Source organism: Uranotaenia lowii, chromosome 2 (assembly GCF_029784155.1).
Source record: "Uranotaenia lowii strain MFRU-FL chromosome 2, ASM2978415v1, whole genome shotgun sequence".
Taxonomy (NCBI): domain Eukaryota; kingdom Metazoa; phylum Arthropoda; class Insecta; order Diptera; family Culicidae; genus Uranotaenia; species Uranotaenia lowii.
The window spans coordinates 44,289,975-44,407,723 of NC_073692.1; the positions used below are offsets into that span (position 1 = coordinate 44,289,975).

The 117,749-nt window shown below is 35.4% G+C and overlaps 2 protein-coding genes across 4 annotated transcripts; one reads left to right on the forward strand and one right to left on the reverse strand.

Annotated features, from left to right (window-relative positions):
* Positions 1-2,358: 2,358 nt before the first annotated feature.
* Positions 2,359-12,859, reverse strand: LOC129749457 (apolipoprotein D-like). The gene is made up of 3 exons (XM_055744433.1): positions 12,508-12,859; positions 2,877-3,064; positions 2,359-2,798 (listed from the first exon to the last, which is right to left on the reverse strand). Exons 1-3 carry the CDS (start codon positions 12,774-12,776, stop codon positions 2,485-2,487), a joined length of 771 nt encoding a protein of 256 aa, XP_055600408.1. The 5' UTR covers positions 12,777-12,859; the 3' UTR covers positions 2,359-2,484.
* Positions 12,860-24,377: 11,518 nt separating this feature from the next.
* On the forward strand, positions 24,378-99,568 carry LOC129749456 (P protein-like). Of its 3 annotated transcripts, XM_055744432.1 has the most exons (13): positions 24,378-28,344; positions 30,846-31,132; positions 31,233-31,798; positions 43,958-44,263; positions 65,558-65,670; positions 91,189-91,363; positions 91,447-92,347; positions 92,417-92,532; positions 92,588-92,726; positions 98,052-98,539; positions 98,601-98,938; positions 99,003-99,096; positions 99,155-99,568. In XM_055744432.1, the coding sequence occupies exons 4-13, from the start codon at positions 44,190-44,192 to the stop codon at positions 99,237-99,239; spliced, it is 2,523 nt and encodes an 840-aa protein (XP_055600407.1). In that variant the 5' UTR covers positions 24,378-28,344; positions 30,846-31,132; positions 31,233-31,798; positions 43,958-44,189; the 3' UTR covers positions 99,240-99,568. The 3 variants fall into 3 exon arrangements, with proteins under 3 accessions (XP_055600407.1, XP_055600406.1, XP_055600405.1); XM_055744431.1 differs by having other exon boundaries at positions 24,378-31,132; XM_055744430.1 differs by lacking the exons at positions 24,378-28,344; positions 30,846-31,132; positions 31,233-31,798; positions 43,958-44,263 and adding an exon at positions 55,089-55,133 and having other exon boundaries at positions 65,170-65,670.
* Positions 99,569-117,749: the final 18,181 nt, after the last annotated feature.

Below are 117,749 nucleotides of genomic sequence, written 5' to 3' on the forward strand. Positions count from 1 at the left end.
CTGCTAGTTTTTGTATATACCGTTTTTTATTTCGTTGAAAATAATAAAATGTAGAACTGCCTATTATTTCACCAAGGAAACACACGTGCGTTCTGAACAGATCAAATTGAATTTGACATGCGATATTAGTCGGTTAGGTCAGTTTATTTCATGTTGACATCGCTAACTTGCCAATACTGGTGATCTTCAAACTTCAAAACTGTTGCTAGTAAACACGGAAACACTCGACCGGATCGGTTGACGACGCGTCGCTGAATGATGAGCTGGTTTGGTACCAAGATCTTCTAGAGTGGACTTCATCTGTCTCAGCTCAGCATTCATTTGTCAGTTGTTTCAGTTGCAGCTCATACGCGGTTGATCCGGTAAGGTAAAATGATAATGACAACAACACCAACAAACAAAAATTGCCGTGTTTACTCTCGTCGAACAGAAAATTGGAGCCGTGTGATAGCGTAATTCCGAGAAAACAAATGATACAAGGTTTTTTACCTGTATGTTTTGTTAATGTGAGAAAGTTTTTAAGAATTTTATAATGTATTTTTTAAAATACACTGGATACGATACTGTTGATTTTTATATTTAATGGCCAACTTCTCGACGGTTTTAAAATCCATTGATTAAGAAATTTTGGCGGTTTTTTAGTTTCAATGAATGCCTAATTTGAGCCTCTTAACTTAAAAAAAAAATCAAATCTTACTTGAAAACAAAAAGTTTGCTCGCTGAGCCCAAGCTCCCCAAGTTCCTCACACGTGTTTCATTCTTTTGGTCATTTTTTGGGATACCTACCTAGCTATTTAATCTCCGAAAGACGGCTATCAAATTAAATCTGCAAACGGAGGGAATTCGTCATCGCCTACAGAAGATTTACATACGAGTGCCAGTACCAGACGTTCAATTATTCAAAATTTCTCATCTTAGTTCCGCATTGTGACGTCGTCGTTGGCTGAAATCAGGAAATCAAACGAGTGAATTATCAAAAATATAATCATGCTGATGATAAACTTAATCTAGGATCAAGGGTGAAGGGTGGAAAGTTTTGTGAGATAATATCTAAGTTTACCACAAGGAAGATTAATGTTGGTTCCTTCTAGAAAAAAGAAACAATCATGTTGACACGTGCCGCCGCCATCCGTTAATGGATCAGGCAGAAGATCGGATCTACGACTTCAATGGGAATGTTTGTAAAAGCCGGCTGTGAACTTGGTAGTCTTCTGCGTCATTTCTTTTACGATCACTCTACTGACCTTTTTTTTCTCGCCAAGCTTTCGACAACTAGGCTCGAGTGAAAGTTGATGAACCTTTCGTAGGATTTCATTTCAATTTGTATCACAACAGTTGTGATTTCTTCCGACGTTATTTGAGAATTCCACTGAGTCAAAAGACCTTTAATGTTAACATCAGAAGTTAAAAATGATTTATGTTTTATAAATCTTAGTCGGATTTACAAAAATTTGACAAAAACCAAAAATTACACAAACGACAAAAATGAAAACAATGATAACAATGAAAAAAGTGACAAAAATGGCAAAGCGACAAAAATGTCAAAAATTGCAATAATCGTAAAAATTTGATGAATGGCAAAATTGATTGAAATGACAAAAATGGTATAAATGATTTGTATTTGTATAAATGATATGTAATTTTTGTCATTTTTACTAGTTTTATCATTTTTGCCATATTTGTCGTTTTGTCCTATTTCATGTTGGTCATTTTTGTAACCTTTACCTTTTTTGTTTTGTTTTTGTCTGCTTTGTTTTCTCCTCTTTTAAGTCGTTTTTTTTTGCTTTGTCTTTTTAGTATTTTTTTGTTTTTTTCGTTTTGTTTTTTTTGTCTATTATTATCTATCATGAATTTTTTGTTTTTTATTTTTTTTTTTAAATGTTTTTTTTCGTCTTTTGTCTGTTGTTTTTGTTGTTTTTGTAGATTTCCTTTTTTGTTTTATTTTTGTCTGTTTTGTTTTTATTTGCCTTCTTTGTTTTTCTCTCTCTTGTCTTTTTTGTCTATTTTTCTTTGTTGTCTTTTTTGCTTTTTTTTTGTCTTTTTTGTCTTTTTTGTCTTTTTTGTCTTTTTTGTCTTTTTTGTCTTTTTTGTCTTTTTTGTCTTTTTTGTCTTTTTTGTCTTTTTTGTCTTTTTTGTCTTTTTTGTCTTTTTTGTCTTTTTTGTCTTTTTTGTCTTTTTTGTCTTTTTTGTCTTTTTTGTCTTTTTTGTCTTTTTTGTCTTTTTTGTCTTTTTTGTCTTTTTTGTCTTTTTTGTCTTTTTTGTCTTTTTTGTCTTTTTTGTTTTTGTTTTCGCCATTTTTTGTCACACATAATATTTGTTTTGTCATCTGATGGTATATAAATATTCGTTTTGTATTGATTGAGTTGTATTTAATTTATTTTATTCAAGAGTAAATTTTCTTATTGATGCTCACCAATTTGTAAATTAAATAAATAATAAAATAAATAGTGTTTTCTTAAGAAATATAAAGTTTCAGTAGAAAATCTACTCATTCTCTTCGACTACGGGATCCACCTGAATGTCCGGATTCGATGGCATGGCGAAGATTTCGTTCCTCAGTTGGTTCAACTCTTCCTCTGTTTGGATTGTTGAGGAGCCTTCATCGTGGGACACACGACTGCTATCTGGCGCTTCGGTGGGATCAATGGCTGGCTGTGGGGGCGCCCGAATGACGCAATCCTCCTGGATGGTTTTGACGAAGAATGTTCTATTAATTCGATACTTATCCAGCACTCCGTAGGCTCGCTGAAGGATTGGACCCTCTGGAAGGCGAGTACGAGCCAGTAACCAAGCCGAAACTGTATTAAATGAAAAAAAAAAAAACGTTAAATTAGAATGATTCCTTGTATGTTAATTGAGATCAGTTATATTTATACTTGTATGGCCAACTGGTCCGATCGTGCTGCAGGAAAAGATTACGGCAAAGTTATCGTAATCTGTGTCCAAAACCATGAACGAAGCGTTGTAGTTGTAGGGGAACGATTGGTATTGGACCGTATATTTTCCATCCTTGGTTTTTGCCGATGAGTCCATGATGCCGGAAATGATGCGCTCTACATTGTTGCTGGAATAAGTTGATATAAAAATATAAATTTTCAATGCATGTTTTGAACATGAAAGTGGACGAATCTGACTACGAAACAAAAAAAGCTGTATTTCACAGCATTGGGGTCTATCTGATCACCCTATTCCCCCAAACACATCCAGAACCACATGAACAGTATGCGAAGTGTTGTCAGTTGAATATTATTATCAAAAAGACGATTAAACCATGAAAAATGATTAAATGTAAAAGTGTGTGTTTTTCAAAAATTTTATTTTGGAATAAGTTTATTCCATTTTAGTACTTCCTAAAAACTTACAATGTGTAGGTATGAAGTAGTTTGAGAGGTTAATTACTTTGCATTCGACAAATAATAACATTGATTTTTACCCCTAAAGTAGGTAATCAAGCTTCATTCAATTTTGGAGAGTACTGGTCTTGAAATTTGTCCGACACTAGAGTTTTTTTTATCTACCGTGACGTGACTGACGGAATTGTACACTGCTAAAAATTCAACACATTGGGACTAAAGGGTGATACGGTCAAAATTTGGTCAATATCAACTTGATGTATTTCTTTCAATTTTGCATTTAAAAAACCTGAACACTCCGCATTTTGAAGGTGTGTGTGTGTAGAATGTTGCTTCTATTTTGATTTTGGAATTCACTCTTCATCTGGCAAAATGCCGTCCAAGGAAGAAGAGCAGCGTATTCAAATTTTGCTCGCGCATCGCGAAAATTTGAGCTTCTCGCACGCAAAGCTGGCAAAATCGCTAAAAGTTGCCAAATCAACCGTTACAAATGTAATTAAAGTGTTTGGGGAACGTTTGTCGACAGCCAGGAAGTCTGGATCGGGGGAAATCGAAAACCGGAAGCCGCTGAGACGACAAAGAGAGTTGCCGGTAGTTTCAAGCGAAACCCTAACCTCTCTCTCCGAGATGCCGCAAATAAGATGGGTGTATCGTCTACAACCGTGCATCGAGCCAAAAAACGAGCCGGACTATCGACTTCAAGAAGGTAGTGACTCCAAATCGCGATAATAAACAAAATACGACGGCCAAAGCGCGATCCCGGAGGCTGTACACGACGATGCTGACGAAGTTTGACTGCGTGGTAATGGACGACGAAACCTACGTCAAAGCCGACTACAAGCAGCTTCCGGGACAGGAGTTTTATACGGAAAAAGGAAGGGGAAAGGTAGTAGATATTTTCAAGCACATGAAACTGTCGAAGTTCGCGAAGAAATATCTGGTTTGGCAAGCCATCTGTACCTGCGGCTTGAAAAGCAGCATTTTCATAGCTTCCGGGACTGTCAACCAAGAAATTTACGTGAAAGAGTGTTTGAATAAACGTCTGCTGCCTTCCCTGAAGAAACAAGGTTGTGCCGTACTGTTTTGGCCGGATTTGGCATCTTGCCATTACGGTAAAAAGGCCATGGAGTGGTACGCCGCCAACAACGTGCAGTTCAAGGCAAACTGGCTTTCTGCGGCGAAGTAGGTGGACAAGGTGGCTGTACAAAATCTGATGGCAGGGGTTAAGCGTAAGGCCTGGCAATTCGGATTTTGAAAAGCGGAAGCCTAACTGAATATCATTCCTGAATTTTATACTAATTAAACTTGGAAAAGAAATTCAATTTTATTTTTTAAATAAACGAATTCACCGATTTACACGCGTTTTCCCTTGACCAAATTTTAACCGTATCACTCTTTAAACGAGTTCTAAATTTGAAACCAACCATTTGAACTTCAAAATTCATTCATAGAATACTAATTTTACCCATCATAAGTTGGTAGCCATGGGAAAGATGTTGGACACTTACGATAGTCAACAGATTTAGCTTAATAAAAAAATCCTAGTATCAATGACTTTATAACTAACCACTTTGATTGTAAAAAAGGGTAAATGTCATTCCAAATTTTATGAATATGTAATATTCCTCAAGAAACCGATTTCAGCATCAATCGAACATTTTTAAGTTCTTTTTCAATAGTTTTAATAAGTTTCTCATTGTTTTTCAGTTCTGAATTTTTGTGTTCTGAAAACATACAAGCAGCGAAAAGTAGTAACATTGAGATAAAACAAATACATCTTTGATTTAAAAACCTCGTGTTCATTGAAACAAAATCCATTTTTCTTGATTCAAGTAAATTTTATATTGAACCGAATTTTTTTTCCATTTAACCAATGTTCCAAATTTTTTAATTTAAGTATTTAATTTGAATTCAAATATTTTTTTTTACTCAGAATCAATGTGAAAATTCATTGATTTAGATGAATTTTCTTTTAAATCAAAGTATTTTTTCGTCAAACAGTCGACACACCTTCATTAGCTTCTCCGCGCAACAGCCAGACAACACCGGAATCACAAGATCCGGAGTAGGAAAGTCTTGACAGCTTTAAGAGGGTAAACGATAGTGGACTCTTAGGTAGGTCTTTCAAAATCAATTTAATTTCAAATAAACCAACCTAACAAACTTTTTCAGGGCAACCATTCATCCAACTATATAATCCCTTCCGATCCGGTCCAAGGAAACATCTGGCGCCGGAACTCTTCATGAGTTGTTCGAAAGGAACTGTCGCCAAAAAACATCGTTCAGTAAGTACTTTCCATGCAATTTTAAATTTTTATTGTTAGCATTATTTAGCTGAATATCGTTTTTTGTGAGCATCATAACAAGAGAAGTATTTTTGTCCTTAATTTGTTTTATGTGCGCTATGTGAAAATTTCATGTGTACATTTTGTTCTCCTTTTTATGTACAGATGTACCGGTTCAAAACTCTAATTATAGGGAAAATCGATAATATGAACATAAACTTTCTAAATAAATAAAATATTTTAAACCATAATTGATTTCTTTTTATTTCCAATTGGACGAAAATTAATATCTAGTACTAGAATTTTTAGAAACAAAAATTAGAATTGAAGAACAAATGCTTTTCAATTGAAACCCAAATACCGTTGGAATAAACGAAAAGTTCATAAAATTAAACGAAAAGGCGTTTGAATCAAAAGCATTTTGTTTTTTGAAACAAAGAAAAAGTTTTGATTCAAAGGAAAGCATTTCTTCGAAACAAAAGAAAATTCATTTGAATCAAAGGAATTTTTATTTGTCCCAAAATCAAAGGAAAAAATCCTTTGTTTTTGCGGCACTTTCCTTTGAAACTAATTTCTATTTTTCTGCGTGAATAAGCCTAATAATCTAAATTTTTAAAAAGAAAAACATAGTTTCTAACTTTTATTCTTTCTCAGACCCAGTTTTTCAATTAACGGCTACTAAACATTCAGAGCTTGAAATTTTAAACTACAAAACTTGCGCTTGAAAATTTATAAAGGTTTAACTTATTTTTATTCCCTTGAATAATCTTTTAATCGTTAATGTTTCTTTAATTTATGAAAAGAATCTAAATTATTCGAAGTAGCAACTTTCAAGCTAAATTTTAATGCACAACATTTATAAAATAAGTATTTGCTTTGTACTTTCAATATTTATAACAAAATTAAAATTTATTATTATTTGGTTTTCATAAGTTTCTTATTGATCATTCAAGAAATCACCTATTTCCCAACCTGTACTTTGGCAATAGAAGCTTTCAATGATGAACTGAACATGTTGTTTGATAAATATATGAAACGAGCTGACCCGGTGTGCTTTGCTACACCTTTCAAAATCAAATGATATTTTAAAAAATTATTCAAATTTTTATTGTTTTATCGGCATTACTTTAAATCAAATTATATCATAATTCATTAGCAATTGCTATAAAACGAATTGCAACACAAAGATATCTTAAACTTATATTCTGAATCTTGCTCTATAAATTTGTGTTAAAGATCTGATAATTTGAATCTGTCTGGAGGGTCACAAATTAATCGTTCGCAAACAATCTAACTTATAAAATATGGTTGTTTTTGCTTGATAAAATGCTCTGTATTTATGCTAAACTGATAAAAGAGCCCTCCCCCTGTCTCTCCCTTCACCCCCTGCTGAATAGAAGTCGTGATCTCATAGGTGTCTCATCGTGATAATCATACCCATTTGTTTTGTTCCCAAAAATCCTCTTATATCAAATATAGTTCCATTGGTTAATAAGTTTTTAAGCTTTACAACAAAATTTATATGAAGCGCCCTCCTTTCTTCCCCTCTCTACATTGTAAAACGTTAGGATGTATAACAATCGTAGAAACCTATCTCGTAACCAAGTACCTTTCCATGCCATATTTGTTTCCATTTGTTGGCTTCGTTAGCATTAATTGAGAACTTATGCTAACAAAATTGCATTGAGCCGTTTCAAATAAAGGATTTACAAAAAAAAAATGTATTGAGCTCACCTCCCTTATTCCATGTACCTACTCACTAAAAGGAGGATGGTGTGTAAGATAATCATAGAATTATACCAAAATGATTTTCCATGTTGAGTTTTGTACATTTCTCGGATTTTGTAAAAAAAAAAAAGTTAAATGTAAGGCTTCTCTTCCCTTCCTATATATCCAATTCTATCATCCTTCTGCAAGAAAGGAATTGTTTCACATAGAAAAGGTATTTTCATACTCAAATACTTTTTGATGCCAAATTTGCTCGATTAATTCTCGAGTAATGCAAATAAAAATGGCATGGAAGCCCCCCTTTCCTCCTTTATGTCTTTCCGCTGAACAAAAAGGTGGCGCTTCGATTTATAATAGAAACATTTTTCGTATTCAAATACCCTCACATGCCAAATATAGTTCCATTTGCTCGATCAACTCTCCAGTTATACTGAAAACTGTAAGGGAGACCTCCCCCTTTACATCCACCTCTTTGGAGGAGTGAGGGATACCAAATATTCACAGAAGCATTTCTCGTACTCAAATATCGTTCCATGCCAAAATTGGTTCCATTTTCTATTGTAGTTCTTGAGTTATGCAGTTAAAATTGTATGAAACTCCCCTCCCGCTTTCCGCTGGAAAAAGGAAGGGGTCTCAAACAATCATTAGAACATATCACGTTCCCAAATACCCGCCCATGCCAAGTTTGGTTCCATTTGCTTAATAAGTTTTTGAGTTATGTAAAAATATATAAAACAGACCCCCCCCCCCCCCTTTAAATCTCCTTACAGGAAAGAGGGAGAGGTCTCAAATAATCATAGATATACTTTTCGTATTCAAATACCCTCCCATGCCAAATTTGGTTCCAATTGCTTTATTATTTTTTAAAATTATGTAAAAAAATATTATAGAGGCCCCCTCCCCCTTTCTACTGGAAAGAGGGAGGGATCGCAAAAAGTCATTGAAATATTTTTCGTATCCAAATACATTCCCATGCCAAATTTGGTTCCGATATCTTGATTAGTTTTCGAGTTATATGAAAAAATGTAAGGTAGCCCCCCTCCCCCCTTACTTTCACCCCACTGAGAGGAGGGAGGGGTACTTAATATTCATAGAAATATTCCTCGTTCCCAAATACCACCCCATGACAAATTTGATACCATTTGCTTGATTGGTTCTCGAGTTATGCGAAAAATTGTCTTTTGTTTGGGAGGCTCCTCCCCCCCTTCATGAGAGAGGGAGGGGTCTCAAACCATAATAGGAACTTTCCCCTGATTCCAATACCCCCACTTGCCAAGTTTCACGCAAATCGGTTCAGTAGTTTCCGAGTCTATAGGGAACAGACAGACAGACAGACAGACAGACAGACAGAAATTCATTTTTATATTATGCATGCAGAAAAAATCCAAAATATGAGCGCTAATAATCACAGCAGCTTTGCCTACTAGCGACACGTCGCATACGTCGCAACGTTGAAAATAAAAACAACTCAGGACGAGTTTCCTAGGAGACTTTTGAAGCATGCGATTGATGTCCTAAAGAAAATTACAGTAAACAACATAAACAAAGTTCGAGTACTACATCGAAATCGCCTACTGGACCGAAAAAAGACAAACAAACCTGCGAATGAAAGGAATCTCGCTAGTAAAATAGCGTCGCTAGTCCTATTGTCGCTATTCGGTTTGGTGCTATACACATAATATATATAGAAGATAGATAACTAGCTGATTTTACCCGGCCTTGCTCGGGTTCATATAAAATATAAATCGAAATGAGTCGTTTGACGTTTTGAAATTTTGAATGCTTTTTGTTCATAATTAAAACAAATTGGACCATTAATTGGCCATGTGAGCTTTATAAGTTTTGTTAGTCTTCTTAAAGTTTTATTTGGGATTATTAGCAAAGTTTGTCGTTTTCATATTATTATATAACTAATAGTTTTTAGGTTTGCTAATAGAAATTTAAAAAAATTTCCCATGAATGCTTATCGATTCTATCACGAAAACATTTCAATCTAAGGTTGCCAGGTTGAATTAAAATTTGAGGTAAGTCCGGTCTGGCGTTCGTTCAATAAGAAGTTTTAAATGGCAAGTTTTAGAAATAATCATGACCCGTGTTTGGAAGCTTGATATACAATTTAAAATCTGCTGATGTGGTTTGTTGAAAAAAAATATTGCAAGTATATTTTTCGTTATTATTACTGAATAATTCCGCGGTTTTGATAAAGTTTGCCCGTATATTACCAGGATATCGGTTTTGAACATTTTGAAATCAAATGCTGGATTTGGCCAGGTTTTTTGATAAAATTCTGGCTTACACCCAAAAATTTTTGGGAAGCTTGAATTAAATTTTTTTTTTATCAAATGATACCAATTTTTATCTTTTCCATGGGTTATCTTATCCATGTATTGAGCTTGAAAACAAATGTTAACGACCTCTTTTCAAGATCTCCCGTAGAATGGAAAATCCATTTAAGTTTTATTTTGTACTTAGAAATTTCAAAATCTTTCCGCTGAAAGCTCTGCAAGTTTTCAATGTGCTTTTTAAAATTTTTTATAATTGGATGGTAGAATTGAACACATCGATGATCAATAATGACTTAAAATTTTAAAATTTACAAAATTAAATATAATTGTACAAAACTAAAAACTTCAGATTAAATTACTGAAAGTCTCGTGCGTTGGATTTCGTTTTAATATTTTGCATAAAATGAACGTTTAATTGTCTAATTCCTATTGTAAATTAAATTCCTACACGGCAATCAAAGTGTTGAGATAGCAGTCTTGAACTTACAACCCTCAGTTTTATTAATTTTTTTTCCTATGAGGAGTTCAAAAATATGAAAATGGATGGTTCCTAAAAGCTGGAACATTAGTTTTCAGTCTAAATAGTTATTCAACTGAAGAAGTCAATTCATAATGAACATAAATTAATGTATCCATACTTTACACACTGCATATTCTAGTAGATTCTCAACTACTGTTCTCAATTTATAAGTAGTTTTTTTTTATCCTAAATGAAGGTTATTTATTGCAATCAAATGCCTCGCACCGGTACCACGTGCTTTGAACAGTAGAAGGGAAAAAACACCCGCCAAAATTTCTCCTTTCAAATTTTTTATGCTCAGCAAGCTTTGATGTGCTTTCCAGTACACGTGAATTTAGGATGGTCGTTTCTAATGCCTGGCCCATGGTGATGGTGAAAACAATCCCGCCAAAGGAAACGAAAATCGGTTGACAAAATGGGTGCCATGACTTTTGATTCGTGGAATAAAAGCATAAGTTGTATGGAGAGGGTCCCTATTCTTAGGCGGGAGGGGCCCAAAACTATTACCTCAACCTTTCTCATGTCCGGTTCACATCACTGTACCAAATTTCAAGCTGATCGGTTTAGCGGTGTGGATTTGTATAGGTGCATAGGGGAGGAGCGGGCTATATGCGCCTATTAAGCGGAACACTGATTTAATCAAATATCACGGCGAATATGTGTACAAAAACTATATACACGTGTGCAGGCATCTGTTTTCTATACAATGGAGTAATTTTTATGTTAAAATTTTCTTCTGTTTCCAAGAAAACGATTTTATTGTAAGTGTTGTCTAAAATGCCGAACCTCAAACCGTGCGGGCTAAATGCGCCTATTCATGTTTTGAACAAAATTTCTGTTTTTTGGGCAATATTTCCGTATAATTTCATTGAAACTGCTAGAAAGTAATAATTTCCGTACGACAAAGCTGAAGTTTCATAAAAATCTATGTATATTATAATTTTATGGAATAAAACAAAAGTTAGAGTTCCCAATACTATGGAGGCAGTTCATCCATGAGAAAAACTTTATCAAATCTGTTTTTAGATCTTCAATTCTCTCTTAAGATGTTATTCATCGCTCAGATTTGAAGTTTCAATGATAAAAATCATTTATTTATTCTATTTAACCTGTTATTTTAAGATGGAGGCATTTTACAAACATGATGGGGGCATACAAAAACACTCTATTATTCCACTAAATAATCATTATTAAACGTCTACAAAAGCTGAAATTATGTTTAATTTCTTAAGTTCATTTGAGTAAGAAACAAAAAACCATCCTAGTTTTTTGTTTTAAACTTCTTACGTATAATTTTTAAAAGTCGAAATATTACATCAAAATGTATCAAAACCTTGTATGTTTTTTTAAATTTTTTTGAGTTTTATAAATTCATTAAAATTCTTTCTTGCCTTATGTTCTAAGCGTAGCACCCTCAAAATGCATTGGTCAGATAAGCTGTCTAGACAGCCCATTTCGCCAAACAGCCGTAGGGTCATTTAACCCGATAGGCCCATTTAGGAAACCTTTCCCCATATATATATACAAACATATATAGTCCAACTCAATCTTTATATATTAGATTATTGTGAACTTCAGAAATAAAACTATTTCAGTCTTTTAGGTTGATAACTGGATAAAATAAAAAATGATGTTTATCTCGACTTTGATCACTGGTACTCTTGAAGTAAAATTGATATTCTTCTTTTCATCAAAATTAATTTAATCATCAAGTAGGTATGTGTTTCGAATAAATTCTCTCAAGTTTAAAATGGACTCAAGAGTCCACAATAGCGATTCAATATTTCTTCAAATTTAAAATATTACAGCAAATTCTTCAATCAAGCCTTTAATTGAAAATGAAAAAAAAAGGAATGTTAATTTCGACGATTGATAAACAACAATTTTTATAGTTTTGCTGAACAATTTCAAATCATCATTTTCTGTGTTTTCTGAAAGATGTATTGATGTTAGATTTGTAAACTTGATTGCTTAGTATTTATTTTCATGCAAATGTCTAGTTCAAAATAAGGAACATCATTTTAAATAATTTATTATTGACTTGCCGGAAAGAGCAATGATTCAAAACTTTGAAAATCTTGATTTTGAATTTTGAAACCCCCCCCACCTCCCGCCGGGGGCGGGTCCTTCGCACGAGCATGATTGAAAGCTTACAGTTTTGGAAACCTTGTAACGTAACTCAAATTTGATTCTCTGACAAATTCGACCCTCCGGAAGTGGTTAGGGAGTTTATTTTCTACCGGGCTTTCAAAGAGCGTTCGTAATAAAAGTTAAGATACAAAATTAAAGATTTCATAAATCCATTTGAGTAGCAGGGAACTTCAAACGACACTTACAAACGATTGGTTACCGCATTCCGCACGTAGATTTTCCCATCCGGCTTTAGCTCGTACGTTGCCGAAACACACTTGGTGGCCACCTCACTGACGGTAAAATATCGTTCCACTTCATACCAGGTACCCAGGAATCTGGTCCTGTTAAATTTGTGTATCGGTTGATAATCCGGACATCCTCCCAATCCTGGGATTTGACTCTTCACCAGGGTCACTGCACTCAGTATCAGAACTCCACCGGCCAACACTTGCAACCACTTTCCAGGTGTCATTTTTGTCTTTTTTTCACTTTTAAGGAACACTCTGAGCTAAACGATCCGGAGACCACCTGAACTGAACGAATAATAGCTAGACCAGCGCAAAATGGAACTACTTTTATAGGTGCCCGAGGTTCCCGCGGAGAAAGGTGAAATTCTTAACAATGATCGTACTTCAGAAAGTACCGGTGCTCGATGCGCTGATCCCGTCTCGCTAGCGGTTATTTCATGACTCTCCGGAACCTACATTAGTATCGATGAAGACGCCCACGACACCGATGGCTGGCAGATTGGCTCGATTGAATTGCAAAAGACCTGGATTTTATCGATCCCACCAAGAGGAAGGGCAAGTTATACCTAAATAGGGTTCCGCCCTTCAGAGAGCTAGGAAAAGGAATATACCGACAACGATCGATGATCAGCTCTTGGGTGATAATAGGGTTCCTCGCTTAGACCTGGAAGCATAAAGTGATGATCGATTATCATAAACGATCCCTTTCCGATGGCGCAGATTGTTGCTTTATTGCTTATTCATGACCCGCACGAATGCTCCACACACTAGCTCGGAAGGAGTACTCTTTCAGGTTTCTGGATGACACTACCGATAGAAGGTTTCCAGAAGGACCAACAATATTATTTTCCGTTAAGAAGAAAAGCTTTAGCTATTGATTTTTACACTCATTTTTATAAAAATTTAAAAAAAATCTTCAAAGTCAAACCACGACTAACTAACTACTTTGTTCGAACATTCCTTCCCGGTTATTTTTATTCGGTACTGTACCCAATGTCGTAAATATGAAAGCAAGCGTTTAGTGGCGGCACGATGTCTCACCGGTGTAAAAGCATTACGAAAATGGAAATCACCTGGAGCACAGCTCTGGGCGGTCGAAGCCGCGTGCCGGCGTTTGTTTATAAACAAGTTTTTTTTTTCTTCATCTTGCTTCGGTGATGTTCGCCAGCGTTTATGCTGGATCCGACGAGCACCATTTAATGGAGTATAAACGGTTGTTGTAGGCGTTAAAGTGTTTAACAGGAAGTGTAATAATTTCCGACTTTCGAATGATAATGGCTTTCGAATTGAGAGCAGTGCTTTATGGAGGTTTGGTTGTCCACAGCATTGAGGCGACGAATTCGATCAATTAGTACGACCAGCAATTAATCACAATTTTCGGAGGACAGGCTTTGGAAATTATCACGTTTGTCCCCTTTCCTGAGCTATAAAAAAAAAAGACAAAAATGACAAAAAATACAAAAACGACAAAATTGATAAAACTGACAAAAATGAAAAAAAAAATGACAAAAAAAGACAAAAATGACAAAAATGACAAAAATGACAAAAATGACAAAAATGACCAAAGTAACAAAAATGACAAAAATGACAAAAATGACAAAAATGACAAAAATGACAAAAATGACAAAAATGACAAAAATGACAAAAATGACAAAAATGACAAAAATGACAAAAATGACAAAAATGACAAAAATGACAAAAATGACAAAAATGACAAAAATGACAAAAATGACAAAAATGACAAAAATGACAAAATGACAAAAATGACAAAAATGACAAAAATGACAAAAATGACAAAAATGACAAAAATGACAAAAATGACAAAAATGACAAAAATGACAAAAATGACAAAAATGACAAAAATGACAAAAATGACAAAAATGACAAAAATGACAAAAATGACAAAAATGACAAAAATGACAAAAATGACAAAAATGACAAAAATGACAAAAATGACAAAATTGACAAAAATAACGAAAATGACAAAAATGACCAAAGTAACAAAAATTACAAAAATGACAAAAATGACAAAAATGACAAAAATGACAAAAATGACAAAAATGACAAAAATGACAAAAATGACAAAAATGACAAAAATGACAAAAATGACAAAAATGACAAAAATGACAAAAATGACAAAAATGACAAAAATGACAAAAATGACAAAAATGACAAAAATGACAAAAATAACAAAATTGACAAAAATGACAAAAATGACAAAAATGACAAAAATGACAAAAATGACAAAAAAAGACAAAAATGACAAAAACGACAAAAACTACAAAAATGACAAAAATGACAAAAATTATAAAAATTACCAAAATGACAAAAACACAATGACAAAAATGACAAAAATTACAAAAATTACAAAAATTTAGAAAATTATGTAAATTTCAAAAATAACAAAAATGACAAAACTGACAAAAATCACAAAAATCACCAAATGACAAAAATGACAAAAATGACAAAAATGACAAAAATGACAAAAATGACAAAAATTACAATAATGACAAAAACTGATAAAAATGACAAAAATGACAAAAATGACAAAAATGACAAAAATGACAAAAATGACAAAAATGACAAAAATAACAAAAATGACAAAAATGATAAAAATGGCGAAAATGACGAAAATGACAAAAACAATTAAAACGACAAAAATGACAAAAATGACAAAAATAACAAAAATGACAAAAATGACAAAAATGACAAAAATGACAAAAATGACAAAAATGACAAAAATGACAAAAATGACAAAAATGACAAAAATGACAAAAATGACAAAAATGACAAAAATGACAAAAATGACAAAAATGACAAAAATGACAAAAATGACAAAAATGACAAAAATGACAAAAATGACAAAAATGACAAAAATGACAAAAATGACAAAAATGACAAAAATGACAAAAATGACAAAAATGACAAAAATGACAAAAATTACAAATAAAAATGACAAAAATGACAAAAATGACAAATATGACAAAAATGACAAAAATGACAAAAATGACATAAATGACAAAAATGACAAAAATGACAAAAATGACAAAAATGACAAAAATGACAAAAATAACAAAAATGACAAAAATAACAAAAATGACAAAAATGACAAAAATGACAAAAATGACAAAATGACAAAAATAACAAAATGACAAAATGACAAAATGACAAAAATGACAAAAATGACAAAAATAACAAAAATGACAAAAATGACAAAAATGATAAAAATGACGAAAAGGACGAAAATGACAAAAACAATTAAAGCGAAAAAATGTCAATAATAACAAAAATGACAAAAATGACAAAAATGACAAAAATGACAAAAATGACAAAAATCACAAAAATGACAAAAATGACAAAAATGACAAAAATGACAAAAATGACAAAAATGACAAAAATGACAAAAATGACAAAAATGACAAAAATAACAAAAATAACAATAATGACAAAAACTGACAAAAATGACAAAAATGACAAAAAATGACAAAAATGACAAAAATAACAAAAATAACAATAATGACAAAAACTGACAAAAATGACAAAAATGACAAAAATGACAAAAATGACAAAAATGACAAAAATGACAAAAATGACAAAAATGACAAAAATGACAAAAATGACAAAAATGACAAAAATGACAAAAATGACAAAAATGACAAAAATGACAAAAATGACAAAAATGACAAAAATGACAAAAATGACAAAAATGACAAAAATGACAAAAATGACAAAAATGACAAAAATGACAAAAATGACAAAAATGACAAAAATGACAAAAATGACAAAAATGACAAAAATGACAAAAATGACAAAAATGACAAAAATGACAAAAATGACAAAAATGACAAAAATGACAAAAATGACAAAAATGACAAAAATGACAAAAATGACAAAAATGACAAAAATGACAAAAATGCCAAAAATGACAAAAATGACAGAAAATGACAAAAATGACAAAAATGACAAAAATGACAAAAATGACAAAAATGACAAAAATGACAAAAATGACAAAAATTACAAAAAATGACAAAAATGACAAAAACTGACAAAAATGACAAAAATGACAAAAATGACAAAAATGACAAAAATGACAAAAATGACAAAAATGACAAAAATGACAAAAATGACAAAAATAACAAAAATGACAAAAATGACAAAAATGAAAAGATGACAAAAATGACAAAAATGACCAACATGACAAAAATGACAAAAATGACAAAAATGACAAAAATGACAAAAATGACAAAAATGACAAAAATGACAAAAATGACAAAAATGACAAAAATGACAAAAATGACAAAAATGACAAAAATGACAAAAATGACAAAAATGACAAAAATGACAAAAATGACAAAAATGACAAAAATGACAAAAATGACAAAAATGACAAAAATGACAAAAATGACAAAAATGACAAAAATGACAAAAATGCCAAAATGACAAAAATGACAAAAATGACAAAAATGACAAAAAAGACAAAAATGACAAAAATGACAAAAATGACAAAAATGACAAAAATAACAAAAATAACAAAAACTCAAAAAATGACTAAAATGACAAAAATGACAAAAATGACAAAAATGACAAAAATGACAAAAATGACAAAAATGACAAAAATGACAAAAATGACAAAAATGACAAAAATGACAAAAATGACAACAATGACAAAAATGACAAAAATGACAAAAATGACAAAAATGTCAAAAATGACAAAAATGACAAAAATGACAAAAATGACAAAAATGACAAAAATGACAAAAATGACAAAAAAGACAAAAGTTACAAAAATTATAAAAATGATGAAAATTCCAAAAACTCCAAAAATGACAAAAATGACAAACATGACAAAAACGACAAAAATGAGAAAAATGATAAAAATCACAAAAATGACAAAAAAGACGAAAATGACAAAAATTACAATAATGGCAAAATTGACATAAATAGCTAAAATAACGAAGATGATAAAAATGACAAAAATTACAAAAGTAACGAAATTAATAAAATGACAAAAAAGACAAAAATGGAAAAGTGACAAAAAAAAGGACAAAAATGACAAAAATGACAAAACTGATAAAAATGACAAAAATTACAAAAATTACCAAATGACAAAAATGACAAAAATGACAAAAATGACAAAAATGACAAAAATAACAAAAATGACAAAAATGATAAAAATGGCGAAAATGACGAAAATGACAAAAACAATTAAAACGACAAAAATGACAAAAATGACAAAAATAACAAAAATGACAAAAATGACAAAAATGACAAAAATGACAAAAATGACAAAAATGACAAAAATGACAAAAATGACAAAAATGTCAAAAATGACAAAAATGACAAAAATTACAAAAAATGACAAAAATGACAAAAACTGACAAAAATGACAAAAATGACAAAAATGACAAAAATGACAAAAATGACAAAAATGACAAAAATGACAAAAATGACAAAAATGACAAAAATGACAAAAATGACAAAAATAACAAAAATGACAAAAATGACAAAAATGAAAAGATGACAAAAATGACAAAAATGACCAACATGACAAAAATGACAAAAATGACAAAAATGACAAAAATGACAAAAATGACAAAAATGACAAAAATGACAAAAATGACAAAAATGACAAAAATGACAAAAATGACAAAAATGACAAAAATGACAAAAATGACAAAAATGACAAAAATGACAAAAATGACAAAAATGACAAAAATGACAAAAATGACAAAAATGACAAAAATGACAAAAATGACAAAAATGACAAAAATGACAAAAATGACAAAAATGACAAAAATGACAAAAATGACAAAAATGACAAAAATGACAAAAATGACAAAATTGACAAAAATAACGAAAATGACAAAAATGACCAAAGTAACAAAAATTACAAAAATGACAAAAATGACAAAAATGACAAAAATGACAAAAATGACAAAAATGACAAAAATGACAAAAATGACAAAAATGACAAAAATGACAAAAATGACAAAAATGACAAAAATGACAAAAATGACAAAAATGACAAAAATGACAAAAATGACAAAAATGACAAAAATGACAAAAATGACAAAAATAACAAAATTGACAAAAATGACAAAAATGACAAAAATGACAAAAATGACAAAAATGACAAAAAAAGACAAAAATGACAAAAACGACAAAAACTACAAAAATGACAAAAATGACAAAAATTATAAAAATTACCAAAATGACAAAAACACAATGACAAAAATGACAAAAATTACAAAAATTACAAAAATTTAGAAAATTATGTAAATTTCAAAAATAACAAAAATGACAAAACTGACAAAAATCACAAAAATCACCAAATGACAAAAATGACAAAAATGACAAAAATGACAAAAATGACAAAAATGACAAAAATTACAATAATGACAAAAACTGATAAAAATGACAAAAATGACAAAAATGACAAAAATGACAAAAATGACAAAAATGACAAAAATGACAAAAATAACAAAAATGACAAAAATGATAAAAATGGCGAAAATGACGAAAATGACAAAAACAATTAAAACGACAAAAATGACAAAAATGACAAAAATAACAAAAATGACAAAAATGACAAAAATGACAAAAATGACAAAAATGACAAAAATGACAAAAATGACAAAAATGACAAAAATGACAAAAATGACAAAAATGACAAAAATGACAAAAATGACAAAAATGACAAAAATGACAAAAATGACAAAAATGACAAAAATGACAAAAATGACAAAAATGACAAAAATGACAAAAATGACAAAAATGACAAAAATGACAAAAATTACAAAAATGACAAAAATGACAAAAATGACAAATATGACAAAAATGACAAAAATGACAAAAATGACATAAATGACAAAAATGACAAAAATGACAAAAATGACAAAAATGACAAAAATGACAAAAATAACAAAAATGACAAAAATAACAAAAATGACAAAAATGACAAAAATGACAAAAATGACAAAAATGACAAAAATAACAAAAATGACAAAAATGACAAAAATGACAAAAATGACAAAAATGACAAAAATAACAAAAATGACAAAAATGACAAAAATGATAAAAATGACGAAAAGGACGAAAATGACAAAAACAATTAAAGCGAAAAAAATGTCAATAATAACAAAAATGACAAAAATGACAAAAATGACAAAAATGACAAAAATGACAAAAATCACAAAAATGACAAAAATGACAAAAATGACAAAAATGACAAAAATGACAAAAATGACAAAAATGACAAAAATGACAAAAATGACAAAAATAACAAAAATAACAATAATGACAAAAACTGACAAAAATGACAAAAATGACAAAAATGACAAAAATGACAAAAATAACAAAAATAACAATAATGACAAAAACTGACAAAAATGACAAAAATGACAAAAATGACAAAAATGACAAAAATGACAAAAATGACAAAAATGACAAAAATGACAAAAATGACAAAAATGACAAAAATGACAAAAATGACAAAAATGACAAAAATGACAAAAATGACAAAAATGACAAAAATGACAAAAATGACAAAAATGACAAAAATGACAAAAATGACAAAAATGACAAAAATGACAAAAATGACAAAAATGACAAAAATGACAAAAATGACAAAAATGACAAAAATGACAAAAATGACAAAAATGACAAAAATGACAAAAATGACAAAAATGACAAAAATGACAAAAATGACAAAAATGACAAAAATGACAAAAATGACAAAAATGACAAAAATGACAAAAATGACAAAAATGACAAAAATGACAAAAATGACAAAAATGACAAAAATGACAGAAAATGACAAAAATGACAAAAATGACAAAAATGACAAAAATGACAAAAATGACAAAAATGACAAAAATGACAAAAATGACAAAAATTACAAAAAATGACAAAAATGACAAAAACTGACAAAAATGACAAAAATGACAAAAATGACAAAAATGACAAAAATGACAAAAATGACAAAAATGACAAAAATGACAAAAATGACAAAAATGACAAAAATGACAAAAATAACAAAAATGACAAAAATGACAAAAATGAAAAGATGACAAAAATGACAAAAATGACCAACATGACAAAAATGACAAAAATGACAAAAATGACAAAAATGACAAAAATGACAAAAATGACAAAAATGACAAAAATGACAAAAATGACAAAAATGACAAAAATGACAAAAATGACAAAAATGACAAAAATGACAAAAATGACAAAAATGACAAAAATGACAAAAATGACAAAAATGACAAAAATGACAAAAATGACAAAAATGACAAAAATGACAAAAATGCCAAAATGACAAAAATGACAAAAATGACAAAAATGACAAAAAAGACAAAAATGACAAAAATGACAAAAATGACAAAAATGACAAAAATAACAAAAATAACAAAAACTCAAAAAATGACTAAAATGACAAAAATGACAAAAATGACAAAAATGACAAAAATGACAAAAATGACAAAAATGACAAAAATGACAAAAATGACAAAAATGACAAAAATGACAAAAATGACAAAAATGACAACAATGACAAAAATGACAAAAATGACAAAAATGACAAAAATGTCAAAAATGACAAAAATGACAAAAATGACAAAAATGACAAAAATGACAAAAATGACAAAAATGACAAAAAAGACAAAAGTTACAAAAATTATAAAAATGATGAAAATTCCAAAAACTCCAAAAATGACAAAAATGACAAACATGACAAAAACGACAAAAATGAGAAAAATGATAAAAATCACAAAAATGACAAAAAAGACGAAAATGACAAAAATTACAATAATGGCAAAATTGACATAAATAGCTAAAATAACGAAGATGATAAAAATGACAAAAATTACAAAAGTAACGAAATTAATAAAATGACAAAAAAGACAAAAATGGAAAAGTGACAAAAAAAAGGACAAAAATGACAAAAATGACAAAACTGATAAAAATGACAAAAATTACAAAAATTACAACAATTACAAAAAATATCGAAAATTTTCAAAAATTTTCAAAAATGACAAAAATGGCAAATATGACAAAATCGATTTCGTTTGGATTCGATCTAGCGTCAGTGCAAAGAATATTGAACTGTGCTGCAACCTGTATGCAATTTATGTAAACCTAAGCGTTTCGATTTGTTTTAAAAGCTTTGTCAAGCTTTGGATTGTTTTTTTACATTTGAAAAGCTTTTTTTAATCTTGGTCTCTTTTCTCTCTCAAATGTGAGTTCACCCCATCTCATGCTCACCTCACAAGTTGAACGGAATTGCTCAGGTGGAGACGCATGGTACAGAATTCGTTTTTCCAGTCGCAATAATGTTTTCATTCCATTTTCTTTTGTTCAGTTGATGGTACTCATTCTTGGCAAACAAGTACCTCCTTCCAAGATTACCGAAACATATGTGTTGTCTGTTTATTTGCATGATAAACCACTCAGCGTTGTGGTGTTTAAGTTGTTAACCTTTTTGTACCTACTTGAGTAACTCTTTGGTTTAGTGGAGTGGTTAGTTTGGTCGTTTTGCTAAGCAAGCAATCAAATGGTACAGCAAAGTTTGTTCAGGAAATATTGCAATTAACACTAAGAAAGAAATTGATTTTGATATAAATATATACAATTTAAGTTCTTTTTTAAGGAGCAGTCTGCATTGAATTAACAGGAAAGAGTAATAAATTAAAAAAAGAAAAGTTGTCCTTCAATTCCCTCCCACCCGTTTATTATAGTTTCTCCTATAGTTATAGTAGCAAAAAGAAAGCCTAAATTTGTTTTGCGTTGCTTTAAACAGAACATTTATAATTTATCATAGTGGGCCTTCTGGGGCTCTCAAAATTCAGCACACGCGAAAAAAAGTTGAATTTCTAAACTTTGTAAAAAAAACATTGATATCAGGGAAAACCATTCAGGTACATACTGTGTATCGTTCTAAGTGGGTGGTTTTCAAGGAAATAAGGATACATTCAAAACGTTAGAATTTTCGAAAATATCTTGCCATGGTAGCTTTCGACTTCGCAAGGAATATCACTAGCATCCGGTGAAAATGGTGAAAAATCTGTAGTTTTGAATACGTTTTCAAAAATCTGCGGGCCATTAAGCGTTGGTTTCGCATTTAAAATTAGGCTAAAAATCATAAAATGATTGTTCAGTATGTTTCTACATACAAAAAACCACTTATCCTTGGGAATGGTTGGATTTATTAATAACATCATCCATTGAGAAATTCTCCCATATTAAGTGATGGGGCTTCATGTCTGGATTACCGGTAAACTTTTTCCAGCACTCAAATAACCTGAAATGTATGAGATCATTCAATGTAACCGAATCTTATCAATTTTAAATATAGAACACTTACCTGCTTCAACCAGATGCACAAAAGAATGTTTTATTTGCTATTCCGGATCTGGAAGCAAAACATCCAACAACAGTTGTTGCGGTCCATTTTGGTTGAAAATTTATGCTAATAAAACGAATTCAAACAACGGTTACTTTGATATCTTTTTACCTTTTTTGAAGTTTACGTTATCAAAGACTCGAACTATTAGGTAGTACAGAGGGTGTACAATCTATTTTAAAGCTTAGTTCTTTTAGAAATGGGACAGTTACGAATGCGTGTATCTAAAAAACCATTCGTTTGAACGAAATACTTTCTATGAAGAAAAAGAAGGTAATGTTATGATCTTTCATGAAAAAATTTGAAAAAAAATATTTACCGTTTTTTGTTAAAGAAATTTCTACTTTATTCTTGGTATCTCCCATTGGCCGGCGCACACTTTTTTCAGCCATGGTATTGATCAGTTTCTCCAACTTATACTTCGTAAAATCTATATTTTAGGTGGCTTCACCCTCCTTCTTCAATTTCTGATACTTTTTGGTCCAATACTTCTCTGGAAACTGGAAACTGGAAGCATTTTAGTGGATACAGTTGTTTCGAAATGAACAAATTTGATTATTTTTGACCACATTTTTGAACGTTTTTTTTTTTCGGTATCGGTTTTACAGCTTAAGAGCTTTGTAACTATCAAAAAATGGTCGTTTGAGGTTGGATTTCAATGAGTCATCACTAGGCAACACTTTCAGCTTATCGGAGAAAATTGTTTTGGATATTTCAGCGATCTACCCTTAGTTTTTCGTTTATTGAAAATTAAAAATGCTGGTATGAGACTTGACTTCCTTGATGATCCTTAACCGTTGTTGCCGATCATGTGCTTCTCTCCAATGCTTGATTTGAACTTTGTGGACATTATTGACAGTGTTTGCATACTTATCCACCACAAAAACTCAGTAATTCTTTGAATAATCAACGGTTTTGTCAGCTGTCAATTTGATAATGACGTATTTTCAAGGAAACTGTGCAAAATTATTTTATTCTTTTTCTCTTGCATCGTACATATCTCAAAAACGCGTGAATTTTAAATTTTGAAAAAAATAGGTCGAATAGTACTTTTTACAGGCAACAAAATGCTGTCAAAATTTTCAATATCCAATAACTAGTTAACGAGCTATTAGCAAATGAAAGTGTCCCATTTCTAAAAGAACTAAGCTTTAGCCGCCTGTTATGATACCTCCACTCAGAAGGGAGCAGCACTGAGCGTATGGAAAGGATTTTCGATAAGTTACATGGGTGTGCTTATATGTACCTTTAGTAAAAAAGTTCATAGGAAGTAAAAAAATGGATAATTCTTTGAAACGTATGGTACACGGAAAATAAAAAAAGGTAAAATTTACCTTTTTGCGAGGTGATTTTTTTCCACCCCTTTTTCGAGGTAAATTTTGCCTTTTTTTCATTCATCTAGCGAAAAGGTAAATTTTACCTTTTTTCAATTCACCAAGCAAAAAGGTAATTTTTACCTTTTTCGCATTCATTTAGCAAAATAGTAAATAATACAGTTTTCCCATTCACTGATTTAAAAGGTAAATTCTAGTTGGTTTGGTTGGTTTCTTCAATAGAAATGAAAACAAAATGCATTCAAAAATTTATATTTACTTGATATAAACAGGGACTTTTCATTATATTTATATTTGAAATGTATCACGGTGTTTGAAAACAATAATGAGGTAAGTCCTTTTTTCGCCAGGCTCGTGGCAATTCGGCTTCGCGTTCTTCCGCGCCATAATGACCACTGAATCCTTCTGCACTGCGTTAACGCATTCATGCCCTTCTCCGTTCGACTAATCCGGTCAGGTCCGGCTTTCCGGAATGATATCTGAAGGATGACGTAGAATACACCTCGAAGTTGGGCCGATCTGAAACAAAAGCAAAGTATTATGACGAGAACCAGCACAACTAAAATATATCTAAAAAAACACTTACCATTCTGTTCCGATTTTCTCATATTGGCACGAAACAAAACTTCTCTTCTGAACGACAAAACAGCTTAACCTCAATAAATGGATTCGCAAATAGTTACTTTTTTCGAGATGAATTGTACCGTTTTGTTTAGCTCAATCTAGGTCAATTTCACCTCGCTACGAGGTAAGATTTACCTTGTTTGGATTTACTTTTTTTTCTAGGTGAATTATACTTTTTCATTGAGCTCAATTCAGGTGAACTTTACCTCGCTACGATGTAAGATTTACCTTTTTTGGATTTAACTTTTTTCTCGGTGAATTGTACCTTTTTTCCAATCTCGATGCAGGTAAATTTTACCTCGCTGTGAAGTGAGTTTCAGCTCGAAGAGGTAGAAGTCAATGTTCGGAAAATCGCTCAAGAAAAGCAATCAGGATTGGTTTCTAGCTAGAATACTGATATCTCCGAGTGCTGTGATACACACGTGGTAAAAGTACCCATTGAATATATGTCGAAAATCAACACTAACTTGATACAAGAAAATATACCATGCCCCATCGGAGGCTACCGTTGCTATTCGTCACGTGGCTAATCGACGGTGATCGACATACTTGGTGATACATTTTGAACGTCGCTCCCTCAATCATTCCCGAACGTTCATCCTCGCATCATTGTTGATAATAATCGTTATTGATAGACGATCATTAATGTTTCAGAAGGAAAAATCGGAAGAAATACCAGGGCCACATTTTCAAAATAGCCGTAGCACATGCTGGACAGTTCATTGCGGTTACCTGGTCATGATTTTGTCCTTCTACGCATAGCGAAAAATAAAAAAAATCATCTGATAGCCTACATAGATCACTCAAAACTGATACATATCAGTTATGTATGATCCTAAAGGTTGAAAGTCGTCAAGGAAGGAAATCAGCATCGAGACGTTCGTTGCTGATAGTCTGCGTTCTTCTTTACCACATCATGTTTTGCAGGAATGTATCAAATTCAGCAGCGTCGTTGTCATGCATGATTGTTCATATGATTTGGTTGGAGAGGAAAAATTGACTGCTTCGATTTTTTGGCTCTGAATGCAGTAAAGCATGGCTGATGGAAAATGATTGATTTTCGGAACATTGGGTAGAAGTTACCTTTTTGGCTTTCACGAGCGTTCACCTTGCTATCTCGATAAATTTTACCTTTTTATTATTTTACGTGTACTTGTGGTCCACGTTTCTTTCTGTTTCTGTAATCCAGATGTCTCTGCGTTCTCTTCTCCATGGTAGGCCCAACCATTTTATGTTGTTTTTTATCATTTTAATGTTTTTATGTTAAAATCATTGAAAATAATTATAAACTTTTATTGTTCTTCGGGACTCAGACATAAAACATAAGGCTGTGGCTTTGGAAGTACGATTAAAGCTTAGTTCTTTTAGAAATGGGACACTTTCATTTGCTAATAGCTCTTTAACTAGTTATCGGATATTAAAAATTTTAACAGCACTTTTTTGTCTGTAAAAAGTACTATTCGACCTATTTTTTCCAAATATAAAATTTACGCGTTTTTGAGATATGTACGATGCAAGAGAAAAAGATAAAAATAATTTTGCACAGTTTCCTTAAAAATTCGTCATTATCAAATTGATAGCTGACAAAACCGTTGATTATTCAAAGAATTACTGAGTTTTTGTGGTGGATAAGTATGCAAACACTGTCAATAATGTCCACAAAGTTCAAATCAAGCATTGTAGTGAAGCACATGATCGGCAACAACGGTTAAGGGTCATCAAGGAAGTCAAGTCTCATACCAGCATTTTTAATTTTCAATAAACGAAAAACTAAGGGTAGATCGCTGAAATGTCCAAAAAAATTTTCTCCGATAAGCTGAAAGTGTTGCCTAGTGATGACTCATTAAAATCCAACCTCAAACAACCATTTTTTGATAGTTCCAAAGCTCTTAAGCTGTAAAACCGGTACCAAAAAAAAAACGTTAAAAAAAGTTGTTAAAAATAATCAAATTTGTTCATTTCGAAACAACTGTATCCACTAAAATGCTTCCAGTTTCTTTTAAAAGACAAGTGTTGGACCGAAAAGTATCAGAATTTGAAGAAGGAGAGTGCAGCCACCTAAAATATAGATTTTACGAAGTATAAATTGGAGAAACTGATCAATACCATGACTGAAAAAAGTGTGCGCCGGCCAATAGGAGATACCAAGAATAAAGTAGAAATTTCTTTAACAAAAAACGGTAAATAATTTTTTTCAAATTTTTTCATGAAATATCATAACATTACCTTCATTTTCTTCATAGAAAGTATTTCGTTCAAACGAATGGTTTTTGAGATACACGCATTCGTAACTGTCCCATTTCTAAAAGAACTAAGCTTTAGTGATAGAAGGTAATAAATGCATTGTTTTATTTTTTTTTTTCAAAACATTGAAATTCAGCAGTAGAGAAAATAAAAAAATGGGATGCATAAATTCAGAGGATTCTGCTAGTATCCCGGGGAAAAATCAAAAGCCATCATAGTCATTTGCAGCAACTGAAACAATATTTTCGCGTGATCGTTCTGAAACTCTGAAAAACGCTACATATCTAAATTAAAGACAAAAAACATCATATTTGAATGATGTTCTGTGTTCTGCCAATAGATTAAAAACGATGTTGAAATTTATTTTTGTCCCAATGTCCCAAATAGTTAGGAAAAAGGATGATATGCAGTTCGAAATACTAAAGTTGAGCAATAAAATTTTGTAGGATTAAAACATCTTGAGAACTTGAAATCTTTAAGTACACGGAAAATAAAAAAAAGGTAAAATTTACCTTTTTGCGAGGTGATTTTTTTCCACCCTTCTTTCGAAGTAAATTTTACCTTTTTTTCATTCACCTAGCGAAAAGGTAAATTCTACCTTTTTCGAATTCACCTAGCAAAAAGATAAATTTAACCTTTTTCGCATTCACTTAGCAAACAATACCTTTTTCCCATTCACTGATTTAAAAGGTAAATGCCAGTTCGTTTGATTGGTTTCTTCAATAAAAAATAAAACAAAATTCATTCAAAATTTGATATTTATTTTAAATAAATGGGGACTTTCACCTTATCTTAATATTTGGAACGTATCCCCGTTTTTAAAAAATTGTTGAGGCAAGTCCTTTCTTTGCCAGGCTCGTGACAATTCGGCTTTTGCGTTCTCCCGAGCCACCATGGCCGCTGAATCCTTCTGCATTGCGTTAACACACCACAACATTCATGTCCTTCTTCGCTCTGTGGGCCGGTCTGAAACAAAAGCAAAGTTTTCAACGAGAACCATCACAACTGAATGATATCTAAGAAAACACTTACCATTTCCGATTTTAACATATTGGGCACGAAGCAAAACTTCCTTCCTGAACGACAAAACAGCTTAACCTCAATAAACGGTGTTGGCAAACTTTTTTTTCGAGATGAATTGTACCGTTTTGTTTAGCTCAATCTAGATCAACTTCACCTCGCAACCAGGTAAGTTTCACCTTTTTTGAATTCACCTTTTTTCTCGGTGAATTGTACCTTTTTTTCAACCTCGATTCAGTTACCTTTACCTTACCTTTTTGTTACCTTTTTGGCTTTTACGAGCGTTCACCTTGCTATCTCGGTAAATTTTACCTTTTTATTATTTTCCGTGTAATGTTGTGAAAATCGGTTCAGATAAAGGGTGTTCACGATAATATTGCTACACACAAAATGGTTCGCTAAATTCGAGTTTTCATCCTATTGCCATCAAATTTTCAGGGATTGAAAAATAAGTATCAAAATTTATGTAACCATTTTACTCGTATTCTATTTACGTCCATACGCAAATGCCCGCAACTTGGCTTTAACCCCGGCCATAAGTTTCTGCACAACCTGTGAATCAACCGTTTTTTGCATGTAAACCCGTACTTTCTTCATTACCTTAGGTCGTTTAAGAAGGTGCTGCTTCATAATCTCCCAGTACTTCTCGATGGGGCGGAGCTCCGAAGTGTTGGGAGGGTTGAACATTTTCGGCACGTAATTTATGGGGGCTGGAAATTCGGCCGAAGGCCGATAGGCTGAAAGATGTTAGGCCGAAGGTCGCTAGGCCGAATGGGTTAAAAGGCCGATGGATGTTCGGCCGAATAGGACAATAGGCCGAATGCGACATTAGGCCGAAGGTTATTTGGCCGTATATTATTTGGCCGAATGTATGTTAGGCCGAATGGTCATTCGGCCGAATAGTCATCAGGCCGAATGGACAATAGGCCGAATGGTCATCAGGCCGAATGGTCACTAGGCCGAATGATCGGTAGGCCGAAAGGTCACTAAGCCGAATGGTCATTTGGCCGAACGGTCATTTGGCCGAATGGTCATTAGGCAGAATAGTCATTTGGCCGAATGGTCATTAGGCAGAATGGTCATTTGGCCGAATGGTCATTAGGCAGAATGGTCTCAAGGTCGAAAGGTTGTAAGGCCGAATGGTTGCTAGGCCGAAAGATCGTTATGCCGAATGGTCGTCGGACCAAACGGTCGTAAAGGCGAATGGATGCTAGGCCGAAAGGTCGTTGGACCGAATGGTTGTAAGGCCAAATGGATGCTAGAAGGTCGTTAGGCCGAATAGCCATTAGGCCGAATGGTTGTTAGGCTGAATGGTCGTTGGGCCGAATTTATGCTAGGCCTATAAGACATATTATCGCTTTCTTGCATGTCAGACCGATCAGCAGTTAGGCCGATCAGAACATTCGGCCTAACAGCCATTCGGCCAAACGACCTTTCGGCCTAGCATGCAGTCAAGTGTAAAAGATTTCTAATTGACCTAGAAACCATTCATGACGATCATTCAGCCTTATGGCCATTCGGCCTAACGAACATTCGGCTTTACGACCTTTTGGCCTAGCATCCATTCGCCCTTACGACCATTCGGCCTTACGACCTTTCGGCCTAACATCCATTCGGCCTTAAGACCTTTCGGCCTTACGAATATTCGGCCTTGCGACCATTCGGCCTTACGACCATTCGGCCTAATGACCATTCGGCTTAGTAACCTTTCGGCCGAATGACCATTCGGCCTAAAGACCATTCGGCATAGTGACCATTCGGCCAAATGAGCATTCGGCCTAGTGATCATTCGGCCGAACATCCTTTCGGCCTTGTGTCCTTTCGGCCTAACAGCATTCGGCTGGATAACCGTTGGCTGAATAACCCATTCGGCCTAGTGGCCTGTTCGGCCAGATAGCCCATTCGGCCTAAAATCCATCGGCTGAATGACCTTCGGCCAAATGGCTTTCGGCCGAATGACCCAGCCTCGTAATTTACCTTATTGTCCGCATACTACTTCAGCACGTCCTTAGAGTAGTGGCATGAGGCCAAATCCGGCCAGAAGATTGTTGGGACGTTGTGGGCATTCAGGAGAGGAAGCAGCCGCTTATGGAGTCGCTCTTTATTGTACACCTGTTCGTTCATCGTGTCCTGGGTTACGAAAGGTGCACTCCGCTTCCCGTACGTGCAGATGGCTTGCAAAACCAGGAATTCATTCACAAATTTGGACATCTTCAGAGTGCGGACATGCTCCGGAACGCTGAATTTATCCTTGGCCGTGAAAAACAGGAACGATGCGAGAGATCCTGGTTCTCGTGATGAATGCGCAAAATTTTATCACGCACGAGCTGTTCTTTCGACTCTACTTCGGCGAGTTTTGATCACAGGACTTTAAAACAGGATGTAAACAATGCACTATGAACTAAATCCATCCAAATTTTCATTAAATTCTACCCAACGGTTAAAAAGTTAAAAAGAGAAATTTCATAGTGTGGCAATTTCATCGTGGACACCCTTTACAAGGTGTGAGATCTGGCGTCCACAACTTTTTCAAACTTGGACCTTAGTGCAATAAAACGGGTTGGAAATTGTATATTAAAAATGCTTTTGAGAAAAGTATATCTTGAGTATACAAACAGTTAGTGGTTCATCAAAAGCGGTATAATTCACGAAAGACTTTTATTCTGAAGCTTTTTCCAGCACCAATTCCACTGTGAACGTCAACGCATTGAAGTTTCTTCTCCGCATTTTCCCGCAATCGTTTCCCGTGCCTGGAGTGGGTGAGTGCGTTTTCGGGAAAATCTCACTTACACCTGCTGTGTGAGTGTATGAGCGCCTGGAAGTGGAGTCTCACTCCACGCAGCCGAAGGAGTGAGAAAAAAGGAACACGATGGGAAATTGGATACTGGTTCCGACAATTTTACCGCCTCTCCTCCTGGGTCCCTCCTTCCCACCGGACCTCTAATGGATGCCGCAAGTAAGTGTGTAATCCAAACATGAGACGCTGGCTGTTAGTTTTTTTTTCGGTTTTTGTATTTGTTTTTCTTTTCTCTGTCTGCCTGCCTGACTTCTCCTAGAGCTATGCAAGGTAATCGAAGGAAAAACGTGGTTGAGACAGAGGACACGATCCATTTGGAGAATTTGGCAGCTGTCGGTCTCGAGCTTTGGAGCTGAACTTTGGAACCCGGTCTCGTCAGTCGGTTTTCGGAAGTGGCCAAGACAGGAAGTGCGCGCTGTTCGTGTTGTTTATGTTTAGTGGGTGTTTCTCAGAGGAGCCAGTCAAGAAGAACGAATCCTATCACGGCGAGAAGAGAATGAAAATTTGAAGCTTTCCCAGATTTTCCAGTGTGTGTGGATGTGTGAGCTGGTTCGTTCTGTTTTTGTTTCCTTGAGACGGAAGACGATTCGGGGAGTGTAGTTTTTATGTTGTGCGAATAATCGACTAAGCATTTTTGATTTCATACATTGCCAGTAGTGAGTTTTGGTGGGAAATTGTTGTGCAGGTGTAAAAGTGTTTATTCGTACAGTGCATTTCATTTCAATGAGTCATAATCTGGAGATAGAATCGCCTTACTTTATGCCAACAGATAAGTTATCTCACGACGAGGGAGCTTTGGAAGAAAGTAAAAGTTGACTGACACAGGTAAGTTATGATTCCACAACACAGAACAGTAGCAAGGAGCTTGTTGGTTCGAAATATGTGTGGTCTGAAATTATGTCTTTTTCATGATTTTCTATAAAGTTATCATAATTTAGGAACTTTAGAGAAAGGATTAAGAAAAATGTAAGTGCAAGTGATTTTGCACTTTTTTTTTATCATTAATCAAATAACGACCTTTCCAATGTCACAGTAATAAATCAAGTAATTGCTTGACCGACTTGGGACCGATTATTTTATTACTGGCAGCTGCGAAGTTTATTGATTTTGAAATTATCATCAATGTACTACGCTTCGAATTATTGGGAGCATATTGTTGCTTTTCCGTGGAGTTTGTAGTTGTAGTTTTTTATTTTATTTTACACAATATTTTAAAAAACGTATACAGCAAATTTAAAACGGCTATGCTTTGAAAATTTGGAATTCAACTCATTTTTTTTGTTAAATTTCCAAGTCAGGAGAGTTATTTTTTATATGGCAACTACGTGGGATGAGAAAGGGTCATTATTAAAGATTTGTCTGTCACAATTTTATTTAGTAGAAAAAAAAGAACATGGAGTAAAAAGTTGAATTTGCCATTTTGTTTCGAATCCCCTCATTCAGTGTCTGAACTTTGAATATATTTACTTGAAAAGAAAAAAAAAGTTTCCGATAAAAACATTCAAAACATTCAGTTCAGAGAAATTATACATTTTTTTTTAAATTAGTTCAAATTTAAAATTAAGCCCATTTAGAGCGATTCCCGATCATCCAGAAGCCATTTCAATGGAATTACCTTCCACGATCGATGGTGCGTGATAAAAATTTGTGTCATTTTAAATTGAAGCCATTCGATATAATAGTGATGGAGTTACTGTTAACCCTGCGTGCTTCCTCCTCAACTAAACATTCTCCCTTTCCAAGGTACACACTGTAACCCCATAACTGGCCGGGAAAACAGCGTGAATGGTAATTGAATTCCATCCGGAAGCTCGTAAAATACTCGCTAGCTCACTCTCTTAATCGCAATTATTACAAACGACCCTTCTGCATCGTTGAAGGATTAGTGGGGTAAAAAGGGGTAAAAGTGGCGTAAATGCCTGGAAAGAAATGGGTCTATTTTGTTCAAAATTTCACTAGTTGTTGTGCTCTAGATTATGCTTAATAATTTAAAAGATTTACAGATACAAAATTTGCTTAAAGCTCACACGGATTAGGTTTCGCCACACAGGTTTAGGAAGTAGGCGTTGCCTGGCAAGGACGTCAAAATTTTCGCTCCGTAAAATAAGTGTTTTTCCAAATGTAAGAAATAATATACAATATAATTAATCGAACGCGGAATCCAGCTAATTATAACTGCGAATGTGAGATTTGTGAACTAAGTGTGAAGTGTGCTATATCGAATGGAAAAATCCCGTGGGTTTTTATACACCGAAAAGACGTTTAAAGGTAGCTTCAAAAACCTCGGTTGCAATAGGTAACCAAACATCATCAGCTCTGCTCCTGCCAACTAAAGACGAACGGATCCGAATCAGTGAAAAAAGTATCCCCTCATGGCCAACTTTTTTGGTGAGATCCAACCTTTTTACAGTTTTAGATTTTACATTGTATAATTTTTACAAAAAACCTAAATGAAATTTTTGACAGGGAACTTTAGAGATATTTACCACATGGTTTGCCTGGCCGTAGTAATCTCTGGAATGCATATTTAATGTAACAGAAACGTTAAAAAGATAAACGAAGGACACAAGTCTTTAATTTTCCACGATGCTTAAATGTTTTGGCTATGTTGGTAAATTGATTATGAATGCCTCAGGATCATTTTCGTTATTTGATTCCATATTCATTTTAAATTCAGATTATTAATTCATGTAATACAGATATGAAAATCAGAATCTGCATCAAAGTTCATAAGCAGAATTAGAAATGTTAAAGCATGGATCACGCAAAACCTGGACGCATTATCTCGGAGCTATGTAAACGAAATAAAAATGTTTTGTACTCAAAATGTAGGGTTTTTATTGCACTTAAAACGAAAAATAATAAAAAAAAATCCGACGTTTTTTTGATGAAATTTTGAACTTTTCGTCGAGTACCACTCATTATAGTTTGGACGCCCTATTCACTGACCTCAGCGACCATTTTGTTCCACAATCTCTTCATCTCTGTTACTTCCCGAGTCGTCCTACCATTCTTCTTCATCTTCTGCTTGACAATTGCCCAAAAATTTTCGATAGAGTGGAATTGAGGGCAGTTGGGTTGGTTGATGTCCTTTTCGACAAAATCCACCCGTTGGCCCGATACCACTGTAGAACCTCCTAGCTGTAGTGGCGGCTTGCCAAATCTGGCGAAAACTTTACTGGTCCTTTATGAGATCTAATGTACGGAAAAAAACGTTTTTCAGGCACTCCTTGTACATTTCGGAGTCCACGGTCTTGTTTTTTACAAAAACCGGGGTTTTTCGTCCGCAGCTGCAAATACCTTACCAGATCAAACACTTTCTTGCCAACTTATCGGCAAAAACGAATTCGAACTTGCCGGGGACATCACCCCGACCAGTGGCTTTGTAAAATTTTTGGCCAGGAAGTCGCCCAAAATTCATCTTCACGTCCGTTTCGTCATCCATGAGGATGCATCCGTCGTTTTTCGTTAGAATCTTGTTGTATAACTTCCGGGCCCGTCCTTTGGCTTCTACATTCTTTTCCTATACTGATAGAGGAAACATTTCTGAACAAAATACTGTCAAAACATTCTAGATCCGACAGTTAGGAGCGCTATGGTATAATAAACAGTGCGTCCAAATTCATCGTGATCCATGCTTTAGAAACCGAATACACCTCTAAATCTCTACGGTCGTCACAGGAAGGGTGGTTTGTCAATTGCAATTTGACCCTTTGTATTAAAACTCAAATCTTAACACAAATAACCCTACCTTGTCTTTAAAATTGGTTTCTATTAAGGAGTGTATTAAAACAAATTCATCCACTACTGAATTACTAGGATCACTTTTATAATAATAAAAATCGTTTATATCATTCATTACAATTATTATGCAATTACGAAATATTTATCAAGAAACCAATTTCAACCTCAAATTTATTTTGTGTTTCTTGTTCTTGAACTCCACATTCAAAAGGGTCTTAATAAATAACACAAATTCACATTTTTCTGACTTAAGAGCTTTTGGTGCCTTGAAACTTTTTAAAATAGGTTAAAATTATTTAAAAAAAATTCAGCACTTTTCAAACAAAACTTTCAAACAGCACAAAAAATTTAATAAAAAAAGGTTTTCATCAACTTTCTTCAAGACCCCAAAAAAAATTTACAACTGCAAAAAAAAGTTTTTTATTTGTTTATTTCTCCCAATCCTGTGAAATAATAGATTTTGAACTTTAATAAACTACAAAATTGAAATTAAAATATTTAAAAAGCAATTATCAAATCGTTTAGCAGACTTCTACAAATTTGATAAATGAAATAATTTTTTTTAAACTTTTAGTTAGCCAGTCATGTCAGAAAAACTTGTCTTTCCAAATTTTTTTACAAACTGTACATTTTCCCTTTTTTGAAAATGCATCATTTTTTCTCAAAACTGATTTATTTTTAATCTTATTAACTTCATATTATTTTTGTTAATTTAATTCACCTAGCTTATCAGTGAAAATATTCTTTTAGTAAGCACATTTCTAGATTATGAAAATTACAGGCAAATCGAAAGTTAGAAGAAATGAAGAAATATTAGAAAGTAAGAACTTTTACCGATAAGGCCGATAAATCGAATTCACATTGTGATTGAAACAAAGTTTCTACCTTTAATTTTTTTCGGAGCTCAATAGTTCAATTGACGGCGACAAAATATTCAGAGCTTGAAGTTTTAAACTATAATTGCGCTTGAAAATTTTTAAACGCTTCACGTGTTTTCATTGTTTGTTATTGTATTATTAATTAATCTTTTTGGAATAGATTAAGTCGTTATAAAAAAAAATATAGTCTTTCATTCTGATAACTTAGAAGAATAAGAATATAAAATAATTTTGATCTCTGGCACTCTTGAAATAAAATTAAATATTTTTTTTTTTATTTAATTCAATTCCATCATCATCTATGTGTTTTTTTGTAAATTTTATTAAGTTCAAAATGAAAAACCATATAATAAAAAAATAAAGATAAATAAATAATAAGTTCATAACGGATTATTTTCCTTATACAAATTTCACATTTCAAATCGGGTTAAAAATATTATTTCAAATTCAAGATAAAACAGAGCAATTTTTCAATCATTCCTTCAATTGAAAATGAAGAGAAGAAATGTTAATTAATATAGTTAATAATTAAAAATTATTCTGATTTTGCTTAACAACTTTTAATCATGGTTAATCACTAACCTGATCTGTAATTTATTTTGAAATTCGAATTTAAGTTCTTTTATAATCTGGTGTTATATTATATGTATTCAATTTTTGTTATTGATTGCTTTGAAAGCTTTGAATTCTGGTTCGAAGTTTTAATTCGCTTTCGATTTCTGTATTTCGTAAAATTTGATTTAATATATCTAGTTCTTTGAATTCTGGTTCGAAGTTTTAATTCACTTTCGATTTCTGTATTTCGTAAAATTTGATTTAATATATCTAGTTCAGAATAAGAATCATTATTTTGAATAATTTATTCACAACTTAGGGGAGATGGGGGCATAATGGCCACCTTAAGGAAAACGGTTATTTAACCATAGAAAATAGCTATAATATGGAGGTTACATTATTGTTTCGTGTTCAGACACTTGAAAAGCCTATTCCCTAACAGGCTGAAACGTGAAAAACTAGATGAAAACGTTAAAAAATGCTTTTTTAAAAATTTTGCCAAAAGCTGAAAACCAACCACTGTGGAGGCATAATGAGAACCCCCCCTGAGGCAGTATGAGCACCATTAATCAGAGCAAGATGTGCGTTTTTGCCGGGGAATCTAGCAGCGAATTCAATTCGATGAAGTCAGGTGAGTCGTAGATTCATCAAACAAAGCAATAACAAAATAATCTAGGTCTGTTTGTAGAATACAAACAATTCACGCATGCTCATACATTAAGTGTTTTGTTCGGAGGATGATGCTACTAGCCGTATAATGTAACAATAAAAAAATCGATCATGAATTCTGAATGGAAAAAAATCCCCTCGAACAGAAATCTAACTCTAGTCTTTTGATTACCTCTCCGACACCTTACCAATAGGCTAAATTGTCGGATGAAAACTAGTCAAGGTGTGGCGCTTTAAATAAATTTTGATTCGCTGCTAGATTCTACGGCAGAAAATGCTCATTATGCCTCGATAATATGGTGCTCTATATGCCCCTAGTCAACAAATTTAAGTAAAAACGTGTTTTAAAATTGATAAAAGTGAAAAATCAAAAATTGTATGATGGTAAAAATTGAGAAACAATGTGTACATCATGTTGCAGTGCGTACATTATAGATCAAGGTTATTTTAAGATCGTAAGAGCTTATTTCGTGGTGCTCAAAAATTATAATATTTTCGTAACTTAAGAACCAAGCTAGTTTTTTTTAAATATCTCTATAAAGATGATAAGGAGATTCCTTTTTTTGTGAAAAATTAATACTATAGGAAGTACGAAACAAATCCTCATGAAAATTTATTTAAGAAAATACGCACTTTCGTAGAAAAGCGTAGTTCTCATTATGCCTCGGGTGCTCGTTATGCCCTCATCTCCCCTACTGGAAATAGCATTGACTTGATAATTTGATTCTGATTTATTTTGAATCGTATCAGTAAAGTTTTTTTTCGAGTTTTTGTGATTGTCATGAGTAAGAAAATGGTTTAAAACTATATTTTCTTTTCTATTGTGTATTTGTGGTATTCTTATTATTTCCAGCTAAATCTCAATTTTGAAAACCCCCTCCTTGGACGGGTCCTTCGCCGGGCCTGACTTTTACAAAGGTGGCGCAAAAGAACGCGTTCTACTGCACGTTGGAGAGAGAAAAAAAAAAACGAAAATAAAGCTTGCGTCGCGACGCGTCGTTGTAAGGGATCAAAATGCGTCACGATAGTTATCAGTAGTGACGTCACTTTTGTCATGGTAACTATGTTTACGAAGAAAAAACTTTACTACTACATTTGCAACGTTTCTTTCTCACCAAACTTTCACACAAGCTATCTAAAGTTATAGACTCTTCATTCAATGAGTTTTGAATATTTTTTGGGCACTGCTATTTTAATTAACCCGAAACCAACCTCATATTCAATCCGCTTAAATTTTTGATCGTGTTGATCAATTTTTATAAAATTTGACCCTATATTAGAATGTGCTTTTTTTACATAATCTCACAAAGTTTTGAGATGAAAACGTAGAATTTGACGAAATTACAGCTTATTTTGTAAGGCAAACTTAATTTTTCCTTCTTTTACTATAACATTTGAATTTCTCTTCATAGTGCCGCAAAATGTTCGAAACTCATTGAATGAAGAGTTTATAAGTATATCTAGCTTGTGTGAAAGTTTCAAGAAAAAATATCAACTGTGAGAGAAATGCCATTCTATCAAAGTTGGAAGTTTCTGCGCTTTCATTCTTTTTTGAAGGCAACTGTATGTATAAGAAGCCAAAATACTCACATTTGTATATAAGAACATAAATTCTTTCAACGCACGGAAACTTAGATCCGTTAAAAAATACTGTGCATCTCAAAAAGAACCGTTTTGAGGAAGAAGTGGTCAAAAATGGGTTTCTGTGTAGAAGAAGCTGCTTTAGATGTTTTATAGAGTGTCCCATTATGTCTAAGCACGATTAAAAAAGAACGGCTTCTAAACACAATTTAGAAGCAATTTTTTTCCCTTTTATCTTCTCAATAGTTTTCTTTAATAGTGAATTAATGAAAAAATAGATTCCAGTTAATCGTAAGACATCGATAATATTTTTGATCGAAGACTGCTCATGAGTTTCAGAACAGACTGATTTGCGATGAATTTTAACCCTTTTTTCCAGTCTGCGAAGTTTTCGAAAGAATATTACGTATTTTCTAAAAAACGATTTGGTAAGGGCCCAAAAAGTTTCAATCGGTCTCGCTTGAGGACTCGATCTGGACTTTTTTTTTATTGGTACCAAGCCATCGTATCTTTTGAGTAGCGGACTGATGCCAAATCCGACCAAAACACGTACATGTACGTCTCGGTGGTCGAGTGGTTAGCGTGGTAAGATGGTAATCGCTGGTCATCCGATGGCATGGGTTCGATTCCCATCTCGGTACTGGGTATTCAATGTTAATCGTAATTTGTCTATGTCATTTATTCAGTCTGTAAGCCTAATTCGGCTAAGACGGTGTGTGTCTTTTTAAAAACAGTAGTAGGTGATCATGGTTGCGGATCATAGTGCGCAGGTGGTTCAGGTACTTTCGGACGTATACAGCTGTATTAATTGTGTCAGTAGTCACGGGAAAGCATGCCACACTCACATATAGCTCGCAAAACCATTGTATTTCACCGGATTTTTCTCGTGAATATTGAAGTCTCCGTCTCGTCAATACTTTGGTCATCTCGAACAGTGTAATACATGTCACCCGGAAGTTTTTTGTAATCAAACTTGCAATCGATTTCGTCGTCGATGATAACGCACACCGACTTTACATACATATACATTATATTATGTGATCATATAATTCACAAGCTCTGGGTTTGACGGGAGCTTCTTGATATTGATTCGGCTTTGGCTTCTTCTGCTTCCTTTATGTCTTAAGACTCAATCTTACTTTGGTACGATGGACAGTGCTGAGAGAGGATCTAAGTTTTTGGCCACATCCTGAACTTGGGCAGTTTTCTTACTGGCGTAAGCAGGCATGACTTTTCGGTCCAAAGTTTTGTCCACCAGACCGATTTTCTGCCTAGATTTATTTTAGTCTACAAGCTGCTTTCCTTTCCCTCTACATATTTCCAAATCGCATTTCGGACCACTCCAATGCTTACTTCTTACATTTTCGGCAAATGACTTAGCGAAATGTTCGGGATAGTCCCCTCTTTTGTGCACGATACTTTTGCTCTTTTCCGGGGAAATGCTTCTTATTTTCACGAAAATTATGAAAAGTGGAGCTCACGATACACAGAGTTTTAAGTTGAACTGTTAACAACAACACACAGCGGAAGCAGGAGTAGGATTGTATCAAAATCGCGCTTGGACATAATTGTACTGCCTATAAAATTTTTACCCATTATTTGGGTTTTGCACCGTACGATACCTAATTACAAGGTAAACTCAAAATATGCATGGCAAACGAGGTAGCTAAACAAGACTGATTGTTCATAAAAATATCACTTTAGTAGCAAAATCATCTAAATAAAATGGAATATTTGATAGCATAGTAATGTATGTATGTATGTATGTATGGTTTCCCCATCGGTAGCAAGGTCCAGCCTATGTCTGTGTGGCTTGGCCTTCGAATTGCTTCTCAGGCTTCCACGGCCGATGATTCGTCGAGGGAAGGCATCCCACCTTCAGAGACATACAATGGTTGGCAATCCACTCCGCTTGCAATAGTCTCTTCAGGATATCCCCAGATGCATTCCCTCTGAAATATATGATTATTTATACCATGAAACACATCTTACCTGTCGGCAACTTATGGGGTTCGAGCCCAAAAGTTTTTCTTGCCGATACCGGGAATCGAACCCAGTACGCCTGGATTACCAGACTCGCGCCAGCCTATCTACTAGACCCAGGGCCGGATTAAGCCATCGGGGGGCCCGGGGCAATTTTTCTCGGGGGGCCCCTATGATTCGATTTTTTTCTCAAATGCTATCCCAGAGAATACGTAACATTTTAACCGTACAAAAGAACTGGAGATGAGTTCAGTATACTGTTTTTGAATAGCCATGTTGTCTGCGTAAATGATAGTTTCTGGTATCTTCGAATAAAAATTGTTAATTAATCAAGTGCAAACATTGCGGAAGACATTAAAAAATTCTCAAAAACGAAAGCTTCGATTTGAACTGCAAAATGCAATATTTAATTCTCATATTTTTTTAAAATATCCTTATTACCAACTAAAATTCTCTAATTTAGAAAAATTGACCAGATAGATATTTTGAATGATTTTCATTTCATCATTGATCGTCTGGTTTGTGCTTTATCGAAAGATATTTACTAAATTACAATTGGGAAGTATCATGAAGATTTGAAACGTAGAATACAAAATTAAAAAAATGAGTAATTTCACATTCCATAGAGATACAGATATAAGAGTTTAAGAATATAAAACTAAAAATCAGGTTATATTCAGAACCGCAATTCAGTGTCTCTAATCTAAATCATAAATTCAAATCAAGTTTTGAGGAACAAAATATGAATTGATTAAAAAAAAAGAGATTCGAAGTTAGAGTCAAAGCAGAAATTGCACCAAATATGAATTTCAATTGTAACTCTTTGAAACCCATGAAAAGTTTATGAATATGATTCTCATCAGATAATAAAAATTGTAATCAAACTGTGGCAAAAGTTTCATAAGATGCCCTCTAAGCCAAAGGGGTAGAAGTGCAAAAATAATCGGTTGAAAAAAAATCAGAAAAGAGATTAAACACAGAATGAGTTTTGTACCTCTTAAGTTCTAAAAATTCAGAAAAACCATGAAACTGTACTTCAGTAAGTGAAGAAACAACATAAGACTTGAAAATCTCAATGAATTGAGTTTGGAAAAAGGTAAGATTAAAACATAGAAATATTCATGTTAAGAGAGTTACTCAATGATATTAGCCACTCAACTATGAGATCGTTTTTATTATAATTATAGAATGATCATTTCGAAAATGATATGCTGAATTCAGGATATTAACTTGTGTCAAATCAAATAAAAATGTTCCGAAACGAATTTCAAGTCTAAGACAGAAATTGGGATTGTACTGTAGATTGGTCCTATTTAAGCAACTACAGATCTTTTTTTTAGATTTTATTTTCAAAAATAGATAGGAAAAGGGTTTAGAATTTAAAAATCAACGTAAATTTCAATAGTATTGATTGAAAAGTGAAAAGTTATAATAATACCCGGTATCAACCCCCAATGTTTATCATAAAGCTTCTCTGTTCTCTCTTAGCACTGTGAGCCAGTTTTGATGAAATTAGCAGCTATTTTAGTGCAGTAACTTTTTTTTTTTTTTTATTTACGACACTTTACCATCCTTGAGAGTGCCGTAACTGTTTCTTGGAAAGTTAACGTAATAATAAACAAGTTTATTTTGCAAGACGTTTGTATGTAATGAAAATGTGGAAATATTTGTCTTTATTTTAACTTTTCTGTACAGAATATCCTGACTGACATGTTTCAATGAAAAAAAAAATGAAAGTTGGAGATGTTTGCCTCATATTCTTCCTAATTTCGGTCGATTTATTTTCAAATTCAGTTTACATTATTTTTGGTCAGTTTTTGGGTTGAAAATTTTGAATTTCAATACCAATTTTTTGATATTTTCAGCCTGCAAAATTCGGGAGTTCTTCTTCTCTGCTTACTATAGGGGGCCCCCTTATATAAGATAAAAACTATTCAACATATTATTTCACTGAGGCCTCTTTAGTTGTTTTATTTCAAGTTTTCATTCCAAATGTCTAGTCTTGAATTATTTTCATAGATTTAAAGAAATTGAAGTAGTATTATTAAAGCAATGTTGAAATATTTTTTCCTCGGGGGGCCCCCTGAGCCGGGGGGCCCGGAGCAATTGCCCCCTTTGCCCCCCCCCTTAATCCGGCCTTGACTAGACCACATCAGCGCTCTCGGAATATTTGATTACATAGTAATATGAATAATTTTTCTGCAAACAACTGACTTCAACTTATCAGAAATCATCGTAACAAACCTTCGGCTTCCAAAATAAGACGAAATGAACACGGATTGTATATTTTTTCATCGATGGAACACGCAATTATTTTGGCAATTCGATACCTTCCGGGAGACGCAATGCACAAAATGTTTGGATTGAGCATTTTACCATTTCAAGAAACGTGAACACGTTGGTTATTTAGTCTTAGTTATAGATTTGAGATTGGTATTTTGGGATTTTTTCCACATGTCTTTTGGCAGTCGATTTTGGAATTTGGTTTTGACACAGTTCGTTTTTCCTTAGTTTATTTTTTTTTATAAATTTTTCGCTGCTTTGTTTTCAACTGGAGCTGCGACGGCAATTTTAACAATTATCCTATCAAGATAACGACAAGCTTATGGGACACTTTTACGGTTAAACTGCAACAAGTGCTAAACGACAGCTAACAGCGAGGACGTCCTGTGTTGGTCTAATGATTTCCTAACTACTGTTGGTTGGTTCGAAAGGAGGAGCAAAACATTGATGATGGATTATGGAAGCTTTAATCCCTGTGACTTCACGGCTCTTCGCTGTAAGAAAACCCAAGCGATGTAAGCGATGTGGAAAATATGCTTAGATATAGTTTCGGCTTGAAGACATTTTGCTTGTGGGGGAGTGAGCAGCATAGCATAGTAGGTACTTGTGTTATCCACCCCCACCATGTAGAGAGTAGGAAAGATGACATCGATCGGATATCGCGTGTTTGTACTGCTGTGGCTCAATTGACCCTTGGAAAGTCCGGGGATTATCCGATGAACCTGACGGGCAAAACCGGAGCAAGGGTAGCCCCGGTTTACACTTGCAAATTGTTCCGAATGGAAGCATCCAGGTATTGAAGGTTTTTTTTTACCGTTCGATTGTTTGTAAGGATTCACGGTATTGATCGGTTTTTAAGATTTTCAATAGAATTTTTACTTTAAAGTTTATTTAAAAAATATTAGAACCATTTTTAAGCTGCTTTTGGGATTCTATGAACCAAAACCCAAAGCTCCATGGTTAAAAAAATGAAGAACTCTCAGAGGAACTTGATGATGATGACGATGATGATAACGATGAGGACACGAAAATACCGGGAATAAGCAATAATATTGTAGACCTTTCGTGGAGCACATTCCTGTGCCAAGGGGGGCGAAACTTGAAAGGGCTAAAAGTGTTTTCCCTTGTTTTGGGTTTTATTTTCGTTGATCCGTAGCAGAGGGTTCTGGGCTCGCAGCTTGAAAAAGTTTAACGAAGCAAATTGTTCGGTAGCTTCATTTCTAAATTACTGCGTGCTGCTGTCTATTTTTGTGATAATTTTCCTCAACTAATAAATTTATTTTCTCTCAAGTTTTCTATTCCCAGATTCCTCGAACTGAAGCAACGAAATCTAAAATATCAAAACAAAACAATCATCCATCGAGCTAAATTTGAACAAAAATACTGCCCACTCTCAAAGGGACCACCGTTTTGTAGTACCATTTTTGGTAGGACCCTTTTTTAAGTCAAAAGAACACTAACTTTCCGTCAAAATTGCGGCCCCAGCAGCGGCTGCAGCGGTCGTGGTGGCCAGACCGATTAAAATGCGACTGAAAAGTGCCGGCAAAAGTTTTCGCCGGCACAAGGCCAAACACGCTCAGGATTTTCCCCAGCCATGGTAAGTTTCCTAAGAAAAATATGATTTTTTAAGCAAATAGATTAAGTCACTTTCAGCAAGTCTTGGTTCACCGTTACCCGTTTCTGGTTGCAGAAAAGATGGATGTGGAAATGGTTTTTGAGAAGAATTACCGTTATGATCATTTCCCGGCAAAAAAAAATGGATTTGGAAATAAATTTTATTCCTATGGAAGAAGGTTTTCAGTGAAAAATGAATGAAAAACACAAAAAAAAGGAAAATTGCGCAAAATGATTAAAAAGATTGCAAAAAGTGCAAAAAGTCCGAACAGACAGAGCAGAATATAAAAAACTAAGAGATCAAAAGACCAAAACGACAAAGGGAGTAAAAAACTCAAAATATTTGAAAGACCAATAAAAAATGTAAAAAAAATAACAAAAATTACACAAATGACAAAAATGACAAAAATGACAAAAATGACAAAAATGACAAAAATGACAAAAATGACAAAAATGACAAAAATGACAAAAATGACAAAAATGACAAAAATGACAAAAATGACAAAAATGACAAAAATGACAAAAATGACAAAAATGACAAAAATGACAAAAATGACAAAAATGACAAAAATGACAAAAATTACAAAAATTTAAAAAAAAATTAAAAAAATTACAAAAATTACAAAAATAACAAAAATGACAAAAATGACAAAAATGACAAAAATGACAAAAATGACAAAAATGACAAAAATGACAAAAATGACAAAAATGACAAAAATGACAAAAATGACAAAAATGACAAAAATGACAAAAATGACAAAAATGACAAAAATGACAAAAATGACAAAAATGACAAAAATGACAAAAATGACAAAAATGACAAAAATGACAAAAATGACAAAAATGACAAAAATGACAAAAATGACAAAAATGATAAAAATGACAAAAATGACAAAAATGACAAAAATGACAAAAATGACAAAAATGACAAAAATGACAAAAATGACAAAAATGACAAAAATGACAAAAATGACAAAAATGACAAAAATGACAAAAATGACAAAAATGACAAAAATGACAAAAATGACAAAAATGACAAAAATGACAAAAAGGACAAAAATGACAAAAATGACAAAAATGACAAAAATGACAAAAATGACAAAAATGACAAAAATGACAAAAATGACAAAAATGACAAAAATGACAAAAATAACAAAAATGGCAAAAAAGGCCAAAAAAAATCACAATGGCTCAAATATGACACAAATTTAATTTAAAAATGACACAAAAATTGTAAAAAATGGCAAAAAAATGGCACAAAAATGTCAAAAAAAATGACACAAAAATGACATAAAACTGGATAAAATTGTTCATAATTCTCTACGGGGAATAGACCTGGTCATATTACCCATTTTAAAAAGTGTGAGTATGAAGCGGAGCTTTTATTAAAATTGATTTATAAAATCGAGGTTTTGCAAAAAAAAACTGGATTCCCACTTACTTAATTCTTTTTCCAAATGTCATCTTAGGGAGCAAATTGCTTTACCCCGCTAGAAGGATGAAAAAAGAAACTTCTGTGCCGTGGGTGTTAAACATATTACTTATCTTTATTGCTATCGTTATCCGATGCGCGAATATCGCTATAGAGCTATGGGTGGTATTTAGCACCCGTGCGCGTTTTTTTTTCGTGGCAACATAACGGAAACAGAAAAGACTTCCATCAGTCAGCCGGTCGTTTGCTGATTCGAGAATGGGTGGCAGCACTGATGCACCATCAGCGATAATACAATAGGTTATGATGTGTGATGATAGAAGTAATGAGCCATCGATGGGTGGCAGGCTGGCAGCAGTTCTGTTTCTGTATACATACGGAGAAATAATGCAATTAAACTGGCCATAACAAAGCCATTTGACACCATCCATCGGACGCGGTGATAAAATAGAGATGACACAAGGTCGCTATCGGGATTGGTCGTGTGAATTCTATTGTTTTCTATTGACAGATGACGGAACAATGCAAAATGATGGGTAAATTCTATGCATTTCAAATCAATTGAACAACGTGAAAATAGTTCCCTTTTTGGCGAAACATTTTAACTCTGTCTCTCTTGTTCGAAGCGCCAAGCTCTTACAAACATTCTCCCAACAAAATCTCATGAGTTGTTTTTTTTCTTCAATGAAATATGATATTCTAATAGGCAAAACTCAAATTCGTGTACCGTCATTCTACATTGATTAAAATTTGTCTTCTTCCTCTCATCAGCTGGAATGAAATGAAATGGATACGCGCACCGATGAATGGTGGTATGTGCGTTATTAGTGACTTGTCATGTTAACAGGCTCCGCTAATCCATGGTATGCACTAACAGTTGGACTAATCTTCTCTCATTCGCGTTTGATTCGCGAGTGGGTGGAGAAAGAACTAGAACGACGATAAAAGAATAGACCCATCTTCTGTTGTAGCCAAAACGACAAACAACAGCAGCATGATAGTTGGAATGGTAGGGTTTTCGACACATTTTGCCCTTACTAATTAAATTTTGTGGGTGAACTTGGAATTCTGTTTGGTGAAAATTTATTACAGTTGAAAATATTTAATTTTCGTTCTTTTTGATTTAAAAAAAATTCTGGGCAAAATCCGTATCTGAGGCAGTTTTAATAAAGAGGAAATCCTCAATAAATTCAATAAATTCAGCTTTGGTTAGACTTCTACCAAAACAAATGTTGGGCTTGTTATGGAGCTCAGTTGGCAAGTCTTAGCCGTTATTCGTGAGTTTGAGCCCAAGAGTAAGTATCAAATACCCAACTGCCAACTGCATTGTTGAAACAAAATCACGAATAACACAAACCCAAGTAGCACAGATCAAGCCGATCGGCTTTTTGAGTTTTAATATTGTTTTATGAAGACTTTTCGAAGGTATCCAATTTTTAAACGGTTTTATTGTAACATAGGAAATGCTTCATTTATCGTGTGTTTTAAAAGAGCCCTGAAAGTTTTGCTAAAGCTTGAATAAAACACTATCTTAAGAGTGTTGTAATAATGTTGCAAAAGTATTGCTAAAGATTTAATAAAGCACATACTTTTCTGTTTTTATTAGAGCTTTGGTACCAGTTTTAATAATGCGCTCAATCCGCTTTTAAAACTAACGTTCAAGCCAAGTTGAAAAACTGTTTTATTGGAACATTGGATGTAGGCATGATAAAATTAAGTGACAGAAGATTTGACAATCGAGAAGAACGTATACACGCTTAAACTTGTTTACCTCTTTTTGAGATAGCATAACCTGTTTTCAAAGGATTATCACTCAAAATTGAGAAAAATGTTTTATCAAAATGATATAAATTAACCCAGCTAAATTCACCTGAAAATTAAAAAAAAAATTGTTGTATCCGCATTAAAATTTCAAAACATCCGCAAATCGATATTCGCTAAATTCTTAGGGTTCGAATAAAAGCACACTGTGAATAAACGTTTTTGTTTTGGAATCGATAAGAATAAATGTATAAGACAATTAATTTACAAGTATGCCGAATAAAGTACTTGTTTTATATATCCGTCCCTGTCTCTCAATGCGAAGTTAATCTATAATTACGTCACCCAATCAAGAGTCAACAAAATGCTTTCGGATCATCCACTCTTGAAAAGTTCTAGAAGACTGCAGCCACCGGCTTCTCCTCAGCAAAGACGGGGAAATTGAGCTTCATTACAAATGAAAATGCTCATTCTATACTTTCATCAGCCTCAACAAGTTTCATATGATATAAATAGTCAGGATGAAGACTACTAGCAATGGCCGATCATTGAAAATTTACGATTTATTTGAAGTGTAACGTAGTTTTGATCATCGTAAGCAAAATATCCGATGCACGCTTTATAAAATCGCTTTATCGCTTCCAATTGCAACAATATCCATTATATATTTTTATATGTTGCATACTATTAATAGTATCGTTACCTAAATCGTTAGCATACTGTTTGCAGAAAAGTTCTCCCATACAACTGTTTTAACAGTTACATAACCTAACTACATATTCAAAATTCAATTATTTCTTAATTCACGATTCAGGCAATGTATTTCACTATTTCTATAATCGTTTGCTAAACGTATTTTTGCTAAACGCTTCATCAAATCGTCATTTGTCGATTTAAGAAATCGTTTGGTTATAATCTTCAATTATACGGGTTATTATTAAGCTTTAAGGCCAGGCTTTCGATCACAGAAAATGATCTATTTCTAAACAGTCTGAGATTATTTGATATCAAAACCTTCTTGTTATTTAAAGGTTATTGACCATCCCCTAATCATAGTCAAAAGGAAACAAATCGAAAAGTTTCATGAATGTCTTTTGCCAAGCAACAAATCGAAATAATCTCATTTATTGCGACAAACTTATCTTACTCAAAAATGGATGAATGCATCATGAGCGTGTATTCCATTTAGAGAAACGTCAAACGAAGTTGGGATTCAAGGTCTCTTAAAACCATTTTAAAACTGTTTGTTGAAATTGTTTTATTACAACATTTTTCAAACCGTCAAAAGACAATTTCAAAACTATTTTACAACTGCCTTAAGATGTTCAACATTAATTTACTGAACGCCATGTTGATTGTGAAATTGAATCGAATTTACTGACGCCGTCTTGCTGAAAATAATATTATAATACTAAAAACTAGCCATTTTCAACAAATTTGACAATGTTTGTGGTAATATTTGTTGTATAGGTAATGAATTTCAATGCAAATTAAAAAATAGCATAATTTGAGCAAATTTAAATGTTACCTAAATTATTATTTTTTAATTGAAAAAATTCTTAAAATTGTGTCAACCTTGATTTTCTTTGAGGCGCGCATATGTTTTGATGCTATTTCGTATATATTTCACCAGAAATCTGAGATTGCAGGAAGTTTTATGCTAAGACATATTAAAAATGAAAATGAAAATATTTTTAAAATAATTTAAATGCAATCATCACCAATCACCAAATGTTTGGGAGACGAATTGATAACACGAGAAAAAACGGAACAGAATGCTCCCACAGTAGAGTATCTATCAAATTTCACAGCTCCCACTGTAAAATTCCTATCAGATTCCACAGCTCCCACGTAAAATTCCTATCAGATTCCTTGACGTAGTTTTAAAGGAGCTGTGGATAGTCTTAAAAGAGCTCTGAAAGGTTTCTTAAAGCTTTGTCTATAAGGTTGAATAAAACTATTCTGTTGGATGTTTTATTACAGCGTATAGAATTAGCTTTAAAAACGTTAACAAAATGGTCCCTTTTGGCCATATGTTAGCTTTAAAGTAGTTGTGCTAATAGCGTAGAATGCGCTTTGGCTTATAAAGTAGCTTTAGGAAAAGTCTTAAGCGGACTGTTAAGGTTGGAATAAAACTTAAATTGTTACTTGGGAAAGATGTTCAAACGAGAGAAAAAATCACAATCGTAACAGTTCCCTCAGTTTACAACATTAAAAGTTACATCATTCTCACGAATGACCACATTGAAGATAATTTTTATTTAGAAAAGACTACAGAAACGTACCGAAGTCAGGGTTAGTGACCCTTCTTTTTGGGCCGTATTGGGGTTATTTTATCTTCAATTCAATTTTAAATTCAATGAAAACCAAGTTGAAAACCCCTTTTTTACTTTTTTTTGTAGAAACACATCGGCAAAATTTTTAATCATATTTTGGGCTTTCAAAAATCATTGACAAAAGTATCAAAGTTCAAAATAATTCAAAATGCCTAGGTTTTTTTTAAAGATGAATAAATCCGGTCAACTTGACCGGACCGGTCCATTCCTAAATTCTCAAAATTCGAAGATTTCCAAGTAAAATTGGGCATTCTGGCAAGCTTAACCTAGCTTGAACCTTATTTGGTCCTAAAATACTGAATAATTGGAAATAATTGAATTCGTTCGAATTCAGTACTGCTTCTTCTATAGTGAAACAGATAGCTCGATTAGTGGGAGGCAATCTGAGAAATAAGAGTGAATTAGAAAAGCTGTCCAAGCCTAAGACTTTTGCTTCTTATCAAATTTTTCAAGTGTCTCACTATACACGCTTAAGATACTGTGCTTAAGGATTAAAAAGTTTCATCACAGAAGTTTAATATGCTCTTTGAAAACATTAACTACCTCAATAATTATTTTTCAAAGCACAGGTATAAGCTTTAAAATTGTGATCTTAAATTAGCTTTATTTTTTTCTGACCAAATGTTCTTAAGATAGCGCATCTTTGCAGTTGTTTGCTGAAAAAAATAATGATACGGTCTCATTGATAGTTCAAAACAGTGTCAACTGTTTCTTGTTTCAAAGCCGTAAAAAAAATCAAAATAAAAGTGAGCTTGCTTCATTATGAATTGAATTACAATTGCCTGTATTTAATTTATTTATTATGTACAGTGTCGGACAATAGAATAGGACCGCTCTAATGCAGAATATTCAAATCACCTTTAAACTGCCAATTCAAATATAATAATATGCGACACCTAGCGGCAAGCACTTATTGTAGTATGCCAACTTTGTATACTGCACGTTTGTTGCAATCACAGCAACCAGTTTGTTCTACTACTCGACCAGAAAGCTGTCAAAGGGTGAAAAAAGCCGCGTCATAAAATAAGACCAGCTCATCGGTTCGGCTGTTCCGGCATTTTCAGCGCTCTAGATTTGAAGAAAAGGTGTTGTTTTCGGTGTTGTTTGTCTATTTTCGTGTCCTGGTAAGTATTTCCTATAAAATTAATCATGAAAATCATGAAAACAAACAAAAAAATAAAGATTTCCTTCCTCCTACTCTGTTTTCAGCGAAAAAGCGATGGGTCGGGCACAGCATTGCACGGAGGTCCAGCGAGCGATCATCCGGAATCTGTACAAGGCTGGCAAAAGCCAACGCGAGATTGCTGACTACTTAGAAAGGTCGAAAACTTTCGTTTTCAACGCGCTTCACAGCACCGACAAACGGGAACTGGCCGGCCGCCTCCGCAAAACGACGCCGAAGGACGATTCGGCAATCAAGCGGGCCTCGCAAAAGGATCCTTTCAAAGCGTCCAAGCAGATCAGAGACGAGCTGAACTTATCTGTGAGTTCCCGGACAGTTCAGCGACGGTTGGCGGAGAAGGGACTAGGAGGAAAAAGTCCCCGGAAGGTGCCGATGCTGACGCAGAAGCACTTGAAGGCGCGGCTGAAGTATGCGAAGGACCACTTCGATTGGGTCGGCCCGGAAAAGGAGAAATTATGGAGAAATGTGCTGTGGTCGGATGAGACCAAAGTGAACCTCATCGGCTCGGACGGAAAGAGTTGGGTCCATCGCCCGCTCAGTTGTGCGTATATCCCCCAGTATACCAATAAAACATTCAAACATGGAGGAGGTAGCATCATGGTGTGGGGATGCTTTTCTTGGTACGGGGTGGGTCCCTTGTACTGGATCGACCGGATTATGGACCAGCACCTCTACGCCCAGATACTTCGGGAAGTAATGCTGCCACACGCCGAGTGGGAGATGCCCCTAAAGTGGCAGTTCCAGCAGGACAACGACCCCAAACATACCACTAAAACGGTTAAAAAGTGGTTCCAGGATAATAAGGTAGACATTATGGAGTGGCCAGCACAGTCCCCTGATCTCAATCCCATAGAGAACCTATGGGAAATAGTTAAACTTAAGGTGTACACCGAAAAATCAAAAAACAAGCAGCAGCTGTGAGAGAGAATCCAGGCGGTGTGGTACGCTATCCCGGGGAGAACGTGCCAAAAGCTGGTGGAGTCGATGCCGAGCCGGGTGCGAGAAGTTTTATAAGGGTTATACCACCAAGTACTAACCCTGCAAATCGATCACGGTATGAATTTCCTCTTTGTTTTAATTTTTTTAAACCATGAATTCTAAAGCGGTCCTGTTTTATGTCGCGTTATTTTAGTCAGTAAGTATGCTTAAAACGCATTTCTAAATAAAGGACAATTGTTTTAACTACGGATGATTTTAATTTCTTCGAAGAATGGAATTTACAATTTGTAAATGGTTTGATGCACTTAAATGGAAATTTTTTTCTCAAAGTTTTGTCACTTTATGTTTTGGATTGAGCTGTGGTCCTATTCTATTGTCCGACACTGTATTGGATTCCAGATCTTTTTTCATACTTATGTAGCATTTTCTTCATGCTTTTAAGAAAAATACGGATAAAATTATTTTTCATGGTTTCGAAAGAATTCTCGAATTTGTCCTGAAACACGGCTCATTAGGCGGCGCACACCTTTTTCGTCCCTCATTTAAGCTATCTTATTCCACCAGGTCTTCATCATTGATATCTTTGACAACCTTTGCCTTGAGTCTCCTCTTCATGATTGCCCTGTATTTCTCGATAGGACGGAACTGGGAGGGTTAAGGTTTTTCGGAACAAACTGGACCCCTTTCTCTGCATACCATTCTTGAACGTTTTTGCTGTAATGACAGCTGGCCAAATTTGACCAAAACATCACGGGAGGGTCGTGAGATTGAATGCACGGTAAAATTCAGTTTTGGAGACAATTATTTGTAACGAAAACTTTGGTTTTTTTTTACCTTAGCTGCAAATGCCATGCCAAATCATAAATTTTCGTGCAAATTTGTCGGCAAAAACAATTTCAAATTTGGCTGGAACATTAGCCCAAGCCGTTGCCAAATAAAATTTTTGACCTGGGGCGATTTCCCCGAAGTCAGCTTTGACATAGGTTTCATTTTTATTATTTATTTATTTATTTATTATAATTGAATTCATCGAACATAAATGTTTAAATGAAAAGGTTTAGTTACAATCAAATTAGTAAAACAATTTGGACTGACGAATTCGACGAATAAATCGGCTGGATGATTCTTCGAACTGATGCAGGTGCTCAGCATCCTGAAACATACGCATCATTGCACTGAGTGGTTCATTGTAGCCATACGATGTTCGGTGGATTTGATGTGACAGCAACGAATTAAATCGCAGAGTTCTCGATGGGGCACTGAGGTTTATCATCCTTAGAAGATTTGGCGATTGAACTTCTCCATTTATAATCTTAACAACGAAAGAAGCCTGTTGAGTATTTCGGCGACATTCGAGGGTTTCGAGACCCAAAAGCTGACACCGATCTGAATATGCTGGAAGATCTTCGGGATGACGCCAAGGCAGGTGTCGCAAGGCGAATCTGACAAACCGCTTCTGTACACGTTCAATCCTCAAGATCCAACTTAGTTGATACGGAGCCCAAACTACAGCAGCATGCTCAGTTATAGATCTGACGAGGGCGCAGTACAGTGATTTTAAGCACAAAGGATCTTTGAATTCACGTGACACTTTGGTGATGAAGCCGAGCTGACGATTCGCTTTGTTGATAACTGAAGAGCGTTGACTGTTGAAAGTGAGCTGCGCATCAAGGATCACGCCAAGATCATCCACTTCAAAGACCCTTTTCAAAAACTGGCTGCCGATACTATAGTCATAAGGGATCGGTGTCTTATTCCGGTGAAAAGTTATCACAGAGCATTTTGAAACACTGACTGTAAGTTTGTTCAGTCTACACCATTCATCAAACTGGTTCAGCAGAGATTGGAGGTTTGTCTGTGGTTTCATCGTCCGTCAGAAGACACCCGTCTAACTTATTTAGTCAGCACTTGGTCGTATAGCTTCCGAGCACGGATTTTGGCCACACTATTCTGTTTTATGGTCCGATTTGGCTGTTTACTAGCTCTATACGACTTGATTCCTTCCCGGAGTCGAATTCTCCTCACGGTGCTATGGGCAGCACAGGATTTTCTGGCCAAATAACGGTCCGACAGATTGGAATTCCTCTTAATCGTCTTCAAAATCTCACCACGCGGTTTCCGGTCGACAGTTCCACTCCGACGATTAGCTTGAGGCTTCCGAATCGTCTTCAATGTTTCCTTATACCGTTTGATAACGCGCTACTTTGATTTTCATTACTCGCCGAAATGCCAAAAAAATAGAAATATATCCTAGCAAAGAGCAAAATAAGATGTGTGAAACCATATTTTCAAAAATATATTTTTGAAGTTATTGCTAAAAAAAACCATAAGTGTTCGGTAGCAGACAACTACCCTCTGTACTTGGTTTAGATTGTTTACCAGTTAATTGACATAGTCCAAAAATAACTGGTTTCACCAGTTAGTACCTACGATTTAGCGATTGGCATTAAGTAAGAAAATTAAGTGACTAAAATTGAGTAGACTATGTTACCGATTTGCACATCATTACCACAAGTTGAAATTTATTAATCATTTCGTTATGTTATTTTCTTGTCAAATGTCTTTGAAATCTTGACGCCGGTTTAACAAACCCTGGCTCCTGCCCATTTGCATCCATGAGGTCTGTTCTAGCGAAGAAGTTATTGCCAACCCGCCTGAGATAGTCCGTAACTATAACGTTCTGAATAAACTTGAGGTAGGACTCGCAGCAGTTTTCACACATTTGGTAGAGACGAGACAGCACAGCAGCAGCAGCATGACGAACTGCTGTTGTGAGGAGCAGAGCGTATCGTATGGAGATGATCTCTGGTTGATCCGCCGTCCGTCGTCATTTCGACGTTGATGGGCGAAGAAGATGACCGATGGCGATTCTACTATGCATAGTGGCCTCCTCTCGGGTTTCATATGTGAGATATAAACTAAACGTACGTAGTGTACCTAGTATCTACCTAGTAGAAAGAGAGTGGATTTCCATAATTTTATATTGGCCCGGCTCTCCTTCTCATGGTTGTGTTTCGTGGTTGGTCGTCGGAAAACTCTCGATCATCATCATCAACAACAAGAGCAACAGCAATAATAGTAACACTAGCTGTGTGCCGTTGTAGTAGCTCAGCCAGCCAGTTTTTCGGTTTAGCACGTTACGGATTCAGTCTGGTCAGTAGCGCGAATCCATTCGTACGTATTCGGCAAGCAAGCACACACGGTATCTTTCACACGGAATCTGGGAACCGAAATTTCCGAGCGTTGGTGGAGTGTTAATTCGACAAACTCTGACATATCGAAGGGAGGGACCTGTGTTTAGATTACCTATCTGTGTTTTCCCTCGCTTTCTGGTGTTATTTTCTTACGACCTTTCTCCTGGAGGCCTGGTTCGGGGAAAATCGACAATCGGCGAGTGATGAAAAACAACACGATCGGCCCACGGATTGATTGATTGATGTTTTGATTGGCAATATCCTTTGGATTTCTGCAGTGTGGTAAATTTACACACTACGAGTGAATTACGCACGCTGCGTCGTTGAGTGATTTATGGATGGGGTATCCCTGACACGGGGGAAACGACTAGAGGTGGAAATGTATTCGTTTGGAATATTATTTTGCGATGATTTCGAGATGCAGTGGCCTTTGCGAAAGTTACTTCTTGGGCATTACGACAGGCGAGGGCCAATCACAGTGAAATCAGTGACCTGGTGGTGAAGAGAGAATAATTCGGAAAAAATGCCAGTGCTAAGGCAGTGATACTTTTTTTTTTAAGTTAACCAGTGGTGTCGAAATTTTAGAAAGTCAGGGGAAAACTTGGGAGAAAATTGTTCGAAGTGTTATGTTGCAATTTAAAACTAGCTTCTTATGTGTTCTTTGCGAGACTGGTGATGCCAAGAATTCTGGGTTCTAGTCTTGAAATCGGCAGTAGTTTTTGGAGATTTTTTCACGATCGATTACAACTCTGAACTGCTTCTCTCTACGCTATTTTTGGTTGAACTTTCCACACACAGTTTGCTATTTTTCCATTTTTATTGATTTTCAGTTTGCATTCCAATTATTAAATGGAAATGCCTTCAATTTAATTCTGAAGTAAATCAACGACAGTGTCTTCCTTCATTTTAAAATATTTGCAAATATGACACTGCTAAGTATTAAACTTGTAAATTTTTATGTTGAAACCACTCAAACAAAACCATGGCTCTAAGACAGGTTCGAAACCAATAAATATAAGTTGCGAATGCACTATTACATTTCAGAATCTTACATTATCATCAAAAACCATTTGTGATGAAAACAGACTTAGATTTGGAATAAAAATCTAATTCCAAACGCGTTTTCATGATTTACTCTTAAAAACTTTTTTCATTGAACAGATAGAGTCAAATTTGTTCTACATCATATAGCGATTCGTGAGCGCGTTATGATTTTTCTTATATTAAAATGTTAGGGTATTGCGAAAAAACAGTAAACTAATATTTTTCTTAACACGGGTTGATATTGCTTCATTTTCGTTATACGGTTTCTTTACACGGTTCTCACGAATTAACACGGTTTCTGAGAAAAAATAATATGAAACCGTTCCAAAAAGACCTTGGTGTATACTTGGTTTAACTTTTTTTTTATGAATTCATATGAGAGTACATATATCTGAAAGCGTTCTTTAGTTACAAGGATTTTTTTCCCCAAAAACTCTCATGACGGCATTAAAATATCAAATATTTGATAGTGAAGTTTGTAAATTTTGAAAAAAGACATACATCGTCTTAGCCGAATTTGTTTAAAAGTTGAATAAACGTGGACAACTTAAGATTAACATTTTACTTAGCCCAAAATTAACATACATTTCAAGGGGGTTTCCCTTTGTAAGGGAACTTCAACATTTCTCGTGGAAAATTAGAATTATTTATTGTCTAGCTCTTGGCTCAGTTAATTGAAATGCTTCAATAACACTAGTTTACAGCATTTTTGAACTCAGTAAACTGAAGGTCATTTCCAATGTGAAATCGGGCGCTGAATCCGAAAATGAAATTCAAAAAAATCTTCGTAGAACCGTTTTTAAGTTATGCTCCAAATATGAAATTTCGAACAAATTAAAAAAGTTCTTGTACTTAGATTAAAATATCTTGGACGGCATAACAGTAATTTGAAATCCCTCTTTTGCATATTGAAGGTGAATAAGTTTTCTATCGATCATCTGCACACTGTTTTTGCGTTTGACCAACAGTATTGCTAATATTAGTGACTTTATGAGAAAAAAAAATTATAAAAAACGCATTTTTTTAGAGAAAATTTTGTTTCAACGAAAGTTTTAGACTCGATGGTAGCATTTAAAAAATCTGAATTTATTTTGCGCTTGAATGCCAATTTAAAACAAAGATTTCGAGTGGTTATTTATCAAAATCGGTTCAAAATTGAAGAAGTTATGGCTACTTTACCATAACTGAAATTTTTGGAGTTTTTAATAATTTAACGCAACGCAGTACATTTATCATAGTATAGGAAGAATGAAACATGATAAATCTCACTCGCTCCAAGTCAAAATTATTTATTAGCTTACCAGAAGATCACATGCCAAGTTTCAGGAAGATCTGACAATAGGGAGGGTTTGCTTAAGTCTCAAACGTGAATAAAATTTTGAGGTATACTGGAAGGATTATTTTTTATGGTTAAATTTCTTAAAGCCTAAGTTGAGAAAAATATTTCACCCGAAGACTGTAACTCGATTGGATTTAAAACAGAAAAGTTATTGCGGTTCAAAGGCCGCAAATTTTGTCCAACACGCAATGAGTACTTTTTACGCATTGTGTTTTATACGACAATTTTCGACCAAAATACAATATTTGAACCGCAATAACTTTTCTGTTTCAAATCCAATCGAGTTACAGTCTTCGGGTGAAATATTTTTCTCAACTTAGGCTTAAAGAAAATCAATCATAAAAAATAATCAGCTAGTGATGCAAAAAATTATTGATGAAAAACCTGTATTTTTCGTTCCTTCCGGGCAAAATACCTCAAAATTTTATTCACGTTTGAGACTTAAGCAACCCCTCCCTATGGTCAGATCTTCCTGAAACTTGACATGTGACTTTCTGGTAAGCTAATAAATAATTTTGACTTGGAGCGAGTGAGATTTATCATGTTTCATTCTTCCTATACTATGATAAGTGTACTACGGTTCGTTAAATTATTAAAAACTCCAAAAATTTCAGTTATGGTAAAGTAGCCATAACTTCTTCAATATTGAACCGATTGTGATAAATAACCACTTGAAATCTTTGTTTTAAATTGGCATTCAAGCGCAAAAGAAATTCAGATTTTTTAAATGCTACCATCGAGTCTAAAACTTTCGTTGAAACAAAATTTTCTCTAAAAAAATGCGTTTTTTATAATTTTTTTTCTCATATAGTCACTAATATTAGCAATACTGTTGGTCAAACGCAAAAACAGTGTGCAGATGATCGATAGAAAACTTATTCACCTTCAATATGCAAAAGAGGGATTTCAAATTACTATTATTCCGTCCGAGATATTTTAATCTAAGTACAAGAACTTTTTTAATTTGTTCGAAATTTCATATTTGGAGCATAACTCAAAAACGGTTCTACAGAGATTTTTTTGAATTTCATTTTCGGATTCAGCGCCCGATTTTACATTAAAAATGTTGGTCAGTTAATCAAGTTACGTTTTTTTTTTAAATTTGGTAAACTAGTGTAATTATTGAAAATTATCAAACTTTTATATAAAAAAACCTTTCTCACAAAATTCCTAAAGCAAATACTTAATATTTGAACTAAACAATGGCGTCATAATTTTTTTCCCTAATCCAAGGTATGACGATTTGCAAGGTATAAGTTTTTGATAAGAAATTTCTCATAACGAACATTTGCATTTTATACAAATGTTGAGATAGAGGACATCGTTTTCAAATGATATCATTCAATAAAATTATAATAAAGCTGTTATTTTTGTCACACCCTAGCATTTCAATATTGAAAAAATCATAGCGCGCTTACGAATCGTCGAATGTGTGTAGAGTACAGAGTTTTGGGCAAAGTTGCCCCAAAAATCTTTGGCTACAACTTTTTAGAAGACAATTTGACGAGGTGAATGAAAAAATTTTTAATGGGTTAACCATACAAAAATAGTATGTCCTAATATTTTTGTATAAGCGCACGATTCGATTAAAATTTTAGCTGAAAACACCATTTCTGTATATCTTCTATTATATAAAATTCTCTAGCAATGGTGTTTGTAGTACTACTCCTCCGAAATGACCCAAACGATTCGAATGAAATTATTTTTAGAATATTCTGTAGGCATGCGAATCGGTTTATATCGAATAAAAATAACAAAAAGTCGCATTAATTATCCGTAATAATTAAATTTGTAGTTTTTTGAATGAAATTAAAGTCATGGCATCCATTTTTTCGAGATTTTCTTTACTTTGGGCGCCGCCGGACGGTTTGTTTTTCGTCTCCATGGCCATGGTCGAGGCGTCGCAAGCAAACGTCGTGAGAGAATAATAACCATGGCATAGCATACTGATTAGTGGGAACATTTGGGCGCGTATTTCTCAACCAGGCATACTGTCAATGCACGTGGTGGCGCTATGAAGCCTAGATATATTTTTTTTTCTTTTTGATTCCCACCTCATTTGTACAGCACACATTAATGAATGAGGCCTAGATGTGACCCAGATTGATATTTTGCCGATCGAATCAAAACCATATACATAAACGATTTTCAAAATTAAAACTATTTTGATTCCGCGTGATTTAAAGCAGCAAATGTTGTCTGAGAAGTATGAACTCAATACATACTTATGCATAAGAAATAATCGTATGACTCTTTGCAGACGTTTGAAAAAAAATAAAGAAAATGGGAAGAGATACATACAATTTTATAATCCAATACGCCAAGGAGGTGAGTTTTGATTCATATCGATAATAGAAAAAAGAATTAGATGTTTTCGACAGAAATAAATAGAAAACATTTTTTAAACATGTACAAATGAACTCAACTGAAAATGTATCAAGCGCCTTTAATTTTTTAGAACTACAAAAAACTATGAAAATGAACAGACACATGAACAGAACAAGAGCCTGTCCTTTAAAGTGGATTATATAGGATTCATGATTATTTAAAGGCCGAATGCAAAAATTTTTTTGAATTTTTGCCAGCATAAGTTCAAGTTTTCTTTGCTAATCTACTTTACTTACTTCCAAAACTCATCCAAGATTTTTTGTAAAATTTTTAAGTAACGTTTACATGAGTAAATTTGAACTTTTAGGTTTGTATGGGAAAATTGAATATTTTGTACTAAAAATCAACATCATTTTTCTTTCTTCGGTGGAACCGATCCAGCTGACTGTTTTTGTGCCAATTTTTAAAGTTCTTAAGGGAAATTTTCCGCTGAACAACTTTGTCGAAGATCGTAACTTCGTATCTTATTAAGCAAAAAAGTTATTAGCTGTTTAACAGAGGTATGTCTTTTTGCGATGATAAACGACAAATTTAATTGACATCACTGCTGGAGCCTTGCAAAATATTGCAAGAAAAGTAGTCATGCAATACCTCGTTAGGCGCCCTGCAGGGATGTCAATTGAATTTATTGTTTATCAATGCGAAAAGACATACTTCTGATATACAGCTAATAACTGTTTTGCCTAATAAGATACGAAGTTACGGTCTTGGACAAAGTTGTTCAGCGGAAAATTTCCCTTAGGAATTTTATTAATTGGCACAAAAACTGTCAGCTGGCTCGGTTCCACAGAAGAAACAAAAATGATGTTGATTTTTCAGTACAAAATATTCAATTTTTCCATACAAACCTAAAAGTTCAAATTTACTCATGTAAACGTTACTTAAACATTCTACAAAAAATCGTGGATGAGTTTTGGACCAAGACGAAGCTTTTAAGACCCCAGGGTTTGAGAAATTCAAAAATGACCCCAAATCGACTCAGTCTAATGTATACTTATTCAAACTGCTTCGAAGGGTGAGGATGGTGAACAAAAAGCTGTTTTTTTCTAATGTTTTTTATTTCTCCAGCTCTTAAAAAATATACCACCCAAAGCTTATTGGGAGCTGAAAGCGCTGCGTTAAGCATAATATTAGGCAAAAAACTCGAGAATTGTACCGATATCTAAAATTCTATTTCCATTAAGTTTATGCGCAATGAATTCCAATAAATGAGAAAATTTTGATGTCGATTTAAACCTTTAAGTGAACTCGAACGAAGCGTAATAAATCAACTAAATGGTATACAATAAATGAAACATGGAACCAATTTAGAATTTTTGAGGATCTGGGTAAATGGACATACTGTTCCAGCTGAGAAGAATGCTGAGTATTAACGTCTTTAATGGAGAAGAATTCCGTACTATAAATTACGCTTACTTATACGTCTCAATACTATGAAATAAGTCAAATTGTACTAAAAATCGTGTTTCCAAATGTTCCTAAATCTAACGTGGAAATGTCAAATTGAAAAAAAAAAACAAATCTCAATATTCCATTTACTTATCGATGTGAATAATCAGCATACATTGTATTCAATTTCATGGTACGTTTCGTCAAATTCGACGCTCATGTTCCTTATTCTGCTGAAAAAATCTTGTCACTGGCGTGGTCAACCAGATTCATTCAGCATAATTCCTTGCGACAGTCTTCGATCTTAAAAATGGCAAACCTCTTGCTTGAGAGATAAAAAAAAACCAAACGATTACAAAAAAATTGAAGACACGTAAAACCCAAAACGAAACGGACCGAACCAGTCGAGTTATTAATAGATCCTCGTTATTTGGGATGGGACTACGACTGGCTGGCCGGTTGGACATTTGTAAATTTTCAACCAGCAAGAGAAAGAATTGAAATAAATTGTGCCGATTGCGGGAGGGAGTTTCCCACCTTTTGGTCGTCGTCGTGGTCATCTGTCTGGTGGAAATCGGTGAATGAAGCTGCGGGTGAAGTGGAAAAGTTTTTCTCCCTCCCTCCCCCATCATAGGAAAATGATTGTTCAGCAACATGTGTTCACAATTTTTGGCAGAGCGCGCGGTTCTGTATTCGCCGATTCGGTGAATTTGTTCTGGACTTCTCTCGGACTGGACCCGGAATCCGGGAACAGAAAATGGCCATCTTCCGTTGCTCGTTTTTTTTGTTTACGAACGGCATTCAGCGAAACTTTTGCTGAAGCCTATCATGTTTTTTTTACATCCTCCGAAATAGGTTTGTGTGTTAGGCCATAAAATTATTATATTGCTTCGATGAGTCGGAACTTAATTGGGGAAATTTGGTGGTGATTTGATGAAGCTGTCAATAAGGGCAGATATTTGTTTTTGTTGGCAGATATCGATGATAGACTGACTCTAAACATGCATGACAGAATATAAGGTTAAAATTTTCACCTCTTATAATAATTTGAGCTGTGCTTATCAGTTAATTTATCCAAAGTTACATTATATCTGAGCTTGGGAACTCACAGTTATGAGCCAAAAATGACAAAAATAACAAAAATGACAAAAATGACAAAAATGACAAAAATGACAAAAATGACAAAAATGACAAAAATGACAAAAATGACCAAAATGACAAAAATGACAAAAATGACAAAAATGACAAAAATGACAAAAATGACAAAAATGACAAAAATGACAAAAATGACAAAAATGACAAAAATGACAAAAATGACAAAAATGACAAAAATGACAAAAATGACAAAAATGACAAAAATGACAAAAATGACAAAAATGACAAAAATGACAAAAATGACAAAAATGACAAAAATGACAAAAATGACAAAAATGACAAAAATGACAAAAATGACAAAAATGACAAAAATGACAAAAATGACAAAAATGACAAAAATGACAAAAATGACAAAAATGACAAAAATGACAAAAATGACAAAAATGACAAAAATGACAAAAATGACAAAAATGACAAAAATGACAAAAATGACAAAAATGACAAAAATGACAAAAATGACAAAAATGACAAAAATGACAAAAATGACAAAAATGACAAAAATGACAAAAATGACAAAAATGACAAAAATGACAAAAATGACAAAAATGACAAAAATGACAAAAATGACAAAAATGACAAAAATGACAAAAATGACAAAAATGACAAAAATGACAAAAATGACAAAAATGACAAAAATGACAAAAATGACAAAAATGACAAAAATGACAAAAATGACAAAAAATGACAAAAATGACAAAAATGACAAAAATGACAAAAATGACAAAAATGACAAAAATGACAAAAATGACAAAAATGACAAAAATGACAAAAATGACAAAAATGACAAAAATGACAAAAATGACAAAAATGACAAAAATGACAAAAATGACAAAAATGACAAAAATGACAAAAATGACAAAAATGACAAAAATGACAAAAATGACAAAAATGACAAAAATGACAAAAATGACAAAAATGACAAAAATGACAAAAATGACAAAAATGACAAAAATGACAAAAATGACAAAAATGACAAAAATGACAAAAATGACAAAAATGACAAAAATGACAAAAATGACAAAAATGACAAAAATGACAAAAATGACAAAAATGACAAAAATGACAAAAATGACAAAAATGACAAAAATGACAAAAATGACAAAAATGACAAAAATGACAAAAATGACAAAAATGACAAAAATGACAAAAATGACAAAAATGACAAAAATGACAAAAATGACAAAAATGACAAAAATGACAAAAATGACAAAAATGACAAAAATGACAAAAATGACAAAAATGACAAAAATGACAAAAATGACAAAAATGACAAAAATGACAAAAATGACAAAAATGACAAAAATGACAAAAATGACAAAAATGACAAAAATGACAAAAATGACAAAAAATGACAAAAATTATAACAGTGACAAAATCTCAATTGTGACAAAAAGACTAAATGGCACAAACTATTTTTTTTTCTTTCAATTTTCAACGGTCGCCATGTAAGAAGCAAATCTATTTTATTTAGGCCTTTTGGTTCGATTGCTGAATTTTCATTCCAGATATAAATGGCACTAACATCATCAAAATTGGTTTTCCAGTTTTCTGCCCACTGAGCTACACTCTCAAAAAGTCGTCTCCGAACGCTATAATTTCATTCGATGGCTCCTTCCTCGCTCCATTAAGATTTTATCAACGGAAAGCGAACAACAAAACGTCAAGTTTCCTTTCGTCACGCGACGCAGGCAAGGTATCGAAGGCTTGGAAGTGCCGGTAACCACGCTATTAACTGTTGCATCTAGAACTTTTTCGTTCTGATGTAGTAAGAAACTTCGTAGAAGTTGGTTTTAATAATAATTTCATATCAGCAAAAATCTGTTGACTATGTTGACAATTGTAGAGAGTTACTCAGAATATACATATGTCTTATGCTGACATATGGTAGTTTTTAAGATTTTGAAACTTATGAATTATTTTGTCATTTTTTATGCTAACACCTCAAGAATGGATTTTTAGTATTCCTGGGTTCTGTGCCAGTGAGTTTAATTTTTTTTTCAAACTCATTTGCATTTACCTTATCGCTGTGGCCTGTGGGCTTTTTTTAAATACTGAGTGCAATAAAATGAATAACACTTAAATTCGACAGAAATAATTTCTACAGTGCCTGAATAACACTTTGGAATCAATAAGCATTTTTTCACATATTTATGTCAGGAACATTTCTTTACGCATTTCGCAATAGAATTCCAGTACATATATCATTCGATGACGGGTAAAGGAACCCAAGTCTCAATTTTTAGACGGTTATAAATATCACTAGAATTTCAAGTTCAAAATATTCAAACCGAAATAAAAAAAAAGAAACATATTTACTTTTTGAAGAAAACATCTGTCACTCAGAGATCAGAGCATCTACCCTAAAAAAACGACGCTTTTCCCACACCACGTCAGTGACATAATTCGCTTACCATGGGAAGGCTGGTGGCTGCTGATGGGATTTGAATCATCAACTAACGGGGGGCTCAATGAAGTTCCACGAGCGGCGCGTGTTTGGTGCCACCAGCAGCAACTTTACTATTGATCAATCAACTTTCGTCGACTTTTCTCCACCCCTCGGTGTTTTACTTCGCAAGATTCTTTAGACGAGCGAGGAAATGACTTTATGGTTTCCATCAAACCGACTAATCACTTCGTCAAGACACAGGACCTGCCTCGGGTAGCTGTTGCTCATTTATGGTTTCGCTTCCCGAGGAAAAGGATCTTAGAAACTTTGTGCTCTTTTCTAGATAGTGCTTTGCTGGATAAATCCTCTGAAAATCTGCCGAAAAGACTAAACCGGTAGTGTAGATTAGTGTCCAGGTGTTCGTGGGTTCTTTTCATCTTAACCCGTGGTGAAAAGATGGACATGCTGGATAAGATGAACCCGTTCCGGCGGCGTCGAACTGGGGCTTCAGCTGGGGCCGATGGGGATTCCAGTCCTCCGGTTGCGGGAACTAGTCTTCCCAATCCGACCATAACCCTATCGCGGGCAAATCCTTCGGAAGCAACCCTTTCGAGTGGGGGTTCTTCGGTGGGAACGGGACTGCACAGTAACGGTAACGGTGAACCAAGTGGATCTGATAAGGCCAAGAAGAAATCCAAGCGCTCACGTACTATTTCGGTTGTCCCCATCAGCGAGGTGACGGAGGCATCCCTGGAGCTATGGCGCACCCTGCCGCCCAAGATCCGGCAGGACCCCAGTATGGTGTCCTTCCAGCAGGTGGAACTGGAGCATGCCCGGCTGCACGGTGAGTACACTTTGAACCAACTGTAAACAAACTATAGATATATGTGAAAACCTACTGATAAAAAACTGTAAGAATGTGATTGCAGTTCTTAAACGTTAAGTATTATATTTTTAATCCGAAAAATAAGTTCAAATCGGATTTTTGTCAATATGTCATGTACCGTCTTACGCATACATGGAGAAATATCTGCGTGAATTTTGAGATATTTGTATAAAATCATTAATTAAAACAAATGTAAGAATATACTAAACACGCTCGTAAAAATTACACGCTTAATTACACATTGGACTACTGTTTTCTACATAACATTAAGTGCTAACTGTCTGATATGGAGGCGCATGGCTTGTAGAAATAATTAGGTATCATTATAATAAGCCTCAGTTGAAGCTTAAGCTCATACTCATGATAGCTGTAACTGATCATCAGATGACAAATTTTAATGATAAATTTGAATCTTCAAGGTGACATTCTTAAAAAAAACTACCAATATTTTGATAAACACCAGTTACAAACTGGTAAATATTTCACACGATGTGTAGTTATTCTACGTTTTCGATTGCTTCAAAATTCCTCGCTAAAAATAAAACAAGAATCCCCATCTTTAATTTGCACCTTTGTAATGATACACCAAAGTCATTATGTGTTAATATTGCTACCCCTTTAGGTAGGAATCTCAAATCGTCTGACCACTGACTCTTCACTTTTTGTTTGATGGTTTTTTTTTCAATGTTTTCAACTTTATCCCTAAAATATTACTTTTGAACGCTTTCGTCATATTTTTCTCAAACTAATCGCTAATTGCCTTGATCCAATAAAATCCAAGTTCTTATGGTTAGTCAATCAAGATTGACAAAAACGAATTAAAAATGATTTTCCGTAAAAGACTCAAAAGTAGTTTAGCTTAGCTTAGCTAAGCTGTGATTGACTACACTCCACCTTAAATCATTGAGTTCGAAATGCTTCATTTACAGTTTTTTTTTAAACCGATTCTAGAAGAACTTCGTATTTTTGACATTTGTTTTCGACTATACATTTCGAAATCCATGATCGCTGGCGTGGCTAAGCAGAACAACTTCCACGTCGCCCATGATTGCTACTCCGTGATTAATCGAGGCCATCAATTTTGCACAAAATCCAAAAGAATGGTGCCAGGAATTAGCAGCCATTCTCATTGTACAAAACTGATGCTCTCCCTTTTTTATATGATTTTTATGATTAATAACGGCGCCGGCCATGTCCTAGTAGTCAATGGAGAAAAGGGAAGGATTGTTATTTAAATAGTAAGATGCTCTTTAAGTTCAACTAGTAACCTCTCGCTCCTGCATAATAAAAAAAAATTAAATAGTCAGAACCAGAGTAAAGTTAGTATCACCAACTATGGTAACCGTGTATACGCCTGCGAATCCATATTCAAGTATTCAAGGAAAGGGTTGTGTTAATTGGTGAAAGGTAGAGATCAGGATCAATTTTGGTAAATGGCGTGATAATGATTTTTTACATCTCCTATGCTCCTAGACATTTCCTAAGGAAACTCCTATTTCTATGAGGTATTTGATAAACATACAATAAAAATGAATCGAGTAAAATATTGAAGGAAAATCAATACCATCCAACTTTTTTCCTTGATAAACTAGCCCTTTTCCCTAACCGGATCTCTGTTGAAGCAAAGAGTTTACAAAAGGGCTTTAATGATTGAAGACGGAAAGCATCTTAAAATGCAAATGAATTATATTGTAATATTTATCTACAAATTTCTATGATTAATGTCTTTTTCAAAACTCTTGGATTCTTTTCTCTTTCCTTTGCCTCACATTTTAGAAGGCTTAAGAGCTTGAATGCTTAAAGAGCACAAAATAATGTTTTGAATAATCAATACTTTTAAATACATTTTTGATTTTTCTTTCTTCTACCATCAATTTAAGTTAATATCATAGTAAATTCATAGTAACCGTTTCAAATTTGGAAATGTAAATATTTCAAATTACAAAACCAAACATGTTTAGCAAAAAAAGGAACTCGTTTTATTAAACAAAATTACAATATTTACTTAGAAAAACAGGTACTGATCTTAAAATATCGAGGTTCAGAGTTCATCTACTGCAATCCAACAGCACTTAGAGAACAAAACAGTTCAAGAAGTACAAGCCCCTTTGGTTTGTCCACTTCCACTAACTTCACACTGGATAACGACTGACGTTTATTGCACTCTACTTAAATAATCCACCGATATAAAAGAGTTTACTGCGCTGTCAAAATTATTGAAACTTTGCCCTTAAACACGAAGGAAAAATAAATTTGGAAAAATCACGAAGCAAAACAAGACCGCGGAAAAATATGCAACCGCACTCGAGCAAGGCCATCTTTGTTCCCGTAAGAGACTCAAAAGTGGTTTGCGAAGTTATTAGACATAGTTGTGCAACCTGTATACACATCTCAGGTGGCGATGGAAATCCCGTGCTAAGTGTTAGTAAAAGTTTTTTTTTGTAAACATTGAAACCATGACAATTCGTGACGTCAATTGCATTTCCAAACAAACAACCAACAGCGAAAACTATAGAGAAAAAAATCATTGCCAACTGCTGTTTACGATTCTCGCCTAGGATACATAAACATCCTGGCAAGTGACGTAGGCTTTGTTTACCGTTTTACTTCTTGAATAACGAGTTCTGTATTAGTGTGCGTGTTTCTTCATCACCTTCTTTCCACCACATTGATAGTTGTGTACTTAGTCTTACACTCGAACCAAAAATTTGTTTGGAAGCCCACTTCATCACTTCAGTCTTACTGAAAAATGTATGGGAGAGTGGGGAATCATGGGCCACTTTTTTTCGTTGTTCCATAACTTCTTTATTATAAAAGATAAAATGAAAATAAAAAATGGTATACATTTCTACATTTTTAAGGTATTATAAGGTATTTTTTTAAAATTTTTAATAAGTTATTTTCTTCAAATTCTGACTAATTGAAAAAAAAGCAATATTTTTTAGATTTTGAAAAATGGTGGGGAATCGTGGGCCACCAAATCCAAATTGACCAAATAACATGCAAAGTTTATGAGTTTACCAAAAACTGTGATTTTCTAATTCATTCCGTTATTTTAAAGCAATTTCAGATGATGAAATAAAAAAGAGAGCTGTGTATGATCGCATAGATTCCAAAACCTGGCTCACGAACGTTTTGGCAAAATTTCTTATATAGGATGGAAAAAATATTTTTCATAACTCCTCATTTGGCATAAAAAACCTTTACAGATAGGAAAAACGTATTTTTAGTTCTGAATGTGTATAAAAACATGAAAATATAGGTGATTCATGATGTGAGGACCATGATTCCCCACAAGCTATGATTTGCAAATTGGTTGCGTTTGTGTGACGTATTGATGTTTCATCAAAAATTCCTTTTCCACGTGAAAGATCATGACAAAACTAAGATCATAAGCCTATGAGCACATTTTTGTTATGCACTTTAGGTTCCCCAACCATGAAATTAGCAGGTGTTTTTTAATTATGTAAGTAAATTTTTCTAAGTTTTTTTAGCTTGATAAATAAAAGAAGCATATGATGCGTATTTCAGTCAACAACATATAGGAATATATGCTCACGCAAAGCGACGACGATGACAGTTGGTTTGAGATTTTTATCTCAACACACATCTGAAATATTAAAAGTGGCCCACGTTTCCCCATGGCCCACGATACCCCACTCTCCCCTACTAATAAGCGTTTTTTATATGATTTTGGATAATTTATAAAATATCTAAAAGTATCGTTGAAAAAGCTACACAATCATCAAAAATTTATGGTTTCAGTAAAACATCCTTGGTGTATCCGTGTCGTGTATCTTGTAGATAGCTATACCCAAGTAACACACAAAATTCAGATTGGTTTTATAATTTTTGAACGCTAGTTTATAAAGGACGTATAATGTCTATTATTGGTTTAAAAATCATTTAATAATAACCATTTTACAACTAGTCTCTAGGACATCTACACGCCCATTATATATACAACATTAAACTTTTGAGATTTGATTTTTATTAGGCACTTTGAGTGTCCTATAAAACATTTTTATATTTGAAAAGATAAAGGATTTGAAAATGTTTAATTATACCTTCCTATGAACCTGTTCAGATTTATAAAAGCCCTTTCAAACCAATTCCTAGTATTCGTGTTCTTATACGGTCATTACAAGTGGCTTAGGTTTTAAACATGCAAATAAATAACTTTTTGTGGCGTCTATAAACCGTTTATAAGGAACTCAAACTTCTATACGCTGTAAAAGTTTTATAAAAGTTATTCGGTCGAATAATTGGCTTACAACAGTCAGTCGTCTCTCAATCGACCATAATGTCAACAATGGAAGGTTTTCTGTGGAAAAATCTGTAATTTCGCATCATCTGGGAACAATAAAGGGCGAAATTCATCTTTCCAATATTTTTCAACTCAATAAAAAAATTATAAATGATTTAAAAATTTGTCTTTTAATTATCCGCCAAACATATTCAAATCGAAAAGGTTTTATAAATGCTTCAAAGAAACTCATTAAGCCTGACTCAGTTTTGAAGGAAAGACTTACAGAATGTTATATAACTTTGTCGGTTTATAGAATACCATTCAAGCTTGCTTTTCAAATTTCACTCACGTTTATAAGACAAAAAGGTTATTTAAAAGAAAAATAGTTTTATTAGCAGTTTTTAGAAAGAAAAATCGTTTTTTAAAAGTTCAATTACGACTTTTATTAATTTCATATATTAGCGCCATTTGTTAGACAAAAAATGGTGAATTTATAAATGAGACCTTTCTATTTTAGAGATTAACCTTTATACCCTAACCCACGCATTATAAATATGGATATCCTTATTGCTGAGATAATGTTTTAAAATTTATTTACAATCCAAAAGATGATTCAATAGTTGAAAGCAATATTTATTCGATCAATTTAATCGGTTTTTTATTGTTTAAAAGAACGATTAACAGCAGGCCCACAATTTTTTTCAAATTTTCTCATACTTATTTGCGGTAAATTTGAAAGCGCAAGTAAATAAATAGCAGGTATTGAGCATTCCAGCTTAGAAAATAGCATTGAATTACCTAAAGAATTAAGATATCCTTTTAAGATTTTAAGATATAAGATTCAATTGTTTTGTAAATTATTATTGAAAACCCAATTCCGGAGCAGAATTATTTGTAGATGAAAATAATATAATAAATAGGTTTTATAAGCGAAATTCACACAGAACTCTGAAAGTTGATTTGGATTGGCAAGGTTTTATTATTTGCTCTGCAGAACCTACTGCAGAAGGGCCTTTTTGTGCTACTAAGCGTTGTATTGCAGTTTTATAGATCCTTACATAACCGGACGAGGTTTTATAGCTTTAATTTATAGTTGGTATAGAGTCCCTAATAAAACCTAAATTGTTACTTGGGTAGACTGTAGATAGCTTCATACTTTTATTTACGTTTATTCCAGATTTTCATGATATATCCAGTCAAATCTGCCCAGAATGCCCAGATATTGTTCAAAACTTCCCGGTTTTATCCAAATCATAAATAAAAAAAACTCAATTTCACTTTGAAAATTTTAAAATTTTCTGTTCAAAAGCGATTTATAAAAAAAAAACTAAATAAACAACTTTTTTTTAAATCCTTAGATACGATCTCAACACAACTGCTGTAATTCAATGAAAACTTTGAATTTCAAGTTATTTTCCTTAACTTACCTTTTTTCTGTTTTTTGCCTTAATTTGGTTTGATTTCTCATTTTTAACTTTTTTTTTTCAAAAAATCCTTAATTGCCCGATCGTGTGGTAGAAAGTATTGTTTGCTTATGTTTGGTTTTATACATCTATTCTGAAGATATCTTGCTCAAATTCGAATTTCATCTAATAAGTAATTTCAAATTGAAGATTCACAGGAACTTACGAAAAATCATCTGATGTTCTTTCAAATATCGGTGACGTTTTAAAAATCCGGGAGACCCCTACTTGAAAAAGATCTTGTGATCATCATCTGGTAATATAATCTGGTTGAAAATAATAGCCTTCAATACATGAGAGAGCATGGCCGTAGGAACGGGGGGGGTTTTGGGGGTTTAACCCCCCCCATGAGGGTCCAAAAATGCAAGCGAGGTATTCTACTCTACACTCAAAATTTGAAATTCATAATCAAATTTTGATAATAGAGCAAAGATATTCAAGAGTAACTATCTGAACTAAAAACTAGTACCAACCAAAATCCATTCCAAGTTCAAAATTCTGCTACAGTTTTTCAAAATTTTCTCACTTGTTCATAGAATAAGGTTGACAGATTTTTTTCAGCACGTATGCCGGCCGGACAAATCCGGGCTGTTTTATATAAAAACCGGCAAAATCTGGGTATTAGATTTCAAAATTGTCGACCAAATCCAGGCAAAACCGGTCAATTTTGATCAAAACCTAAGAATTGCTCATCAAAAATTTAGAAAAAAAACTTAAAAACCTTTCATGATGATTTTCCAATGAAATCTGGGCAACCGGGTCCGGCCGGACTTTTTGCAAATTTATTATTAAATATCCGGGCCAATCCGTTTAAAACCGGGCAATTTGGCAACCTTATCATAGAAATAAGGTCTTAATATTAAATTTTAAATTAAACCCATTTTGGAGGTTCTGGTGAATTAAGATTAAACCAACAATACAGAATTTAAATAAAAGATTCATGAATGAGGGCTCTAAGATTTGGCTCATGAAATTCTGATCTGGAATTAAGTTTCGGATATCGTATTTTTTGTATGTTTTGGAAATCGTATAGAAATTCGGAAACAGATTTGAAGTTAATTTTTTGAATTTAGGTTTAGAATTCAGAAGAAGATTTAGCTTGTGAATGAGTTTTTCAACCAACATAAAATTGTTCAGAATTTCAAGAGAACATAAACATAAAAATTTGCTTGTCAATTCAATTTCCAGATTTCATTGTTTTTAATCAAAATAAATTTGTACACACAATTCAGCTGAAAATCACAAATTTTAGTTTTTTTTCTAAATTTTGATTCATGCAAAATATCCCAAATTATATTTAAAAAAATCATCCACAGGATTTTTAGTATGGAATTGATTTCTTATGAAAAATATTGCCTGTTTAAGAAACATGTACCTGATCTTCACCAAAAAAAATCTGCAGATTGTATTTTATTTTCTCTTTTTTTTATTTATATTGCAGCTTTCTTTAAGCCAAATTTCAAATTAAAATCATAAATTTAGTTCAATTTTGCATCAAGCAAGTTTGATTCGAACTTTTTTTTTATCTCTTATTGTTTTTATTCGAAAATTTTAATTATTTTCATCAAAGGTTAGAATCTTGGAGTTTGCAAAAGAGTTTAGAAGATTGGTCTTGTTTGATTTGATTTTAAGAGAAATTGAAGGCTACCCTAAAAAGAGCTTATTTTATGCTCAAATAAACTAACTTTGATCTACCAGACTTTTAAACAAAATTTAAAAAAATTTACCATCGATGAAAGCAAATTTCATATTTTATTTCTTGAGGTTTCATTTAAAATAATTTAGCTCACCCTTTAGGTTAAAAACCACTTTTCTAAAGTTACTTTTTTTAAGGTTTTCTAAGCCATCCTTGTGGCATTCGTGTCTTCTCTTAAGTTACAATTTCATACAAAAACTATTAATGAGTACTTAAAAATGAATAATCATATAGTTACAAACATAATTTGTTTTAATTTTTTTTATTCGTGTGTTTTAGACAAAAAATCATAGGTGAAAATAAGTCATCAAAACCCCCCCCATGAGTCGGTTCTTCCTACGGCCCTGTGAGAGAGTGATATAGGTCTAAATACCGAGCCAATTTTCTGACATGTTTATTTACACTTATCTTTAAACACATCATTACCATCAAGTAATTTCAAGAAATGAATTTACCGTTGAAATTCATTTCTTGAACAGATAATGTTACTTGAAAAAAATTTCCATGGGCCTTCGCGTATCTTTCAAAACCACAATTTGTACCAGTATCAGGCACGGAGTAGACTTCGAAGCAAATATAATCGTACTCAGAGTGCACTTCGTCGCAATACAAAAAAGCTCTGGAAATTTGTAAACTTCAAACGGAAAGAGTCTGGGCCTCCAGCTGTACTCCAATTAAATGATCGTATTGCCATGTCAACTGACGAAAAATGCAATTTTTTGCGACGCACTTCGTCGGTTTTTTTTTTTCAGTCGAATCGCCTACCGCTGGCCAATTGAACGCCGCTGTAACACGATTGCCCATTGATGTGCTGGATCTGAATGTTTTTGCTGTAAGCGAGGAAATGGTTCTAGAGGCAATAATTAATCTGAAAAACTTCACGACATCCGGACAGGATGGCATACCGGTATATTTCCTAAAATTTCCAGTGTACAAAAAAGGTGAAAAAATAAGATGTTTTTCACTACCGTGGTTTTAGTTTATTGATTAGATCCTAGGCTTCAGCCCTTTATCTTATTCTATAATATAAATGACACTTAATAACTACAGTAATTGTTAATTTGTTGAAGAGCACTGCACAATTCTACTTTTGATTTGTTCTCTGGACATGCTTAGTTGAATAATATCGACGTTTGTGTTGTAAAATGCCATTATTCGGTACATTGGTTCGTTTCTGGCGTAATTCTGGATGCGATTAGCTAGTTGAAACGGCCTTACGCTTCGTAAACTACTGCGGCTTTCGTACGGAGATATACAAGATAATAAATACGGCGAGTAATATCTTCCACAGATTAAGTCCTTTAGAAACAGTGCGTCGATCGATTTTCTTCGGGTTTCCAGCGTGTACAAACCTACCAGCATGCACAAGACTCGATACTCCGGCATTTCTGCTTGCCACCCAAGGTTTCTCAAAGCGTATTTCAAGAACTTCTCCTGAACTCTCTCTAGTCTGTTGTTGTGTATGTTGTAGTACGGTCGCCACACAATGCCGGCATATTCAATGACAGTCCTAACTAATCCAGTGTGGATAGAAACAATCGTGTTGGGATTATCCAGCTCGTGACAGATTCTACTAACCATTCCGAACATAGAATTGGCCTTTGCTACAACTTTTTCGATGTGTTTTGAAAAAGTTAACTCCGCGTCCAACTCCACTCCTAAGTCTTTTACTGAGCTTTGCCGAGCAATGATGAAATCGTTTTCTAAGCGGTATTCATAAGTGATATTGCTTATTTTCCGGGAAAATGTTATCACGTTGCATTTCGAGGAATTGATCTTCAGGCCAAATCTACTGCAGCACTCTGTGAATCTGTGCAAGGCGTTTTGCAGAGTCACGCAATCCTTCGGGTGACGAATAGGCAAAAACATTTTCAAATCATCGGCATAAACCAGCGCGAACACATCAGTCAGCACTTCAGGAAATTCGTTCATAACAGCGATGAAAAGAAGGGTCCCAAGTGACTCCCTTGTGGAACACCACTGTTGACCGACAAAGTACTAGATCTCACGTTCTCCAGTTTGACGTATTGCGTTCTTTCGATCAGGTACGAACGAATGCATTGGAGACAGGATCCGGTTATTCCATTCTTGCATAATACCGACAGTAGAGCGTTTATATTGATTACATCAAAGGCTTTGGACATGTCAGTGTATACTGCGTCAACTTGAAAACCTTGCATCATCCACTGCGAGGTTCTCGACACAAACTCTGTTAGGTTCGTTACGGTTGAGCGTTTCTTGAGAAAACCATGTTGAACATCCGAAGTCTTCGTTTCAATCCACGGGTAAATCTTATCGTATACAATACTCTCGAAAAGTTTGGGTATTGCAGAGAGAACTGCAACACCACGATAGTTTTCTACGGTGAGCCTGGAACCGTTCTTGTGTATCGGTATAACATGCGAGATTTTCCAAAACTTCGGAAATAAACCGGCACGAATCGATGAAGTAAAGAGGAATTGTAAGGGCTCTTCGATTCCACTCACACATTTCTTTAAAAATGAGTTTGGTATTCCATCAGGGCCACAACTTTTCAATTCGTCAAGCGTTAAAATCTTTCGTCGTATATCAGTTGCCACTATGGTGAATTCGGGTAAGATTTCTACTGGTGATTGGCGTTCTTGTTCTATTTCTGCGTTGCTCAAACGATACACGCTGTGAAAGTATTCGGCAAAGAGCTCGGATGCATCTTCCAAAGATTCTGCTTTGTTGTTTTTGTAAGAAACATTTTTTGGTATCAAGTTAGACTTACGTTTCGAGTTGACATATTTCCAAAATCGTTTTGGTTCAGATTGTATATTTTGTTGAAGTTCGTTCAAATAGCTGCATTGTTGGGCTCTATGCAAACTATTGAATAAATTAGCCGCTGTTCGGTATGCTGTTTCATCAAGCTCAGATTTACTTCTGCGGAATTTGTTATGCTTCTTTCGCTTGTCTTTAAGTAGGCGGATAGTGTCGCTGTCAAACCATTCCGGGTATTTAGAGCGAGACGATTTTACTCTGATGGTTTTACAGTGATTGAGTAATATTCCATAAACCACGGTGTAAAACGACAAAACATTGGAATCCAGGGCATTTCCTATTGAGCGATCATTTTCGCGAATGTTGTCGAAAATCCCTAGGCTATTTAAGAAATCCAACATAGATCGTATACTCGAACTAGTAGTTTCGGGAATATCTTCGTTATGTAGAAAAACCGTATTCCATTCCACTTCCAAAAGAGCTTGAGAAACAGCTTCTACGTCAAAGTTTTTCATATCAATCGTTACTTTACTTTCCTGAGCTGACAGTGCATCTGCATATTGAAGAATATTTAGACATATGTACGTTTATCCCCATGGCCTTGTGATGCACCTCATGCTGAATTATAGGTAAAATCTCATCAACATGACAACTTCATTCGTCATTAGTGAATATAAGATCAAGAAACCGGTTATTGTGATTAGCGATTCCACAAACTTGCCGCAAATCGAAGGCGGCCATATCGTCGATAATAATCGATTCTTCAGGCAAACGGACGTTGTTTGGCAGAAAGTGAAGATCACTAGCTTTATCTCGATACCAAGTGGTATTCTTCAAGTTGAAATCACCAATTATGATCACTTTGCTGTCGGGTGATATACTTTTAAACAAAGAACCCACATTTGCAGTATGGGAAACGTGTCTTTGATAGCCTGAGGCTGGAGGTATGTAGCTACAGCATATGAAAATCTCGATTTTGTCTATGACTCGTTTAACTGTGACTTCTTCATTGCAATTTGATTCATTGATCAGAGTGTCACATCGCTAGCTGCCTGCTCGAAAGTATTTGAGAGGATTGTCAACAATGTCATGTTTTCGGCTTGCCGGAACTTGAACTTCAAACTTGATGGTATTTAAATCCTTTTGCATATCAAATATGGATGCCGGCAAAAAAAATCGCGGTGATATACCTATACCGAAATTTCTGCAGCATTTAATTCTGTAAACCACGATATTTTTCTGAAAAAAAATTGCATCGACTGGGGTTTTCCGAACGATTGTGTGCGTGGATCAGAAGCTACCTAAAAGATCGTCGATAGGCTGTGAAAATAGGTTGAGCTGAATCCTCTGACTCCATTCCATAGTCTGGGGTACCCCAAGGCAGCAATTTGGGTCCATTGTTGTTTATGCTGTTTTGTAACGATATCAACTTGTTGCTCATATGATGTAGAGTTCTCCTGTATGCAGACGACTCAAAAATATTTTTAGTCATAAACAGTAAAGCTGACTGTTATGAATTTCAACGCTTCTTGGACACAGTTGTAAACTGGTGCGCCAATAATTTATCACATTTGAGCGTAGGAAAAATCCATTCATGCATAATTACGATATTCTGGACGAGCAGTTGCATCGTGTTGAGGAGATAAAGGATCTTGGCGTTTTGTTGGACAGTCATATGACTTTTAAAGTGTCATGGGTTGATGATTAATACGTCCAAGACGAAATACATGCTGGCCTGCGGATCTGAGACCGACCGAACCCGCTTGTCCAGTAATAACAAGGTCACGATCGACGGCGACGAGCTGGAGATAGTCGAAGACTTTGTCTATCTCGGCTCACTGGTGACCACAGACAATGACACCAGCCGTGCGATCCGGAGGCGAATTATCAGCGGAAGTCGTGCCTACTACGGACTCCACAAGCAACTGCGGTCGAGAAGACTTAGCCCTCGCACGAAGTGTAACCTGTATATGACGCTCATTAGACCGGTTGTTCTCTACGGGCACGAGACATGGATATTGCTCGAGGAGGACCTGCGTACACTCGGAGTATTCGAGCGACGAGTGTTAAGAACCATCTTTGGCGGCGTACAGGAGAACGGAGTGTGGAGGCGAAGGATGAACCACGAGCTCGCGCGACTCTACGGCGAACCCAGTATCCAGAAGGTGGTGAAGGCTGGCCGGATACGCTGGGCGGGACATGTTGCGAGAATGCCGGACGACTGTCCTGCAAAACAGGTGTTCGCTACGAATCCGGTAGGAACAAGACGAGCGGGAGCGCAACGAGCGAGGTAGTTAGACCAAGTGGGCCAGCAGATCGTGGCCTAGTGGATAGCATACTTGTCTTCTAAGCCAACGTTCATGAGATCGAATCCCGGTCGTGACATAACCTGGCACACATAGTATGATGAAGGTTGGCGGTTATAGCATTAGTGAAATGCTAGCCGTGTATACCTTGGAATTGTACGCCTCAATAATGCAGCACATGCATGTGGATGGATCTTTTCAAGGGAACTTAGATTGCACTTGGAGATCCTACCTTGATATGTGTGTGCTCGTAGTGCTACCGGTAAACAACTGCAGCTTCAACCAATAGTGCAGGGGTGTCAAGTAGCATAGCAAAGTAAAAATAGTAACGCGGGGTAATACCACAATAGATCAACTTAATGGTCGCAGTGGACTCTCTCCCCAACAGGAAAAAAAAAAGACCAAGTGGAGCGTGATCTGGCGAACGTGGGGTGCCCGAGGAATTGGAGAACGGTTGCCATGGACCGAGTGAATTTTAGGAATTATGTTCGTCAAGTTATGTCGTGAGACGGTACACTACAGGGTGACAAAAAAGTCCGGTCACACTTTTTTGGGGTCGTCTGTAGCCTACACGTTGCATCTCTCTGGTGCCATCTATATGTCAAATGAAAGGGCTAACTCTGCTGCCCAAAGTGGCAGAGTTTCGTTTCTGTGCAGTTTGTTTACATTGAGTTGTGAGTCATGGCAGAGTTAAGGGCAGCTGTTATCGCTGCTCGGTTTGGCGCGCAGATGACGAGATTATTTTTTCGGACTAGAAGCTGTTCGTTTTCATTTCGAAGGATGAATGGCCTCCGTCGTCTCTGGATCTGAATCCTCTGGATTATTTCGTGTGGGGCTACATGATGTCGAAGCTGAACGAGTATAAAATAACAAACTTGGAGCAATTCAAGCGAGTTATCACGAAAATCTGGGACGAGATGCCGATGGAGTTGCGCGCCGCTTGCTACGACTTTCCGAGACGTCTGCAGCTGGTTCGATCAGAGAAAGGTGGTGTAATTCCGAAAAATCGTCTGTGAAGTATCTTTATGAGTTACTGAATGAAGCTATGAAAGCCAAATTCAGATTTTCTTCTTTTTCTTTGAAATATTGAGATTTTTCTGTGTGACCGGACTTTTTTGTCACCCTGTATGTGAATCTACATTGGAATGAGATGAAAATTTCCACATAGCAGTTTTGAGGGATGCTCTATAGCTTTCAGGTTTCAAATATTGACTTAGGGGTCGTCCATATTATCTGTTCACAGTTTTTGCAATATTATCTTTATTGTGCATAGGACTATAATGAAAATTGGCACATGGGAGTCTTACAGTAAAGGTTATTGATTTCAAGTATCAAGTTTTGGAAAAGAAAGAAAATAAAAGAATGTTTGGGACCTGATAGTCGTTGTTCAATCCAACTTTCCAGTCAACTCTTGATGGATTTCAGTTCTGCACAGCACATAAGGAAACGTTGCTACAATTCTTTACTTCGCTGAGTGAGACTGTTACTTTCCTGACGATCACAACGACTGACACATTTGGAAGTTCGGTATTTTAAGTGTTACACTTGGATCTGTCTTTGATAGAATTATGAACCAGTAGGTTACTGGAAGTTAAAAAAACAGTAGAAACATACTCTCAATTGTCACCTGTTAGATGAAGTTGTTTTCCTTTGGTGGCATAAAACACTTTCACTGATGAAATGCAATTGTGGCTCAGAATTGTGGTTGGACGGACGGAAATGAACATCACCTCTCTTAGAGCAGAATCCGGACAACAAAACCATTCGTATGTTGTAGATATGTATTTCCCATTCAGAAGAACTAGGACATGCAAATGAGCCAATTCTGCCGCTGCTCGTTCTCTTCAATAGGTGCGGCGCCTCCACAAGTGTCATCGGAAGTGCTTGCATGCGATGATGATGGGTTGAGTACCGACTTACTTTCGTTTGCCGGGAAGAACATATCTATCTGGCTCTAGCGATTCAAACAGATTGTACCGGGTCAAAACAGTGTGAATTGAATAGCAAGACCTGAATCAGATTATCTGCTTAAAGTGCATATTTTACTCGATTTACCGGCATATGTTGCCACTTCATCATTTGTCGTTTTCAGGGAAATTTTTCAGAATACCAAAGACAAATACGATTTTGAGTTTGGAACCAAAAACATTCTGGCAATCTAAAATATTCGATCACATTGTACAAACATGTTTTTATTCGTACCAATCAATGTTCATAATTTTGTCCTCTGACCATCAAGAACCAGAAAAAAGCGCCATTCCAGCACATGAGTACAATCGTCAATTCATCGCACACAAAAAAGGCCCCCAAAAAACGGTACCATTGTGAGCCAATTTGTGCCACCTTCAATTCTGTGCCATAGGTCATTCAACAGCTCGTTGGGTTCTATTCCGTATTTTTTTGTCCCATTTGAGATTTTTTCTCTCCTGTCCATTTCGGTCCCCAGGAACTGAAAGAAATCCGATGCCAAATTGGCCACTGCCCATAGGCAGAGATGCGAGATGTCTCCACCGGATGATAGATATGTATTTACCTCGAAGATAACACAAACGAGATGTTTTTTTCATGGGCTCAGTTCGGGTTGATTTGAATGAATGGAAGAAGAGTCAATAAATAAAATTCTCTTTTCAGATCCTTTATTTGACAATGCAGTAAGCCAAATCTGAATGACAACATGAATTTTCTCTTAATTTTTTTTCTAAACTCATCAAATGTGGCTAATTTGACGAAAACATAAAACTGAAATGTCAATCGATTAAATAACTATTGCAAAAGTTAGCACCACGATCAGCAATACACTCCGCAATTTCTCACGATAGTTTACAGCTTTTATATCTGCTACTTTAGATACCAAACCGAGAGCGGCTTAAATTTTAATAATTCAGCGCGTCATTAAGTCCGGCAAATTGACACCGCACAGCAATATCGTAAACAGTTTATGAACCTTTGGTCAGACGCAACCTTCGCAGTCCGCACATTTGCTGCAGACATAACGACTATATCGATAAATTCTTTATACAAAATTCAATCCAGCACCCGCCCCTAGACCGCGGAATTCACGGATCGATCGTGGATTTGTGATGCGTGAGAGTTTACCAAAACAACCATCAGCTGCTGCTGCTGCTGCTGCTAGATATAGGAAAAGACACATGAGCGTACACTTATTTCTACCCGTAAACTGCACTGACCTACATCTCGATTTGCTTGCATTATTGGCTAGAGGTGCATCGGAAGAGGAGTTACGTGATTTACATATGTATCAAGATGAGCAATAAAATGAGTTGGTTTTGGCTCGTTTCTGGATTTCTTAGGTCCTGAAGTCTAGAAAGTTTCTTTTTTTTGTTAAAAATTAATTCATCTTTTAAATGAAGTTTCCGCTCCACTACTTTTTATGAAGTGTAGGTATGTACATATATTCAATTTGGGATTTCTGAACAACTTTAGAAGGAGCTTTCCTATGGTTTTGCAATAACATTATGTTTCTCGACCGCAGTTGCTTCCGCTGATCATTGTCATTACAGTGTCGGACAATAGAATAGGAACACAGCTCAATCCAAAGCAGAAAGTGACAAAACTTTGAGAAAAAAATTTCAATTTTAGTGCACCATTTACAAATTGTAAATTCCATTCTTCGAAGAAATTAAAATCATCCGTAGTTAAAACAATTGTTCTTTATTTAAAAGTGCGTTTTAAGCATACTTACTGACTAAAATAACGCGACATAAAATAGGACCGTTTTAGAATTCATGGTAAAAAAAATTAAGAAAAAAAGGAAATTCATACCGTAATCGATTTGCAGGGTTAGTACTTGGTGGTATAACCCTTATTACGCATCACTTCTCGCATCCGGCTCGGCATCGACTCCACCAGCTTTTGGGACGTTCTCACCGGGATAGTGTACCACACCGCCTGGATTCTCTCCCACAGCTGCTGCTTGTTTTTTGATTTTTCGGTGTACACCTTACGTTTAACTATTTCCCATAGGTTCTCTATGGAATTAAGATCAGGGGACTGTGCTGGCCACTCCATAACGTCTACCTTATTATCCTGGAACCACTTTTTAACCGTTTTTGCGGTATGTTTTGGGTCGTTGTCCTGCTGGAACTGCCACTTTAGGAGCATCTCCCACTCGGCGTGTGGCAGCATTACTTCCCGAAGTATCTGGGCGTAGAGATGCTGGTCCATAATCCGGTCGATCCAGTACAAGGGACCCACCCCGTACCAAGAAAAGCACCCCCAGATCATCCATGTTTGAATGTTTTATTTGTATACTGGGGCATATACGCACAGCCGAGTGGGCGATGGACCCAACTCTTTCCGTCCGAGTCGATGAGGTTCACTTTGGTCTCATCCGACCACAGCACATTTCTCCATAGTTTCTCCTTTTCCGGACCCACCCAATCGAAGCGGGCGAGGCCCGCTTGATTGCCGAATCGTCCTTCGGCGTCGTTTTGCGGGGGCGGCTGGTCCGTTCTCGTTTGCCGGTGCTGTGAAGCGCGTTGAAAACGAAAGTTTTCGACCTTACTAAGTAGTCAGCAATCTCGCGTTGGCTTTTGTCAGCCTTGTACAGATTCCGGATGATCGCTCGCTGGACCTCCGTGCAGTGCTGTGCCCGACCCATAGCTTTTTCGCTGAAAACAGAGTAGGAGGAAGGAAATCTTTATTTTTTGTTTGTTTTCATGATTTACATGATTAATTTTATGGGAAATACTTACCAGGACACGAAAATAGACAAACAACACCGAAAACAACACCATTTTTTTCAAATCTAGAGCGCTGAAAATGCCGGAACAGCCGAACCGATGAGCTGGTCTTATTTTATGACGCGACTTTTTTCACCCTCTGACAGCTTTCTGGTCGAGTAGAACAAACGGGTTGCTTTGATTGCAACAAACGTGCAGTATGGCTGTGTGGCAGCGGCCTAAAGAATACTGCCACTGGGATACTGGTCCATGTCGTACGAGGCGACTTATCCAGTACTTCCCAGATACGTTTATCTCATATTTCTGTCTATTGGAAATCAATGAGGCTGTATCTGGGCGGGGGAGAAAATAGGTCAAGGTCAATTATTGCATGCAGAGTTCAGAAGTTTTTCAAGTTCAAAACATTGGAAGAAAATGTTTTGAATCTGAATCAGTTTTAAATTCATGCTAGTATTTTTTGACCTTTGTACGTATTTTCTCTCGAGAAGGGTATACCAATAGTGCATATGTAGTACATGCATTTGCACAAGCTGTATTCTTCTATATTTTCTCGTTCTACCAATTTGGAATATGATTTTTCATTTAACTAATCTCTTTGCACTCCTAGTAACTCCGTTCAATAAAATCTCTTCCCAAGTTTTCAAATGTTAATCGCAAACGCATCGCTTACGGTCCCATTGCTTTTGGCTATCTGTTAATATTAACCGATTTGAAATCATAGAAGAATATGATCTAAATTACATCAGTTATATCTGTTACGTCAAGCGCAAAAGTAGTGTATTTTCCTTGTAATGGACAAGTATTCAGTCCCTTCTATATTTGGATTGGCAACAGAATTCTGTGGACGTAAATGTCCGTTCACATAAAGATATTTAATTGTTAAAACTGCGTCATGGTTAAATCATTAAAGCCGTACAAATATCGTTTCCGTTGAAAAAAATTTCCAAAAAATATTTTTTTTAGGTTGCCAAAAGGCTTCAATATTCCCTATTAAATTAAGTTTTTGATCAAAACTTGTATCGCATGTCGACAGTCATATCTGTTTCACCTAATATATGTCACTTCTCTTGTATTGACACATGATCCCTTAGCTTTAGAATGGTTATAGTGTTAAGAAGAGTCAAAGCTCCCTTAATATCGTACTCTGATATTTCGTATCATACGTCAATCCTGGTTCTGGAATCCACTGCTACAGCTTCGTGCAGTGTTAATATCGCTTATTTCTAATTTGGCGTCACAGAAGCTCATTGTAGTCGTCTAACCAGAGCGCTAACTGGTCAGTTGAATAAAATTATATAAAATCAAGTCTTTGTGCTCTGAATCTCCTGTATGGTTAAGCTATGATTCAGAGGTACTATTGTACCTATATTTACCTTCCACTTAGTGTGTACATGCCCCTCTTTTGCCCGACTTCATTTTTTAATGTATGTCAGAATTTAACAAAGAAATTTAAAAAAAAGTCCTTATTTCCAATATTATGATTAAAAAATATCTTCATTGCTTAAAAATCCCTATGTGGATAGGCTAAATGCCAACTTTGCCATTATAAAATCGTTTATTTGCCCTCATTGTAGCATCCTGGTTAAAACATTTTCTGATCACTGTAAACTCAAATCTCCTGAATTTTGTAGTTATGAATCGATAATGTGTGATTCTTTTTAGCTCATATATGCCTGTTTTTCGTTTGCTAGAAAGCTTTTATGTACTCTAGCATATCCTGTCATAAGTGTATCTAATTCTAAGAATTTAAACTAAATTAACAATCTGTCATTTTTCACCCAATGTGGTTATAAGCTTCAATGCTTCAAAATCCCTACGTTGATCGGCTTTATGCCCTAAACATTTATTTATTTTCTAATCCTTTTATGGTTTTCAGGTTTCTCAGGTATATGATGAAATCTGTAAAAAAAAAGGCTAGGCACAATTTTCCCGTTTGTTTGGATAACGTGCCGCTATCAAGCCTACCCCTTTTCTGATACCTGAAAACAAACGGGTTGCTTTGATTGCAACAAACGTGCAGTATACAAAGTTGGCATACTACAATAAGTGCTTGCCGCTAGGTGTCGCATATTATTATATTTGAATTGGCAGTCACCTTTAAGATTTGAATATTTTGCATTAGAGCGGTTCTATTCTATTGTCCGACACTGTATCTGCGGTCACCAGTGAGCCGAGATAGAAGTCTTCGACTATCTCCAGCTCGTCGCCGTCGATCGTGACCTTGCTATTACTGGACGAAGTCCTCGATTGGCAACTTTTCCTTTACTGGACCGAAGTCCTGAACTGCACCGAAGTCCTCGACTGGCAACTTTTCCTGTACTGGACCGTATCCTCGATTGGCAACCCTGGCTTCACTGGACTGCAGTCATCGATTTCACTGGACCGCAGTCCTAAACTGGACCAAAGTTCTCGAATGCCAACTTCATATTCACTGGACCGAAGTCCTGAACTGGACCGAAGTCCTCGACTAACAACTTTGCCTTCACTGGCCCGAAGTCTTTAACTGGACGAAAGTCCTCGACTGTCAACATTGCCATTACAGGACCAAAGTCCTTTACTGGACCGAAGTCCTCGACTGGCAACTTTGCCTAAACTGGACCAAAGTCTTAAACTGGACTGTAGTATCCAAGTAGACTTATATTTCTATACAGTTTATCTTCTGTCAACTTAAGATTATTATTAGTTTGATCGCCGAAGCTGGATACTATAAATTTGGCGACGAGGAAAATCTATTTCCAAATGGTTTTCAAGACTTGGAGATTCACCAGGAAGCAACGAAAGATTAAGGTATTGGAAATGGCTTGGCCAATGGTGAATTTGTTTTATTTCCTTCGAAGGAACATTCAGTTTCCTTTCAAAGAAAATTTCAATATTTGGATGGAATTTTGAGTTTCGGCTTAGTACCGGAAATGCCTCTAACCAGCACGGGTCCTTAAATTGTGGGATCTATTTGCGAGATCTAAGAAACTTGTTATTTCGGAATAGTTGCCCAAAGTATGGCTATTTTTAAGACCATGCAGCCGAGTGATAAATCCTGGCTGGAGGTGCCTCAGACACAGTGCAGGGTTCTTGAATTCTCGGAACAGTTGAGTGGAATCGTTCTATGTTTCCATGCAGTCGAGAATAAATCCTTGGCTGGAGGCATATCAGACATGGTTCTCGAATTGTGGGAGCTTATAGCTGCCCAAAGTGTGTTTTTTTATTTTTACCATGCAGTCGAGTGTAAAGCCTGACTGGAGAGTAGATAATAAAAAATGAAATGATTCAGGAAAGGAAGCATGATATTTGATATCTATTTTCTATTGAGAAGCATTGCTGAATCCAATTCTCGTTATTTGGATTTTAAGAGCTACAAGCATAGATATCTTTCCATCGTTAGGAAAGGTATGCAGAACTCGAAATTTTCCCGCAAGTAATAAAAAAATAAAATTTTAATGTAAGTATGAATCATGTTGCTTGATGTTGATTATAGTTGAATTCACTACTAAAATCACTGCAGAAAGTTCATTTATTATTTGTTTCGACGTTCGTTGCTGGGTGTGACCGAGGTAAAAGTAAGAACGCGAACGACGTAAACTACTATAAAATGCTTCTTTTATTACTGGTAAAAATATACTTTTGTGCGGACGTAATTTAGGCTGTGTTACAATATGGAGATCTCAATTCTAACTGACTATTGTGCTGACGTGGCATCAGCAGGTCGGCAAGCACTGTTGCCAACCGTGAGCCCAGCGGCGTATCCAGGGTCCCAACATCTCCCCTCCTAATTCAGCCAGTACGAGTCGAACCTCCTCGGAACTCTTCGGGTACGTGAAGATCTTCGTGGCATTTGTATGGCTGATTGTTCTTCGATGGCAGATTGAAATCTTGATATAGATGTGCTGGTTTCAGAGGGTTGAGGTATCGGGCCGGATACGGTTTTCGGCAATGGTGGTGTAGGCGAAGACGTTTGTTTCGGTGATGGCAGACCAGCTGACGATTCGAGTCCCGACGTGTGAACATCAACCAAAGTTTTCGGCGTAGATGATGGCAAAGGCAAAGATTCTGCGTTGAAGATTGTGTTGGAAACTCGTTGGTTGAAGGCTAACGTGGGAAGTTCCAAGCATCGAGAAGGATGCTCAGAGGCAAGTTGGTTTTCGTCGCAGTTTCCGGTTCCAGTTCGGTTCGACTAATGAGTTGATTGATGTGCGAGCGTACCACTTGTCTTCCGTCAATCCAGACGTTGTACATTACTCTGCCAACTTTCTCCAGTATGACACCCGGGAACCAGTTCCACTTATTCTTGGCATAGATTTTAGCAAAAACGAGTTCGTCTTTCGCAAAGGATCTTTGCGAGTGGGGGTCTTCATGGTAAGGTGCTCGATCTGGTTCCGGCGGTGGTCAAAGCAATTCCAGACTAGTTCGAATCGGTCTGCCAATGGATTTGGTGTGCTTCGATATGTAAGAAGGGAGGTGGCCAATGCTTCTCGGACGGTTGTCTTTCCCTCCTGAATTTTTCTGATTGCACGCTTGAACGTATCTACAAAACGTTCCGCCTGACCGTTGCTTTGTGGGTGGAACGGTGCAGTGGTCAGATGATCGATGTCGTTTTCCAAGCAGAACGTTTGAAATTCTTCACTTGTAAATTGAGTTCCATTATCGCTGACGAGTGTAGTTGGCATACCCATTCGAGCAAACAGATCCTTTAGAATGCGAATTGTTGAGATGGATGTCGTACGATGTGTCTCAACAATTTCAGGCCACACGGAGAAAAAAGTATAGTATTTCCAACAATAATCCACTTATATTCAATCATATTTCTGATTAATTCTCGGCTAACTATAAATATGAAACTTTCAACTATCTATAGATTATCTGATTGAATTTCTGCATTTAAAAATACTTATAATGGATAGAACTGTACTTCTATGATTGATTTTATGCATTCATCTTTGAAAATAATAGATTCAACTTTCATTGTATGATTGATGTTAGGTATTAAACAATTACTATGGTGGATTGAATTGGAATAGTACAATTGAGTCAACTGTTGATATGATTGGTTGAATTATATTTAAATGATTGATTTTATAAGCGTTACTATTGGTTTGATTTCTGGGTGATTCCATGGAATATTTAATTTAATGCTGATCGAGAAAAACCTATTACATTTATTTATTTATTATAATTAAAACACATCCGCATGATGTTTCTCGTGATAGGCATCAATGGGCTTCAGCAGCAGTATGCTGCGCTTTGGGTTCTAACCTCTTTCCTTACCGGGCGCTTCCGAACGATGAATTTTAACAGCAGGAATTCTGCTGTTACTTTTTTTAACAGCACTAAATCACCGCAGTTCTTGGATCTTCTCCGTCGATGTCCCCCAGCAAATTATTCTCGGTTCACCAACAGCCTTCGGGGCAAGTTTCCTGGGAAGTGGGAATCTTCTGAGCCGGCAGTTTTTTTGGCTCCTGCTGACACATCTTCATTCTGAAGCTGGAGTTTGGGATAGGTTCAACTTGTCCATTGATGGCCCTGATTCACGCTGCTCCCGATGGAGTAAAATCTAGAAGCGGAAAAAAAAATTACGAATTATCGTATAAAATGAAATCAAATTAAACAAACTTACCCGAATTGTAGTCAGATTTGGCCATCTACACCAACAGCCCACGGAGCCAGACATCTTACAGGATGAATTTTTCAGAACCCGGAGGCGTTCCAGCGACAAATATCTTCCTGCTTCAACTCCAAATGTTTTGGATTTGGCTAGCTGATGCAACTTTCGCCGAAATTTCTCCATTTTTTTTTATTTTTGTTTTTGCTGGGCAGGGATGGCAGGCAGGCTGTGAAAACACACTACACGCATATTTTAAAACACTCTGTGTTTGTTTAAAGTATAGCCATAGGTCTATCATCAGTTAGTAGTTGAGTCTTTTCTCAGTGGTGCGTAAACTCGCATCGGAAAGAATTATTCGGCTGATTTCTTCCGAGTTTAACTTGTGTGCAGATTGATTTTATCTTCGTTCCAATCATTACGTGATTGCACACAAAACGAAGACAAAAGTTCTGCATTGATGTTTTCCTTGCCTCGCAGGAATAAAATCACACCAATGAAACAACATAACGAAGTTTACCGTACACGTATGCACACGAGCGATCGTTGCCGACGGACCGAGTGAACATTGCCTCGCACCCTTCTCTCGCTCGTTTCCCATTCCCTTGTATCTATCACTTTTAGCCACGCCCACATGCGTTGTCCGATTGATGTGTTCGGCTGCCGAACGAAAACGATTTGAATTTTGAATGCGCAAAACTGTACTTTCGCTTCGCTGATGTTGCCCCCGATTGCTGTTTACTCCTGTCGAGTTTACCCGAAGCTTACTTCCTGATGCTTTCCGAGTTGAACTATCGATAGCATCATTGCAGTTCGAGATTAACGAAATAAAATCGTTCTGCAAAGAAGGGCAAAGTGCGAGTATGTAGACTTGCGATTTTAACATCTCTGTCTTTTATATTTATAGTTGGATGTGAAAAAATCAACTACGCTTTGATGATTGGTATAATCAGCTGAAATAATTAGAACAACTGTCGTCTTTTTTCTCCGTGCACTTGGTGAAGGCGTCGATGACCAGCAGGTAGTATTGTGACACAGTGACGTTTCGAAATTGGAGCGGATTTTGAAGCAATGGCACAATATCTACAAAAAATATCCATGGAAATAGACAGATTTTTTGCAACAGTTACGTCATAGCCTCTAACAATGCTTAAGCAGATAAGAAACGCGTTCGAAGTTTGACAGCTCCATAAGCTCCCAGCAAAAAAAAAATGTTTTGTTTTCTTTATTTCTCTAAAACCAAATATCCTTCATTTAACGTTGTAAACTCAAAATGTAGGTCTCCGAACGCTGGGGGAGGAAGACTGAATAAAAAAAAAGAAAAAAATCTTTCAAACGTCAAATTTCTCTCATCAATCTACCGACCAGTGCGAAGGTTCAAAATCTTACTTTCATATTTAGTGAATTTCAATAAAACTTTTTTGATGCTGAAAAGCACTTGTTTTGCATGAAACAATGATTTAATTAGGTTTTGTTTTGCTCTGGCGAATTCTGCAGATCAGGCGTATTGAGTTGCTCAAATTTCGTTGTAGTTTTTGAAGCTGATAAATAAAAATTGTTTGATTAATGGTTGTTCTAAAAATAGCTTAAATAACAGATTTAGATTTAGGGTAGTTCCCATTAATCGAACATAATTTTCATATAGTTTAAAGTTTACGATTACAAATCTTTTCAACAATTGTTGGCTTTTTGCCAAACAGTAAAAAACGATACAGAAAACGATTCAGCGAATTTCAGTCTTCCTCCCCCAGTCCGAACGTACTTTATCACCCTGCTGATAACTCCATTTGTTTACATCTGGCGCATTCGCCATATTCAAAATTCACTGACAACTTTTTAAACTTGTCAATATGATGTGTGGACTATTTTAGTCTGCTGGACGAAAAATTACAACTTTCACAATCGAAATTTTAGGATCGTGCTTGATCAAACCTTTCCCTGTCTTTACTTTCATGGAATCAATCATCCACACTTTTATACAGAATTTAGCTCGCTGTTAGATTTCCTGGATATCAAAGAACGATTTATTCCATGAAATGATGGATGCCGACATTATTAAACGTGTCAGGTATCAGGGCTTTGTAGGCGATGGAAGCGCTGACGAATTTGGGTGGTTGTTGTGCATTAGTGCAATTCGGATGAAGCTAAAATAGCACCTATTTTTTGACAGGTCTTACGGGTTTCACTTAAGGAGAGAATCAATAACCATTCGCTTCCATCAACCATTTTTTGACATCTTGAAATGATCTTCATCTTATCCTTTCTTCAACTTATCTAGGCCTACCTGTTCTCTACTACAGTTCGGCCATCCCGGCAAAAACATCATCGTCGATGAGTCCTTCCTCCGCAGAGATCATCATACTATTCCAGCATTAAATATTTTATAAACTGACTAGAAGCAATATTGCTAGAAAGAGTCAATCGAATAAGCTTAATTTTTCAGAAAGATTGTTAAGGTCCCTTATGTAAAGAATCAGGTCTCCTTTAACTTTAAAAAATCACAATTTTTTCGCTGCACTAAAATGCCTCTAATTGATATGTAGGATCCGATATCGTCTAAATATTTGAATCATGCTGTCAGAAACTGTAAAAAAATCGCTGATTGCTGATCTGATATTTTTGGTTGAGTAGTTGAGTAATGAGTTCAAATATTAGTATTACAAATAAATCTAATGAGGATTTATTCTTGTACTCATATTTCATACTATTTTTTGTACCCAACAGGTGACGATCACGAAGACTCCTTTCCGGAGATCCAGCAGCTGGAGTACGAGGTTGAGGAGGAAGAGGAGGATGAGGACGACGATGATGATGACGACAACGGCAACGAGTTCATCACCATCAATGTCACCAACGAGCAGGGCCAGCATCGCGAAGTGGATCACATCAAAGAGAAAAAGTAACATGATAGCTGAACAATAATGTATAACATCACATATGAGTTATTTTTCTAATGCGCGTGTCGTGTTTTTTTCTCTGTAGAGACATCCCGAAGCCGCATGTTCATCACTTGGCCGGTCATTACATTGGTAACATAACCCCACCGAAACACGATGACCTCAACGATACCGGCCAAAATCACTCGGATGAGGACAATCCGTTCCGAAAGTATACCAAGATTATCTGCCTGTTCATCACCTGGATGGTGATAATCGGTTTTTTGGTGGTCAAAGATGAGAAGCTGATTCATCCGAAGCATTTGTCAGTTCCGGATGGTCGAACTCGATCTTATGTGCTGCCGAAAGTTCCGTTGAGCACTCGGGTGAGATTTACGTTTGAGGGAACCTTCCTCGGGGAACCGTACACCAACATTACAGTGAACTATTTGACAATCTATCTGCAATCAATGAGCTCCACATTGGAAGGGAATATGACTGAAGAATCGGTACCACCGAATGCGATCCATAACATCAGCGAACCTTGGCACATTCCCATAGTTCACCCGTATCTGTTCGATAGTGCACCGATCCTGAAGAAACAGCACATTTTCGAGATGAGTGATAGTAGCTATGAGCGGATTCACGAGGAAAAGGCTGCCGTTCGGCTGATGGTCAAAAGCAACATCAAGGCTCCGATGCCAATTTCGGTGCAATACGATCATGCTCCGGTCAAACGAGACGTCGGGGTGATCTACGCCGCTTTCGTCCTCATATTCCTGTACGCCCTGATCGTGTGGGAAATTGTCCATCGAACGTTTGCTGCCGTCATCGCATCGACGTTGGCCATTTCGATTCTGGCAGCCCTGAACGATCGACCCACGATGGAGGACATCGTGGGGTGGATCGATGTGGAAACCATTCTGCTGCTGTTCTCGATGATGATCTTGGTTGCGATCATGGCCGAAACGGGAATTTTCGACTACGTGGCTGTGTGGATCTATAAGGTTACAAACCAGTTGTTGGTTTCGGCGAAATTTGTGTTTACACTATAAAACGCCTCTGTTTGTTTTCAGATCACCAACGGTAAAATATGGAATCTTATTCATTGTTTGTGTATATGTACGACGTTGATTTCCTCATTTTTGGATAACGTGACAACGGTGCTACTGATGGCTCCAATCACTATAAGGTGGGAAGATTTTACACTTGAATTATTCCTTCATTGATGATTATTCTGGTTTTAGGTTATGCGAGGTGATGGATATGAATCCTGTGCCGGTGCTGATGGCGATAACGGTTCACGCCAATATCGGAGGAACGATGACCCCGGTTGGGGATCCTCCGAATATCATTATCACCTCGAACCAGTACATTCTGAAACACGTAAGTTTGCCACAAATGTGAAACGGTTTAATTTTTCCCCAGTTAAACAAATTTTGAATCTTCATTTGAATTTTCAATCAAAATTTTGAAATATAATTATAATTTTCAATTCTAGAATCTTAGTTCACAATTCTTATTTTAATTCTAAATCCTGAATCTGAAATTCAAATTTCAATGTTTATTTTGGAATTAAAATTCTAGATTTTAATTCTGACTCTGAAAAAAAAAAAAATCAAACAAACATAAGACGGTTCTTAAGTTTACGGTCTATAGTTTAAAAAAAAACATAACACGTAAGATAGCTGATTTTGCAGTGCCTTATATGGTCCAAACCTTAGAAAATACTAAATATTCAACAGAAGCGCGTGTTTGGAAAAATCAATGATTGGAAAAATGGTTTTTGTTTTGTCAAATCACTGAAAAACTCATAACACACTTAGATCTGAAAACTTGATAGTTTTCAAGCAACCGAAGGCTTTGTGAAATATGTTTACTTAATTTTTAATCAGGGACTTCACTGCCCCTACTCGCAGAACAGTCCCATATGGATTTTCGTCATTTTTCATCTAACCTCACAGTTCGTTATTTTGAACATTGAACAGAGATTTTGTTCTAGAAATTTTCGAAAAAAATATCGGATGTAGTTTCCTTACTTTGTTTCTTTCTTTAAAATAATTTTCGATTTATCGCTTTTAGTCATTTAAAAAATGTTCAACTTACTTGATGTCGAATTATGCACACTAGATTTTGAAGGCAGACTAAAATAAAGGAAGGAATGTCTTGCTGTGAGAAAAACTATCAGAAAAAAACTAAAAATCATGATAAGATTTAACTTAAAAAGTGGAATTCACGATATTTCCCACAATTATATTTCATGAAATTGCGGACATGTCTCAAAAAACGCTATATGAGGAACTTTTTGGAACTTTGAGTCCAGAGAAGGCTATTTGAGACTCAATTTGTAACTTTTATTCTGAATGATGCGATTGACATGTCTCAAAAAAGGCGATTTGAGGAACTTCGTGATTCGTGACAATCCAGCTACCTTCTCAAATATTTTTTCCTCAGCTGTCCTCTCCATTCACTTGGAATTCAATACATCGTATCAAAGTAGCATTACAACCCTAGCTGGTCTTTTAACCCCCTTGGTTACTATTTTTATGAGACTCCAAAGCTGATTTATCGAACTTGTAATTTCAAGTTGTCTTGTTAACTGGCTTGGAATTCGTATAACTTGTTACATATATCTTTCATCTCGAGCGCTCCTCTAAACATGATTGATAATTCTTGTCAATACGCTTAAACTGCCTTCTACACTCGCCTAATAATTTTCACTTAAAGTCTGCTTCATTTAATATTGGAACACAAACAATTGCGTGTAGTTCAGTCATTTATTAACGAATTCATAATTTGTTTTTCATACAAATGTAGCATTTTCTTTACTCTTTCATAAAAAAAATTAAAAAAATTATTCATTGCTGTTTCGAAGAAATTCTCGTACTTTTCCCGTAATACGTCCACCGTTTTGGCGATTTGATTCCACCAGTTCTTCATTTGAGTCATGTTCCTAACAAGTTTTCCCTTTGCCTTAAGCCTCCGCTTCGTGATTGCCCAGTATTTCTCTATCGGCCGGATCTGGGGGCAGTTTGGGGGGTTGAGGTCCTTCGGTATTACGCTGACCCCGTTCGTTGCGTAGCATTCCATAACCGTTTTGCTGTAATGGCAGCTTGCGAGGTCCGGCCAAAACATTACTGGACGGTCGTGGGCACGAATAAACGGCAGAATCCGTTTCTGTAGGCACTCTTTTTTGTAGACTTCTGTTGTCATTGTCTTGTCAGTGAGAAAGACTTTGGTTTTCTGTCCACAACTGCATATCCCCTGCCAAATCATGTACTTGCGGGCGAATTTATCCGCAAACACGAACTTAAATTTTGCAGGTACATCCCCCCGAGCCGTCGCCAAATAATATTTTTGACCTGGGATTTGCCCAAAGTCCGCCTTCACGTAGGTCTCATCGTCCATCAGAATACATCCGTCGAACTTGGTCAGCACTTGGTCGTACAGCTTTCGAGCACGGATTCTGGCCACATTGTTCTGCTTCAGCGTCCGATTTGGCTGTTTGCTGGCTCGGAATGACCTTATTCCTTCCCGGAGACGAATTCGTCGCACCGTACTGTGAGCGGCCTGGAACTTATTGGCCAAATCGCGGTCTGAAAGATTGGGATTCCTCTTGACGGCCTTGATGACTTTCCCACGCAGTTTCCGGTCGACAGTTCCACTCCGACGCTTCGAATGCGGCTTCCGAGCCGTCGTCAATGTTTCCTTGTACTGCTTGATAACACGCCATACGGTATTTCTGGGCATTTTAAGCTGTTTAGCTAGCTTCGATGCCGACAACAATGGATTTTCAAGAAAACTGTGCACAATTTGATCTCTCAGTTCGGCTTCCATGGCGGTTGTTTACAAAATGCTATCGTTTGGTGTTATGACATAAATACATGGTGAAAGGTAATGAATTTCCCGACACGTGGGTGAAAAAAGTTTCCAAATCCGTCCACTAGGAGCACCACAATGAGCAAAAGAATTTGTTCCAATATTAAATGAAGCAGACTTTAGGCTTAGGCACTCATGCTGTCCTCTCAAGTCGCCTATAAGTTTTCCAGCTGTCCTCGCTTGATATTCTCTTCAATACACTCAGGCTGTCCTCACAGCTGTCTTCTCAATTTGCTTGATATGCTTATCAATACTCAGGCGGCTGTCCTCTCAACTCGCCTTTGGTTTTTCAAGCTGTCCTCTCAACTCACTTGATATCCGTGTCAATGCGTTCAGGTAGTCCTCTCAACTCGCCTATGGAATCCAAGCTGTCCTCTCAACTTGCTTTATATTGTCTTCAATATGCTCAGGCTGTCCTCTCAACTTGCCTTTGGATTTTTAAGCTGTCCTCTCAACTCGCATGATATTCTTATCAATACACTCAGGCTGTCCTCTCAACTCGCCTATGGATTTTTTAGCTGTCCTCTCAACTCGCTTGATATCCATTTCAATGCGTTCAGGCTGTCCTCTCAACTCGCCTATGGAATCCAAGCTGTCCTCTCAACTCGTTTGATATTCTTATCAATACTCAGGCTGTCCTCTCAACTCGCCTTTGGTTTTTCAAGCTGTCCTCTCAACTCGCTTGAAATCATTGTCAATGCGTTCAGGCTGTCCTCTCAACTCGCTTGATATTCTTACCAATACACTCAGGCTGTCCTCTCAACTCGCCTCTGAATTACCCATCATGAACTCGCTTGAAATTCAAAATACCATAAGTAAATCACTTCTCAAGACTTGCTTAATATTGCAATTTTCTCCTTATCCACTAACTGCACACTTGAAATAAGCATGGACGTAGTTCGAAGTTTTCCGGTCTGTTATTTTCAACTACTTGAATGCCAAAAAATTGAATAATTATTCTTCACCATGCTTTCCTTTTCTTATTCTGTTCGAATTAGTTTCTGGTGATCTTTCAAACCACTGCGCTTTCTTGAAATCATTTCTTCACGAAATGGGTAATGAAATTATTCACTCAACTCACTTTTTCAAAATGCATAATTAGTATCCACTTTGATTTTTAGGGTCACTTGATGCAAATTATTTTATCGTGAACGTTCGTCAACATTTTTCTTTCCGGTTCGTTTTTGTTTTTCAATTCCGATTCGTCTAGATCGCCCTAAATGGCGTTAGAGTAAACACCTGCCACGGTCGCCAAATGTGCAGACCGGTCCAGCGTTCCGTCGCCGTTGTGCCGGGTCACTTGACTGTATCCAGCTGGGGCAACTGCGCGCCGTCCCGTTTGGCTTGCTCACCCGCTCGCACTCGCTGACTGACTGGCTTGGCACGTGCACGCTCGTGTCGGATGACCAAGAGTCAGATTAATACATACACAACTTTCATGCCCACATTCGAGAAAATTCGGTACCAATTCCCTTCAGAACCTTTGTTCAGCGAAATTCGAACTTTGGAAGCATGAGTTTAAGTAGATATGAGACTTTTGGTTGCTTGGGTAATCAATTGAGTTTCACTAAACACTTTGTTCTCAAGAAACAAATTCTTAGATGCACAAACATCACATCACAAAACAACTAATTTCATCATAAGCCAATGAACACAACTGATGTAAACCGTTCCCGATCATACAGCGATAATATTTTCCGCGTTTAGAACGAATATTTTCAATTTAAAACTGCAAATTTTCCGAAAAATTGACAATAACAAACAAAAAAACACATTTCCGGCCGGTATTCGGTGACAAAAATCTAGTACCTCCCATTTAGCAACTCTTTTCATCAAATTTAATAAATTTCTCCGGGATTTCGGCGGTGGAAACTTTTACACTTAATTCCAGCCTTCACTTTGATACATTTTAAGATCATTTAATGTCCATTTTCCAAATTTAAATTTAGGATTTTATGAAATTTTCGCGGACGACGAGTAAAACGCGTGCGTTTGGCAAAAGTCATCGCCTACTCCTTTTTTAAAATACTGTTCAATTGAGTTTTGGTCGAAAGCGATTTTTTTTTGTCAAAACTCCAATGATTTTGATTCAATACAGAAAATAATTAAAAATGTCCTTTACCAATTTGAAGTTTTTTGTACCCATTTAAAGTTTGTAGTAAAGATTGTATCAATTTAAAAGGTAATAGGTAATTCATTAATATATGTAACGACTTTTCGTGGTTTGAAAACATCCGCTTTTCAGTGGCACTTTATCTTTGAGATAAATTTTTGTAGTCCTGTAAACACTCATCGAAATTTCTCCAGAAATATAAGAGAGCTGATAGTAGGTAAGACGATACGAAATATAAAAATACCTAATTATAATACTTATCAATAACGGAAAAGTTAGATAAATTTCATATATTTAGGACAGGGATACCATACATAACTACTCTTCTAATACAACATGTACTCTTTTTCGATCGAGAAAAGTGTGCTCATCGTTGTGTAAATTTTTTGCGAAATGTACTTTTTGAGTCATTTTATCGGTAAAATGAACTCATTTATTCATGAAAATTTTGTTCTGCCTCTCGTAGAAAAATAGCAAAAAAATCCAAAACTTTACGCATTTTTAGAACTGCACTTCATTGTAACGGCCGTGTTAGCTTTATTGGCTTCAAATAAAAATGTGACAACATGAAAATTTTAAAGGAAATTATAAACACCTGATCTTGGAGTTTGATACATTTTAAGCTAATTCAGCATTCTTAACGCTCTTTTCTGTACAATTTCAAGGATCCAAGGACTATTTTTAAATGACTCATCTACAACTTTTTTATCTTTCTTCAGGGTGTAACATTTTTGACCTTCACCGCCCACATGATGGTGGGCGTAATCATCGTCGTGATAGCAACGAACATCCACCTGCGGTTGAAGTACCGCAACATCAACAACCTCCGCATGCACGAACCCAAGGAGATCAAAGAGCTGCGCCGTAACATCAAGGTGTGGGAACGAGCAGCAGGGAAAATCCCACCTTATTCCAAAGATGCCAACATTGTACGCGAAACTTTGATGAAGAAGGTCCATTTGCTGAGGCACGAACTAAAGAAAAAGATGACCAAGGGTTGCGTCCCGGAGGAGCTGTACCGATCGACTCTGGACGAGTTGCAGAAGGAACATCCGATCAAGAACAAGGGGCTGCTGATCAAATCCGGGATCGTTTGTGCGTTCATCATATCGCTGTTCTTCCTGGAGTCGATCCCGGAACTGCGCCGACTTTCTTCCGGGTGGGCTGCCCTTCTGGGCGTAGTTCTTCTGTTGATCATTTCCGATAAGTGAGTAGTATGTTATTTTTTCAACTAAAGGAAATTTCTAACCTTATTTTCTAATCTTCAGAAACGACATGGACGCCGTGCTGTCCCGCATCGAATGGCCGACGTTGTTATTTTTCGCGGCCATGTTTACCCTGATGGAAGCGGTCGAAAGGATGGGGCTGATCGATTGGATTGGCCATGCCACCGAATCGATTATCTTATCGGTATCGGAAGATCTTCGACTGGCGGTTGCCATCATCATAATTCTCTGGATATCGGCTCTGACATCAGCCTTCGTAGATAGCATTCCCGTTACGGCCATGATGGTGAAGATAGTAGTGGCCCTGTCGGAGAAATCTTCCCTGGGACTGCCACTGCAGCCGCTGGTTTGGGCACTGGCTTTCGGTCCCTGTTTGGGAGGTTTGTTTTTTTTTTAATTTCCAAAATAATTAACAGAAAACTTATATTAAATTGAATTTTTCAGGCAACGGAACCCTTGTGGGAGCATCGGCCAATGTCATTTGTGCTGGAATAGCGGAACAGCACGGATATCGGTTCAGTTTCATGGACTATTTTAAGTACGCTTTAAATCTTATCAACCATGTACCCTTAAACTAATTTTTTTTTCTTCCAAAGGCTCGGATTTCCCATCATGTTAGTTAGTGTTATTGTGACCACCGGATATCTCATTATGGCCCACGTTGTCTTTGCCTGGCATTAGGCGTGTGGATGCCCTCTCTCTCTCTCTCTTAAGGATGAGACCAGTTAAAAACTGAACAATTCAACTGATGTAACTGAAAAAAACCTTTCGCCTTTCGAGTGAAGAATCCCAAGAAAGAGGAATAAAACGATTTAGGAAAAAAGTCTTTGAGCTAAAACTAAAAAAAAGAAAGTTTGTATTTATTTTGCAGTTAATATACATGTTCTCCAAATCTACATAAACTACGATATACAAACCAAACCAAACCATTGAATGTAGTACGTGTTTTTCAAATTCTGTATTTCTCCATCTCTATTGTCTCAAGGTTAAGTTAAGTTCAAAGAATAAACTTTTGAAACGAATCTATCTGTAAAACATTGTAATTTTAGAATACTACTACGAAAAATAAAATCACTGTTTCTGTCAATTGATTTTCGTTTTGATTACTTTATGATGATTACCTACCACTTTTTCTACATCATTCACTTTTTCTAGACAGTTGAGCGCAAAAGGAAAATGGTTAGGAAAGCCAAACCCAAGTCCAAGTCTAAGCCCAAACCCAACCGGGCCTAGGAGGGGAAGTGAAAAAAATCCGCCAATAACCATCCCCCAGCAACCGGAAAAGTTTTTCTGTCGTGGTGCAAATCGTTTGCTTGCAAGGGCACCGATAGAAGTGGTCTGTTCTGGCGGTGCGGTGAAGCCGGCCATCTGCCGGCTAGCTGCACCAAAGATGCAAAATGTCTCCACTGCGGTAGAGAACACAGGGCTGGCAACACTAGTTGCCCCGCCTTCCAAGAGGCGACGCTCTGCATCTCCGCGGGTATAGAAGAAGTTCAGCGTAACCTCAAACACTGCCACTCAGCATAAAAGCAATTGCGGCAGATGGCATACGAAATAATTGGGTAACTGATAAAGAAAAAATGGCCACGATTTGGATTACGGGAAGATACTCTATACAAGAGGTGGTGTTGTCTAGAGAAGAACGGAATCTTCGTCTGTAGTTGCTACGCTCCCCCAAGGTGGTCCTTGGAGAGGTTCGGCGTCATGATGGAAATCGTTGAAGGTGGAGACTTCAACGCGTGGGCCTTAGAATAAATAGGGTAGTCGCCTTACAAACTCCAGGGGTCAACTTCTACTGGAAGCCCTAGCAAGGCTGAAACGTTGATCTAGGGAAATCTAGGCGATACAAGGACCTACCACGGGAATGAGCGAGTCCATCATTGACGTCACTTTTTGTAGTCCGGGCTGATAGCGATCACTTTGCAATCCGTTATCGTGTAAGCACAAGTATGCGGACAGGTAGAAGAGGTACGTCTTCGTCGAAGTGTTAACTTGGGAGCGGAACTTGGAAAACCTGTCCGCGGAAAACCTGACGAGGGTACTCGCACGCGCATGTGACGCTGCGATGACGATGAGGACCAAGTGGAAAGACACTCGGCAATCCGTCTACTGTTGAACAACGGAAATCGCTAACCTGCGTACTACCTGCCTACGCGCTAGGCGATATCTGAGAGTGAGGACCTCGTCAGCGAGAGAGGAGCGAAGAATGCCCTATACGCAAGTGCGAGGCTGCCCTCTGCAGGGCAATCAAGGCGAGCAAAAAGGCAAGTTTCAGGCAACTCTGCGAAGATGCCAACGACAATCCCTGGGGCGACGCTTACGGAATTGTCATTGCCAAGAGGCGGCACAGGGGTGTACCGCAGGAAACGTAACTGCGTGACATTGCTAAGTCCTTCGAGTTGAACAAAGCACCGGGTCCGGATGGCATCACTAACGTTGCAGTGAAGGCCGAGCTCATGTTCCGGTCATCTCTGCATCAGTATGTAGATGAGAAGACGTGTGGAAGCGGCAGCAATTGGTGCTCCTGCCAAAACCGGGTAAGCCATCAGGTGATCCATCAGCTTATCGCCCGATATGTCTCCTGGATACTGCTGGAAAGATGCTTGAGAAGGTGGTCCAGAGCAAGATACAGCTTACACCGAACGTGCGAACGGCCTATCCGATAAACAGTTTGGTTTTCGCAAAGGCCGCAGCACGGTGGATGCCATTTGACTAGTCATCGAAGGGGCAGTCGAAGCCAGGCTGAAGAAGAGAAGAGGAGACCGGTTATTACTGTCTGGACCAGAGGGGGCCAAACCTAAGCCCTCGAGTCCCTGGTCGTTCCTCTGGAGACTCAGTGGAGGGTGGGCACACAAGGCCTTCTTTTCTGGCTAGCTCGATCTTGAGCAGGAACGGAGCTCCTCAAGGTCGGCTTTCACAAAATTGCTGATCAAGGACCGTTCGGAAAGGATTAAACACACTATCACTGAAAATTAGCTTTTAACGTTTTTTATTTGATTACCTTGTGTGCTTTGTGTGGCGTGTGTCTCGTTGGGCCGGCCTTTGCTGCTGTTGACGCTACTCCTTCGGAACGCTACGGGTATTTGGGGTGTGGCTAGGCAGTTGACAAGAATTGGCGGTAACTTTGCCAATTCCTTGTCAGCTCCTCAGGCCGGAACGGATGTGGGATTCCGTTCAGCCTTCCAAATAGTGGATTCCCTTCGGGATTCGATCCTGTATTACGGTGGGTGGTTGTCTGCCAAAGTGGTCCTAACTGCAGAAACGCGGTACCAGATTGGAACCTCCCCGATACTAGTTGGTCCCGAAGGGCATAAAGCATATGCTCCTAAGTTTTGGGTCCTGGTGGATAAAAGGCCGATAAAACTTCTGCGAGGGCTACCAAGATCTCTTCACTTTTACCTGATTCGCTTTTCTTGAACGCGCACTGGTGTTTTTCCGCTACCGGACTTATTGAACTTTAAACTTCTGTTAGTTCAACACTTATATGGTTAGGTTAAGTCCTCTCGATACGCAACCTGGCTGTCTTGGCGATCAAAGCGGAAAAAGATCTTTTTAGCGTTAGTTTTGGTAGCTATCCTCTCATCAGGCCGATTATACCACTTTTTTAACTTCTGGACTAATACCTTTTTAATTTGTGCGTTCGTTTTATACCCGTTCTAGTACAGCATTTTGTGTATTTGTTTCAGTGTACCTGTGTTAACATGTTGTGTTCTTGTGAGTCCTGTATGTTATTTTAACTAATCCTACCTTGCTCTGACGAACTAATATATTAAATATTTAACTTATAATGAACAATAAACAAATAATTTAAGCAAATAAACGAATAATGATTTACTTTAGGAAAACTTTACCGAGTTGAATTTCGCAACGGTAACACGGTTTTGCGCAGTGGTCACCTTCGACGTGAAGAACGCCTTCAACAGCGTCAGTTGGGCAGCGATTGCGTCGTCGCTCATTCGTATGAGGATTCCGGCATATATCTGTAGGATGGTGGAGTGTTATTTCCGTAACCGTCAAATCCAGTATATGACCAGTGAGGGACTGGAAACAATGAGTGTCTCGGCCGCGGTTCCACAAGGATCGATAGTTGGCCCGGTATTGTGGAACACGTTTACGACGAACTGGTGAGATTGCGTCTCCCCACGGGAGTGAGACATGTGGGATTTGCCAACGAAAGGGTTCTCCTGGCATCGGGCCCATCAACTGAAGAGCTCCAGTTACTCACCACAGTAGCGATTGAAAAGGTGGAAAGTTGGATGCGCTCCGAGAGCTTGCGTTTGGCTCACCAAAAGACCGAGATGGAGCTGATGCTGATCACCATCCTGGGGTGGAATTATGAATCCTATTCGATTCGAGTTACCCGTTTCGAGTTGAACTCGAATCGAATTTGCATCAGTATTACGAATCTCGTTCGAGTTCTAAATTTTCACGTACTAGATTTCGAGTAAATCGGGTAGTAGATCATCTCGAAATGTTTCATTCGAATCGAGATCGGTAATGCCAAAGTTGGTCGAATCGAACGAAACTCGATTGTTTCGAGTTCCATAATCCCGCCCCTGATTTCAGCTCAATCAGGGACGATTGCAGCTGGACGGTGCGCAATCAAATCCGTGCGATCAAGTACCTGGGGGTGATGATCGACGGCCGGCTAAGTTTCACGGCCCACGTCGACTACGCCTGCAAAAGAGCGGCAATGGCGACAGTAGCCCTCTCGCGGGCCATGTCGAACAACTCGGCGATCCGCTGCAGCAGAAGGAGGGTCCTGTGGCATGACCTCGTCCATTTTGCAGTACGGAGCGGCATCCTGGAAGGCAAACTTGAGCAGGCAGTGTAATCTGCAGAAGCTCTGCAGCGTGCAGCGGCTGATGAACCTGCGAGTTATTTATCAGCGCATACCGAACAATTTCCTTTATAGCTGCTAATGTTGTGGCGGGGGTCATGCTTATCTCGGTCTTGCTAGAGGAAGATATCTTCTGCTACGAGCACAGGCACATGCCCGATGTGCGGAAACATGCCAGAGAGGCCTCGATGTCCAGCTGGCAGCACCAGTGGGACAGCTCCGGACGCGGCCGGTGAACCCATGGCTTGATCCCTAACGTCGATTTTTGGATGGATCGGAGACATGGAGAGGTGGATTTCTGCATGAGGTAGTTCTTGACTGGTCACGGATGCTTCGAGTAGTTTCGTAAAGCCTCCGACGTGTGCTGTGACAGACGCGTATCCAGGATAAGCTGCTCTCGACCGGCACACGGACGGGCAAAGAGGAGAGAGCCTCGAGCCAAACCAAGCGGACCCAAGATCTCCAGTTGTTAGAGAAGAGATCATTGGTCTCGAACAGACGCGAAGCGCACGATAGTCGTGGAAACCAAACGAGCCTCGTGTTACGAGTAAAGGCCGAGGGTCCACGAGTCGTCAGAGGAGAGGTTCTTAGTCTTGAATCGTAACCAGAGGCAGGGTATATAAGCTGGAGTTTTAACTTGCCTGGGGATGCAATCCGTTAAAAGGATTTACCACCTGGGTGATCAACTAATAAAAAAGACACCATTCATTAATCATTTTTGTGATTTTGTAATTCTTGTGATTTTGTGATGTCATTTTTGTAATTTTATTTAGTCGTATTTTTCATTATGCATGATTTCGTCATCTGCCAAACGGCTGAAGGCACATTAAACTGAAAGGGGTAAATAGGCTCTGTGGTTCTGGTTATTCCACAGCCCCGTGGTCCAGAGTGGAAACGTGTCTGCAAATCCGGCGATTGGAGATTTACGGCTAAGAGAACTATCACTTAACCCACTAGAGGTCTTCAACAGATCTTTACAAAATTTGAAGATGTGGTGCATCTGAGTATTTGTCGGATCTCCTTGACCCGATCTGCAAAGTGAGTAGTTGCACAAAGTGGTGATTCTAAGTCAACACTTGAACAATCACTAGAGGTGCGACCACAGTTGAAGTACGGTCGACAATTTGATTTACGTCTCGGATCTTCATGGATTGATTCGCAAAACGAGTATTTGCGCTAAAAATGTGGATCGCTTGTCAACATCATGAGACGTCGGATCCTAACTCGTCAGAGAAGAGATCGTGCATCGAATCGTGTTGAGTCGAGGTTGTTGCTGGATGTATACTTGGGGAGACGCGGTGGCTCGTCGTACCTTGGGATGCAATCTGTAAACGAGAATCTACCACCTGGGAAACCAACAAGGTAAACAATCGTTTATCGGAATACAATCAACTGGAGTTAGTTATCGCACATTTTATCGCATCAACACCATCTATGAAAACTAAGGTACAGTATGAAAAATAAAAATGAAAACACAAGCTTCAACTTTGAAGTTGTTCGTTAATGGAAACACGAGTAGGTATCAAAAGCTTTCACTCTGCAGAGAAAATGGAAAAACCTCTCCTTACGAAGGAAAAGCGTTTGCAAGCTCAACTCACTTGTGAAATGTTCTCAAGTGAACATGGGCCATCTCGTTCTCACTGGAATTTTCCCACCTTCCCTATTCCGTTGGCTGGTGAGGTTCCGCGTGGTTTGTTATCAAAAATTTTCCATGGCGGCGGCGCCCAACTGAGTTCCTTTGCCACAACAACAGCTGGAGGAAAAAAGGAGGCGAAAATGGAAGGCCTCTCAGCCTACTAACGAAAACCAAAATAAAGAGCTGCTGCTGGGTGGCGTTATTACATCGTATCGGCACGAGTCTCCTTAGTCAGTCAGTCAGTCAGCTGGAGCCCACCGGAACTCAACGCGGAGTTTCGGCCATTTGCCCGCCGTCGCCTGGTGTTAGTCATTCGTGCCTAGCCCAACGCTAGATTTGCTGAGACTAGCCTGTCTAGTCAGTCTCGGGACGCGGCTGATGGAACTGGGTGGTTCTTTTCCTGTTATAGAACTTTGCTCCTCGCTGACAGTTTCGGTTTTTTTTCTGCTTCAGGCTTGGAACTTCTCTCAGTGTCTGCTCTGGATGTCGACGATGTGATTATTATAGCTACTGTTGCGAAGGGTTTGATTTCCATTTTGTTGGGGGTGGCCAAACGATGGTTGGAATCGGATTTTCCTTGCCTGTGGCCAGTGCTCTGTAATTTGCTGAAACCTAGTGGAGTCGCGCTGATTTTCCTCCTTTCAACAACGGATGATAGTCTGTCCCGGGTGGCAAGTGATAATTTTGCGGTGTGGTGTTGGCAATTGCCGTGCCATTAGTTGTTGAGTGGGTGGAACACAAAGTGGATACACATTCGTCTTCACTTACTTTGTCGTCTCCAGGATGGGTGGAAAATTTTGGGGTTGGTACGGCAAGGAATACTTCAAATGATACCACAAGAAGTGTTACAATCTGACAGAAAAAAAGTTGACTACAGTTTGGAGTAATTGAGTGAATTGTGTTCATGTGTCAATAGCCCAAAATCAACCTTACGACAACAGACGAGTGGAAACACCCACGAAAACCAGGCTGAAAAAATGTGCAATTTGACTGTGGTCCGTCGGGAAATTTGTCGGCAGCAAGAGCAACAACTCCAGCAGCAACAATCGTCGAATGGCGGCACCGAAGACGACGAGGACGACAGGTTTTGAGTAGGAGCCACAAACACCCCATCGGAGTGGTTCCCAGCATCAAACTTCTCCCTTTTTCAAGAGTCTTTAATCACTCAAGCAAACTAGACGAACGTTTCCCGTTGATTGCGCCGGAAGCTCTACGCAGTTGTCAATTTCTCTAATCAGGACAGGAGTGCCGAATCAAGCTAGGACCCGAATAAGTTACTTGCAGCCCAAACGAAGGAGAACGGAAAAACATCCTGTAAGTAATTCTATCATCTAAATGTCGTCTCACCACGAAGTGAGTCGAACCACAGCACAGCCACAACAACAAAGAAAAACGTCAACTCTCATGAACTGTATCATAAATCACCATCGAAATGTACCATTCCATTTCGTCTCGGTCGCCATGTGTTCCGTGGGGCTTCCATCCCCAGGTCAATGTTGCCAGTCGAAGCTAAGAAAACTTTGAAAGGTTTTATCTGAAAAAGTAGCTGATGCCAGTGTCAGTGACCATGCTCTTCCGTCTGAACCTGCTTATAAAAGTTTTAAGTTCAGAAGTGTTTGAGACGCAAGGTTTCTCATAAATTCACCGGTATTTTAATGTACAGTTTAAAATATGATTTGTTTAATATGTGAAACATTTCAATGACACGGGTCAACGATATATTTCCAGCTGAACTGACCTACATATACGAAATTTTAAAAAAATTTACTACAGATTACTCTCTAGATGGCACCAAAGCCCATTTTCTACTGGGACCTACGTTTTAAATCTTATTTTGAAAGATTGTAGCATCTAGAATTCAAATCTTTTGTGAAATTTCGTCATTCATTTCCAGTGGTATGGAATATCTAAATTTTAAAATAATCCTTTAGAAAACCCCCATTCTTCTCCACCGGTTTTGCAATGCATCCAGGCGCATTGCTCGGTAAATTTGAGGATTTTGTATAAACTTTTTGGCTCGGATGATCGGAGATCGTATATGCGAGATTCAACTGAATTTCACAGCTTTGTTTCAGTTTGCAAATCGTTTACAATGCTTTCAAAAATATCTAAGATTTTTTCTGGTTAAAAATCTTTTTGAAATTTTGGCAAAATTTGCGTATTTCGGTAGAACTTTGAAGAATAATAAAAATTAAAACTCTTGTAACTTTTTTCTCAGAAGTCAAAATTACTCAAAGTACACAGTCAGATCTTGTCAGCATCCTGGTGAGTAGTACAAGTACATTTACTAGTCATCTTAACACGGCCGGGCTTACTGAGCAGTATTGGAAGCAGAGACAACTGGAACCAAGGTAGAAAGAAACTTGGACAACAGTACCATACGTTTCCATGGTTATAAAATGTTAACGGGAATATTTAACGATGGAAGCACATTTGTCAAAATTTACTCACCTCCTTGATGGTGGCTCTTGAGAGTTCGTCCTTCAGTGGATGGAAATGAGGTTTTTCTACACAGAAATCCAAAACATTGCGGTGTAAAATGAATCAATTTATCAACTGTAATTGTATCATATCTGTATAAAACTTATAATGAAACCACATGTTTCGGCTGTTTGTGCACCAATATTTGATCATTGACCTAGGGCATAGCGCGTATACTCGCTCTTTAAAATAAATATTGGAAAAACAGAGAAAAAAATTAGTACCATCACAAAATCTTTCCAAAGCAACTCTTCTAAAAGATTCTGCGGGAAAAAGTTTTGAATATCGAAACAATCAATTAACAATTTGTGCTTTAAACCACACATCCATGACTGGCACAGTAACCCGAACAATTCGAATGTGTCGTCATAGCAACGAATCATAACGCAGAAAAAAAAATCCATATTAGAGAAAACTTACCTCTGAATTATTTTAGTAAAAAAAAATTAACATTAACGAGTCTATAGTAAACAAAGAGACGAAATGTCACGATTGGAATTTTCGATTTTCTGTCAGTGTCATTCCAATCGAGTAAAACCAAGCAGTCTTAAAGGCAGCCCTACAGCAAGTTTCCAAGCTTATTATTTCAAAAGGGATCAGATTGCGCGTCTTTGTATGTAGTCTCTTTAGTGAACATTACAAATTTTAACCTGGAACTAAAATGAGCATATAAACACACTGTTAGGTTCCAAGGCGTAACATAATTTGAAGAATCATTTTATTTGTAGGATGATTTCATGCCAATTCTTATGCGCATCTCACTTCGCTTCTTGTTTTAAAAACATAATAGTAATTTCAGCACATCATTATGTATTGAACCCGAAAATGTTTCCGTAATTGTACTGTTTTAGATGAAAAAGTAGGTAGCAATAGAAAAAACTCCCCTGCGCTTCCCGCAAAATGCTGAGGAACACCTCACGTCCCTTTATAAATCAATAAACGGTATTTCAGAATTTCTCAATATTGAGAATTCTCGGGGAGAAACTCCCGTATTGCAACATCAAATCAGAATAAATGAATAAGAAGGATCATAAAACGAGCTCACCAATTGTTGAAGTAGGGAGTGTGTTTCCTCTTGCAGCGGACCATTCCACGATGTCAACTGCATGAAATCATCGGAGAATCGAGTCGGGCACATACAATGAAGTACGAATTTTTTTATCACTATGCTTTAATCACTAATCACTAAATGAAAAATTCACAATTTCACAATGACAAACTACTTAAACTTCAAAAAATTTAATTTTCATCGCGACGGAGCAAAAAAAAAACACGTGTGATGCCAACAAGCCATCGCCTACTTCTCCGAAGTCTTCGAGGCAGTTGATCGTTAAAATGAACTCTGTATTTTGAATATAGCGAACATTCCACCGTGTTCTTTAAAAGTGAACACATTTTTTTTAGATTGTTCTAATTTTCGAGTTTTAAACCTTGAATCTCAAAAAAGGAAGATGATAGAAAAAAGTTGTACCTATATTTGAATTAAGCGTTTATTTTTCTAACGACTTGCAGTCCGTAAACTGGTAAAGCGAATTTATACTGTTTCATTAACGGCTGAAAATATATTTCGTAAGCTGTACAATGTATGTATATGTGATGAAATACCAAAAAAAAACATTGCTGGCTTTTTGGAATATGAGCCTTAAGCTTCTATAACGAGTGGTTGAGCTCAAGGACAAAATACATCGAATTGCAGCAAAGGATTTTGAAGAAATGATTTGTTTTGAAGTAAATCTTGTGAAATTTGAAAGAAAGAGTTTTCTTTTGGTTAAATTATCTGTTAGTTCCAATGTAGCAACTGTCAATTGTCGGACCCTGTAAGTTTGTAACCAAAAATAACCAAGAATTTCTACCATTATTTTGTTTTTGTACCTTATAAAATGAATGTTTTATGAAATAAACTGTACTGATTGATACTTATTGAGTTCTTTAAAACTGCTGTTGCAGTTTATATCGACTTATTTTAACACTTTCGGATGAATTCAGAAGCGCTGATTGACTTTCAAATCACTTTATATAGTTTTCAAAGATATGCCTTTCTATTCCACAATCTACAACTTTAAAGAATAAATTAACTTGAGCTTTCGACTTAATCTTTATTTTGTGTTGCGGAGCTATATACGATCACTTCGTTGGTTGATTTTGACTGATTCGATTGTCAGCTGATCGGATGTTGATTAGTTGTGCCAAAAGAGTATCCAGTATGATAATATCTATTGCAGCTCTGCTCATTAACAATTAAAGTAATGCCGCTCTAAAATAGACGAGATCCATTTTTTGCTAGATATAAAGAAACCTTTGGCTGGACAGGATTTCACTGCCTTTATTTTTACACTACTGAGGCAGTCAAATTAACAGTAAGTGCAGTAAGTTTTTGCGCTTCTTGGACGGTTATCGTCAGACGACGAGTCGGCTATATCTAGTCAATTGAGAACATTCTTGACGATAAGTCTCAAGCGAGCCATAGACTATACAAATTCGATGATTCCACGACGATTGTTTGATTCTACGCTCGCCCACACACGATACAAACATATTTCACGCGAAAACAAACGATTGCTGGCGAAAACAGCAACAGCAACACCAAAAATTTCCTCCACTTCGGCTGGGGCTGAGTAAATAGCCTGAATTTTGAACAGCACCACAGAGGGTGGTTTGAACAAAATATTTCGATCCAGACCGATTTTACTCAAACCGTTTCAAAACGATAGTATTTCATCGCATTTGTACAAATGTGGTGTAGTCTATGGCCCGCTTCACCCAATAGAACTGGTTCTAGACATCTCAAGCGACCCAGACAACCATTTGGTGGGTATTTCGAATTTGCAATACAGATATACGTGTAAACATATCGTATATAATGTAGCAAAACCAGTATATACGTATCATTTTGGAAGCCAAATAGGTACATTAGCACACATATTCTTGATTTGAATAGTATTGTCGTAATAAAATCATCCATTTAAATACGATGAGGAATATGCATGGGCCGCCCACATTGTAGGTACAAGTAAACGAAAATGAGTTTGAATAGCATTCTATATGATATAATCTGTAAAATAAAATACGACTTCTGGTTGTCTGGGGAGTTACTTTCGAGTATCGCTTTTGCATTCCAATATTCTAAATTTACTACTTCTAGCTTGAAGGAAATAGCGATTAACTTTTAAGAAATTTTTCGATAATGCAACGTGACGAAAGTGTCACAAAACTTAAAGAGCGATTTTCTTGAAACATGCCAAACAGTTTTTTTTTCTCAGTTTGGTTTTTGACAGTTCTCTTTGGTGTGTTTGGAGACATCTGGTGGCCCAGCCAAAAAACAAAAATTGGTTCGAAACGGTCGTTGGAAATTTTACACAAGTTTCGTAGGCTAGCTTACCGTAATTTTACAGGTCGAAAAACAAATTACGTGACATTTAATTTTTAGTGTATAACTTTTTTACAGGACATTTGCTGTAATAATAAATGAATCTTCGTTTACTTTTAAGGAAACAATTTAAAATTAAAGGTTATGTTAATTACAGGTTGATTTATTTCAAAGGTTGCAGTTTCAGTGACACGTAATAGTCAACAATTTTTTCTGTGTATCAAATGAGTTTATTCCAAACCATGTAGCCATCGAAACTACAGCAACCCAAGGCCACCATCGGACCCCAATGGAAACTGTTATCGATTTGTCCCTTTTTTATCCTCTTCCTCTCCCTTAGTAATCTGTATTAACCGTTGAGTCGCCGCGACTATTACGGCCCTCTAACCTACTAACGTATATATATAGTTAAATGTTAAGTTAATAGATACACCCGGCACAATTAAACTTTGTTAAAGTAAAAGGCCTAATAAAACTAGTTGTGAATAAAAAAAAATGAGTTTATTGTAGAGCAACTTTATTTTTTGAAATATTTTTATGTAATAACAAACCTTTCAAATATCCATTATTCGAAATTGAAAACAGAAAATTAAATAATGATGAAAAATGTGGAATAATTGCAGAACCAGAAGAAAACAATTTCAACAAGGCAACTGGCAACATTGATTTTGTTTCTTCACGGATGATTTCACCTAAATTAGTTATCATCAAGGGCAGAAGTCGCCTTTCTAGCCGTGTTAATTTATCCATTAAAGTTCACACATACACATCTCTGTTCAACAAAAACAAATGGGAAGAAACTAGTTGGCTTAAGAATTAGAGATAAGATTTACGATATGGCCACCACTACCTTACCCTACGACGAAAATCGCCACTTTCATTGAAATCTTGTCCCACTGCTGCTGCTTCTGCTGCTAAGTTCCATTGAATATGACGCAACGATAACACACTGACAGTTGGTTGGTCCTCCGCAGATTGATGGATGATAACGATGATGATGTTGATGATGGGAGAAAACCACAGGCAATGTAGGGGAACTTGGAGTGGGTAGAATGATGTGGCGCGGTTTCTGAAACGTCAATGCTACAACAGCATGGCGCATCGTGTCTGGGTGGAGTCAACATCATGTGGAATGGCTTCTTCTGACTCTGTTGCTTGTAAAGTAGAGTCTTATGGACGAGATAATGATTAACGAAATTTAGGATTATCTGCTCGGAAAGAATGGTCAACGTTTTTATTTGCAGATTCGAAAAGTTTGATTTGAGTCTAGAAGTGATAGTTTGCAAGTTATAGATATCACTGAAAGTGTGGAAGGGAGCAGAAGTGAAATTTTTGAATTTTGAGGGTGGCTCCAGAGAGTGGAATTAAGTTTTTGTGTTTTATAAATGTATACCCTCTCTGATACTAAATAAGGCCGGAACAAATATCAGATTCTCCTTTTGTCACCCACCCGTTGATTTTTTCCGAAAATACCTAAGAGGGGAATAAATAAAGTTTTAGGTAATTTATTGAAAAAACTGATAAACTCTTCGAAAAGTTTTTACAATTGAAAGAGCGTAGAAACTGTAGAAAATGGGAATTTTGCCTTTAGTCTTCGACATTTTTTTCTAATTTTTGATTTAGTACAACTTGGTTTTCGATCTTGTACAATAAGGTTTTATGCTAGTTTGTTGCATGCAAGCTTTTGTCCAATTTGTTCGAGTTTATTGATTTTTTTTAAATTATTTTTTAATATCTCCCTCTCCGTGATGTTAAACTCCAAGTGACAAAAGAAGAATTTTAAATATGTTCCGGCCTATTTAATCAAAAAATCATTAGAATTAATACACATCAACCTAATTGAGTGGTCGAATATAACAATGAGTAATTTTCAACACCCCAATATAGGACATAAGAAGCTTCTATTGTACTCCAAAGTCAAATCAAATGAACTGTTATTTTAGTGGATGTCATCCACTATAAAATTTGAAAGCTTTTAGAACCATTTTTTTTAAGTGATGGGTACTGTCACATCAATAAAAATCTTCGTCATAAAAGTGTTGAAGCAAAACTTTGAATGGCCGTCAATTTCACTTACAGGAAACCACGAACTGTCAACCCCTCCATTCCTTCCAGTGCACTGAACGTGGTGCAACCTCCAGATAAGGATTAATCGATAGGTTCATAAAATTAGGTCTCATCGTGTGTCAAATAACGCTCCCCCGTTCGACCAAAATACGTTCGAAAGGAGGGTTGTTTCATCACTTTTCCACTCCACCGCCAGCAACGAGAACAACCCTTTCAACACCCCGGTGCATGAGTACCATTTCCTGAAGCTGAGCTAAAATAGTTCACATTTTCCCAGATTGATAGCATAATAACACCACTCGACAGCAACTCAAACATCTCCATCACAGAGAACGAGTTTCCAGCTTTCCCTCGAAAAATAATAAAACAGAGAACACAAAAAGTAATAACAGATAGCGGACGCCGGAAGAAGAAGGACCTAGAGAGAGAGAGAGCGAAGAAATTTTTTATACCTATCTATAGTTTTTCCCCATTAGAATACCACACCTGAAAAAAGGCTCCGAACGGCTGAAAGAGCAAAGTGGTTTTCGGTTGAAAGCTTTAGCAACATAGAAAGACAAAACTAATAGTTCAGTCAATTGACTTTAGGGTGAACAAACAGGTTTTTTTTCAGATTTCGATTCAATTTGTTTCAATTAATGTTTTATTGAAACAACCTACAAAAATATCAAGTTTTTTAAAAGTCAAAACGCCAATTACACGAAAACCTGCCAAGTGTCTTTTCCCAGGCCACCCTAACCTGTAAATGGATCCGTCATTTTCCAGCCTACCCCTTTATAGTTTTTTTTGCTCAATCCTGACATTCAGCCAGCAGCAGGTAACTTGAACCTGACTGACTGACATTGCATGTCGGGTTGCATTGAACACTCAGGCTTTTGGGGCCACACACACAGACAAATGGATGTCTCTCCTGAAGTAATTTTGAAATCCAAAACAAATAACTCAAACTTAAAGTTCCCAACCTTCCACTTGTCTGTATCGCTACATCCTGTAATGTTGTTGTTCTGGTGGCCTTTTGACAGCTGTTGAGCTGTTTTGTAGGCCACCCTCTTATGCTTAGATGATTGTGTGTTGAAAACAAACTCAATCATGCCTTATTGGAAGATGCTCAGTTCAGATTTCAATCCCTCGTGCCGGGGCTATCAACAAATGATTGGAAATAAATTGGACTACTGGCACGCGAATGGTAAAGTGCAACAATATAACAATTGAGCATCCTTGAAATCGAGATTATTGTTTTTGGCAGTAACGGCCGAAAGTTTTAATTGAAGGAATGCAAAACTGAATCGTGAAACTTTTTTGATCAACTCTGTTTGAATGACTTTTCATAAAACTTTATTCATAGAACGTGGAGTGCTTTTCAAAGCTAGAAGAAGCGATTTTGAAAAACAAAAAAAATTGTGTTGAAGAATACTGATTCTTTGTGTGATGCTCAATTTTTGTAATTTTTGTAATTTTTGTAATTTTTGTAATTTTTGTAATTTTCGTAATTTTTGAAATTTTTGTAATTTTTGTAATTTTTGTAATTTTTGTAATTTTTGTAATTTTTGTAATTTTTGTAATTTTTGTAATTTTTGTAATTTTTGTAATTTTTGTAATTTTTGTAATTTTTGTAATTTTTGTTATTTTTAATATTTTTGTAATTTTTGTAATTTTCGTAATTTTTGTAATTTTTGTAATTTTTGTAATTTTTGTAATTTTTGTAATTTTTGTAATTTTTGTAATTTTTGTAATTTTTGTAATTTTTGTAATTTTTGTAATTTTTGTAATTTTTGTAATTTTTCTAATTTTTGTAATTTTTGTAATTTTTGTAATTTTTGTAATTTTTGTAATTTTTGTAATTTTTGTAATTTTTGTAATTTTTGTAATTTTTGTAATTTTTGTAATTTTTGTAATTTTTGTAATTTTTGTAATTTTTGTAATTTTTGTAATTTTTGTAATTTTTGTAATTTTTGTAATTTTTGTAATTTTTGTAATTTTTGTAATTTTTGTCATTTTTGTAATTTTTGTCATTTTTGTAATTTTTGTAATTTTTTGTAATTTTTGTCATTTTTGTAATTTTTGTAATTTGTGTAATTTTTGTAATTTTTGTAATTTTTGTAATTTTTGTAATTTTTGTAATTTTTGTAATTTTTGTAATTTTTGTAATTTTTGTAATTTTTGTAATTTTTGTAATTTTTGTAATTTTTGTAATTTTTGTAATTTTTGTAATTTTTGTAATTTTTGTAATTTTTGTAATTTTTGTAATTTTTGTAATTTTTGTAATTTTTGTAATTTTTGTAATTTTTGTAATTTTTGTAATTTTTGTAATTTTTGTAATTTTTGTAATTTTTGTAATTTTTGTAATTTTTGTAATTTTTGTTATTTTTGTAATTTTTAATTTTTGTCATTTTTTTAATTTTTGTAATTTTTGTAATTTTTGTAATTTTTGTAATTTTTGTAATTTTTGTAATTTTTGTAATTTTTGTAATTTTTGTAATTTTTGTAATTTTTGTAATTTTTGTAATTTTTGTAATTTTTGTAATTTTTGTAATTTTTGTAATTTTTGTAATTTTTGTAATTTTTGTAATTTTTGTAATTTTTGTAATTTTTGTTATTTTTGTAATTTTTGTTATTTTTGTAATTTTTAATTTTTGTCATTTTTTTAATTTTTGTAATTTTTGTAATTTTTGTAATTTTTGTAATTTTGTAATTTTGTAATTTTTGTAATTTTTGTAATTTTTGTAATTTTTGTAATTTTGTAATTTTTGTAATTTTTGTAATTTTTGTAATTTTTGTAATTTTGTAATTTTTGTAATTTTTGTAATTTTTTGTAATTTTTGTAATTTTTGTAATTTTTGTAATTTTGTTTTTTGTAATTTTTGTAATTTTTGTAATTTTTGTAATTTTGTAATTTTTGTAATTTTTGTAATTTTTGTAATTTTTGTAATTTTTGTAATTTTTGTAATTTTTGTAATTTTTGTAATTTTTGTAATTTTGTAATTTTTGTAATTTTTGTAATTTTTGTATTTTGTAATTTTTGTAATTTTTTGTAATTTTTGAATTTGTATTTTTGTAATTTTTGTAATTTTTGTAATTTTTGTAATTTTTGTAATTTTTGTAATTTTTGTATTTTTGTTATTTTTGTAATTTTGTAATTTTTTGTATTGTCATTTTTGTAATTTTGTTCATTTTTGTAATTTTTGTAATTTTTTGTAATTTTTGTCATTTTTGTAATTTTTGTAATTTGTGTAATTTTTGTAATTTTTGTGTAATTTTTGTAATTTTTGTAATTTTGTAATTTTTGTAATTTTTGTAATTTTTGTAATTTTTGTAATTTTGTAATTTTGTAATTTTTGTAATTTTTGTAATTTTTGTAATTTTTGTAATTTTTGTAATTTTTGTAATTTTTGTAATTTTTTGTAATTTTTGTAATTTTTGTAATTTTTGTAATTTTTGTAATTTTTGTAATTTTTGTAATTTTTGTAATTTTTGTAATTTTTGTAATTTTTGTAATTTTTGTAATTTTTGTAATTTTTGTAATTTTTGTAATTTTTGTAATTTTTGTAATTTTTGTAATTTTTTGTAATTTTGTAATTTTGTAATTTTTGTAATTTTTGTAATTTTGTAATTTTTGTAATTTTTTGTAATTTTTGTAATTTTTGTAATTTTTGTAATTTTTGTAATTTTTGTAATTTTTGTAATTTTTGTAATTTTTGTAATTTTTGTAATTTTTGTAATTTTTGTAATTTTTGTTATTTTTGTAATTTTTAATTTTTGTCATGTTTTTAATTTTTGTAATTTTTGTAATTTTTGTAATTTTTGTAATTGTTTGTAATTTTTGTAATTTTTGTAATTTTGTAATTTTTGTAATTTTTGTAATTTTTGTAATTTTTGTAATTTTTGTAATTTTTGTAATTTTTGTAATTTTTGTAATTTTGTATTTTGTAATTTTTATTTTGTAATTTTTGTATTTTTGTAATTTGTAATTTGTAATTTTTGTAATTTTTGTAATTTTTGTAATTTTTTTGTAATTTTTGTAAGTTTTGTAATTTTTGTAATTTTTGTAATTTTTGTATATGTATTTTGTAATTTTTGTAATTTTTGTAATTTTTGTAATTTTGTAATTTTTGTAATTTTTGTAATTTTTGTAATTTTGTAATTTTTGTAATTTTTGTAATTTGTATTTTGTATTTTTGTAATTTTTGTAATTTTTGTAATTTTGTATTTTTGTAATTTTTGTAATTTTTGTAATTTTTGTTAATTTTGTAATTTTTGTAATTTTTGTAATTTTGTAATTTTTGTAATTTTTGTAATTTTTGTAATTTTTGTAATTTTTTGTAATTTTTGTAATTTTTGTAATTTTTGTATTTTTGTAATTTTTGTATTTTTGTAATTTTGTAATTTTTGTATTTTTGTAATTTTTGTAATTTTTGTAATTTTTGTAATTTTTGTATTTTTGTAATTTTTGTAATTTTTGTAATTTGTAATTTTTGTAATTTTTGTAATTTTTGTAATTTTTGTAATTTTTGTAATTTTTGTAATTTTTTGTAATTTTGTAGTGTTTGTAATTTTTGTGTAATTTTTGTAATTTTTGTAATTTTTGTAATTTTTGTAATTTTTTGTATTTTTGTAATTTTTGTAATTTTTTTTGTAATTTTTGTAATTTTTGTAATTTTTGTAATTTTTGTAATTTTTGTAATTTTTGTAATTTTTGTAATTTTTTGTAATTTTTGTAATTTTTGTAATTTTTGTAATTTTTGTAATTTTGTTTTTGTAATTTTTGTAATTTTGTATTGTAATTTTGTAATTTTTGTAATT

Coding starts and splice junctions, on each gene's coding strand:
- LOC129749457 (XM_055744433.1), bottom strand. CDS start 12,776: ATGACACCTGGAAAGTGGTTGCAAGTGTTGGCCGGTGGAGTTCTGATA. Junction 3,065..12,507: donor AATGCGGTAACCAATCGTTT/GTAAGTGTCGTT, acceptor AACTTATTCCAG/CAACAATGTAGAGCGCATCA. Junction 2,799..2,876: donor CGGACCAGTTGGCCATACAA/GTATAAATATAA, acceptor CATTTAATACAG/TTTCGGCTTGGTTACTGGCT.
- LOC129749456 (XM_055744430.1), top strand. CDS start 65,283: ATGGACATGCTGGATAAGATGAACCCGTTCCGGCGGCGTCGAACTGGG. Junction 98,540..98,600: donor CTGTTGATCATTTCCGATAA/GTGAGTAGTATG, acceptor TCTAATCTTCAG/AAACGACATGGACGCCGTGC. Junction 98,939..99,002: donor TTTCGGTCCCTGTTTGGGAG/GTTTGTTTTTTT, acceptor TGAATTTTTCAG/GCAACGGAACCCTTGTGGGA.